Source organism: Etheostoma cragini, chromosome 16 (genome assembly GCF_013103735.1).
Source record: "Etheostoma cragini isolate CJK2018 chromosome 16, CSU_Ecrag_1.0, whole genome shotgun sequence".
In the NCBI taxonomy this organism is placed as follows: domain Eukaryota; kingdom Metazoa; phylum Chordata; class Actinopteri; order Perciformes; family Percidae; genus Etheostoma; species Etheostoma cragini.
The window spans coordinates 18,858,526-18,996,118 of NC_048422.1; the positions used below are offsets into that span (position 1 = coordinate 18,858,526).

At 39.4% G+C, this 137,593-nt stretch overlaps 12 protein-coding genes, 3 long non-coding RNA genes and 6 other non-coding genes across 37 annotated transcripts in view; 7 read left to right on the forward strand and 14 right to left on the reverse strand.

Annotated features, from left to right (window-relative positions):
* Positions 1–2,291: 2,291 nt before the first annotated feature.
* On the reverse strand, positions 2,292–19,337 carry dolpp1 (dolichyldiphosphatase 1). Of its 3 annotated transcripts, none has more exons than XM_034897272.1 (9): positions 19,135–19,337; positions 18,334–18,434; positions 18,125–18,209; positions 17,436–17,535; positions 16,988–17,086; positions 16,504–16,632; positions 16,288–16,377; positions 15,590–15,661; positions 2,292–2,362 (listed from the first exon to the last, which is right to left on the reverse strand). In XM_034897272.1, the coding sequence occupies exons 1-8, from the start codon at positions 19,208–19,210 to the stop codon at positions 15,625–15,627; spliced, it is 717 nt and encodes a 238-aa protein (XP_034753163.1). In that variant the 5' UTR covers positions 19,211–19,337; the 3' UTR covers positions 2,292–2,362; positions 15,590–15,624. The 3 variants fall into 3 exon arrangements, with proteins under 3 accessions (XP_034753163.1, XP_034753164.1, XP_034753161.1); XM_034897273.1 differs by having other exon boundaries at positions 2,339–2,358; XM_034897270.1 differs by lacking the exon at positions 2,292–2,362 and having other exon boundaries at positions 14,543–15,661; positions 19,135–19,329.
* Positions 13,265–37,310, forward strand: LOC117959888. The gene is made up of 3 exons (XR_004660020.1): positions 13,265–13,279; positions 16,269–16,270; positions 36,635–37,310. It is a non-coding gene; the product is annotated as an uncharacterized LOC117959888 (long non-coding RNA).
* Positions 14,336–31,939, reverse strand: miga2 (mitoguardin 2). Of its 3 annotated transcripts, none has more exons than XM_034897241.1 (16): positions 31,704–31,939; positions 30,573–30,850; positions 30,207–30,417; positions 29,963–30,078; positions 29,724–29,844; positions 28,967–29,094; positions 28,266–28,383; positions 27,895–28,001; positions 27,603–27,715; positions 27,134–27,206; positions 26,241–26,327; positions 26,007–26,105; positions 25,547–25,681; positions 25,362–25,415; positions 25,149–25,265; positions 21,431–24,369 (listed from the first exon to the last, which is right to left on the reverse strand). In XM_034897241.1, the coding sequence occupies exons 2-16, from the start codon at positions 30,666–30,668 to the stop codon at positions 24,172–24,174; spliced, it is 1,773 nt and encodes a 590-aa protein (XP_034753132.1). In that variant the 5' UTR covers positions 30,669–30,850; positions 31,704–31,939; the 3' UTR covers positions 21,431–24,171. The 3 variants fall into 3 exon arrangements, with proteins under 3 accessions (XP_034753133.1, XP_034753132.1, XP_034753131.1); XM_034897240.1 differs by having other exon boundaries at positions 27,895–28,028; XM_034897242.1 differs by lacking the exons at positions 21,431–24,369; positions 25,149–25,265; positions 25,362–25,415 and adding an exon at positions 14,336–15,549 and having other exon boundaries at positions 25,483–25,681; positions 27,895–28,028.
* On the forward strand, positions 32,750–36,821 carry st6galnac4 (ST6 (alpha-N-acetyl-neuraminyl-2,3-beta-galactosyl-1,3)-N-acetylgalactosaminide alpha-2,6-sialyltransferase 4). The gene is made up of 5 exons (XM_034897264.1): positions 32,750–33,054; positions 33,209–33,358; positions 34,166–34,575; positions 35,101–35,208; positions 35,299–36,821. The coding sequence occupies exons 1-5, from the start codon at positions 33,043–33,045 to the stop codon at positions 35,483–35,485; spliced, it is 867 nt and encodes a 288-aa protein (XP_034753155.1). The 5' UTR covers positions 32,750–33,042; the 3' UTR covers positions 35,486–36,821.
* Positions 37,311–38,318: 1,008 nt separating the features above from the next.
* st6galnac6 (ST6 (alpha-N-acetyl-neuraminyl-2,3-beta-galactosyl-1,3)-N-acetylgalactosaminide alpha-2,6-sialyltransferase 6) lies at positions 38,319–43,286 on the forward strand. Of its 2 annotated transcripts, none has more exons than XM_034897259.1 (6): positions 38,319–38,419; positions 38,840–38,921; positions 39,736–39,930; positions 41,209–41,621; positions 41,740–41,847; positions 41,964–43,286. In XM_034897259.1, exons 2-6 carry the CDS (start codon positions 38,898–38,900, stop codon positions 42,154–42,156), a joined length of 933 nt encoding a protein of 310 aa, XP_034753150.1. In that variant the 5' UTR covers positions 38,319–38,419; positions 38,840–38,897; the 3' UTR covers positions 42,157–43,286. The 2 variants fall into 2 exon arrangements, with proteins under 2 accessions (XP_034753150.1, XP_034753151.1); XM_034897260.1 differs by having other exon boundaries at positions 38,374–38,523; positions 38,838–38,921.
* Positions 43,287–43,589: 303 nt separating this feature from the next.
* Positions 43,590–48,655, reverse strand: spout1 (SPOUT domain containing methyltransferase 1). The gene is made up of 12 exons (XM_034897254.1): positions 48,541–48,655; positions 48,408–48,447; positions 47,338–47,451; positions 47,091–47,250; positions 46,903–46,992; positions 46,748–46,797; positions 45,985–46,115; positions 45,508–45,580; positions 45,299–45,397; positions 45,013–45,115; positions 44,347–44,494; positions 43,590–44,200 (listed from the first exon to the last, which is right to left on the reverse strand). Exons 1-12 carry the CDS (start codon positions 48,586–48,588, stop codon positions 44,123–44,125), a joined length of 1,134 nt encoding a protein of 377 aa, XP_034753145.1. The 5' UTR covers positions 48,589–48,655; the 3' UTR covers positions 43,590–44,122.
* A 2,589-nt stretch (positions 48,656–51,244) lies between these two features.
* kyat1 (kynurenine aminotransferase 1) lies at positions 51,245–55,972 on the reverse strand. Of its 2 annotated transcripts, none has more exons than XM_034897251.1 (13): positions 55,807–55,972; positions 55,249–55,307; positions 54,614–54,761; positions 54,335–54,484; positions 53,994–54,080; positions 53,727–53,852; positions 53,516–53,636; positions 53,354–53,430; positions 53,170–53,259; positions 52,453–52,639; positions 52,265–52,341; positions 51,924–52,010; positions 51,245–51,382 (listed from the first exon to the last, which is right to left on the reverse strand). In XM_034897251.1, exons 2-13 carry the CDS (start codon positions 55,299–55,301, stop codon positions 51,323–51,325), a joined length of 1,263 nt encoding a protein of 420 aa, XP_034753142.1. In that variant the 5' UTR covers positions 55,302–55,307; positions 55,807–55,972; the 3' UTR covers positions 51,245–51,322. The 2 variants fall into 2 exon arrangements, with proteins under 2 accessions (XP_034753142.1, XP_034753141.1); XM_034897250.1 differs by having other exon boundaries at positions 55,648–55,900.
* Positions 55,973–56,671: 699 nt separating this feature from the next.
* Positions 56,672–60,028, reverse strand: surf6 (surfeit 6). 2 transcript variants are annotated; one of them, XM_034897256.1, is made up of 4 exons: positions 59,753–60,028; positions 58,526–58,736; positions 58,339–58,426; positions 56,672–57,550 (listed from the first exon to the last, which is right to left on the reverse strand). In XM_034897256.1, exons 1-4 carry the CDS (start codon positions 59,841–59,843, stop codon positions 56,861–56,863), a joined length of 1,080 nt encoding a protein of 359 aa, XP_034753147.1. In that variant the 5' UTR covers positions 59,844–60,028; the 3' UTR covers positions 56,672–56,860. The 2 variants fall into 2 exon arrangements, with proteins under 2 accessions (XP_034753147.1, XP_034753146.1); XM_034897255.1 differs by having other exon boundaries at positions 58,339–58,421; positions 58,518–58,736.
* LOC117959871 (surfeit locus protein 1) lies at positions 59,979–63,704 on the forward strand. Its single transcript, XM_034897261.1, has 9 exons — positions 59,979–60,153; positions 60,254–60,320; positions 60,770–60,894; positions 60,989–61,071; positions 61,812–62,003; positions 62,109–62,181; positions 63,030–63,192; positions 63,372–63,453; positions 63,539–63,704. Exons 1-9 carry the CDS (start codon positions 60,091–60,093, stop codon positions 63,603–63,605), a joined length of 915 nt encoding a protein of 304 aa, XP_034753152.1. The 5' UTR covers positions 59,979–60,090; the 3' UTR covers positions 63,606–63,704.
* Positions 63,705–64,480: 776 nt separating this feature from the next.
* On the reverse strand, positions 64,481–70,313 carry rpl7a (ribosomal protein L7a). Its single transcript, XM_034896998.1, has 8 exons — positions 70,102–70,313; positions 66,797–66,921; positions 66,452–66,601; positions 66,071–66,211; positions 65,691–65,770; positions 65,297–65,427; positions 64,721–64,790; positions 64,481–64,612 (listed from the first exon to the last, which is right to left on the reverse strand). The coding sequence occupies exons 1-8, from the start codon at positions 70,311–70,313 to the stop codon at positions 64,508–64,510; spliced, it is 1,014 nt and encodes a 337-aa protein (XP_034752889.1). The 3' UTR covers positions 64,481–64,507.
* LOC117959933 lies at positions 65,147–65,216 on the reverse strand. Its single transcript, XR_004660044.1, has one exon. It is a non-coding gene; the product is annotated as a small nucleolar RNA SNORD36 (small nucleolar RNA).
* LOC117959932 lies at positions 65,559–65,635 on the reverse strand. Its single transcript, XR_004660043.1, has one exon. It is a non-coding gene; the product is annotated as a small nucleolar RNA SNORD36 (small nucleolar RNA).
* LOC117959921 lies at positions 65,851–65,921 on the reverse strand. Its single transcript, XR_004660033.1, has one exon. It is a non-coding gene; the product is annotated as a small nucleolar RNA SNORD36 (small nucleolar RNA).
* LOC117959924 lies at positions 66,316–66,383 on the reverse strand. The gene has a single exon (XR_004660035.1). It is a non-coding gene; the product is annotated as a small nucleolar RNA SNORD24 (small nucleolar RNA).
* Positions 66,675–66,749, reverse strand: LOC117959923. Its single transcript, XR_004660034.1, has one exon. It is a non-coding gene; the product is annotated as a small nucleolar RNA SNORD24 (small nucleolar RNA).
* Positions 67,006–67,078, reverse strand: LOC117959920. Its single transcript, XR_004660032.1, has one exon. It is a non-coding gene; the product is annotated as a small nucleolar RNA SNORD36 (small nucleolar RNA).
* Positions 69,992–87,622, forward strand: usp20 (ubiquitin specific peptidase 20). 4 transcript variants are annotated; one of them, XM_034897234.1, is made up of 25 exons: positions 69,992–70,333; positions 70,631–70,738; positions 71,026–71,079; positions 71,431–71,493; positions 71,602–71,742; positions 71,862–71,964; positions 72,778–72,847; positions 72,978–73,091; positions 73,220–73,319; positions 74,464–74,977; positions 75,088–75,237; positions 75,441–75,553; positions 75,885–76,057; positions 79,412–79,506; positions 79,904–79,937; positions 80,080–80,125; positions 80,206–80,386; positions 80,493–80,619; positions 80,715–80,884; positions 81,579–81,660; positions 82,038–82,146; positions 82,242–82,344; positions 82,435–82,503; positions 82,587–82,753; positions 83,469–87,622. In XM_034897234.1, the coding sequence occupies exons 2-24, from the start codon at positions 70,661–70,663 to the stop codon at positions 82,742–82,744; spliced, it is 2,847 nt and encodes a 948-aa protein (XP_034753125.1). In that variant the 5' UTR covers positions 69,992–70,333; positions 70,631–70,660; the 3' UTR covers positions 82,745–82,753; positions 83,469–87,622. The 4 variants fall into 4 exon arrangements, with proteins under 4 accessions (XP_034753125.1, XP_034753127.1, XP_034753124.1 ...); XM_034897236.1 differs by having other exon boundaries at positions 73,220–73,298; positions 82,587–82,756; positions 83,471–87,622; XM_034897233.1 differs by having other exon boundaries at positions 69,993–70,333; positions 82,587–82,756; positions 83,471–87,622.
* On the reverse strand, positions 73,501–80,718 carry LOC117959887. Of its 2 annotated transcripts, XR_004660019.1 has the most exons (3): positions 80,474–80,718; positions 80,221–80,377; positions 73,501–74,860 (listed from the first exon to the last, which is right to left on the reverse strand). It is a non-coding gene; the product is annotated as an uncharacterized LOC117959887 (long non-coding RNA). The 2 variants fall into 2 exon arrangements; XR_004660018.1 differs by lacking the exons at positions 73,501–74,860; positions 80,474–80,718 and adding an exon at positions 75,584–76,076 and having other exon boundaries at positions 80,221–80,465.
* Positions 87,623–93,467: 5,845 nt separating the features above from the next.
* ptges (prostaglandin E synthase) lies at positions 93,468–95,887 on the forward strand. Its single transcript, XM_034897278.1, has 3 exons — positions 93,468–93,729; positions 93,846–93,928; positions 95,348–95,887. Exons 1-3 carry the CDS (start codon positions 93,613–93,615, stop codon positions 95,595–95,597), a joined length of 450 nt encoding a protein of 149 aa, XP_034753169.1. The 5' UTR covers positions 93,468–93,612; the 3' UTR covers positions 95,598–95,887.
* Positions 95,888–101,692: 5,805 nt separating this feature from the next.
* The window catches only part of garnl3 (GTPase activating Rap/RanGAP domain like 3), a 62,111-nt gene continuing 26,210 nt past the window's right edge, over positions 101,693–137,593 (reverse strand). For 2 of the 6 annotated variants that reach the window (XM_034897227.1, XM_034897230.1), the window contains exons 3-31: positions 131,614–131,688; positions 130,331–130,430; positions 126,498–126,616; positions 124,383–124,447; positions 122,830–122,893; positions 122,666–122,692; positions 122,096–122,171; positions 121,722–121,820; positions 121,509–121,612; positions 120,243–120,351; positions 120,027–120,072; positions 119,705–119,811; positions 119,484–119,599; positions 118,718–118,840; positions 115,763–115,837; positions 115,398–115,512; positions 115,232–115,258; positions 114,988–115,092; positions 113,959–114,075; positions 113,368–113,534; positions 112,599–112,757; positions 112,157–112,223; positions 111,681–111,788; positions 110,536–110,654; positions 109,447–109,582; positions 107,232–107,291; positions 104,468–104,686; positions 103,414–103,534; positions 101,693–103,325 (exon numbers count right to left, since the gene is read on the reverse strand). In XM_034897227.1, the coding sequence (XP_034753118.1) occupies positions 103,160–103,325; positions 103,414–103,534; positions 104,468–104,686; positions 107,232–107,291; positions 109,447–109,582; positions 110,536–110,654; positions 111,681–111,788; positions 112,157–112,223; positions 112,599–112,757; positions 113,368–113,534; positions 113,959–114,075; positions 114,988–115,092; positions 115,232–115,258; positions 115,398–115,512; positions 115,763–115,837; positions 118,718–118,840; positions 119,484–119,599; positions 119,705–119,811; positions 120,027–120,072; positions 120,243–120,351; positions 121,509–121,612; positions 121,722–121,820; positions 122,096–122,171; positions 122,666–122,692; positions 122,830–122,893; positions 124,383–124,447; positions 126,498–126,616; positions 130,331–130,430; positions 131,614–131,688 (2,991 nt within the window). In that variant the 3' untranslated portion in view covers positions 101,693–103,159. The remainder of the gene's footprint in view (positions 103,326–103,413; positions 103,535–104,467; positions 104,687–107,231; positions 107,292–109,446; positions 109,583–110,535; positions 110,655–111,680; positions 111,789–112,156; positions 112,224–112,598; positions 112,758–113,367; positions 113,535–113,958; positions 114,076–114,987; positions 115,093–115,231; positions 115,259–115,397; positions 115,513–115,762; positions 115,838–118,717; positions 118,841–119,483; positions 119,600–119,704; positions 119,812–120,026; positions 120,073–120,242; positions 120,352–121,508; positions 121,613–121,721; positions 121,821–122,095; positions 122,172–122,665; positions 122,693–122,829; positions 122,894–124,382; positions 124,448–126,497; positions 126,617–130,330; positions 130,431–131,613; positions 131,689–137,593) is intronic. The other 4 variants (XM_034897229.1, XM_034897228.1, XM_034897232.1 and 1 more) reach the window with 4 other exon arrangements.
* The window catches only part of LOC117959890, a 17,845-nt gene continuing 5,710 nt past the window's right edge, over positions 125,459–137,593 (forward strand). Inside the window, exons 1-2 of the long non-coding RNA XR_004660021.1 lie at positions 125,459–125,565; positions 134,280–134,281. This is a non-coding gene — a long non-coding RNA (uncharacterized LOC117959890). The remainder of the gene's footprint in view (positions 125,566–134,279; positions 134,282–137,593) is intronic.

Genomic DNA, 137,593 nt, shown 5'->3' on the forward strand with positions numbered 1-137,593 from the left:
TCGTAATGGAAAACCAAAAAAAGCGAGTAGACCCGAGGCGAGTCGAGTAGATACCACGCAGTGGAAAACCGCCAATAGCGTCTCAACCACATTTCTTTGTATTTTAAAGACTACTGTCAACGATGTAGTTTTTATGCCGTGAGAAGGGTGTGTTTTTTTGTTTTGTTTTTTTTGTATATTCTGCTGTGCTTTTAGGAGTAGTCAGAAAGTGGCAAATTAAGTTAGTTTTGGGACTTTTGGCCTACCTCTGCCATCTACTCTGTCTGAAAATTTCAGCAGAGCAAGCTTGTCATGGGAAGTCGACATAAAAACAATATCCCAAACCTGCATCAGCTATTATTGTGTTTTTGCATTTTAATATGACAGCATATGCACCATTAAATGCTTTTGGGGGGCTGTTGAGTAAATTAAAAACAGCACTTTCTTCCAGTCATTTGACAGGACTCAAAAGAAAGTGTGAAACAGCTGGCCTGATCAAACTTTTATCAAATGAGTAATAGACACACATATAGAATAGAATTGTGGACAAGTGTCACACTCTACAGGTATCAGTGTGTTTGTCAAATAGTCTAAAAGTATCTGAAACCCCCCACGCCCCTCTAAAGCCAGCCTGTGTCTAACTATTTTGTAGCTTTCCGAAAACTGGCAACCCAGCATTTATCACGCAGTGATTCGACAGGTGTGAACTTCTCTTTCAAGCTCTCTTTTTTTTCACTCTTTACACAACTTGTGTCAAGTGCAACACCGTGAATGCCTCTGTGCCTCTGTGGAGAGACTTGAATGTGTGCCATTATTCTAATTTGTAGGATTCATCTCATCTCATTCCTCTCTACGATGGCAGCATTTGCCTTTAGACATAGTTGGATCACACTTGTACCAAATGGTTCATTACAACCAGACCCAGATCGAATATATGAAGTGTAATTGCACCACTCTTAAGATGTAAAAAGATGCACGTAAATGCAAAACAGAAATCTTTATTGAGATTTTGAACCTAACTAGATACTGTATTAAAACAATAAGTAAAGTAGCCAGGTTGGAAAATGATTTAGCTCATGCTTCATATGATTCAGACTGAGTGTGAATCATATTTGTAGAGTTCACAAATACCTTCAGTTATTTGTGGACTTCTGTCCAATTTATGGGCTCTCAGATCTGTTTAAGATAAACAAATGTGGTTCCTGCAAAACATCTACTCTGATACATGCACATCTGTATTGAATACACCAAAAGCATGCAGGGATTCAAATGTGTAATGCTCAAAATAAAACGCATTATGTTAATGCATGTAGGCCTATCAAACACTTTATATCTTCTTCAGCATACCGATAACCATTACGCAGCACAGCTTAAAACAAAAACCAGACTTTCTGCACAGGCCACAATCAACAGATGAATAAGCAATACATCCTCTGTCCCTACAGACCATGTGGACAGCAGCAATAACGCAACATCTCCAGTCTCCAAACAAACAAGGCACATTACTTATGTATACACGTGACCTCCATTCCAACCACACAGCAATTAGTCAAATACATACAGCCACGGTGTAGCATTTAACCATTAGACCGATAGAAGGTGTATCTCACTCACCTTATTTGAAGTGAAAGGTCTTTCTTTCATGGAGATGAAGTGGTCCATATCCACACTGTGTGTAAGGTCCCACTGCACGTAGTATTGTGTTAGTGCCTCACCTCGTCCTTCTCTTGCTAGCTAGCTAACTAACGTTAGTCTTACATGACAGTAACACTAGCAAAACAAGCTAACTCGGCTTTCTGTGGTATGTGGTGAGGCTAGAGTAAAATTTGCTTCACAATTCACTTCTGCGTTTCTCCACGGAGGTCAGGTCCTCACCTGCTTGTAAAAGTTTGACAACTGCGAGTGTCTCAACTTTAAAGGTGCATTGCCACTTTTCACCACACAGAGTGGGAGACATTGAATAGCGTTGGAATCCAGGGTGGCGCTGTTTAACTCTTTTGAACTCAATAAATAACATAAAACTCAACAAAGACTTATATAAAACCTAAGGCTGTTAAAAAAATGTAAATAAATAAACAAAAAACTCTCAAATTCATCATAAAATAAATAGCTTGTTTGGATTGAAATCCATTCAGTTTGTGTAGTCCAAATGTTTGAACAGCTTACCAGATGATGAGAAATACTGCCAATCTATTACAGTTTTTCAAACACAAATGAAATGAAAGGAAATGGAAAGAGGAGAAGTGGGTCAATGTAGCAACTTAGTAGTTTAGTGAAATATATTATTGTATTGTGAGTAATAGCTGCGGCAATTGTGTGTGTATATGTGTGTGTGTGTGTGTGTGTGTGTGTGTGTGTGTGTGCCTGCGTGCGTGCGTGCGTGAACAGATCCTTGTTCCGCTATCAATTGCATCATGCCAGAAAGGGCTCCAGTGACTAGAGGTTGGCCTCTAGTCTCCCGCTTCAAACATCAAACAGTTGACCTCTCAGTAACGTGATTGGCAAACTCAGAGACACCAAGCAGGTATATAGTTGATACTCTCAAACAGACTCCATTTACCTTATTATGTTATTTCTACTGAAAAACCTTTAAGTTCAACTTTATTCATAGCATATCTCATACATTATAAAATGCAAAACAATGAGTTCATATAATTCAATGTATATCATTGTAATGTTATTCTTTTGGTCCTGAGCACATACAAATTTACAATGGATGGAAGATTATGTTGTAAAAACAACATAAAATACAAAATAACAAAAACAGGTGTTTCATAATTTAATAATAATGCATTGGCAATGCCAACCATTTGTTTGCACTCAAGCAAACCACTATATGCAAAAATAAAAGAATGTGTAGAAAGTAGGATTTTGTTTGGAACTCAGTGTTATGACAAGATTAATCCTCCAAATTACATGTTGAAATGTCGTTGTCTTTGTGTGGAAAGTTGCATATTTTTGCATGTTTATCATTGATACATCTGGTGTGTTTGTTGACAATGTTATGCCAAAACCACAGGTGACACTGTTGTATTCATCTGCAGGTTGGACACTTTTATTCAAACGAAGAAACTTTGGCCATTAAGGACACCAGGGACCTGACCGTCATCCTTCACAGTCATGGGAAACAGCAGAGTCCACGTACCTCCAGATGGCTTTGTCAAACAACAAATAGTACCTGTCACAAAGACAGACTGAAAGAAAACACTTGAAGAAGAGGAGGGGAAGCAACTGACGTTTTTAAAGAACCACCTCAGCAAGGAATATTCTGTCCTATGAAATCATTCCAAATATGTGACAGGAATTTGGATAAATACAGTGACAGTTATTCAACTCAAGCAGCAGGAGGGAATTCACAAACCCACTTCTTTGATTTCTGCCTGTCCAACTAAGCTGATTAAAAATGAGATCTGAAAGATAAACACCACTTAGCAACATGGAGGTCAAGAGAAATTGGAGCAAGAGAAATTGTGTATTAAATAAATAAATCTGACTCAAAAGAACACTTGGCAACTGAGTGACACAGGGGAAGTAAGCTGGGTTCATCAACAAAGAAGCACTGACATTTAAGAAATGTATGACTGCAGAGTAAACACCATCTCCAGCACTGACTGAACTGTAGTTTAAGTTACCTGAAGATGGAGAGGTTTGCTTGGAAGACGGCACAGCTCCATCTCAACATCTTTAAGAAATAAAAAAACTGACACAAGAAACTGAACAGTTTTATTGTGGGGAGGGGATGCAAAAAGGCAGTAAAAGTCAGTTACATGCTCATTGTATACAAGAATGTACAGTGTACGGCTACAGCACAGGGGGAAATGCATTAGGATCTTAACGGCATCAGCAACCATGTTATAGGTGAGAGGATATCATGATTGATTCCTATGTGTACTCTGGTTTTGTGTTCATCACCATGTTCTTTTCTCTTTGTATAAAGTGTTATATTTAGCAACTCAACAGCCGATTTCTTTAATAATTTGTACAAATATAATGCACACATATTTTTTGAAAAGCCTCAACTTGTTTGCGGCCTCTGTTCTTGTATGTCTTTCTCAAACACTACTCTCACAGCTATCCCATTCCTGCATTTCCTTCATGGATGGCAGAGCACTGTGTCAGCTGCTGTCACACATATGAACATTCAAGTAAAAGCTTCAGTTATGTATTTACTGTATGCTGCTGATGAAAAAAAAAAAACATTTTTAGAAGTAAGGATACAATAGTTAAGTACTTTTACCAAACGTCGTTTTTTTAAAAGCCTTACGACCGTGCAGAGGCGTGCAGCATGCATTTCAAATTAGACTTTAAAGGTCAAGGTACCCTAAAAATGCAGCATTAGAGTCTACAGACACGAGCAGGAAAATGTGATTGATAAGGAAACAAGACTATGAGTCTAGCATAAAAAATAAATTAAAGATTATATCCCTCAGGCACCATGAATGGCATGACAATTTCACGGCAATACATCCAATAGTTGTTGAGATCTTTCAGTCTGGCAGTGGTCCAAACAACACTGCCATCCATATGGTGTAACAAAAATAAATTAAACTAAAGAAACTATGCTTTCTTAATTAGTTCAATATACAAGTGAGTTAACCGAGGTCTCACTTTGATTTACTTTTACCGTTTGATTTACTTTTACCGTTTTTACCGCTTTTAGGAGGTCACTCTCCAATCGACAACAATGAAGATGTCTAAAGGCGAACAGGACAAGGAACAGCAGGGGCTGTTTTTAATTTCTGATTGATTCAAGAACTTTTCAATGTTGTTAAAGAGATGCAAGGCTTTGGGGAGATCCGCTAAACGCCTCTTTTAAATGTAACGTCTAGCTTTAATGAGATCTGCCAAAAGCACTTTACCACAAGAAAGAGACGGAGATGGAGTCAATAAGGTCAATTTAGAAAGAGCAAGAAAGTGAGCCTGTTCAGAATCTCCCTGCAGACACGGGGACAGAAACTCAGAACTAACTCAGCAGATTGCAATTATCTGTTGCACTAAAGGTTGTGGGCATCTTTACATTTAGATGTTCTACAGTATATTTACACCAAATCTCAAAAAATGGGCATACAGTTCAAAAATCTTTTCTATTTTTGATCTTCTGGATATGCAGGAATACAAATACATTCCTGTTTGCTAAACGTGGTTTTCAGTGAAACACTGCTTTGGCATCACAGACTTTGCAGATCTGAAATCAGAACAATGAAATGAGACTGGTTAACTGCAGTCACAATTATTTTATAACTGCTTTAAACGTTCAGCCACAACCAAATAAATAAGATAGACAAGTACGTTCTTGCTTGTTCAATACCAAAAAAAGACTAATCAGGTATAGGGAGAAGTCTGCCAGATACCTAAAGAGTGTATCAGTCATACTTGTACAGAGGAAGACCTGATGGAGGTGTTTGGTCAGAGTGTCCGAAGCGGAAGCAGAGAATAACAGTGTTTCTTGTGTAATGTGTGTGTCCTGTCAGCGGGCAGCCTCTGGGGTGCCTAAGTGTACCATCTGTGACCAGGTCTGCCATGCCATCATACACTGTACCACTGCCACCGATGATGAGGTCACGTTGGAGCACGTGACTTCTGCTTTCACTGCCAGCGAGCAGCAGAGAGGAGCCAACAGGAAGTGGCGTCTTTGTTTGTTTTTCTTGACATAGTTCTGAAATTACTTATAAATTACCACTACTAGGACAGCTTTTGACTGACTAAAGCTATCGTATCCTGCCTGCTAACAGCTTTTGTGCAAAGCACAGCCTGACTAAAAACATCTCTGTACTGAATGTGCGGAAATGAAATTGTTATTGATCTTCTCGTGTAAATCTGTTTTAGACACCGGACAAGTGTAACTCACAAATTGTAAAGGAGTACTTATTTTTTATTGTCAGATGTGATGTATCCTCTAATCTTGTAGTGTGATAATCTGCAGATACCTGGGAAAGGTTCCTCTATGTAATGCAATTTTATGGTAATATGTGTTAGGATTTTACCTAAAGCTTAGGCTATGGTTCTGTTGTAATAAAGCAGTGCAGGGCGCACAGACCGTTTTTTTGCATCTTGTTTTCAATGCCCCGTTCTGATAAAAGTAACATATCGAGTGCTTAAGTCACTGTGGCACTGCAAAGACCAAAGTCTTATTTATTGTATAGATACTGTACATGTATAGCCTATGTGCTTTTTTCTTCCTTCAGTGCTTTTTATTTATTCTACTTTGTTCTATTTCATTGCCTATTATATTGTTTTATTCTATTCAAATTTGAAACGTTTTACCTATTTTATGTATATATATACAGTATATATAGTATGTATGATACATCTGAATGACACACACACACATATATATATATATATATATATATATATATATATATATATATATATATATACACATATATACCATTCATCATTGTTTTTATTCTAGTCTGCCACCGAGCCATGGTATTGACGAGCCAGTGCCAGGAGGTTCCCAAAAGACAGAAGCTCTAAAGCTCAGCCAAATGTTATTAGATCTGCAATGCAGTGTGCAAGACATACAGTATATTTACAGTAAAATGACTGAATATGAGAAGCAATGAGTAGAATTTCCACCAATATTTAATGTTATTGATGAATAGATAAAATACATATTTTTTACAGATTGTTTGTAACAGACATTTCTCACAATGGACACGTTGACGTGTCAAACACAGGTGCAACTAATCGTAATGGCTGCCTTTCATCAAGCTGTGCCAGTTCTTACTGACACACCTCAATGGAACAGAGCCATCCTTAATGTTGTTTGTTACCCTGTGCTTATCCTGCTGCTGTGAGAAAGGTCTGTTGTTAATGCAAATATTTCGCCACAGCTGTTATGTTTTACAAATGAGTTCAACCAATTTGACCACTATATTTATATATTTTTTTCCAGGTGCCTCAAACTGGGGAACAAATTCTGATATAACAGACAGTTAGTTAATTAATTAGACATTTAATTATATGTTTGTATATATGTATACAAATTGCTGGCCTAGTGTTAGTCAAATATCTGGCTTAAAACCTACATACGCAGTGGGTTTTTCAGAATTTAATGAGTCAGGGAACATTCAAAATGAAAGTAAAGCAGGATAAAGGACGTCAGTGTGTACAAATATTCATGATGCTGTCAGAAAGATCAGGAAATCAGAAAAGCATGTGGACTAAGCTTCCTGCAGATCTCGAATGGATTCATGCTTACCATCGCTGCGCACTTGATGACACGTTCCATCAGTTAAACACAATGCATGACAAGGAGCTCCTTATGAATAACTTACTGTTCAACTCAGTGCAGTATTCAGAAGGGTTGCATAAAATAAGACAAAACGGTGTCCCACGCCAGTTACATCACCTCTACTGCTGAAGACATACTGTGTCTGTATCGTGCATTTACTCTATTGTCTTCTTTTTGGTTTGCCAAATTGAAGAGTTTTTACCTGGACATGTGTTGGGGCTTCATGAGAACACACAGAATATGGAAGTAGACAGAATAAAGCTTCTTTCCCAAAGGTGGACATTGACCCCGAATCAAGCGACAGGCGACTATGAACCCGGGTTGCAGAGGTGACTAAGATCCTAGGATCTGTCTAACTGAACTACAGTGTTCCTTGGATGTTACAAGAGAATTTTGTGGAAAGTGCAGCACTTCACAGATCTGGACTGTGTGGGAGAGTGGCCAGATGGCGGAAGACAGCAGCCTGGAGTTTGCAAAAAGACAGTGAAAGATTGACGCAAAAGACTGTGGTCTGATTAAATCTAAAACATTTAAGACTTTTATTATAATGCAAGATGATATTTTTGGTGTATAACAGGCATCATCATCATCATCACCACCGAAGTGAAACGTTATAGTGACAGCATCCGGTTCAGTAATGGGGATAAGTGAACTTGCAGGGAAGTGTTCTGTTCTGACGGTATGCATGTAGACTAATCAATAAAAAAATGTCATTAACAGGGAGATTTTATTAAAAATCCAAAATGTCAATGTCCCGTGGGGTTGGAGGAAGAGTCAAGAGATAATCAAAGTCAGTAGGATTCATCCTGTTGGGACTGTGAAACAACAGACCTTCATGGCAATACAGCCAACAGCTGTTGAGATATTTTAGTCTGGACCAAAGTGGTGGACCACACACTATCCACACACTATCCTGGCTAAAAACATGTGCATGCATGTGGGAGTGTTTAGACAGCTTAAGTTATCAAAAGGATCTTAGAGCTGTATTTATATTTATTGGGGGATTTATATTAATACTATTTCCACAACTGTGATCCTCAACCACATAGAAAATTGATAAAAGATAGCCAGTGCAGGAGATAGGAAGGTGGGTGTTATTATCTTTCACTCATAAAAACGAACGGAGGAAGCAAAAGCACAAGTGAAAACACAAACACAGAAAGACAGTCATTCCTTGCACAGTTTTGTGAACATGTTTTTTTTTTAATAGAAGCTGGTATTTTATTCATTGCACATTTAATATTGTGCTATATCTCACAATCTCAGCTCAGTTCAGTGTCCTTATACCAAGCGTGCATTGAATAATTTATGTTCTATGGTATTTATAAGTTATCCATTCTTTAATGCGCAAACTCTGTCATCCTACTCTACTTTTTAAGAGAGATTATATAACATTTCAGTCAAGACATTTTCGTTGTCTGTCTCGTTTAACACCTTATTTCTGCCCTGTGGCAAAGGTGAGGGTATTTTACAGGAAACTAGTCATCACCTGAAACAGTTACTGGCTGCTGTGGTAACCAGGAGAGAGTGCAGGGCAGCAGAGAGGGCAGAAGACAAAAGGTCTGCTTGTGATATGGAAAGGCATCAATGGAAAGTGAGAGAGAAAGCTGAGAGACAGTGAAGAAATAAAAAGTGAGGTGGTGTGGGAAATTGACAGCCTGGGGCTGCTGGGAGGTAAGTGTGTGGATGGAGAAAACAGCTGAAAAGACTAAGAAGAGGGGGGAGGACACACAGAGGGAACAAGAAGGCAAAAACCTGGAAATTACACACAATGGAGGGAGTATCAGTAAGTTCCACAGCCAGGCTCACATTTCAGAGGAGACTTATCTGCAGATTAAACACAAATCCCTCTTCCCTATAGCAAAGCAACCTTGTTACATTAATGTCATAAGGTTTTCATGAAATTAAAGGTGATCTATTAGATAGCATTTTCACATTCATGCTTATATTTTGTGTTTGCACTAAAACATCTTTACATGCTTTAATGTTCAGAAAACATTTTCTTGTTCTAATACTGACCATAGCTGCTGCACCTGTATTCACCCTCTGTCTGAAACGCTCTGTTGGATCACCTGTCTCATTAAACCCCCTTCCCAAAAATGTCTGCTCTGATTGGTCAACAGTCCGCATCTCGCTCCTGTTGTTGTTGTTGTTTCCGTACAGTTGGTGCCAGGCTTCAACAGGATACACCAATAAAGGCTTATAATCCATATTTGACACGAGTGAACACGTTTCAGCAGCAGTGAAATTAACAACATTATTGGCAGCCAAAGTTTTTTACCTGGCGTTAGCATGTGGCTACTATAGTTAGCAGTGCAAAGCAACAGAATATAGCAGCACTTTAAAATATATAGCAACTAAAAAAAAAAGGCCTGCCTGGCTGGAGCAGATGACCAATCATAGTCATAGCTCGATCAAGCCGAGAGTAGAAAACAACTGTTGAAAACAGAGCGTTGAGAAGAGTGGGAAATCTGAACAATTTAGCTCACAGGGACAAATATGTTTACCTCATTATTTGGAGCGCTGGCCATTTTTTACATGAATATCCAACATAATAACAACACCGATATGACAGAAAATACGGAAACAGATTATTTTTTGTGTTGTAGCCATTGAATGCATTCACATTCTGTAATAACTTTGCTGAGAGTTTTCATTGTTGGTGGTGGGTCAACTATTTTTTACATTTTTACTGTTGTAGATATATTTTATGTGATTACAACTGTTGTACTATATCGTTATTTCTAATCTTTTTATACACCAGTGTCATGGGTGGCCACAGGCGGTTAAAGTTGTTGACATTAACAACCAATTGAAACTACATTCTAGTGTGTTATAAACTATTTATTAAATGTTTATACTATGCCATACACCGAAGTGGTGTCCCCTGTAACTTCATTCACACTGCAGCGCAGCTTTTATCCACATCTACAGCACAAGACTACATCTGGTATTTTTCTAAGAGGACATTTTGGGACGTGAAAGTGATTAATAAATTACAGTACAACTTGTGTCAATTAGATCCTCTCTGAAGCCAAATGAGACAGTGAGGGATTCCACAAAAGCAGGTGAACAGAAGCAGATGTCATGGTTCATGGGTAGAATATCTTATATAAATAGTACCAGGCCACAGCTTGAGAGCTATTTATTTTTTTTGTCCCCTGCAATATTAAAATTAGTGCAACATAAGCTCCGTGTTGTGTAAAAATAGAACCACGTGTTCACCAGCTGGCCTAGGATCAGGACCTAACAGAGACTCTCTCTATTGTTTTCCTCACATAGTGTCTAAATATAGACTAAAACTACGGGAGGTGAGAGGACAGAGGAACTAAAAAAATCCCAGCAATCAAAGCTTTTAAAATATCTTGCAATTTTAGGCCAAGTCTGCAAGCCATTTAGCGAATACAGAGTATAAATATTCTGAGACTGTTAAATGTATAGAGGTACATATGTTTTTACTAACTTAAACCAGGCCTTTAAAATGACAGCTATTGTTTAGACTTGGTTTGAAAGACACACTAAATTGTTGAAAGATTTAAGAAAGATGGCGGCCCATCACTTTTTGTCCTGTGGTCCTGTGATCAGGTCCAGGAATTTAGGACAAGGATACATGACAACCGATGTCAGACTGCGGAGACCCAGGTTCCGTTCAGCCCAAGGTTATTTGTTGTTGGAGATGGGTCAATCCTAAAAGGATTAAATAAGCACATAAGAAGTTGGGTCCTGACTAGTTAAAGGATAGCCAGACGGATTATTTTAGGAGAAAGGCAGAATGAAAGGGTGCTGTCAATTCAAGAGAGGGCTTGTGTGATGCCTTGACTGGCAGCGTTTGTAAAGGTGTCATACAAACAGTTTGCCAAATTGGATGTCTACACTAAATGGGGAAAGTACCTGAGCTTTTTGGAGAGAGACGTGTAGGATGGTGTTATCATTTGTACATATGTGTCTTTGTCTTGTTTGTTTGTTTTTGTTGTTGTAGTATGGTTTTGAATACTGTGGTTACTGTCATTTTTTTTATTTTTTGTTTGGGTGGGTGGTGATGACAAAGGGAGGGGGGTGCAAATTGTGTGTTTTGTCTGGTGTGTTAAAATAGAAATAAAAATTCTCAATCATTAAAAAGACAGCTAGAAGGACAGGTAGAATAGGTACTTTAACAGGCAATAATACACAAAAGATACATAAAAGCGAATCATTGTACAACAATTTGACTCCCAGTAATGTTTGTCCTCTAAATATCTGTTTTGTCCTTGAACCAACCCATGTCACAAGGAAACTTTCACAGTCTATAAAACTGACTTCAGGTCAGTGTGTATTGCCCCCAAGTGGAGAGACTGTGGAAAAACAGAAAGAGAAAACAATGAAGCACAGCCAGTGTAGAAATCAAACCAATTCAGGAGGGAAATAAAGAAAAAGTGACATAGAGGAATGTTTCTTTTTCACATTTGCTCATAAATATATGAAGCAACATGAGTTGACACATCAGTGAGCAGATTTAAGATTTTGGATCAAATTAAGACAATCATTTGGTGCATGAAGAACAATACCCATTTCACTCCCAGAATATTTAAAAATAGGTCCACGAAAGCAATAAAAAAATGAAATAAGAAATCAGCGTGGGGAGGTAGAGGAATGTGCTGCCACTGCTCAAACATTTGTTACAACACTAAATTTCAGATCAAGCAGGTTGTTTGTGGGGTTTAATGTTCTGTCCAAGAGACAAAAAAAGAAATGTGAGGGGGCAGTTTAAACGCGCCTTATGCCACCGCTCATACATTTGTTAGAACGTTGGTGTTATCTGTACAAACACTTTGTTTTCATGTTTCAGCGGTGGAGATACTAATTACCACAGACCCATCAGTGTTTCAAGATATGTTGGCGGAGTTGATATAAAACTGATATTGAAACCATATTTCCATGGTTCTTTTGGCATTTGTTTTTATTCTAACGGGTGGATTTATACAGGCCTATTTTTTGTTAAATTATTTCTAAACTCATATTGTCCGCTGCAGTGGCCATGAGTTCAATCCCAACCCACATCCCTTTGCTGCATGTCATTCCCCCCCCCCCCTTTTCTGTCTTTATCTGTCCTACCTAATAAAGGCCTAAAATGCCCCCCCAAAAATGTGTCTTAAAATTTTAGCAACTTTTACAAACTTTTTTTATCTGACCTAACACTTTTTAAATGCTGATCCTCTGCCGAAAAGTTGCAGTTTCCATTGACAGTAAAAATGCACTTTTAAATATCAGCATTGTATTTCCATTGAAGCGACATAAAAGACACTGTTTTTTATGGGTAAGTGCAACTTTAGTTTTATATTTATAATTAGAAAACGTTGTACACCATGTTAACACATTTTATCTTAAATGGACATATAAAACAATTGATTGAGCATGTTTTTTTCTTTTTTATTGTTAAACTCCACCATAGACCTGCCAGAGACTGCTTGACCATTTTGTTTTCTAAATTGTTGGTTCTAAAATGCTTATGCTGTGTTTTGCGGGATGAGTTACAGTAAGTCTGCACTGTATTAATGACATAAACTAAACCAATCTGTGCTTGTCTCTTTAGAATCCTTAACGTAGATGTACAATGGGTGCCATCTAGTGGTGCTGGCTCAACAGTAGACACTGTTAAACGTACAGTGAAGAACTTGCTCAGTTTAACTTGTTTAGAAATAAGATCTGTGGTGATGTGATTTGATGTCCATTATCCTATAAGGTACTACAGGCTTTATTGATGCAGTTAAAGCGACCACAGGTACAGCTATCTCAGAAGAGAGACAAATAAGTTACTGTAGAAAATGTTCAAATTCTTCTTTCTTAATAAAACCATTTTGAGTCAGTATGCCTCTGTAGATGTAGGCCTACGTACAGTAAAAAGTGATTTTCAAGCCTCACACAATACATTTCCTGAATTTAAATTTGAGCAGAATCCCTGCACCGCTTTCATTTGTAAGCATGAACAATCTCAAAGCCGGCTCGTCTGCTGGTGGTGCTGAACACAAATGAGGTCAACAAGGCGATAATATAAACTATTACAATTCATCTCACAGTATGTGAGTTTCATCAGATCTTTTCTCATGTAAAAGCCATATCTGCAGTCACTTCTAACACACAGTCATCCAACAAACAAAATTTTGTAAAGAATTCTATATATTTCCTTTACAATAGTTGATGTAGCGCAAAATGGAAATGAAATGAAATGCACTTCTCCCGAAGGATTGACGTGTTCCTCTCTACAAATGTGATTGTGACATGTTCTTTAATTTGTTTTTCAGAGATACACATATATTTATATATATCTCACAAAGATATTATCATCTTATTTTATGAGTCCCACTTGCTGCCTTACATTAAGCTTAAGATTGCAATAACAATCTTTTTCCAATGGATGTCAGTCATGTCTTAAATATTAGTGGACTTAGTGTCCCAATATGGGACAGCTTGGCACCTCTGTTTGAACGGAAGTGTGCAATATATACATTATAAGGTCTTAACCTTTTACAGCGCACATAGTCTGAGAAGCCCAAATTAAATACATCTCTTCAGTTATGAGGTATGTGGCGAGAGGTGGCCACCAGCTTTAAACCTTCATCTCCAAAAAAGGTTTCCACAGAAGTGCTTGCTGCTCATCTAAACAGTGCAGGATAGAGAAAAAGCTTTTGAGAAATAGGTTGAGGTCTTCATTTTTTATCTAGGCTATGCCCGTTCCCAACGGGTGTTTGGGGATAGCCTGAGGTTAGACCTGAAAAAGTGAATCAAAAATGGAATGGGTCGTTTAAATAGGGCAGATATTTCTTTAACATAGGCTTGAAGTGTTTTTCTCCGGCAGTGTTCAGCAGGCTCATTGGGGAATAATGTGCAGTGAGAGAAATGCAGGACGCTCACTTTACAAGACGACAAGCTTGTCCATTTCTCACCTAAATTTGACTATCTTAGTCTCCAAAAACATACTCAAATGTTTTGGTCTCTGGAAAATAAGACATTTGTGGAAAATCAATGGAAAATCCAACTAGGTAGTAGATCAGTCTCAAGTGCCACATTTGCTCAACCGGAAACACTCTAGAAAAAACAAAACACACCACTCTATTTCAAAGCATAACACTTAACCATATGTTGTACATAAACACATTTTTATTCAGCCTGATATAGGTTACATGTGGAAAAAATCCTAAGAGAACTACTTCCCTTTGTGGAGCTAATGATATGACAAGTTTTAAATCAGCTTCAGATCCTCACATGACAGCTGCCACCATTAGCTGCCGTGGGCTGTGAGGCATTAAGCATAATCACATGCTACGACTGACCTGAGGCTTATTTTTCTCCTTTCTTAAAAAAAAAAATACAAAAAGAAAACATATCCTCTCAGCAGTTATGTATGTTTTCTCACTAAATGATATGGAATGTTGTCTTGGAAATGCAGGTAAAACAAAAAAAACAGTTCTCTGCAACAGCAGAAAAGAAGAAACTGAATGAATAAAAGAAAAGAGATTCCCAGGATCCTATTCCCAGGCTGCTACTGTGTGTGAAGCATTAAGAAAACACAACCTCGGTCCAAAGTGTGTTCAACAATGAAAATAACTGAAACCTGATGATCCAATACAGTCTCATAATCCTCAAATGTGGATATAAACAAAGCACAACCTTAATGCTCAATAGTACAGATTAAAATTACACCGCTTGCGGATCAGCTTTGGAATCATATATTAGGACTGACAGTCATAGACACAAAGCAAAGACTGATGAGGGGAAAGAGGGGACGGTCTTAACATTTAACTAGTGTTAGTCTTTTTTTTTTTACTTGTAAATTTCACAAAGTGCAAATTTTCGTTTATAATACATCATAACCAATTTTAGAAATCGTTCTTTTTGTATTATATAACAATGAAAAATGGTTAATTCCAAATACCCAAAACATAGCCTTAACCAACCCCCCTCCCCACCAGCTATTCAGCAGAACATAAAAAAAAAGGAATCACTAAATACATGCTGCAATGACGTCAACCAATTTGTTTGAAACTTGACCAAAGCCTCCTTTTTAGGCTCCTTGAATCTCTTACAGTACACTGTTACTGTCAGCGTGCACTTATAGTTAAAATATATATATTAATCTATCATTAAATAGTATGCCTCTTGCACAGTCTTGCATGCATTGGAGAGCATTTTGGGCAAGCTGTACAAGGAGAGGCGTGCGGACGGACTTGCTCAGGCTGTAGGCTCCGGGACAGGTCCAGGCACTCTTTCACCACCTGTAAACGTTGGTTTTTTTGCCCTTTACTCCTAGCAACCACGTCAGTCCAAAATATGGTTCTCCAGTGTGTTTTTGTCAAAATTTGTGTGTGTGTGTATTTCTGTGTGTGCGTGAATGCGTCGTCCTGAACCCAGTTTCACAGAAGAACTGTAAATCACTGAAGTTTTGTTCCAAGTTTTCGTTGTCTGTTCCTAGAAGAAAAAGAAAAAGAAAAGTCAAAAAACACAAAGCAAAAGGTATCAAAGAAAGTAAAAAGCCCAGTCACACCAGCATTTAAAAGACAGAAATACAGTTAAATTCAATGGCATCGCAGTGTACAGTGGATTCGCTAGCAAGTAAATCCACATATATTTGGCGTAAAGTGCAAGGTAATGGAGAAAGCTATTGTGTTGCTCCATGCACTTTTTTTCTTCAAATCCTCTGTTGAAGAACCAAGCAGTTTGTATGTCGAAAGAGGCATGGTTTTCAGACGTGATACGAATCTTTTAATAAACTGTGAGAATCTCGTTAGCAAATGAACTAACAAGCTTGCTAACTGACCATAGTCAGACTAGCTACCTCTAGTCCCCCTCTAAGACTCTCGAGGTGGGAGTAAATGACACAGTACAGAAAAAAACAAAAAGAAGCTTGTGACTGAGTAGTGCTGAATTGTTAGCTTGTAAGCTACATTACTTCACCAACTAGCCCCGCGAGAACTCATTATTTCACCAAGCCAATAGCACCGCCTATGTCTCCGGGACAAGTAGGCAATTCAGTGTGCCACTTTCTGGCGTGACCGGGCCTTAACGGTGACAGAAGTGGTGGGGTGGCAACTTACCTTGCCTCTGATCTGGTTACTGTGTACTCAAACCATAAGATGTTGGGGATCAGGCTTGTGTCTCTCACCAGGAAGTACTCTGATATTGGCCTATGAATTGTGAAAACATTAAAAGAGTAGGCATTAAAGACTAGTTTAATCCAATCATCCAGGCTGAGATGAATCGTCTTCCTCTCAGACACAAGGTGGAGGCAAAGTAATTAGAGCACTACTTACCACGCTGCTATTTTGGGGAATAATGGTGTCAGCACCTCTTGTGTGAAAAAGAACCACATTATGCCAATGGTACTACCAGCCACACCGCCATAGAAAACCTGACTCCAGGTGTGATACAACAGGTAGACCCTGAGAATGAGAGAGAAAAAACAATGTTCAAGATAAGATAAATTGTGCCTGAGTTTGAAACTAAACCAAGTCTAGAAGCATGCACTTCAGATAGTACACAAGAAATGGCTACTTTGGGCTTTTTCTGTAACAGTGAGAACAGACTGGTAGGCCAAAAAATATTCTCCATGTTTTTGTCGCCCTGTCCTAAGCACACAATACTAGACATGGTCAGCAATGCCATGATTTAATGGACTTGACTTTTTTTTTTTTTTTTAACTGAAACGATCAGTCATTTAACAAATTATTAGGTTGGCAGAAGATTTCAAGTAAAATTTTGATAATTCATTAATGAATAAATTAATTGCAGCGTTACCTGCTGTATGAGACCGATAAGGCCATGCCCAACAGGATGATGGACAGTATGTGTCTCCACAGCAGGTCCACACATCGAGCATTGTTCGTTTGATGCATTCTGAAAAGAAAGAGCAGCATGCGTTCACACCATGACATGTACCTCGTGGAAAGGTGGAGTGAAAGCATCTAATAAGTGATAATCAAAAATGTTATAATAAAATAAAAATAAAATTGAAATCAGTGATTCAATGCATGTATGCATGACACAACATTGCAGGAAATATAACAGTTAAACTATTTATTTTACTTTGGCTATTTTAAACATCCAACTTCCATGAAAATGCTTGATTAAAGAACTGTATTTTTTATTAGTTTGTTCACATTCAACTTAGTTAGCTGCTGCATTTTCCCAGTTACACGTTATCCCTCTTAACCCGCTCCAAAACACCAAAAAGAAACAAGCTCACCTTAAATAAAGGAACAGAAAGAAGTAAACAACAAAGAACCACACAAGCTGGGAATGACTGGACGGCATCCCATACTCTGTGTGCAGAGTTGTGTGAGCTCCTGCAGAAAGACAATATAAATATGTACACATTTAAAATATGGAGTACATCTTCATATAAACATAGAATCAATATTCTGTTAATAAAGTGTAAAACTTAAGAGGGCACTGATTACTTAATTATATTTTAATATCTTACCAGGGTTGGGGAATATCACAATCCATAATCAAAATAAGACTTTTTTTTACAGACTCATGGTCCAATAAAGTGACAGCCCAATACACAAAACACTTAACACATAAATAATCCCAGAGGCATGACAAAAATGAATATAAAATATAGAGAATATGTGCATGTTTATTTTTATTTGAATACCACTTCGATTTCTTCTCTCTAACATGGAACTAATGTCTCTATTGTGTCTGTAAGTCGTGTCTGTCTGTCTGTCTGTCTGTCTGTCTGTCTGTCTGTCTCACTCACACACACACACACACACACACACACACACACACACAGTTGAAAAAGAGAACATATCATTGAAACTTTATTAATTAATATCAGAAGCTTTAATGGCTATTGGGACGTTCTTGCAATGTTGCCCAACCCCACCTACTACAGTCTCTGTAAAGTCAACTTATTTCTTAAATCACCTGCACATGGGCGCGGTTCTCTGACAATGTGCTTCAGCACCCAGTTCACCCCTTCATTCAGGATGAGCCCACCAAAGAAGGAAATCTGGGGGGGAAATCCCAGGTAATGTGAGCAAATACAAACATTTAGCTTGCCTGACAACAGCAGCATAACAAATCGAGTTTAAAATAGATGTTCTTTCTGAAACTATTGCATGTGCAGAACTCACCGTGTGCAGCTCTCGTTTAAACACTATGAGAGTAACAAAACCCACGAGGATTGCTATGGGTAGGAGACTGATGTAGGCCAACGCTTGTCCCGTCAGATCACCTAAAAACGTAGAGACACAGCTATGTTAACGTTAAACATAACCCCCAGTAAAGTCAGTCCTGGTGGGATTAACACTTTAAAGTACTCAATGAACCCGGATGGTTGAAATATTTAACTGAGAGTACAAGTAGAAAGCTGCAGTGGCGGAGTAGCCAAGCAATCATCTAACTATTATAACTTTACCCTATTATTTTATTTTGTTAAGTCGGTCAGCTCGGTGCATGTGGTTTATGCTAGCTAAGCTAGTTATACTATTCATAATGAGGCCAAGCGCTAGCTACTAAGTTAGCCGTAGTCGTGGCTACAATGTTATAAGGTGAAATAGCTTGTATTTCAACCACAGTCTTATTAATTTAGCTGTTCAGGTTGCTTACATTTTGTCGAATAATTCCTACAGGACGCGGCATATTCGCGTAATCCTGAGAGAAAATACCAAATCTGATATAAAGACAGCTAACGGGCTAACTAGCCTTCATTGTGGACATTAGTGCCAACTGCGCATGCGGCGCTGTCTCACAATTTTGCAGTCCGGGTTATATTCCCCGCTGTGCACGTAGTTTTACATGGTCTCACTATTTGGCAGTATCACCAACGGCCGCGTCCATTCAGTATCTCGCAAACACACGCAGTCTTCGAAAATAACAAAGCTGCTGATGGTTAACATCTTTAGTAATTAGAGAAAAACGTTGAGTTTACGTACCCTCCGGGAACTCTACGTGTGTCAAAGATATGGACCGCCATTGAGGTGGTGCCGAGCACTGCTCTTCCAACGCCATCTTACCCGGACACAACCGGGCAGTCCCAGTAAAACGCCCCAGACACTTGTCAAACCAATGGTGAACGGAGCTCTGTGTTCAGGCGGGCTCCGGCAGCGGAGGAGCCGTCCAATCCCAGCCGAACACTAAAAATAAGATATTTTGCCCATAGTGAAGAATTATTGAATGAACAAAAACACCGAAGGTCAACACTCCACATTAAAGCTGCGAATTGTACCCATTGAAAAAATAAAATAAATACAAATATGTATATTTACTGATTACTTAATAAATGTACATTATATCAAATATCATACATCTATCTATAATACTCATAATACTTAAAAAAATATATAAATAATTATTAATGCTATAGATCAGCTATGAGCCAACAGTTGGGCACCAACTAACAATTATTTTCATTATTGCTATAAAAAAATCTAGATTAAATTTAAGACTAAACTTAAATTAATTGTTTAGTCTATAAAAAAAAGTGAAAAAAAATAGTGGAACATGTCCTTTTATAAGGTGCAAAGGGAGGTCTTCAAAATGCCTGTTCTGACTAACCAACCAACCAACCAGCTCTCTAAAACACCTTCAACAAAAACTGAACAATATAACCCGTATGAAGGTAGGAACTATTGCAGCCTGGTTGTATTAAACTGCATTAGGTTTACTTTGGTGTACTAAAACTGGCAACTGAGTTAACTTGCAAATCAAATAATACTAATCATACCTTACACTGCCTATGTTTGGTGTCTTTTCATGCAAGTAAAGAAACTCTAAAATAAATATTATGCAACTGTCAATATATCAAAACAAGCAAATAGCCTATAGAAGAAGAGGATTAGATGAGCTTAATGACCTATTTTTGAGTTGGTCTATTATCACTGGATTAAAAAAGAGCTGAAATAAAGAGTATACACTACTCACTCCTAAACACAGCAGACAAACATACAGGCTTTTTCCATCTCACATGTAGTCAGCAACAAATGATAGTGCACACAGACTGGCAAAACAGGACACACAACAAAGATATTGAGCTTTCATGTTTCAATGCCTCCAAACCTAATGACTCTGTTATTATTATAATAATAATGATCATAATTTAATTTGCAATGCACTTTGTATTTACGCATATCCCAAAGTGCTGCATGATAAAACAGGTGAGTGCTAAAAATCAAAACACATGGAGAGCATGAAAAGAAAAAATCTGGTGTATGCATATTTCCCAAAAAATAAGATAAAGATGTATCAATTGTTTAAAGGAGATAAAGGGGATAAAATTCTGAGATATAGAGTACTGCAGCTATGTCTAGGAACAATGAATGTTCAAAAACAATTCCAAAAGTGGCAAAGCAGTGATGTTTAAAATGCTGTGTAGTGACTGGCAACAGAAAACAGAAGTGTCCACATTTCTCCTCTTAGTTTGAAGACAGATTTTACATGACTTTATGATATGTACTTTTACTATTGCTAGACATATTCATGATTTTGGATCTTTACAGTATAGGAAAGTATGATATTTCTATCAGTTAATTCTGTATAATACACTGCAGTGTTTGGCCACCTTGTGGACAATTGCATATTACTGACTTTGAAAATGTATAGCAACAAGTTAGCCATCGACTTTTTTTAAATTATTTATACTTTGCGCTTTAATTTAGCCAGTGCATCTTTGTCATTTTGAAAAGTATACCTTTCTACCACACTAACAATCTTGTGTTTCAGGAAATTTGGATTCTTGTTCATGAAATACAATGAGCCGTCATCAGTTGGGAAAAGGCATAACAAACATATTGTTTAATAAAAAAAAAAAAACATTTAATATGGATAAATTAAAATCAACTTACAGTTTGTGCTGGCATTGTAATTTAACAATATAAAAGACAAAAGGCATGAATAGGACACTTGTAATGTACAGCAGGGACTTTCAAAAGAAAAAAGAAAAACAAATCTTTATACATTTTGGCCATTGGAAAATCCTCATCAAAAAAAATCTATTGCGTATATGCTAAATTGGAGATCACATGCCTGAATTTGATCTTATTTAGCTTGTTTCTAAATTTGATTTTCAAAACTAGCAGCAACTAGGGCTGAGCCTGGATCTAAATGTCGCAGGAATAAACTGAGAATCTAAACTGTTAACACGCAGAGGGATTAATCTCTGATCATCTACTCCCAGGACACAGAACAAGCAGACCATTATGTGAACACAAGAATAAATATTAGCATTTTTTTCATAATTGCATTTACCTGCATAATACATACTGTTGCAAATATACTTGATAGTCTACAATAGCAGGACTCAAACATGGAAGAATATATTGGACCACAAGCAGTCAAAAGTTAAAATTTCTAAGATGGAAACTAAAAAAAACTAAAGCTTTGGAAAGTAACCAGAATAAACAGTTTCCATAAAATAGTTTTCTGGGAAAGATAGTTTCTTTACTATACAGCATTTACGCTACATGTTGTCAATAAAATGTCAGTTCTGATGCAATAAGAAATTCAATATGTTTGTACAGTTAAACTCTAAAACAGATGATTTAAAAGGGGTTGTTGTATCTTTCTGGTTTTCTGATAAAGTGCAAAATGCTTAAAAACACAAAGTGCATGGTTGCAGAACAAAGAACTAAATCTTTTTTCTGTAAAAGCTCCATTTACATTTGGAAGTAAATGGTAGACGGCAACAGAAAACACCCTACAGTGCTGGAGAACACAATGGTATTGTATTGCAACATGTGACTTTTCTGAGCTTTGATTTTCAGTGACGTGTTGCAACAAGAGCAGGATTTGGATAAAGACCACAAAACACTCTTAAACGATTAGGAATCACAAAGAACTGCTAATTTGCATGACAACACTATTGAAAGATATATGAAACCGAAAAATGATTGGACAGAAATGCATTCCTTTTTCTCGTGCAACCAGGCAACCATTAGCATACAAACTGATCTACTGGCACCATTAATAATAAATAATCTTTTAAATCGAATTTCATTAAGATCATTTAGTTGTTGATAGTTTCAAACAGTTAAACTACCGTCTACATAACACATCTGCTTTTAAAATTGTGGAGTTGTTTGGATCAGCAGAAAAAAACTCAATCTAATAATAATAATAATAATAATAATAATAATAATAACTTGGCATCGTAGTGCCCCTTCAGTGTCTCTATGCTCCAACAAATTCACAGTATTGGGAAAACAACGAGAAAATGAGGGGTTATCATCATCAGTGCACTTATGTAAGTTACAGCCTGGCTGTACAATGCGCGGTTTTTCAACACAGGTCTTCATGAAACAAAACAACTATATGTATCCTTACTAAGATTAGTAGATGGCACTGTTTGACTTAGAGGTGATGGAAAATATCCACGTGTGTTTCTACTCCATTAGAACACGGAGAATGTGTTCTCGACAAACTCTCTGAAAGTGTTAGATGACTGTGTGCACTTTGTGAACCCACCGGTCTGTCTTAAGTGACACCTGTGTCACCCATGGTCCCATTGGGTGAAAACAGCAGATTTGTTACTCATTCATTATCCATTTCATACTTATTTTATCCAGTAACCTTTAAGATAAGAAGAACATCCATATCCAAGTAGTACTATTGTTCTAAATTTTACATTGAAAACACTGATTTATATATCTTGTGATTGGGTACTTTTTCCTTAAAAAAACATTCACAATTTTTTATTCGGGAATTAAAGCTTAAGTTGTACAATTTAGGCCCATACATCTGGATGTAATTCATGTTGCTCAACCAATTAACAAACGATAATAAGTATTTGAAGGGAAAAAACATTGAGTTTGTCAGTCACAATGCAACAGATATCTTAAAATTGGGTTACTGTTTACCCCCTGAGAGCACTTATGTGTTAAACTGTTTTAGACTTGCTTTCTGGCTCTACTCGTCTGTGTGATGGTATTCAGATAGATGCTGTCGCACCTGGTATTGTGTTGTCAGTTGGAAGTTTCTTTTAGTGCCTCTATAGCACTTACAACTGGTAATATTCATGTCATCCTTTGTCCGATCAGATCTTAGTGATCACTGTGAATTAGAGAACTATTTGCGTCACAGCTGGATGCCCACTATGTCCACTTTGACTAAGAACACATCTGTGGTCAAGATATAGATTTTGGGATTATTCAACTTCTATTTGAGTAACATGTTAACACCCTTCACTAATTCGACACAAAGTTTTCTTGCATGTCTCTTGGATATGTGACATCTTAGCATGCTTAATTCAAGCAAATGGGAATAAATACTTCTTCAGATTTAAGAGGATACAATAACAATCAATGAGGAGACAAATCCATTACATCCTTTAAGTCTTAGCTTGCCAAGCCAGTCAAAAATGATCACGGATTTAACAAATATCCTTCCCCCTTTAATATAAAAGATACAAACGATTTTGGCGACAGACTCTCGCACCATTTCTTTTCACACAATATTGAAGACTATGATATCCCAGAAGTGAGATGAATGGAAGATCACAATGCAACCACTGGTTCTCTGAAGAGACTCGATCGAATTAATAAAGTAAAAGGCCCAGTCTTCATGTGTTGGGAGCCATTCATTTAGGTGTGTTTTTAGAAAGTATCCATGTCGCCAAACAAGCCAAAGACAAGTCCTCACATGTCTGAGGTTACATGACTACAGTAGGCATTCGTGACACGCAACATAGCAGCTGATAACAAACAAGAGATGGAATCTTGTTATCCAACTGGTCTCCCTCAGTACCATAGATACTGTAAATCTGGTGAAAATGTATCCTCTCACAGTAAGTTGTGTTTGATGGACACAAATCAGTGACGGATGCTGGTTCTCAGTGTGTCGCAGGAGCATGATTCTATCCAGTCTTAATGTAGTTACAGAATGAGTGTAGAGCTGCGAGTGCCTGCCATTTCTTACTGGTCAGCCCAGTGCAATTGGCCTGTACAAGCCCAGTGAAGCCCTTAGTGAGTCTAGTTGTCTTAGACTGGCCCGGAAGAGCCTTCTGTGTTTCTTGGCGGGGCACCATTAAGCTCCAGGTTATTGATTCCCAGATACCCCAATAAAATCTCACTCCGGCGGTGCGAAAGGCTCAGGATGTCCTCAGCCAAGCACTGAGCAGAGGTGAAGCGCACCTTGTCATGATCAAACATATCTTTCAGGTACTGCACGATTTGTTGCTGCAGGAGAAAGGAGAGAAATGAAAGTGTTACATATGTAACAATCTGATTCCAACTTTAAAGAGGCATTCCACCGATTTTACACATCAATGCTAGGTTTACTTGTCATGGCTGATCCTACTGATACTACTTAACAGGAGACATGGAGTCTAATAGTGCTTTCCATTTACCTCGGAACTTAAAAGCTGAAGCTGGAAATGACGTCAAACCCGAGTGGAATGCATTCAAGTCGGATTTTTATTGTTTTCATTAGCTCTAGCCAGGTTAGCCATTGTAAGCAATACCAGTTTATAACAACGCATTACGCGGTCTTTGTACATACAAACAGCGTAACAACATTGTCCACAGACAGAATATGGACAGCGCTTTGTGTATGACACAAATACCACAGTGCTTTTGTTGCTACAGCTTTCACAACTGTTGATGCACAGAGCAGCCATGTTGGATTCTTAGCTCGGGGTACTCGGTTGTTGCCCAAGTTCCGAGCTCGGAAAGCCAAAGGCCAGGGGGCGTTTCCAGCTTTGACCTCGGAAAATCCTAGTTCCGATTACAAATGGAACACACCATAACAAAATATGCTAGTGCAGTATTGCATTATGGGAAATGTAGGAACCAGCATTTTTTCAGTTTGACCCATACAAGTGTGCAGTCCTCCTCGTGACGTGTAAACTAAAACTTAATGTGTAAAGTCGGTGGAGTACCCTTCTTAAATTACACCACATCCCGCAATGTCTAAAATTGTGTTCAAATTACAGCTTCTTAGTCTTGTATGCTCTTACCTTGAAAATAGTGCAAACTTCACTTAGGTGCTGTCTGGGGCCCAAAAACCCAAAAGCTAAAACTGGGCTGACATGTTCGGATATGGCATAGAAGTGGGAGATAAAACCATCAGGAACCTATGGAGAGGATTAAGAGGACCTCAGCTGTCAAAATGTAAAAGAAACAAGGATAAAATAAGAAGAATCTCAAATTATAAATTAACTCAAACTTACCATAAGAAGACGCCTTTTTGCTTTTAGGACAGACCAGCAAGCAGTTGCCAGAGCCTAACAGAAAGACACAACTGTTATTAGAGTCAATTGTAACTAACCTATCGGTGGCATAATAATCAAGGCATTTGTGTGTGTGTGTGTGTGTATGTGTTAGTGTGTGTGTGTGTGTGTGTGTGTGTATTTACCGTCTCTTTAAAGCTGTCAGAGAGCCAACGGTTCCTCAACACAGCTACAACAGAAGAGGGAGGGTTCTCCAGGTCTTCAAATGCATCCATCAGGATGAAGTCCAACACAATGTCAAAAAAGTTCATACACACCACCTGCAGAAATCAGGACATGAGAACCCCACAATGCATTGTGTTAAATACGACAGTGATTGCATTTTCTTTAACTTTTTATATAGTTATTCATCATGTACAATAAATGCACACATGAATATATGCATGTACAGTCTGTTTCATCTATCCTGTTGTTTTTATCCTGACCTGTTTTTATTTGTTTTCTTCCACTGATTTGTTGAGCCGTTTTAACCTGAACTGAACTGTGGCTACGTATCCCTGTTCTCATGATAAACCAACCAATAACTGTATTGTTAGCAAAGAAAAAGTGAAAGTGTGACTTGAGATGAATGGCAGGGTTACTCACCCCTCGGCCCTCCAGTTCCATCTTAGTGACGGGCCACGTTTCTTCTCTCTTAGTGTAAAGCAGCATGTCTTCATAGCTCTCCAGGAAGGCGTTGGGACTCTGCATTAAAGCAACAAATAACACAGGAGCGTATTAGTTACAGCTGTACAAATACGGTATGTCCACAGAAGCTTTTCTTGTTTTGTGAAATAGGACCAGTTAATAAGTGAGGATCCAAATGAGTAGTGTTTTTACCTTGTTTGCCTTCACCATCAACCCTACAATCATTTGCTTCCCGGTCTCCATGAAAAATGTGCGGTGAGTTTCATCAAGCAACAGAAGCTGAAAAAAAAAGAAAAAAGCGTCATCTGCCTATTTTCTGTGGTAATTTCTTTAATTATGTGGTTCTAAAAAACCTTCCTCAGGGGGGGGACTGATAAATGCAAACTACAGTAACTCATGGATCAAAATGAAATATACAATACAAGCAACACATAAACTGAAAAAATACTCCAGCTGTGCAATTATCCATGTATGCCATTCAAACCACTGTATTCAATTGCTATGCAAGAGCAGAGGTTTGTCTGAGACTGAAGAACAAAGGTAAAAATCAAACGTGGTGACAAAAGTATCACTCATTTCTCTAAGCGTATGGAACACTGTAAGCCATCTCTCCTAATTGCAGCTGCTGTCTTTGTATTTTACCTCCTAGCATCTGTCTTGATGTTGCTTAAATAAAGAAACCGGACTCAACCTGCCTGTGGGTGCTAAGACTACACTGGCACACAGGCAGCATATTGGAAACAAAAGGTGTGTTTGAGTGTGCCTCGAGGTTTCTACCAGGGTGATATTACATGCACTGTGAGATCCCAGATGAGGATTCAAAAAAAGAGAAAACTATCTACATTAGGCGAGCAACTACAAAGACAGCTAAGACTAACCTAGTCCATGCTGCTCACTTATAACCAATAAGATTACTTTTACAATCTACCCCAAGCTATTGACCACTAGCAGTTCTACACAGCAGTATTTTGATGAGGTCTGCAGTTTTTAAAACATTAAAAAGGTGTCTATCACAATAATTGCAATTATCAAAACTAAGAGAATAATCTATGTCACATTGGTAAGTCTTAGGAACTGAAACAGACCTGGAATGCTTGTCTCACACATTGAAGTTTGGCAAGGAAGTCCTGGTCACCAAAACATTCAAGTAAGTCAGTTCTGGTAAAAGAAAAAAAAGAGTGAAGTTTATTTATTTATTTTGCAAACGTGTAAGCGAACAAGTATCTATTCACACATCCAGCAGACACGGAGCAACATTAGCATCCATGTGAAGTCTGGCCACTTGATAAACGTAAGTCCAATGTTCACTCTCCTTTTAGCTCCGTTTTGGTTTCTACCTTCCTGAGAGAAACATCTGGCTCTTAAGCTGCTAAATGCTTCACTACTATCACAGATGCCTTCCACGTCTAGAAATGACACTGATGAGAGCAGTGATGGTAACAAAACAGTAGCAAAAACTTTGGGTCATAAAACCAACACAGAACAAAATGCTCCGTAGAGCTGAGAGTAATTGCAGAGTCGGGTGATAATGCAGATGTTACACTTCACAGTTACCTCAGGGACCTATAGGACACTTTGCCCTCCCGGACCAGAGACAAGGCTTCTTCATAGAGAGCTGCTGGCTTAAGTGGCTGGTAGACATCTTCTAAAGACATGGCATCAAACAGCTGCACACACAAAACACACAAACCTAAGTGTACAGTCCACATAGGTTTACATACAAAAGCAGCAGATGTGAAATGTACAAGTATCTGTACTTGATTCAAATACTAAGGGGCCCTGGGAAATCACTGACAGCCATTATATAATCTTGTTTGCTTTCAGTCTTTAGAGGAAAGGAACTAACCTCTGCAGCCGAGAAGAAGGATTGGTCAGAGGTAACAGTAGTCGCATCATCATCTTGCAGTCTATGGAAACTCTCCACATGAGGTAAGATAAGAGTTCCCTCACTCTCTGCCAAAGGAACACCACAAACTCTGACTGACAGGGCAAGAATCAAAACACAGATTTACTTAACAGAAACATTAAAGGTGTGCCCCACTGTGAAACTCTGAAACCGTATTACTACCGATACACACCAGACTGTATGAATAATACCTCAATATTGAACCCCAAGTGCTTCTTTTGGCAGCGCCGCTCTCTTGTTCTTCAAATGTGCGTCTGTTATCCCAATTTGTTCCCCTTGATTTTATGGTGATATATCTACATGTCTCTTACCAAAGTCTGCCAGCACACTGTCTGTTGGGATACTGCTGCCAAAGTCCTCTTGTAGGTGGTATGCCCTGTGCAGTAGTGTCTCCAACTTCTCAGCAAAACCTTTATTACGGGTTTCAACCTATGATGAAGAGGGAAGTAGCATAAAACAGGTCCGAAGTTACTTTTTTGTATGTAATAAACAGCTTTAGTCCATGTTCAATTTAATTTCTTTCAATTGTAGTGCATTTGTGCTGTGTCATCAACATCACAAATACAATAGGTGAAATCCAAACTGCACCATAACACAATACTGTACTCAAACTGTAAATTAAAGGTGCTCTAAGCGATTACTTCTTGTTGACGTTAGAAAGTATTTCCAAACAAAACGAGACTAGCTCGCCCCTCCCTTCTCCTCATACCGTCCCCTCCCTTCTGTGCACTAACCCCCCAACCCCAATTCTTTTTCTTGGTTATTGGCGGGACACTGTGTGTATGCTTTGTGGTGCAGATTGGCGCATTTTGGTTTTGTTGCCGTTTGTAGACCCTGGGCTGTCTACACAGGCCGCGTTTTTTTACAATGTGTTCAGGGGACAGGCAGCTCGCGGATAGTGAGGAAATGTTTGCTGTATGTGACAACAAATGTTCTAGCCTAAAACACGCGTGTTATCGCTTAGAGCACCTTTAACTCAAGTCTGTACTGGTAAATATTGTTTGATGGTTACCATAGAAAAGTCTCCACACGCTGCCCCTTGCAGAGCGAGGCTGTTGTTGCTGGAGGTCGAGTCTGTGTGAGGCCGAATGTTCAGCGCCTGTTCCCACTTTCGTAGAGCTTCCTCAAACAGCTCCATTCCTAGCAGGAAAAGAGCAAAAACACTTAACCTAACTGTTGATTTGTGAGCAAGAAAATCTAAACTTTGAGCTCAAAGTCACAACAAGAAGCATCAAGGTGCAGAGGCCGTTGTTATTTCTCAATGGTTTCAGCTGTGGCGAAATATCCACTTTATCAAAAATAGTCTGGTTCTAAAAGGGGAAAAAAACCTTGATAATTGAAATTTCACTTCAGGCAGGGTAATCCAAATACCAAACAGCAGGACCTCGGGACCAAGGGTTCAAAATGTACCTGATTGTGATCTACATTATCACCACTTGTTTTAAATTACAATACCAACAGCAGGAAATGAATGCTGCCTTCACACAATGTGGGAAATGCAGTTGTTTATTTATGGCTACCGCAACGTGATAAAAAACACAGAAAAATAACTTTTATACAACATTCAAGATGGAAAAATTATAAGGGGCCCTTTGCCGCATGTCATTCTCCCTTTCTCCCCCCTTTTATGTCTTCATCTGTCCCATGGAAATAAAGGCCTAAAATGCCCCCAAAAAATATACAAAATCACAGCAAATAATGTCACTAAATCTGACATAAAGCTTGTGTACTACTTTTTTATAAAACCAGGGGTAACAGTAAATACCTACCCATTATATAGAGATTATCTGCATTAGCATCCTCTATTGCCCCCGACTCTTCTACCACAGGCTCCGCTTCCCAGGGGGTGGATGGATTGGCAGATTGATTTGGAGAGTTGGGGACCCGCGTCTTTGCCAGAAAAACACAACACACAGACAGCAGACAACCCACAACACATTAGGGAATGTAGATTAAAGAAAATTATAGGCAAAATTACATATAATTTGTTGTAAATTGCAAAACTAACAGATGCCAGGCTGTGTGAGGAACTTGAGTGTTTACTGGGGGCCAGGGAAGAAATTCCACTCATGGTGTCATTGCTCCGAGTGCTGGGACTAATCATCTGTCGGCCAGTAAACGGGCCTGTGGAGAGAAAAACACATTCTCTTGTACATATTTCTCAGTTAATGATGATACACCAGTAACCACGAAGAAAAATTATCATTTCATGATTTCCATTGGAACTTTTTCTCAAAGGCATTAAGGCACACCTCTCTTCAATGATGAGGGTCTTCCTGTCCTTATCAGTGCCGCAGGTATTCCCACTGTCTTCTGCCCCTCCTTCCCTTGTGCTACCTGCTTCCTTTTTCTCCCCCGCCTTTTCAGTTGATGAGCGGTGAGAGCCAGAGCCACACTGCCCAGTGCTGTGGCAAACAGCACCTTCTTCAAGTTCGGAGTAAGTTTTAGCTGAGAAAATATGGACTGAAAGGAGGAAAGGCAAATGTAAACTGTCAACACAAAGGGATCTACTAAACATACATTTAGCCATTATTACTTGTTTTTATTGAAGGACTGTAGATAGTGCTTGTGTCTAGAGATAGAAAACTTATCTGTACAGTATAGGCAAAGTAGTTTACCTGCCCAAATGTGGAATAGAGAAACACTGGTATCTCAGCTACAGTCATGGCCAAAGCCTGGGCGATGGACATCCCTTCTGCTCGTTTGACTGACATCTCAGAAATTGAAATGCCTTCAGGCCACAGCTCTCGGAAGCTCCTTCACATTCAGCCTAAACAAGGTCTCGTCTCTGGTCTGAGATCAGCCAGCTCAGGGCATGCTGAGGAGCGATCTGTTGTTATCCACTCTTGAGCTTGTACTGCACACTCGCCCAATGTCTGATTGTGGATGTATTACCCTATAATATAAAAGACATGAGTTTTGCAGTCTCCACCTTTAAAAGAGTACTTTACATTGCACAGGCCTTGTAAAGATAAACACATGGCATCAATAAACACAGTTGCAGCAGTGCTCTTGGCTCCAGGGCAAAACTCTATAAACGGGCACAGAATCAACTTGCAAAGCTCCAGGGTTTATGCAAACTCGCATTTACAGTTAAGCAGCAAAGCAACTTGAGATTCTGCCACCTATTCACCTATCTACAATGTCTGGTATGCGCCCAGTTGACCAGCCCGCCCCACACATGCTGTAACGTTACAAGGCAAACACCACCCAATGCTGCTTCAACAAGATAGACTGGCTGACTTTTTCTTTCTTTAGAGCAAAACTGACAATAAAACAACGAATGACATACAAAATAAACAATTATTTTTCCAGTCAGACAGGACAATTATTGATAATGGATGGGCTGCTAACTGAGAGGCTAGCTAGACTGAACGGTTAGCAAGCTAGGCTGTTAGCCTATGCAGGCACCTGAGACCCTTCCAGGTCTCCTTACATTTTACGTAAAACACACATTAAGTCTGAGCTCAGTCGCTCTTAAAAATTTGGTTATTGACGGACCAGAATTAGCACTAGCAGCCCTCATTGACAGCCCTCAGAGGCGAGCATGCTAATGTTAGCTAGCCTAGCTCGGTCTCATCTGTCACTTCTATAGACAGTTAAAGAAGGTCACTTCAGATCACAGCATCATCCGGTCAATCAGACATTGGCTGTGGGGATTTAAACTAACACCTTAGAGGCTTCAGTGGCTCTGTGTTCAACTTACTAACGGCACAACTAATAACATAATCCCTCACATAGGTACATACCGTAAGCATCTAATGCGCCAGGGAAGGACATTCCCGTCACAGTCAGTGAAGCAGCAGCTTTTTGCTCAGGGGCGATGCATTAGGAACGTAGATATATTGAAGCAACCATCAGCCAATGGATTGAGGAGTGCTTTGATTCTTAACCAATCGGATGGAAGGTGGGAAGGAGCAAGTTCTTTTACAGTCTAATCAGGTTGTAAATCAAAGAGCATAGTTCCCGAAAGGGTAAAAATCAGAAGTAAAAACTGTCAGAAAGTTTCCCGTTGTGCACATATTTGTAAAAGTGTTATTAAAATTTCATGGAAGACATATATTATATTATATAACGACATGCTGAAGAAACTTACAACTAAAGCAGTTTTTTTTCTTAGTGCTTTTTCCTCCTGGGATATCGAATGGCATTTGGGCAGTATTTTGCAAAACCTAATACTGATGCTAATACGAATACGAATTCTAGAATTAATACTCTTTGTCTGGGACAGAGAGTTGCCTTTGTTATAATAATTATAAGTATTATAAGCAAGCAAGCAAATATGCTCAAGCCGGGCCTTAGTAAAGTATCGTAAATAACGGTTTATATATACAGCCTGCTCGCTTTTTTAGTTGTGGAAAAGTAAATTTACGAATGGTACCTGAAGGCGACGTTGCAAAATCGCCACAGGTGTGTTAAACTCACCACAATAATCAAACAACTGTTTCCGGTTTTGGCATCTACTTTTCAAAATAAAAAAACAAACATTAGCCTGCCCTAGCTGTTCTGTAATATAAGTGCGTTGACATATCGTCTGTATTTTCAAATCCTATTGTACGCTATGATTTAAAGCCAGGTTTTTGCATGACTGTGTATAAAAAAATGTATATTTGTTTTTTTCGTGCCTGAGTGTTTCTTTGTTGGGTGGTAGATCAACAAAGAAACTTTTGTCACTTTTGTTATGAAAAGACGGATCGGAAGCCTGGTCCTGGATGGAAGAACGAGTGCGTATTTGGTATTTTTGAGGCAGGGGCTCGAAATCGTTGTCTTTTAACAAAATGGTTGAGATAACCCTATGGAGATAACAGTACAGTAGATGACTCAACACTTTTAACAGTTAATTCATAAGCTATAGATTTGACAAGAATAGTATAGTAGTGGAACTGTTCGCCAGACAATGGAAACTAGACTACACGGGAAAAAAGGACACTGGATTTGAGAATTGACTGAGAGCAGCCATTTAAATCTGTAAATATGAATTTAGTGACTCTTCAGTGGCTGGTCTCTTGCCTTCTGCCTCAAGTTAAACGGCTAGAAATATGAGTGTAGTCGGGCTCCTTGGAGAAGGGCTTTCCCACGAGCCTTGACATGAAATATCAGGTAGGCTACGAACCGGTTATCTTCTTACTGTCTATGGTTATTTCATGTAGTGCGAGTAACGTTATTCATATATTAGATGGACTTCCTGTAAATGTCCAAATGAAGACCCACAAACCCTAAACTGCTCTGTTTTACTCCCCCCCGACCAATACAGGAGAAACACTGCTGGCTCTGCCTGCTCAGCCTGAGCCTTCTTCTGTTGTTTTGCATTGGACATTTGATCATACGGGACCTTCTAACGCCTGTCAGGCAAAGCGACGGGCTCAGAGGCTACATGAGGATCGCCCCCGGCGGGATGGATCAGGTTAGAGGCAGAGCTGAGGTCACACATAATACAGCGTCATGGCGCATTAGTTAATGGTGACCATGAAAATGATTTTAGATCCTTAATAATAAAAGTATGTTTTAGTTCCATATATGATATTAGGAATAGGGCTAAAAATAACGGTTGCTTTAAACATGGATGAATCTTTCAATTGGTTTCTAGATTAATTAATACATTTATAAATGATTTTGAATTCAATTTACGCTTAAGACCAAAAAAAGTAAATGCTCTCAATTGAAAAGCTGGACTTGGGGATTGTTAGATATACTGCAGTTAATGAGTTGTTATTAAAGAAGTAATTATTTCATATAATTTATCATAGTTACAGGCGCCTATTTGCTGTCCTATTCAAATAAAGTCCTAAAAGGCCCAAAAGATAATCTTAATTTAAGAAAAATACGGTAATAATTTATCATAGTTCATTATGATTCATCATTCTTTCTGACTACTTGCTTCATCAGTGCTGCACATACATAGCACACCCCACCTGTGTATAATAGAACTGTTGTGTTGTTGCTAGAACCACTGAGGAAGGCTGTAACATTGATGGTTCTAGTGATTTTCTGCTAAAATAAAAGCAAAGATCTCAGACAAGTGTTGGTTTCAACTTTGTTACGTAAATCAGACTTCAAATACATATTTTGGAGCTTTTGATCAACAGTGAACAAGTAGCAGGCTATGCTAGATATGTAATTGGGGCAGCATAACTTCTGAGCTATAAAACAATAAATTCATTGTATATATGAAACCTACAACAACTCTCTTATACTGTCCTCTTCCTCTCAGTTCCTGCACATGCACTGCAGCCAGTGTGCCTTGGTCTCCAGCTCAGGTCAGATGCTCGGAGCTGGTCTCGGAGAAGAGATAGACAAAGTCGGATGTGTGATCCGGATGAACAATGCCCCCACACAGGGGTTTGAGAAAGACGTAGGAAACCGCACCAGTATTCGGGTTGTGTCTCACACCAGCGTTCCCCTGTTGGTAAAAAATGAGAGCTATTATTTCCAGAAATCAGCCGGAACCATATATGTGTTCTGGGGTCCTGAGAGGAAGATGCGGCAAGACGGGAATGGACAAACCTTCAATACTCTACTGAAAATAGCAAAGAAGTATGCAAACGTCAGAATCTACACTGTGACCAGAGAGAAGATTCAGTACTGTGATGGTGTGTTTCAGAATGAAACTGGAAAAAACAGGTACAGTATAAGTTTAGCATCACCAGTCCAATAAATGAAAGCCTTGGCTGATGCTCTTGTTTGTTTTTCATGCAGGAGAGATGGAGCTTATGTTTACCTATTTGGAACAGGACTCCAACTAATGATCATTTTAAATTAGGATATGGATTAATCTGCGGATTATTTTTGTTAGTTTTGTCAAATCAGAACATGTCCCAGTTAGAGAGTAAATCCCGTAAACATATTCTTTGTAAATCTTTACACTCATTGCCTGAAAGAACCAAGCAGGCCCACCTTGTTGCACGGTCCAAATTTACTTCAAAATAAGGTACTCCCACGTGTACAGGAAATACCTAAACAATATATCAAAATATACGCAAACTTTACACTTTTAAACAATAGGTTGTACCACTATATATTGGGGTCATTTAAAATGAATCTACTGTTTAGTAATATAAACAGTAATGGTGCGTTGTGGAGTTAATAGTCTCGTTTTAAGAGGTTTAAACAAGTCTTTTAAGAACAGATGTTTGGTGTCTTACTCAGAATGAAGACGGGGGCGTTTCTCAGTACTGGATTCTTCACAATGATTCTGGCTATAGATATGTGTGACAGCATCCATGTTTATGGAATGATTGATTATAACTACTGCAGGTGAGACGTTTTACATAATAACCCAATTTTATGATCTATACTGCACCTCCATCTTTAACTTTAACTCTGGTTGTTTATTTCTTCTGACAGTCGAGCCAATCACAGTGTTGTTCCCTACCATTATTACGAGACGAACCGAATCAATGAGTGCAGGATGTACAATGTCCACGAGCACACACGCCGCGGGGGTCATCGTTTCATCACTGAGAAGGCCATCTACGCCAAATGGGCAACACGGCACAAGATGGAGTTTAAACACCCCTCCTGGAGCATCTAAGGAAGAAGACATCATAACCCAGAAGTTCTCGTGATGTTCCTAGACCCTACAGCGGTATTCACTTGTAACGGCTTTTGATCATCTTTGTTGAGGATTTAAGCGATGTCTAATCAGAGACTTTATCAATGACATGGCATTGTTACTCCTGGACCCTAGCTTTCATTTGACTTTTTTTTACCAACTCAACCATTTTTTTTAAGTAGAAAAAAAGTTCCATTTGATACAAGCTCATCGTTGCTAAAATAATCTGCAGCCATAAGTATAAAATACTGTTTTAGATGTACCAGATGTATCAGCCTTCAACTGGTCACAGGTGGTAAACTACCACTTTCAGTATTCCTAAACACTTACCATTACGCATAACCAAATATCAGTACACTGATTCAAAAATATTAAGCAACTACACAAAGCAGTAAAACCAAAGCTTACAATGTTTTATTCTTTATACCTTTATGCCTTGACTTTCTGTTTGGTTCTGCACAATGTTTTATTTTATGCTGCAATCAGGCATGCCGCTACAACATGCACCTTTACTCCCTTAAACAGGAAGTGTGTCGTTTTAGGCTGAAACTAGTGATTCATTTCAATAGCAATTCATTCAGTCAGCAATTTACTCAATTAATTAATTATTAATTTGAATGTTTGTCTCAATCGTCATTGAATTTACCATCATAGTAGACTAAGAAAACAAGCAAATAATCACATTTGAAGGAATGACTCAAACAATTAATCGACAACCAAAACAGTTGCTGATTGACTTTCTGTCGATAGACCTCAATTAATTAACTGACTTATTGTTTCAGCCCAAATATACACCAGACAAACAAACGAACACACCGAGTCATGCTGTTTCAGGCTGCTACTTTCTTCTTCATAAACTGTTTAGTTTCATTTTTGTAAGGTTTGATATTGAAGATTTATGCTAATTTACGTTGGAGTTTGTTTTAAGGCCATACAATACCAGTTAGCACTTTAAACCAATGTTTCTCAAATGGGGGGAAAGTGTACTCCTAGGGGTACTTTGGAATACTGCAGTGGGTACGTGACATTTTTACTAAAATGCTAATTTAAAAATATGTCAGGGAGGGGGGTAAAGGAACCGGATAAAGGATATGGGGGCGCTGGACTGAAAAAGGTTGACAACCACAGATATATACCAACCACAGAGCAGACAGTATTGAAATGTAACTGCAGTGTGGTCTACTGTCCAGTAATCTGTCTTCAGCACCACCGACAGCCACTGATATACAATCAATGGCCAACAAACAGTATTAAATACAATGAGCAAGAATTCAAACAGATCAGTGGTTAGTGTGTATTATCTGTGTTTGAGGGGGCAAACCCTCGGACCAGATTTCTTGGAACGCTGATGGGAAACTGCACAGCTGAATCTGTGGAAGTTCCACCTGAACCTCTGACAGAATAGGAGTCTTTAGTGTTTTATCTGTTAATGTAATTGGTCCATCAACATAAACAAAAAAATGAGTTACTTGTCTTCAGACATCTACTGGTACCCTTTTTATTTTGCTGCTTGTTCACTATGAAAAACATAGCACTGCCTTTTCAGTCGCATAATGCTTATTTTGTGACAAATTCCAAAGACTGGAATAGAATTTGCACTGCTTAACAAACTACTTTGTCAATTTACTGTGATTTACATACTAGGCATTGTTGACAGGAATTGTTTCAATTAAAATGTATTTTTAATTACTTTTTGGTTACTTTGGTATGGACTTATGTTGTGCAAAGTACAAACCTGAATGTAAACTTGACCACTGGTTACAGCAGATAAGTGTCAACATGAATAAATCTGCTGACAGTCTGAGTGTGTGAGTTTGACTTTGTATAAGAATATTAGACAACTGGTCTTTATCTCTGGCCTTTGTAGACCACTTGAATTCAGTAAAAGACTAGACACCCTTGCTCCACCCACACATTGCGTTTTCACTGATAAGACTTCTTTGCAGGACAGTGTGGTAAACTGCATTCCTGACTGAACTCATCTGTACGTTTCTCTGATCTTAACTATTAGTCAAAATAGTAAAAAATAAAGGTTCTGCTTTTTTTAAACTCAAATATTAGGTATAATTCTATATAAACCAGGGTTATTGACTATGAATTCCAAAAAGTACTGTAAAACTAGTGGTAGTAAGGGGGTGTAAGTGAAAACTTTAAGAAAAAGTCTGAAAAAGGGATGAAAATGTCAAATGTTTGTCAGTTTTTTACTCGGGAGGACAACACAGGGGATGATAAAGAAAAAGGAATCCATAAGTTAAATAGATAGATAGATAGATAGATAGATAGAGAGAAACGTTTTTTTCTATTAAGCAGGGTGCATACAAATTTAATAGCAGAACTAAAGTTGATTAAATAGAACAAAGACAAACAGAGCAAGTATAAATAAAATGAAAATGTATGTAAGTTTTATAAATAGATAGAGGGGGTTTAAATGGTCAAAATAAATCATCTTAGATCAAAAACCTTGATGATTTTCTAATTGACGCTCAATACTATGCATCTAATATGCTGTATAACCGATGCTACATATGAACATTTTGACTAGTTTCCACACGGTGGATTTAAAGTTGGTCACTTCCCTCACTCATCACTGTTTTTTTTCATGTTTTGAACAGCAGGGATAAACAGGAAAGTGGGGAGAAAGAGGGAGAAAGGGCGAGGACACCTGGCGCCGCGGGTTGGGTTGGCTCGGATTCGAACCGGGCCGCTGCCGGGGAACATTCTACTAGGTAAGCTAGCGGTCGACCCAAACCATAGACTGTATATTTATTAATGTTAACGGTCTATGACCCAAACGCAACCCACACTGTGCTGCATTGACAGACGTAGTGGTGACGTCAGCGAGTGGTGCAGGAAAATGGGGCACGAGAGGGAGAGCCAGACATCATACACTGAGATGGCAACGACTATGAAACGGTAAACGCTGGATTAACACACTGGTGTCGATTATGATACGGTGATATATCATGTTAGCTAATAACTTGGTCATATCAGCGGGGATGTTGTTCAAAAAAATGTAAGAAAAAGGTACGTCACCAACGAACGCAGACTGGCTGCGTTAAAGATGTAATTTTGTTTGTTAACACAATAACGTTAAATTGCCTTATATTTTCCTAGCGTTAGCTAGGTAAATATGAGCTAAAATATAACTAGCAAGGCTATGACACCGCAATTAATATATATCGTTATATATTAAGCAACTACGTACGTTTTGTTCAACATTGTTGTGATAATGACGTGTAAAATAACCGACGAACATTCAGCTAAATAGTTATTAACGGTTCATAACATTTGCATTCGGATTTCAGTCTCTGTGTTTTTGTCTCTTCCGGTCAGATATGATGACAGACTGGAACAGCCAGTGTGCTGGTACACAGCCTGATCATCAGACAGCATGGGGTTAAAACTCACTGGCAAGGTAAGAAACAGTGTACAGGAGGGTGTGGCACTCAGACCTCTTGCCCCTTCATCAGTATTATCATTATTATCAGCCAGGGCAAAGAGTATTACATCCATGCAAGTGTTGCAGGAAGTATTCAGATCCTTCATTTACGTAAAATTACTAACTCCACACTAAACATACTAGTCATGCAATTAATGTAACTTATGATGACTTATTATACCTTAATGTTTAAGCAGCATATTACTGTTGTGGAGCTTTTAACGTTTTTTGTATATAGCTGCTACCAAGGATTATTTACATTATTATTTACATTATTGATTAATCTACTGGTTATTGTCTCAACTGATGAGTTACCCAGTGCCCAAAGTGACATCTTGTTTCGGCCACCCAACAGTCAAAACCTCAACATTATTGTATTATAATTTAAGGTAAAGGGTGGCCCGGTGGTGCGGAGGTTAGCACTGTTGCATCATAGCAAGAAGGGTCTGGTTATAGCTCATGCAGGTACAGATAATTTATGACAGGAAATGCTGAAAGGAAGAAGCTAAAAACATGAAGGGCTTGACATTGTTGCCTGAAAAGCTCAAATTGTATAGACTGCTGAGTATTTCAGTCTTCAAAAATGCACATTTTATAAGCTCTTCATAGGTTTTGGATGTAAAATCTACATTTGTTAAGTGACTTCAGCTGTTAAGTTGTGAATTGTACAATATTTCCTTCTAAAATGTAGTAAAGCGGAAGTGTTAAGTGGCTCAAAATTGTAATAATTAAGTAAAATACAAGTAATTGAGTAATTGTGCTTAGTTCACCACTGTTGTTTCCACTGCAGGGACAACAGAGCCACAGGCTGGTGATCTTTGCAGCCATCTTCGTCCTGATGACACTCCTCATCCTGTATGGCTCCAACAACGTCAACGATACTATTTATGCTCCCTTTCACGTGGCTACAAATTATGCTGTCAAGGCCACAGATTTGAAGAAGTGGTCCGGGAAAGACGGCTATGTGCCATTACATGGGAACAAGGTACTTTATACCTTGGTAACAAACAGAAATGTGTTTTGATTTGTAAACCCACATACATTTGCAATACAGTATTTCATTGTGTGTGAGACAATGTTTTTGTCACTTAAGGACCGGTTTAGATTCAGGTGTACATGCTGTTTGAGTTGGCACTGGATATCAGTGAAGGATGTTGTGAAGAACACAGCAGAATAAGTGAAATGTTACTGCTGCACTGAGCAAATGTAACTTCAGTACTGTACATGGACCAGGAAGTCAATAATAGGAAGAACCTACAGGAAGTGGGACAGTAGACCATGAGAAACTATTCTTAGGATATTTCTACCAGTGAAAGGCTACAGGCACGGACCTCTATGTCACAACACCAGGCCATTATTTAAAGTGCTCATATTATGCTTTTTCCCTTTCCTTTATTGTTATATATATTTTTGTGTAATAGGTTTACAAGGTGAAAAAGCCCAAAGTGACTTACCCCCCCCCAAAGTGACTTACCATGTCCAACAGAACAACAGCTCGCCTAGCTGCTAGCGTAGCACTGCCTCACACTCTGCTTCTGAATGGCTAGTAGTCCTTACTTAGTTACTGCACATGTGCAACTCCCAACAAAGATTGAACAGAAGTAAGATGCCTCACTCTGTAGCTGAAACAGAGACTTCAACACACAGGGTGAAAAGAGGAGCTTCGGCAATGTGCAGCTCAAGAAAAATATGGTGTTTTTTGAAAATGAAACAATCTAAACCTATTCTGATATAACCTCTAAATTCAATTATTCACCTGAATGAGCATAATATCAGCACTTTAAAATAAAGAATAAACTGTAAGAGATGAGTCACAAATCAAATAGCAGCAATGTAGGTCAACTATTTTATGAGATGTCCCTCCAGATAACACCTTCCTGTTCTGTTTCTCAGCGTTTTTTCTTTCCGCCTGTTTCTGCTTGTCTCTATGATATCCATCATTGCACGTGAGCTTAAACTGAAAAGATAAATTATTGCAACAAATGACTAACCCTAAACTACTAAATGAAAAAATAAGCTAGGAGAGCAGCCATCTCAACTTCCTCAGTATTTCCGGCAGTGTAAACTTGTTGCCTTGAATGTAGTGTTGTTTTCAAGCTCTGTTAACTCCACTACTCGGAGTACACAGCCCCACAATAGTGTTCACTGGTCTTTAGCAAGCACTGTTAACTCAACTTCTTAATTCAGCGATGATAAACATCAAAACATCAAAATTGAGCTTGTCAGAACACACTAAGGGTATTGGTGTTTCTCTTCATTTCAGAGTATGAACCTACGCTGTCGTAACTGTGCGCTGGTGACGAGTTCCAGCCATGTCCTGGGCAGTCGAGCAGGGGAAGAGATCGACCGCACGGAGTGCGTGATACGTATGAACGACGCGCCCACGTTGGGGTACGAGACCGACGTAGGGAACCAGACCTCTCTGAGGGTCGTAGCCCACTCCAGTGTGTTCAGGGTGGTCCGGAGGCCTAACGAGTTGCTACAGAGGCCAGACAGCAGCCCTGTGATCATCTTCTGGGGACCCCCAAGCAAGATTGGGAAGGAGGCCAAAGGAACCTTGTACAGGTTGATCCAAAGAGTCAGCATGACCTACAGCAACTTGTCTTGTTTCAGTATTACAGCCAACAAGATGCGCAGATTTGACAGCCTGTTTCACAGGGAGACGGGCCGAGATAGGTGAGTATTTAGGGAGCTAGTGTAATGTGAATCCTAATTTATTTTGTATCAGCCCCATACTGGATAAATTTCAATTCGCAAACTCTGTTTTCCATTTGTTTTGTTGTTTTCTGCTCAGACAAAAATCTCACTCCTGGTTGAGCACAGGCTGGTTCACCATGGTCATAGCCATTGAGATATGTGATAATATCAAAGTATATGGGATGGTTCCACCCAATCACTGTGGGTGAGTATAATAATGGCACTCATCAACATATGTAGAAACTTCTAATCACCATTAACCCATTATTACTAATCACAAAAAAACGTGTTAAACTAAAAAATAAAACCCTCCTTCTCTAGAAAATCAAAACCCGGATCCAAGAAGATTCCCTACCACTACTACAAGCCCAGGGGGCCTGATGAATGTGTAACATATCTACAGAATGAGGGCAGCAGAAGAGGGAACCACCATCGCTTTATCACAGAGAAACAAGTGTTTGCACGCTGGGCAAAGCAGTACAACATCACTTTCACTCATCCTAAATGGTTTTAGACTTTTGGGAAAACCACTTGGAGATCTATCTGCACTCACAGAAGCTGAAGGGGAATGAGCGCAATGGGCTGACTTCCCCAAATGAGCCTTCAAAAAGTCACACGATGAGTAACCGCTACTTTCAGGAATCTCCGCGAGGAGGAAAAAGTGTTTGGACAAAACTATTATTGGACCAAATGACTGAGGAGAAGAGGAAAAGATCTCAGTTTGGAGGGGAAATACTTTATAGTGTATATTCCACAGCAACATGTGAGGCCATTAAAACAGGTGTTTTTTGTAAATAGAAAAGGAAATGAATTTAAAGATGAATTTTTACATGTTTATATTTTTGTTATTACGTATTGAAAATGCACTTAGTTTCCAATGTTGGGGGGGAGGGGGGGTGATTATATAAGTAACCCAATTACATATACACACAATAACAGTATTATCTCAATTAGCCATCTGTCATACAGAGTTTCTACTCTAGCAGTCAGATTCAGCAGAACATTGGTGCCCTCTGACGCAATATGTGAGCAATGTTGCTGGTAACAAATCCATCATTATCTGAACTAGAATAATATAAACATTTCCACATACCTTTTGATTAAAATGAACAACTAAATAAGTCTTAAATTGGCAAAGATGGGATTTAAATCAGGAAATATCTGAATCATAGATAAAGACAACTGCCGTCTTATTATAAAATATACCTTTATTGATCCCTAGAAGGAAACTTGGTGGTTCTACAGATACCTTTCAGGGATTCAACAGGGACAGACAATTACTCTGTTAATGTAACACACAAGACATTCAGATGGCGGAAATTCTGCGGTAACATATTTATTCTAGATACTAATTGCCACATTATACAGAATACTATTTTAAATCTCAATTTGCTACACCCTCAATTTGAAGGTATTAGTCGTTCATTGTATTATTTTTGATGTACCGTTGTTGATTTGAATGTTTTTTTATGAAAATTAGATTTTAAAACCTAAAAACGTTTTACCTCAGTGGCATTCCAGTGCATGCATCTTGAGTTCAAATAGTCCACAAAATGCATTATGGTCATGTTATGGTCGTGTATCAGTATGTTGCTCTTAGGACCGCACGATTCAAATAAAATTGAAATTGTAACTTTAAAACTATAAGTGAAACAGAGGGTGCAGCTCATAAACAACGTTGCCTTTTGCAAGTAACATCTGTAAACATTTTGTCAAAAAATTCATCTTCAGGAGAGACACTAAATGTGCTTGAATCATTGTGTTCAGAAAAGCCTGTATTGTTTACTTCTTTGAAACCTTCCTATACAATAATAGAAAGAAAATATATGAACCATGACTGTTGTGCTACTTTACCAACAACTTGTCACAGTCCACACACACACACACACACACACACACACACACACACACACACAAAATATATTGCAGGACTGTTATCAGACTTCAGTTTTCACTAGTTCATAATCTGGAAAATAAGTGTATATTAGGTCCATTCACAAAAACAGTGGTCACACAACTAGCCCACAAGAATACTGCAAGCAATCTATGAACCGATCATTAAAATAAAATCTGGCTTTCTTGTCCGGATGATAAAAATGAAATGCTAATATAAAGAGGCAGATACATACATCACTATGAAGTGACTGAATCTGCAACACAATGAGAGCTGCAGAGGCCTGTAGTCTTGTACAAAAGCAGGCATGTGTTTGACCTACAAATTTTAAGCTTCAAAAAATACAGTAAGAGTCAATTTGAGGCTGTGGATAGTTTTTGTATTTGAATATGTACAATTTGCTTAGCCATTTACAAAGACAGACAGCATGATGACCAAATAACGAAAAGAGATATTTAACAGGTATCTAACACACAATGCACAGACGTGATGTTTGAGATAACAGTTTTAACAGTAAGAAATGCAGAGAATACCAGTAAGATGACAGAACGTCTGCCACCATGTCTTTGTTTACTTTCCAACACTTTTATGAATCATTGGAAACAACACTAAAGGCAGCATTGATCTTCTGTCGCAACCCCGCCATGGAAACTAAGATGGCCTCCTGTTGAAAAGAAAACTAAATTAACTCAGTGGTGAACACAAAAGCAAGCAAAAGACTGTAAGGCATTTACTTTTACACAGAGTATACATTGATCTTGCCATACAAAGTTCAGCAATTCAGCAAATATGTCCTATAATAAGCCTCACCTCTGTGCGAATGGTCCTGCTGCCCTGATTGGGGCATGTGTTGAGGTAAAGGTCAAACAAAACACTGGGATCAGTTACTTCCAGGTTTTGGTCAGTATCTACACTGGCCTCCAATCCCTGCAGACCTCCAAAAACTACCAAAAGATGCCTGAAAGAAAAATAAAGTGGAAAATTGTCAAGTTCACATTAAAAAAACATAATGATCAAATACCATGGTACCAATGGTATAGCAAGCAATTGCAGCCGTGCTAGCAGCTCTGTGAGCTTTGAGCTAAACACTAATCTCAGCTTGCCAACATGCTGGCAGTGACATGCTGATGTTTAGCAGGTATGATGTTCAGCATCGTAGTTTAACATGTCGGCATGCTAACATTTGCTAATTAGCACAAAACAAAGTACAGCTGATACTTATAGTGCTTTTGGTTTTGCAGCATTTGGCACATGTTGACCTGATGATGGTGCTAAATTAAAAGGGATTACCCAAGTTATCATCTTGAGGGGGACATGAATGTTTGCACCAACTTTAACGGCATTCCATCCAACAGTTGAGATACTGCAATCTGGACCAACGCGGACAGATCGATAGACCAACATGCCATGTCGTGCTGCTAGCAAGGCTAATTTAAAAAAAAAAGTCTCCTCCCATCTTATCGGCTCTGAACGTACTTGAATGGTGACAGTGTTGTTTGGTCCACGCTGCTGCCTCTCTCTGATGTGCCAATAGTCAGATCATATCCTTCTTCATATGGACTTTCAGTGAAAACTGCGCCTGCATTAACAAAACAACAGCAATAAGGATACAGCATTCACAGCAGGGCCAAGCCTCTCATCAGATTATCAAAACACAAAGAAAACACTGTTTGGCTTTTAACCCTCCAAGATGTTACAAATTAATCTGGAACATATGTTTGAGTGTATCACAGGCATTTAAAAAAAATTAAAATAAACCTACTGAGGCAAGATGCCAGACGGACACTGTAACCCCAGTAGAGACCTGCTTCAGTCCTGGGCAGATGAGGAGCCACCACCGCACCTTTACATATTTTGCTCTCTGAAGACGATGAACAGGACAGATACACTGAAGTGATGTACAGAATCTTGAGAACATGGAGAAATTTTCTCAGGGAAAATAAATATAAAATCAGGTTTCAGTCTGATTACCTGAACTCTGTGTTTTACTGAGCTTTACTGTGACTCGAAGTCCAGACTGCAGCTGTTTATCAATCCGAACATCCTGTGGGAGCAAATGGACACGGTTCAGTCTATGACAAATAAAAGGCAAATATTAGGATTGAAGATTATTGTTTGGGTCAATTTTTAAGCACAAAATGGCAATATTCACTGGTTCCAGCCTCTCAATTGTTAATGTTTACTGGTTTTCTTATTTTCTAGGATAGTAAACTCAATATATTTGGGTTATAGAAGTTTACAAGGACAAATCGCCTTGGGCTTTGAGAAATCCGTTCACATTTTTCACTATTTTCTGACATTTTATAATATAAAATTAATCAAGAAAATACCTGGTATTTTAATCAGAATTAATTTTGTTAATTGCAGCCCTACAGTCTATATTCCATTGTGAATTCCAACGTGAATTCCAACGTCCAATGTCTTTGATCTTACTGTCCACATGCTCACCTTTCTCATTCCACAGTTGACCAATGAGCCTTTTCCTTGTTTGATTGGCCTGTCGAGGACTATTCCTTCCCGGTATTCGGATTCATCATCTATCCTCATGTGGTGAGGACTGTCTAAAGGGTTGAGCAAACCTGGTCGGAAAACATAACTGTAAAGAAAATGTCTAATGTGGCCTTAATTTGAGGGCCTGTTTATAACTGGCAACACAATCTACCTATTAGCTCTCAACCATTACTCTGCCTCAACTACATTTTATTTCAAAGTGAAGTTTCTGTAGTTTGGTACACTTATTAACAGCATCAGCAGATGGAGCTACAGTACTGGCTGTACAAACAGCTCACAGAGCCCACAAACCCTCAGCGTCCAATTGTTGCATTTTGTGTCAAACATTACACTCCTTCTCAGATTCATAATTCAGCTATATCCAAACACACAGACATGATGTACATGTTTAGAGACAGTGCAACTTTTTATCATTTTTTTTTTACATTTTCTAATAAATATCCATAAAACTTCTAACAAATTATAGAAAAAAAGATGCTCCTTATAAGGGCCGAGTTTGCCTGAGAATCATATTTAGTTTTTTTCATTACAGTGATGCTTGCCTGTACATCAATCAGTACATTTTCAAACAGGAACTGCTAATAAGTAATTTGGCACATTTTTAACTTAGGGTACCAATTTTATTTTTTGAGTGGGGGAGCAACAGTGTCAGACCCTGAAAACCCCTGCTGTAAATGAATGTCAGAAAAGGAATTACTACCTGCATACTGTAAATCTTTATGCTTCGGGAAAAACCACTTGCGTAGATACCTGATGGAGAAGAAAAGCTGTAGTCATAATCTGATAAATAGACTGATACAAGTCATCTAATTATATATATATATATATATATATAAAAAACCTGTTCCTACTTACTGTGGACATTCCAGGTACTGAAGTATTCTGGCGAGCTGAATACAAGCATGTCCTTTCTTCCCAACACCTTTAAATTCTCCTTCAACGCTCCTGCGTGGCACAGACAAGAACGACAAAATTGTGTTATTAGCTTTCTGGCGGTTTAGGAAAGATTTACCAATAAATTGCACCTCATAAGCTAAACTTACTTAACATCTTCCCCTTGTTCATCAAACACAACAATCTCATCGACACAGAACACGACACAGGCTCGGGCGATCTGTCCGGCCAGGTACGTACGAAGTTCGGTGGACTGAGCGTTATCCAGGACAGAACCTGGCAGAGCCACACTCACTGTGTAAGCCCGACCTAAGAGATCCATGGACAGATGACACGCTACAGCAATGTATTCACAAGTAGAAGGACTAACAGCAATCTGTGAAAGGATAAGGTTACCTTTTTTGTTGTGGCTTTGTTCAAGGTTCTCTCCATCTGCAGTGTCTTGCTGCTTCTGCTTTTCCAACTGTTTGATCAGCTTGGCTTCTTTTGTTTGCTTCTTAGCCTCCTTTCCTGTTATTGAGGAAGAACAGTGACAATGTTAAGAAAATGACATATGTAGTGGGAGTGGGAAAAAAAAAAAATCTAAAACAATACAGCATAGTACACCATTACTTTAAGTGGCAATACTGTATTGATACACAAGCGCCAAGTAGTGATCTTTTATTATAAGTTGGTCAGTTTGTCTGCTTGACAATGCCATTTGGCAGCAAGAAAATGGAAGTGATATAAACAAACAGAACTGTATCTTTTTAGATAAAACAGATGTTGACAAAGTTTCCTTTTGGGGACATCATTTGAAATTGGGGAAAAATTTGAAGTTGGAAAAATGTTTATAAATTGCAATATATCGCAATAATATTGTATCAGGGCATAAGTATCTTGATGATATTGTGTCGGGAACGTCTGGTGATTCCAACCCTTAATATGTGGACAGACTGGAGATGAAATCTAAATTGATGGTCTAAGTCAGTGGATCTGAAGCTTTTTGGAGTAAGACCCTTTAAAATGAGGCAAGATACTTGTAACATCTGAGTTCTTAAAGCAGGATTTTTGCTACTCAGATCTGATTTTATCTGAAGGATTTAGAGAGGAAACATTTAGTCGATTAGTTAGTCAATTTATCTGCAACTATTATTCACAAGCGAAGATCCACAGTAATTTTTCGAGTAGAAATTAACTCACATTAACGAGTTCCAGGCAGCTTCTCAGTTTTATAGATGGGTTGCTTTAAATTATCTCATGTGATGGGAAACTGAATATCTTTGGGTTTTAAACTGTGTTGGCCAAATAAAACCTTTTTTCGATACAACCTGAGTGAAAGCTGGACCTTGATTCTGTAAAATAAAGTTCTGTATATATAACACTTTAACTGAGAGTTATAACGTTAGCAACTAACGTGTGTGTTAAACCAAACGTATTAACGTTGACGTTAGCTGTTAGCTAAATGTAAGTAGCTCTTTACTCACTTTCTGCTTTCCTTTTCTTCCAGTCCAGCCTCTCCTCAGCCTGTAACAATGAACAAACAGCTACATTATAGGTAATGTAAAGAAAAGCACAAGGTCATTTTTATGTAAAACATTAGCGTTACAATAACGTTACCCGAGAGGCTACAACTTTAGGTCTTTTCGTTGCAACGCCGGTAGACATTTTAACATGCACTCACATGTGAAGTTTATTTACTTCCGGGTTGAGTCTTCTTTTTCTTCTTCTTCTTAGAGTTTTACGGCAGTTGGCATCCCATGTGTTGCATTACTGCCTCCCTACTAGGAGCATGCCCGTTGTTTTATCCATTGACTGTAAAATGAACAGTCTATGACTTAATCACATAACAACTTCTAATTCATGAACAATTTAAATTTGTTTTTGTTACTTTTTTCAGTTCTCTCTTTTTTATATCCAAGCGGTGCAAAAAAGCAGCGATGAGATCCCCAGCCCACCGAACTACAACCCCTTCCCACCCAAACTACGCCTCGATATATTGTCCATAAATATTACAAACAGGATTGGTGACAAAGGGCAGCCCTGGTGGAGGCCAACCGTCACCTGAACAAGTCCGACTTACTGCCGAGAACCCGGACACAGCTCTCGCTTTGGTCATGCAGAGATTGGATGGCCCTGAGAAAGGACCCCCTCATCCCGGACTCCTGCAGCTCCACCCACAATATTTCCCGGGGGACCCGGTCATAGCCTTCTCCAGATCCCCAAAACACATGTAGACCGGTTCAGCATACTCCCAGGCTCCTCCAGGATCCTTGCGAGAGTGTAGATCTGATCCATTGTTCCACGATCAGGACGGAATCCGCATTGTTCCTCTTCAACCCGAGGTTCGTCTATCAGCCGAACCATCCTTTTCAGCCCCTTGGAGTAGACTTTACCAGGGAGGCTGAGAAGTGAGATACCCCTGAAATAGGCACCCACCCTCTGGTACCCCTTTTTGAAGATGGGAACCACCACCCCGGTCTGCCACTCCCCAGGTACCGTCCCAGACCTCCATGCAAAGTTAAAGAGACGGGTCAACCAAGACAGACCCTCCACACCCAGAGCTTTCAGCATTTCTGCACGGATCCCATCAATCCCTGGGGCTTTGCCGCTGTGGAGTTGCTTAACTACCTCAATGACTTCCACCAGGGATATTGACGACAATCCCCCATCATCCTCCAGCTCTACCTTTACCTTGGAAGGCATATTAGCTGGATTCAGGAGTTCTTCAAAATGCTCCTACCCCCGCTTGGATGGTTCCCCGCTTCCCCCTCCTGAGGTGGCGAACGGTTTTCCAGAAGCACCCTGTTGCAGACCGAAAGTCCTTCTCCATGTCTTCTCCAAACTTCTCCAGAGGCTGCAGCCCTTTGGGCCCTTTAGTACCTTGCAACTGCTCATGGATCCCTCCAGGATAGCATGTCCCGGAAAGATTCAAGCACAATTTGAATTAGCTCAGCAAGTTAATCTTTCGGATTTGGGTCTGGATTTCCATCCTTGGGTTGTGCGGCAGCAGTTAAAATGTCACAAACCGGCTCAACACGTGACAAAGAGGGGAGACCAGACAGGTAAAGTGCCAATTGATTGTTTGTTAAATAAGCAAGATAACTATTTACAAAAAAAAAAAAAAATCAAAATGTGGACTCAATGGTATTGGTAGTGTGTTTGTGAAAGATGTGTGGATAAATGACAACTGCAACAGAAGAGGTGAAACAAACCCACACCGGGAGAAGGGGAGTCTAGGAGAAGGAGAAGGCGGAGAGAGAGCACAACAATAAGACCAGCCTGGGACAACCCTGACCAACTTCCAGCAAATTTGAAAAGGGTCTGCTGTCAACCGGGCTACATTGAGACATAACTTGCATAATCTTTGTTAAGGCCTACCCAGGTGTCAACCAATTAGCTAACGAACCCTCCCAAACTGCCAGCTCAGTCAGGAAAGCCAGAGAAGCCAACAGCAGGCAGAAAAGGCAAGGGTTCATAACACCCCCCTCCATTCAAGAAAGAAATCAAAGCCCCTTGAATGAGAGGAAAATCATGCAGACCAAGTCCAGTGGCCCTTGATTTAACCCTTTCTTGGATAACACACAGTTAAGGTTACTGCAACCTTAAATTGACCTTAAATCAAGACACTTCTTGACTGTGTATCTAAATTGCCGTTAAGCTGATGTTCCTTCGGTCTCTTTGTGGACACCCACAAACTGTTGTATACACTTTCCTTTACAAGGCATGAGCCAATGAAGCTACACAACAGAGAAGAGAACCACTTAAACAAAGAACGTAGATGTATTAAAAGCTTTATTAAAAACTTTGATTTAGGACAAATATCTCTGCCGATACAATGTGACATACAGTAAGAGGACATCATTTAAGATAAAAGATATATCCTTTAGAATTAGTGAGAAATAATTATAATATACAGTATATTTAAAAATCTGAGTTTTCTGCCTAAATAAATTTGCACAGATATTTTCAGTGTTTTCACAGTTGCAGCATATGGACAAAATTAAAATGGACGTTGTGTTTAAGTACCCAACTGTGACATAAACACACACAAACACTCAATATGGCTCACTTTAACCCAAGCCAGGTTAAGCCGCCTGATGAAATGTGAATGGACGGGCAAGGTCTAGCTGGGATTAGTGCAGGGTTGTGCGGCGGCATTTGTGTCACCATTGTGTCTCACACAGTGCTCGCCTTTTACGGCGTTTAATACTCCATGGCGTTTTTGTCTGATCGCTTCTTCAGCGGTTATGTGATTGACCACCTCAGGATGTCGTTGAATTGTGTTTCTCCAAATGTTTATTCCGTTTCTACTTTTGGACACTTTTTTGTGTGCATCCCCTGCAGTCTGAACGTCTGATTTAGTATTAACGCAGACTAATGCTTCTCATCGTGGCTGATCTTACTGTCCCCGACTCCACTTAATCAAGATTTCCTCTGCTGCATCCAGGGTAGAGTCCTCCTGTTGGACCAAGATAGAAAGGGTGCAAGTCAAAAAGCGACATTACAGGGTTTTTCCTGCAAATAGGAATCACTGACCCTCCCCCCATCCAAGAGAGGTTTTAGCCATCCTCAAAGGACCACCAGTGCTAAAATGAGAAGAATTGAGAAAAAAATAGCAATCCAACTCTTCTCTAAGTGTGTTTATCAGCAATTTACCGAACAACTGTTATACAAGCACAACACAAACTTGAATATGAGCGCATCTCAGTTTCACCATCCAGAGTCGGGCTATCTCAATGATTTATTTTTTTATAAATAATTTGTTTTTCCTCCACCTTTAATGGACAGGACAGCTAGGTGAGAAAGGGGGGGAAGACATGCAGGAAATTGTCACAGGTCAGACTTGAACCCTGAACCTCTGCGTCATGGCGTAAACCTCTAAGTAGATGTGTGTCTGCCCGACTCAGCCAACCCGGCCACGACTCTCGATGACTTTAACTGTAGCATTTAAACATTAAGCCCTGCATTCCCTTTATTTCAATTACTCATGTTGAATTTACCTTGACGAAACAGAATCTGATGTATTTGTCAAACTCCTTGGTGTGCTCTGGACTGTAGAATGCAGAGACAGGGATGGTTGCTAAACCCTGCAAAAAAAACCCAAATATTATATAGTAGAAGAATTCAGATAAAACAGAAGCACAAAACATGTCTACATACGTCTAAATACATCCCCATACACAAAAAAATATAAATGTTGAACAAAAACACCAATCCAGTCACCTTTTTTTCCTTGAAAACAAACTACATCTTTTCTATTATTGCTTTAAAAGGGAATCCATTTATCCGTCTTAAATCCAATCCGATAACATTTTAATGGAATGCTGTATATTTATTGTACCTTCTCTTTAGTTAGCCACTTAACAAATCTGAAGTCATTGGGTTCATCCTGGGTGCTCTGGTCGTTTAAGGCCACCTCTGTCAAAAAACAAAGTGGTAACATACAGTAAGTTAGACGGCAGTAATCAAAAAATAAACTGGAAAAAATGAAGGTTTTTATTTTGAGCAATGTGTTTGTTCTTCACTCACTAACAGAAGAGATGTCCGCGATCATAAAATATCCTCCTTCTGGCATGATGGGCTGCAAACCCACACGCTCCAGACACAAGGCCAGCTTCTTCCTCTTCTGCTGAAACATTGCAGGCAGCTGCTGGAAGTAGCTCTCTGGAGTCCCAAACAGCTGGTATTCTCGCTCAAATCCGCAAGCTATTGCCTCCTGGTAAAGCAAGAGTGGATGACAAGCTTGAAATAGGATATAAGATAAGTTGTGAAAACTGTGATTTTGATATTCTCAACATTTTCTGGTCGGTGGGTCAAGTTGCTCCAAAATCACAAATTAAAACCATAGAAAACATATTTATGTCTCAGATTCATCTTTAAACCTTGCTTTTCCCCCCTGTCTTACTTTTTAACAATTTAATTTACAATGCTTGGACCATCACATACAATCGAAATGTTCTAGACATTTGGTATTTTGTAAGGACTGGTAATGGAAATAAAACGTTGGTACAGATCATCGCTAGAAATCACACGATAATAATTAGAATTTCTTTTCATTTTCAATTAAAATGAGAATGTTTCAAAATGATCATTCCCTCCAATAGCACAAATCCTATTGCAATTGCAATATCAGTCATAAATAGACATAACTAGATATTGTGCAGCCCTAGTTTGTGAGACCTCTTCTGAGAGATGGTTTATTTCTATCTATCTATTTCTAAAATGCTCAACTTATTATGCGCTTACCTGAGCAGCTGTAGGACAGTGGTAAACACAGTTCTGATGGATGGTTTTCATGTGTTTGATGAGATGCCCAGAGCTGATGACCCAGCCAACCTGAAAAGAAAAAAACAAATAGAGGTCATTATAACGATGTGTAGTAAAGAAGAATATATTTCTGAAAAACTCATATCTCAAATCTGAGCATTACCTTCCAGCCAGTAGCACTGAAGGTCTTTCCACCACTGCCAATGGTGATGGTTCGTTCCCACATGCCAGGGAGGCTGGCTGTCAATACATTACTATAATTAATGAATTAATAATGCAAATTTATATTTTTTGTGCATTCTGTTGAACTCTGGCTCTATCTCACCTATCTTTACATGCTTGTTTCCATCATAAGTCAGCCACTCGTACACCTCATCACTGATGCACAGCACGTCATGTTTGATACACAGATCCGCTATCATCTGGAGCTCTTCAGTCTTGTAAACCTGTTATGGACAATAACGCATGACAGGTGTTTATGTGCAGGAACACATTTTATTCAGCTGCCTTTAAAAAGGAACACCACATGATCTTACCTTGCCCAGTGGGTTGTTTGGAGTGTTGATAACAATGGCTTTTGTGCGTGGAGTAAATTTACTGGCCAGCTCCTCAGCAGAAAGAACCCAATCTCCACTTGACAGGACAGCCCTTCCCTCAACCTTCTTGAATTTATCAAAAGAAAACAAAAATAGGTCCTTCTTTTAAAGTACACATACACAAAGACAAAGGTAACATTGTTTTAAAAATATGTTTCATTATTGAATGTTATATGTAACCAAAAAACAAACAAGTTACACACTCACTGGCCTCAGAGGTACATAAACTGCTTTTCCTCCAACCATCTTCACCATTGGCTGGTAGCAGTCAAAGAACGGTTCAACAATTATGACCTGAAAACACACACACACACACACACACACACACACACACACACACACACACACACACACACACACACACACACACACACACACACACACACACACACACACACACACACACACACACACACACACACACACACACACACACACACACACACACACACACACACACACACACACACAGTCTGTACATTACTTTGCTATTTTCTGCTTGGATTATTAATGCTGCACTGTACGGCATTTGGACTTGATTTTGATACCTCATCCTCTTCATCAATCAGAGCTTGAAATGCACAGAAGAGAGCTTGATAAGCTCCAACTGTAACCAGGATGTCTTCAAGAGGATCAATCTGATGTCCCACAATCCTACTGAAGAATTTAGCCAGACTTTTTACAAGAGGAGGATGGCCCTGCGGAAAGACAAGACATGTAAACATAAGGGGGCTCTCACCATTTGTTCGGCAACCTGTTCGGAGTAAACAAAATACTTTTTTGACTGACAGAAACAGAAGTGTTCCCAAATGTGCATTTCCACTTACAAAAGCTCGGGTATACTGGTGCATTTGTGGTCCTCCACTCACAGCTTTACAAAAAGCCTCTTGGACAAACTGGGGAGGGGAAAAGTCAGGAAATCCTTGTCCAAGGTTCACTGCCTTGTAGTCTGCTGCCATTTGGGTGAATTCCACCCTGTTGGTGCAAAACAGATCAGACACATGCAGTGCATGTACAGTACCTAAATTACCAGTTAGAATTAAAAAACCACAAATCATGGCCTGTAACAGTCATATTATCTTCCCTGTCTTCCTCTTTCATCAAATCTAAATGTTGAACAATTACATGTGCAAACAATAAGAACATGACCATATTACAATTATAAGTGATTTATTTTTTGGAAGATCTGTTTAGATCTGAATCTTTAGTGCAAACTGTTCAGACCTGTCAGTGAGTGAGTTAAAATCATGGGCCATTTCAAATCACAAGTCATGCAGATTTTTCCAGACTCTCCTATCTAGCAGATGTGTTAACTGCACCACCCCCGTGCTCCACCAATCATTAATAAAACGGCAATAAAACGGGAATACTGTTGAGTTTAGACTCTGTCAGCAGAAATTGGTAGACAACGTTAAAAGAAAAGTAAAACCTACAGTACTGTCTGGTTTCAAATATCACTTACCAAACGTTTTTATCGACACCTTCAGTTCTGCGTGCATTAAGTCGTCGTGACATTATTGTCTGAAATAAATAGACACATTTGTAAGTATGCCAGAGCAGGTCCCGTTAACGTAGCTAGTGCAGCTTCAGGGCTGCCAACTCTCACGCATTGGCCGTGAGACACACGCCTTTGACTTTCAAATTTTTTTCCTGGGGGGCATACCCCCAGACCCCCCTAGGGAGAGCCCCATCCCCCGCAAATATAACAAATCCGAAGTTAAACCCTGAAGGATAAAGACCCAAAGAAATTGGTTTGTACGCGGAAAAATATGGGTCAGCCCCCCAAAATCTCACTCCAAGGTTTTGGGAAAAGTTGGCAGCTCTGCAGCTTTAACTTAACTAAAGAGTTAACGTTACCCACCTTATGATGGTTTCTAATTGAACTCTGAGGAATTAACGTTATATTAGCGGCAAGCTTCCTGATTATTTCCATCATATATTATCTGATGCACAGACATGTTTTTTAAATGTTTCGTTTCTATGTGCTGCAATTTATTTTTAAGTAAAGTAAACTCACTACTAGTAGCTATGCCAGATCTGTCTTCCAGTCATGGACGTATAAATCCCCCCCTTTCCTCCAACTTCCTTATGTTGTCTTTTCTACTTCCTGCATGGGCGGAGCGAGACGTAAGCTAGTTACCAGCAACGTAACTCCAGTTCTATGAGTACATGCATATGCTGTAGAGGTCGAAGCTACCAGACACCCATCGCTCAGTAGCACACTACACAATATAAGTGTGCAATTAATATTACATAAAGACGCTGGTTGCCTAGCAACCTTAAAATAGCTGAAACTGCGGCTGGGATAAAAAGTGTGACACATAATCGTCACCTAAAAAGACAATCACTGCTGCTACTAATATATGTTAAATAGTGAGCTTTAAGTGTGCTGGTAGGCAGATTTTGTAAGCTTTGGACATAGTCCAGGATAGCTTGTACCCATAGAAATAGAATAAGAGTAGAACAGACACTGTACAAATGAAATATACAAGAGTCTGGTAGGACCAGGCTGTGGGGGGGGGGGGGGCAACATAGGGGAGCTAGTAGTTATTGGTCTTGCTTCGTCTCTACTCCATTAATTTGTCGCAAAACCTCACCTAAGCGAGTCCGCAACTCGATGCAAGCCATTGCAATTCATGCGGAAGGTAGCCGCTTCAACAGCACACGTTAAAATGGCTGACACTTTAACTATCCTGCTATGTTGATTTGAACAACAATATCCGTTCTACCTTTAGGTCTTTAGTCTAAGGCTAAGCTAACTGGCTAAGTTAGCTTCATATTTAGAGTGAGAACATGACAGTAGTATCAATCTTCTCATCTAACCAAAGCGATTGAGTGTATATCAGGTTTGATATTTGGTAAAATAAACAAGTTCTACAATAGAGTCATCATTAATGTCCACCAGAATGAAGGATCAAATTTTATTGACAACACATTATATTGATCCTTAACAGGAAGGAAGGTACAGTACTGCAGTTGCACTTGTAAATTAATCATAGTTCCATAAAAGAGACTGATTTACTTTTTTAAGCATTGCCTCGTCTTGCCATAAAACATCACATAACACACTCCCTCTAAACTGATGCTTTTTTCAAGTCCTCAGGCAACACTCTGCCTCTCTTCCTCGCCTTGTTCTTCTTGTTTTCCATTTTGACGTTCTTGTGTTTCTGGATATTCTTCTTTCTCTTGTCCTGACGATGCTGCATCTTCTCTATGATGGTCTCACTCCGCGTGTTCCACTGCTTCTTTCGCTGAGTACGCCTCTTCTCCTTCTTTTTCAAGGAGGAGCGCAGCATCTCCTCGTCGTCTTTGATTTTGATGCCCTCTGCCTTATAAAGCAAGTTGGTCCACTTCATCTTCTCCTCCATCTCGCGTGCCTTCCCCTCATCTTTCTCCCTCAGCTGTTCCAGCTTTGCTTTGCGAGCCTCTACGCGACTGAGCAGCTGCTTGTAGTTCTTCCCCGTCAGTGGTGTTATCTGGCCCTTCATGCTCTGTTTCTTGTTCTTCTTTTTCTGCACCTTGTCTATGTACACCTCTTCCACTGTCTCCACCTTGTTGAAGACAATGGCGGTTTCATTTCTTTTGCCTGCAGCAGGGGCACACTCCGCTTCCTGTTTTACCTCTGGCTGCTGTTCTTGACCACTTTCTTCAGCTAGTTTCTTCATCCGAAACTCTTTTCTCTTCCTCTTTTTGCGCTCCCGTTCCAGCTTTCGTTTTGCTCGCTTTGCCTGGACTGCTTCTGATGCTGCATTCTTAGGTGCTCCCTGACAAAAGATTAGTGGAAAATATTAGTCAAATATTAACATTGTAAGACATAAGTTTAAGTATGAACACTGACGACGTGCAGTAGTCTGGACGGGCAGAAACGGAGACGTTTAGTGTTCAACTATGCACGTTAGTCTTATTGTTTAGGTATGCTTACGTACCTTTCAATCCAAGAAAAATAAATCCCTGGGTCTTACCGTCTGCCACTTTGAACTTAATTCATGACTTTCAAACGTAGAATAACTTTAGACAATTTGCGTCCTGTTAACACCAGCACACACATGCCCAGTGTATCAAATGGTCATGTGATGTGTGTTGTCGTGCGTGTTAATATACAGGGATCATTCCTGATACAGTGCAATACAGTACACAATGCCATTTTAAACCTAAAATGAAAACAGAGTAGTGTTGATGCACCCTAACCGGAGGGGAAGGACCAAGCCAAGATGTAAAAAGAGCAGCTCCCCATCGATGTGACCATTACAGACTAGCATTTGTCCTGTGTACAATCTTGTAAGCCAGTATTGCCACGACATATACCAGAAAAGGATTAGCATCTGTTTCCTCTTAATCAATGAGTTGTAGAAATAAATATACAATATTCAAATGTAACATTTTAAGTAAACATCGACTTGCTTTGCTTTTTTGGCTGGTTCCTGTTGAGGAGTCAGTGGTTGGAGTATACTGACTTAGCACAGTTTAGATAATGTGGGATACAATGTCACTGATAAGAGTATAAATAAACCTCCATGTTTCATTGTCTGCACCATCTTAAAAGACTGCATACCTGCCCTCTGGACTCTTCGATCTTTTCATGAAGTCTCTTGCGTAGTACATCTACCGTGGAGAAGTTGGACTCTGCTTTACCTCCTTTAAGGAAGATTAAAAAAAAAAAAAAACTTGAAGGCAGGAAACACTAAAACATTTTTAATAACAGGGGCAGAACAAGTAATACACTTCCTGTACCTTTAGGGGCCTGTGTTGTAGATCCGTTTACGCTCTGAGTTTTGACACCATTCGTTTTCGCTGTGGCCGCTCCTTTCTGTGCTGCAGCCGGCGGCGAAGGCTTCTGCTGGGATTTAGGAGTCGGTGGTTTCTTTTCGATGCCTTTTTCTTTAAAATGCTTCTTTTTACACTTTTTCTTCTTCTTTGGAGGACCTGTGTCATTTTTACCCTTGAAATAAGCTGCACACAGACAAACACATCTATTAACAATCACATGCATGGCAATTGGATTGCAATTGGTTCTGTTCTGTTCTTAGAGGTTAAGATTAGGAATGTAAATGTGCGTAGGCAACAACATGAAATGGAAAGGTGAAAAAAGTCAGTAGAGATCTGATGAATTTCTGTGACGAAAGGGGAAACGCTCAAAGTTAATTTGTTAGAGACGTAAGCCAAAGTCTGCTGATTTTGTGGCTGACCCTTCATATCCAAAAGTGATGAAGTTTGCTGTACGCTTTTGGCTTTCTGATGTACAAAACATCACACACAAATCAATTTCAAGCAAAAAATATGATTAAAAACATAGAGGCCTCAATGAAGAGAAGGTAGAGTATTGCAGCCCTTGGAGAGCTTTAAAACAGTCTATGTTTAAAACTCAGAAGAAAGTAGTTGCGTTTGTGATATGTTCAGCTCAAAATATTAAATGAAAATCAAAGTATATATATATATATATATATATATATATATATATATATATATATATATATATATATATATATATATATATATATATATATATATATAATATTAAATCAATGTTATTTAAAAATAAAATCTTGAATAGGGTGAATCAAGATCGCGTTTGGTTAATGATTAATTGTGCAGGCCTAATTGGAATAATGTTTTTTTCTTTTTAGAGCAAGGCAGATAATCTTAATCTCCACTAATGTGCATTAAATTTGTTTAACACAGGAATAATTTATTAACTGTTTTGTCTGTAAAATGTCAGAAAATGGTTTACCATGTCACAATTTCCAGTTGTGCTTGCCAAATATTAAAAAAAAAAAACAGTTTTTTGTAGATTGTCTATTTCTGATCCCTTTAGTACTAGTCCCTTTCTACTACATCGTGTTGATGACATGTTGAGTTCAACAACCATTAACACATAAACTACAAATGAACATATCATTTTTACAGTTGAAGCACAGAAAATGTATCAAGGATATGTTGGTGGTGCTAAAGCAGTTAGCTAACCTTACCAAACGGTCTCTTCTGAGGCTCCTGGTCTCGTTGGGAGAACACTGTACTAGCCAGCTTCTGAATATACGAGTCCCTGGAGGCGAGATCCATGTGACCAAATAAACCTTTTAACGCAGCAAAAACAAACACACCAAAGACACGAGTCTACTGAATATCAACACATTTCTCATCCGTACACACACGTGGGTATCATGCCGGGGCGGGGCGTCACCCGGAAGTAGTAACACCAAAATGAGTCCCCCTTCTGATCAGTTATGTATGTAGCTGTTATGTAGTCGGTCGCAACCAGTTCTTATCCAGTTCTTATCCCATTTTTCCTTGGATGTTTTGACCGAGCATGGCTTCCTTTAAATCCGCGCTGGCTTATTCCACCAGAGCGATAACGACACTAAGCAAACAGGTAAGTTACTTGTTTCATAACGCGTTTTAACATCACTTAGTCTAGTGAATGTCACTTTTCAGTAGTTGATTTCTGAGCTGTCTGTTGGTTGTGATTGCAGACGCATTTCATTTACATCAAGAGGACTCTCCTCCTGCCCAGACTGCCACTCTTCAAACTTGCAGAAGGTGATCAACATAAAAGCAAAAAGTTCAGAGCCATTATCTATACCTATGGATACTAAACGCACCATGTGGATTTCTGTTTAGACAAATACATGAAAATGATTAGTGAAAGGCTCTTATTTGTAACATAAGATTCAGTAGTTATAATGTAAACTTGGAATTAAGGTTTGTAATCAGGAAACGTACAGTATGGTATTTGACTAACATTATAATCAGATTTTTAAGGTAAAATTTGTGAAGATGATGGGGAAAAGACCACATATTACATGTTTTATTATGTAACTGTTTCAGACGGAGACTGAAATGAAACATGTACAGCAATATTAGGTTTAAACTGTGCATGCCACTATGTAGGCTAAGGCTTAACTAAATGGCTTTTGTGCATAATGCTCTCTTCTCGCATTCTTCCAGTGGAAATGTAAAATGCTGTCTTGTGTACTGTGAATCTCCAGGAAAGTTTACCTTTGGGCGACTGTCGAGCTCCACAGCAGCCGAAGCAGAGAAAGGAGAAGACTCTTTCCTCAAATGGTTCCTTCTGCTCATCCCGGCCACCACCTTCGGCCTTGGTACATGGCAGGTACGGCTTATTCACTTTGGGTTGTCACATTTAAAAAACCAAAACACATATATGTTGTTGTTGGGTGTACAAAGTTACTTTTGTTTCTGTTAAGGTGAAACGACGTCAGCGGAAACTGCAGCTGATTAGTGAGCTGAAAAGACTCACTACTGAGGAACCCATTCCTCTTCCTACTGAGTAAGTACATGTTGGCTACATTTACTATTAATCACAGACACACACTGTATCCCCTCCTACTTTGTGAGGCAGATTTTAGAACTATGCACATATATTCTAAATGAATGTATGCATTTATTTATATATGTGGAAATATGAAACAACATACACTGGAGCAGTACATAAAACGTTAAAGATAACATTTAAAGCTATAGTGCCTAGATGCCCCCATGAGGAATTATAAGTAATGACAACAAAACTGTAGGTGCTTCCACATGATTCAAGCCTTCCGTGATTGAGCTTCAACCCCCCCACCCCTCCGCCACACAGAAGAAAAGCAGAAGCAAAGCAAAGAGACAGGGGTGGTAACCTTGCCCCTTATGAGGTCATAAGAGGCTAGATTCCGGCTCGGCCCATCTGAGCTTTCATCTTCTCAAAGGCAGAGCAGGATACCGAGGGCTCGGTTTACACCTGTCGCCATTTCTAGCCACTGGGTTACCATGGGCAGGCTGGGGGAACTCTTGGCTTGAATGTAATGGACATTCATTAATAATAAAAGTTATGCACTAAAGCTTTAAAATTCAATTCTTAGCGTATTGATAAAAAAAACATGCAATCTTCTCCAGATGTGAAGCTGTAAACACTGTTTTTTGTTCTTCTTGATAACATTAGAAGTTAACAATAAACCCTTCTCTTACGTCTGTTTCTATTTGACCTATTAATGTGCAGATTCTCTTGTCATTGTTCTCTCTGGATCTTAGTCCTCATGAGCTGAACAGCCTTGAGTACAGAAGGGTCAAAGTGCGTGGACAGTACGACCACTCCAAGGAGCTGTACATTCTGCCCCGCTCACCAGTCGACCCAGAGAAAGAGGCCAGAGAGGCGGGCACGCTGTCTTCAAGTGGAGAGACCGGCGCAAATGTTATCACTCCGTTCCACTGTACCGACCTCGGGTAAGACGACAGATAAAACCCGGTTGCTCTGGGTTAACCCTGTGGTTAGTTAGTGAAGTCACCTTACACCCAACACTCAGTGATGTTTGCTATGTTCTCATGCAGCATCACCATCCTGGTGAACAGAGGATACGTCCCAAGGAAGAAGATAAGACCAGACACCAGGTTGAAGGGACAGGTTAGTAGTTCAGATTTTGAAGCAGATGAGGACTTTTGTTGTTTTCAAAAGAGTATTCCACTGTTTTAACATTGTCAGACTCAAGATGGAGTTAACAAAAAACTAAAAAGAACCCAAATTGATACAGCAAAAGAGGACCAGAGTGCTTTTTTTTTTTTTTAGTTTTTTTTTTTTTTTTTAAACCCTTGTGTTGTCTTCCTGTCAACCATGAAACACCATTGTCACTTTTTCAATGTTGTGGGTGCTTTTTTTGATATTTCTAATGTTGACATTTTCAGCGCTTATTTCAAAGGCCCATTTTTTGTGAAAAAAAAAAAAACTGAAAACGGGTCAAATTTGACCGGAAGACAACGTGAGGGTTAAATCATATTCAGATTGGTAATGCTAGCAGTGGCTAATGTAGTCTCAAGCAGAGATGAGGAGCGGACTAGAGGGGTCTGGTAAACTCACTTTTTTCCCTGACCCCAGATTTTTTTTTTCCCATGTTCAAACATTTAGTCTGCAGACCCAACTGATGCTGACTCAAGTGTCACCACTTGAGGCAGTTTGTCAGATTTCATTAAGTTCTCCATGGAGCAACATAAGTACCCCCTAAAACCTGTAATCAGAATTTTACTTTAGTTTTCCCTTAAACCCCTTTCTGTGAACAAGCTTTTTGTAGACACAACTACAAACATGTTTAAATAACTTTTGTCACTAATTTGTTGGACTCATTGTTTTCATGGTCCTGGGATTTCTATGTAACATCCCAGCTTTAACCAACCTCACAAAATCATTATCACAATTTCTATTAAAGGAATGGTGTTCCTTTGTGGTCTTATGTAACTAACTGTAATGCTCCTGTGCAGGTGGAGGGTGATGTGGAGGTGGTTGGGGTAGTTAGGCTGACAGAGACCCGCAAACCCTTTGTACCTAACAACGATGTGGAGAGAAACAGCTGGCATTACCGTGACCTGGAGGCCATGGGCAGCGTCACTGGAGCTGAGCCCATCTTCATAGACGCAGACTTTGGTAAGATTCAAAACAATTAAGTCCATTATGCTCTATCATAGAGAATATCAGATTATATAACATCATACACTTGGTAAAGATTCTACAGGGGTGCAGATGGCAGAAAATGGTAAATGCTTGCATAAATAAAAGGTGTTAATTGTCTAGCACAGGTAATGAAATTTTTTTGTATCACGCAGAGAGCACAATTCCTGGTGGACCAATCGGGGGACAGACCCGAGTCACACTAAGGAACGAACACATGCAGTACATGATCACATGGTTGGTGGAGTAAAGAAAATTGTCTCTAAAAAAATATAACTCACTTCTAAGTTCCTGATTTTTTTTCACACATCGTTTCTTTCAGGTATGGCTTGTGTGCAGCAACCTCCTACATGTGGTATGCAAAGTTCATCAAGAAGATTAAATTATGAAAGGATTACGCAGTGGACATTGCAAAGCACACTGCTGCAGTATTTCATTTGTGCTTCATCAGTTCCTGCCTGCTGCAAACTGACAAGTGTATAGTTGTGGTTTATTGTAACATAATAAATATAACTGAAGTTAACTCTTGAGTTCTTACATGTTGCCAACTAGTTTTCCTTAAATTGATGACACTAAAAGAGAATAAATGCCCCAGATTTGTGTATTTTAACAAACCAATAGATTTGAGCAAGTTAGTGTGACCAGAGATGAGCTGCATTGACATCTTGCAGTGCACCATAGTAAATGCCTCTCCTTTAAATGTTCAAAACTCAGTCAACTGACTTTGGTCCTATCAACTGCATCACCTACTGCCAAGAACCCCCCCCCCCCCCCCCCCCCCCCCCCCCCCCCCCCCCCCCCCCCCCCCCCTTTGGATCACACATCTGCAATAAGGGCTGGGTATATACTTTGACACCAATCTTAAATTACATTACGGCATAAATCATTCATATACAGTACAGGTCGTACTACCCAAGCCCGGTCTGTTTAACCATTTCTCCTCCCTGCTTCTACGACATACCGTTAGACAGCCAATCAGCATGCTTAGCTATAGGTAAAAGTATGCTGCATGCTCATTGACTCACTGCCACTGAGATATACTCCACTATTGGTCCTTGCCAGAAAGTATTTAATTCAGTACCCAGCCTTATCTGCAGATATTTACTTTTCATCCTGAACTGCAGGAAGAAAAAAATAATCCTGTATTCATTTAATTTGACAACATACATTTCACAGACATTACTGAGCTTTAAATTAATCTACATTTTCGTGCTTTCCATTATACTATATTTAGCTGTACAAACAACAAAAATCCTTGTTTTGAGACATACATTTTTTTATTCCAAACAATTTAACCAAGCTTGGTTGCCAGTTCCTTGGCCTTTGCCTTCTCCAGCTTTGTGATGCGGGCTGTTGATTTGGGGCCCATGATACCACCTCCCCAGTGACGACGGATCTAATTATACAAAAAAAAAAAAGGGTTTTTAAAGAGTGCAATTGGGTCTCTGATAATATGCAATTTTGGACTTGGTACTTTATTTAGTAAAGTCAAATGAATTCTCACCTCCTCATATCTATCGTTGTAGTTGGTCTTGATGGCTTCCACAAGCTTGGCAAGTGCACCTTTATCCTCACTAGGAAAAAAAAAAAAATCTAGTTAATACAGTGTTGACACTATTTTGAGCTACTGATTCAATAACCATGTTGAGGGGGAAAAAATAGATAAATGTTGTTATATATTCTTTGGTTAAAAACAATTATAGCTTTGCGCTTGTCCTAAAATGTGGTGTTCTGGCAGAAAATGTAAACATCTGATTAGAGCATCCGACTAACGTAGCAGCACACACTCCCAACAGTACACTGTCCTTGAGAAATTTAATGAAACTTTTGTCAAATATAAAACAAGTTAACACCATGACAGTAAATAAATTATGAACCACTGCTGCAGAAAATTCTCAAAAGATGTTAAAAAAATATTTATATTTTGGCCAATGCTCAGGGTTAAAAAGCTCAAAGCATCAAGGTAAGTTTCAGGTGAAGAAATTCAAACATCACTGCATTAAGGCCAAGTTAAAGATCTCAAGACAGGTCATACTGTGATAAAAACAACTGCCAAAAGCTCAGTTGATGTCATACTTACGGGTTAGTCTGTGTGAAGGCAACTGAAGTGCATGTCTTTCTATGCACCAGTCTGCCCAGTCTAGCCTTGCCCTTGACAATGCAGTACGGGACGCCCATCTTGCGGCACAAGGCCGGCAGGAAGACGACGAGCTACAAGAGAAAGGGAGACAAGAGAAAGATTTAGGTAATCGTAGTGCGAAAAATTGTTGTATCTGACCAAGAATTGACATGTCTACAATAAAATGTTTTAATCTATAAACATGTACTCTTAGTTTGTGGTCTTTGCTCAGAATTAAAAAGCTCGTAAGTTTTGATCCACATAGAGGATTCAGGTGAAGAAATTCATACATCATTGCCAATGACCACTAGTCTAGTACCCAATTTTGAAAGTCCCACTGCTGCAACAAGCTTACCTCAATTGGATCCACATCATGGGCAATGATAACGAGCTGGGCCTTCTTGCTTTCCACCAGAGAGGTGACAGTGTTCACACCTGTAGAAAATGGTATAAGGAAAGGAAATTATCTTCTGACAAGATGACCCCTGAAGATATTTCATTTATTATTTTTGGCCAATGCTCAGGGTTAAAAAGCTCAAAAGCATCAAAGTAAGTTTCAGGTGAAGAAATTCAAACATCACCGCATTAAGGCCAAGTTCGATATGACTTCACAAGACTGGTCACAATTTAGTATTGACTTAAACCAACGTTGGATGTTTAACACAGTCTGACTAACATGTTACCCATCAATGACACCTTCTACAGCACTATTTACATTTAGTTCTTCTATCTCACCTGCACGGAGGACAGGAGGCCTCTTGGTAGGGGTATCTCCCTTTCCAGCTGCCTTCTGCTCAGCGCGTGCCAGCAGCCTCTGCTTCTTCTCCTGCTTGGTCTCTGGCCTGTACTTGTGGGCAAGCTTGAACAGCTGTGTGGCTGAGGAGAAAGGAGAAATTACAAATTTGAATTCATCCAAGCAAACAGTTGCTCCAAGTATGGTTTGTTCTACAGCATAACGAGTGGACAATTTTTCAAGTAATTGCATCAGTGATCTTGGTGGAATGTCAGCAGTTATTCAGATAGCAAATATTATTTCACATCATTTGCAAAGCCACAGCTATCAAGGACCCAAAAGCCTTAAATTACTACAGTTTTCTTCACATAAGTTAAACTTACCGGTCTGGCGGTCCAGAGCCTGGGTGAACTGGTTGATTGCAGGAGGAACCTTCAGACGCTTGTAGAGGATGGAGCGCTGCCTCTGCAGGCGGACATAACGAGGCCATTTCACAAAGCGCGTCAAATCACGCTTGGGCTGAATATCCTGGCCTGTGTGAAAAGACGATACATGTTTAGTATCTGAAAACCAAACTATGGCAAATCTTAAGGTTTAAATGTTACGTGCATCAGCGATCTTGGTGATAAAAGTTGTCTTCAGTGTGGATAAGATAGCAAATATTCGTTTACATCATCTGCACCGTTACAGTCCATTGTCCTCTCAAAATGCAACCTAAGGCTACTTACCGATGCCAAAGTTCTTTGGCCTCTTTTCGAACAGGGGGTTGACTACTTTTTTGGCCTCATGTTTCTTGGCCACAGAAGGGGCAGGTGCCACCTTCTTCCCCTTAGCCTTCTTTCCCTTAGGCTGTCAGAAAAAGAAAAAGAACACAGGATGCGTTAAAACATTTGAATGTAAAAAAATAAAAATAAACAATTCATTGTGCATTTTGGCCAATGCTCAGGGTTAAAAAGCTCAAAAAGCATCATGGCTTGTTTCAGTTCAAGAAATTTAAGTCATCATTGCATCAAGGCCAATGGTTGTATAAACAATGTAAACTAAAAATGTTACAATTCATTTGCATGAAACCCAAATTGGACATTAATGAGCTTCTGACCAAGGTACAGAAAATAGAGCTACTTTGACCCATAGTATTTTAGTCCCACAGCATAATTGTAAAGGTTATTAAACGTATAATGTTTCGTCCAAATAAGGTGGATTTCGGCTCTTGGTTGACGATTGGGATTACCAGCATGCATGGGCTTTGGCATCTATTGCTTAGCATCCAACCTCGTCCAACGAACGAACAGCTCCCAAATTACACAATGCATAGGCTAGTCTTAGATCAGTTAGTCAATGAAGTAAAAACAAGCACTAGAAGTAAAGCATCCAAGCAGTGCAGGGAATAAAACTAGCCAAATCCGCATGTTGATCACTTTAACCTTACACCGTTAGCATGCCATACAACCAGAGCTAACGCTATATGCTAACGTCAAGCTGCTAACGTTACCACTGCTCAAGCTTTTCTAATTCACAAACCAGGACATTCATACATTAACGTCAAGCTAACAAAGTCACTAAACATGTAGACTGGATCTAAGCTATGGCTGCCAACAGTAACGTTCCCACCAATACAACTGAATTGAATTTAAGGTTAAGTCAACATTAGCTATAATGCTTGGGCCCATTTACTCAATACAACCGGGAGCACAATCCGGAAACTTGTATCCCACTAAACCACGTTACCGTTCAGTTGAACTTCCATTTGTTGCAATTTTGAATTGGTTCCATTTTAGACACTGGTAGTCCACATTCATGCGGAAAACCCCCCAAAAAATCAGGGCAAACGAGCTTCTGATACCAAGCGTGTTCCCCATCGTTAGCTTTAGCTTCTGACATGGATTCACGGTGCGTCTCGTACCGGCTACACAAGGCTCAACTTAAACATGTTTTATACAAGTATAGAAAAATATCGACGCTCAATAACGACATTATATAAACACACAGGCTTCACATAATGCATACGTACGTCCTATGGTTATAAAATAAGCACACATTTAAGGATGAAGACAGATACAACAACTACAGTAATTCTCCAGAAGAAACGACTATGCACCCACCATGTCGGTTCAGGCAGAAAGGAAGACCGAGGGATTCTGGGTAGCCTAAATACCGCGAGGCTTGCACCGTGGTTACGTGGCCACTTATGCACCGATCTAGAGTCAGATATCACAGCTCGCTTGCTCCAGCTTTGTAGTTTTAAAGATTACGATTCGGACCCAGGATCAGCGTTGCAACATACAGTCTTAACATGCCAGGCACGTCATAACTATAACTTTCAAAATAAATAACATTATACCAAAACTTAGATTATTTTGTTGACCTTTTTTTTTTTACATTTCTTATTTTGTATTATTTTTACAAACATTTCAATTACATATTATCTAGTTCATTTCTTTTTAACAACAAAGACAAACACAGCCTGACAGACAGTAAGTTACTCAGCTTGGCCTGCTTCAGAAGAGTTGGTAGGAATTTAGTGTTGATGTTTCCTACTTCAGTCGTCGAGTGAAAAGGCACAGGTGTAAATAATACAATTCATTAATGATGCCTGAATTCCATATGGCGGCTTCTGTTTCAGGATCCAGTGCATATAGTGGCTGACTGTCACACTTTCGTGGCCTACCGGGGCACTTGAATACAACATTAGTAACACTCTTACATGTCCTGAAGGCCTTTTATAACATATCTGCTGTGATAGGTATTCTAATTCAAGCACATTTATCGAGTTTATATTTACATTGCTTCTTTTGACAATTTGTCTGCTTTCTGGTTTCCTATGATACCTGATTGTGCTGGGACCCACCCTAATTGGATATTTTTTACATTTTACAAACTATTCTTTAATTAGCCGACAAAGGTTCCTACAGTGGATCATCATTGTGGCTAACTGTACGTTTTAATGCGTGTGCGTGCCTATACAGAGTCACTACATGAGTATTTAGGTTGATCTCACCTGTTCAGCCCGTTTTAACTCCATCAGCATTTAAATAATCTACTTTTTTGGTGTGCTAATTACCATCTTGTAACTGGGAATCACCACTGCCGACCTTGTTACATCTGTGGACCCTTTCCCTCTGATACATCATTACAAATCCGTAAAAAGTCAATATACTTAAAATCATAAAATTACAGGAAACAGAGCAAGTAGAATTTGGAGACAATATGCGGGCAGGAACTGCTATTGCAGTTTACAGTATTAATAATTGTGTCTAATAGAAGACTTAAAGATGATTCATTAGCACAGTAATTTATAGTTACAATAAAATGGTGACACCTGCTGGCCAAATCTTTGGCTTTGCATTTGTATGGATGGATGGATTGAATTTGAGACGAAGTTATTTATTCTTTTAGGGCCAATGACCAGTCTGCCCCAGAATTAGCTCAAATGTAGCCCAGAATAGCTACATTTTATCAGCAGTCCCTGGGCAGGTAAATCCACATTAGTTCCTCTAGAACTCGCAAAATTAATCCCAGAATGGCAAACCATTCCTTGACGTAGCCTACTGCTGCTCTATCTGAATTTCCTCCATGATGCAAAACAGAAAAGCGAGATACGGTCTGTAAATCCACTCTTCTTTCTTGCGTTTTATGCATTATGTGCTCAACCGTTCATCCAACAGCGGACGAAGTTGACTGAAAAAAATACTAAAAGCATGGATGTATCATAGACTTTATTTTATTATTTGATATTTAATAATAATAATAGTTAAAAAAAGTTATTAATATTGACAGTCTATGGAATGTATTGAGAGAACTTGGTGACTCATTTCAACGACGTACGCTTTTACGTCACTTCCGTATACAGAGGGGCTTTACGGTTAATAAATAAAATTGCCCAAATGTATATCTATTTGAATAACGGTTTTGGCTAAATTAAACGTATCAAAGACATTACAAAGAAACCCAAATAGCAAGACAAACTGAATGAAAAGGGGGGGGGTATTTTTCAGCCCATCGCAGCGGGCTGGATTTGTCAGGCCGACGTCACCGTGTTTCCTCCTCTAGCCCTGCGTCTTGCCGCGCCGTGCCGTGCCGTGCCGTGCCGTGCTGGGGATGGGAGGGGGAGTGAGTTGTTTGGGGCTGGTGGGCCGGGGTGTTGCGGCTCTCAGCTCGGCTACTCGATATCTTGCTAGCATACTGTCGCCTGGCTGCATCCAGTATGGTTTGTTTACCAGAAGAATGAAATATAGCGATTATCATCGTGGCAGCTGCTACTCTTGGTAAATATGAGTCATTCGTAACTGCTGTTGTCATCGCTGCAGTAATGAGATGTTTTTGAGCTTTCGTTGGCAAACATAAGGCCTTTAAGTTGTGTAATTATGTGGCATAGTATGGGGATTGAAAGAATGGTCTCAACAACATCGGTATCTTACCTGTATTTCCGTTGTCAGTCAGGTGCGTCTGATTTATATAGGTGAATATCGTGTTTTTGTGTTGAGAGGAGGAAGCTAGCTTTAGCTACAACACATTGTCACCTGAATGACTACAGTTTTGTTATTACCGCACTGCCAAATCAGCAGACGTCCCCCCGAAGAGAGTGAGTAGCTATGGCTGAACAAGAGCTTTGTCCTCACCTGGACTCCATAGGAGAGGTAACCAAGGAGGATCTGCTCCAGAAGTCCAAGGTGGGTTTCCATTCATTTACTTGGAATGTCAAAGAAGCCCAGTTCAGGTCATTGGATGTGTGTGCCATGGCCTACACACCCCTTAAGGTTGTTGTAGCAGCCTTGTACCACTTTAGTAATAACCACGAGTTGGAATAATTGCTCTGCTATGTTGTCTCCATTGGGCATCGACAGTGAAAAGCATCCTTGCTTGCGTCAGCTCTCACTCTTCCTGATTGAACCAACATGTTTGTGCATTTCTAATATTTTATTGCAATCCTTTTGATTCTATTCTATCCATGCTGCAGGGAACTTGCCAGTCTTGTGGTGCAGGGGGTCCAAACCTGTGGGCATGTCTGCAGGTAAGGTCCTTTTAAAAGGTTTTAAATCTTTCTTTTCAAGGGTTAATTTGCTGGTTTGTCCACCTTGTCACATAAATGACTACTGCAAGCGCTACTAATGCTGCATTTTAGATAAGGCCAGATGAATGCTTAATAATTAATCAGTAGTAGATGGAAAAAACTTAGGCAGGCGAGGAAATGCACAATAATATGTGCAGTTACAGCAGTTAATTTAGATTCTGACATTTGACATTCTAGTACGGGATTAACTTTAAGATTAAGTCAAGACAGGAAGATGTTGTGACGTAATGTCTTTGAAAAATAGAAGAGAGGATTCAGAAGCCCATCTAATACAGTGTCTCTGCTCTGTAGAGTGACTGCCCATATGTCGGTTGTGGAGAGTCCTTTTCGGATCACAGCACCCTGCATGCACAGGTAAAACCTTCTCATCAAAACATTATTGGACGTGTATCTCCTTGCTGGATGCTGGGGGAAACATGTCAAACAGAGTCCGTTGAATGATTGCAAATGTGTTTCCTTTAGACTAAGAAGCACAACCTGACTGTGAACCTGACAACGTTCAGGGTCTGGTGTTATGTGTGCGAGCGGGAGGTATTTTTGGAGCACAGGCCTCCGCAGGTGCTTGTACCTGCTGCTCCCCACCACTGTAAAGCCACAGAGCAGGTAGGACTTCGCCTCCTCACCTTTCTCCCATTTAAAGTTTTATATATGCCATTTCAAATTCACACAATCTATTCGTTACTCCCCTTCATATTTATAGAATATATTAATCTATTTCATAGGAAGCAGCTCCTCAGACAGTAGGTCACCCACTAAAAGCAGTACCAATTGCTGTCGCAGAAGAAGAAGGTTCAGATTCAGAGGACGATGAGCTTAAACCCAGAGGTACTGTCAACCTTTCTTTTTCTTCTAAACAACAGTGCACTTGAATTTCCCAAATCTGTAAGTGCTCATGCTATTAAGACACAGCTGCCTTATGTATGAATTAGATATAATTGATTTTACAAATCAAATTACGAGTCTCACAAATAGTTACTAGGCATGTTTTCTCTGATCTAGAATACCATTGATAATTATCCCTTGATAAGAAAAACTGTGTGGCCAGGTTGGCTCAGTTGGTAGACACATTTACATAGAAGTTTATGCCTGGACGCAGAGGTCCAGGGTTCGAGTTCAACCTGGGTTGATATCCTGCATGCCTTCCCTCTCCCCCTACCTCACCTCGCTGCCATTAAAGGCAGAAAACCCCAGAAAAAGAAAATCTTTAAAAAAAAAGATAAAAACTTTGTTTGTCACAAGTACCAGGAAATCATCTTTGACAAGGCAGCTCAAGTGACATAAAATACTTATAAGAAATAAGACACATGTAGAGACAGTGTAAACACAATGACAGTAAAACAGAGCAAAAAGAAAACTAAATGGAGTGGGAAATGTTTCCTAAGTTTGAATATTCAGTATGGTGATGGCAGAGGCGATGAAAGATTTTTTTGCATGTTTCATGTGCTAGCAGGACTTTGTTACATGGACCTGATGTCAGTAACTGAAAGGGTTGATGGAGGGGGTGGGTGGGATCCTGTGTGATTGTAGGGGTGTCCTTCATTCTAAAAAATGTGTTCATATCTAAATGACTTAGTTTGTACACTTTTGCATTCTCTGGGATTTAAAAAAACCCTGTACGGCTGTTTCTCCTGTTTGTAGGGTTGACAGGAATGAAAAATATTGGCAACTCCTGCTACATGAATGCTGCTCTTCAAGCCCTGTCCAACTGGTGAGGTCACCTCCTGTTATTACATTTGGTCAATTACCAGGGGTGTGGCTTTTTTTTCTCTGTTTGTTATTTCATTTTTATTTTAGTTAGGCAGTTGTGTTGACAATTGTTACCTCTCTTTCCTCAATAGTCCTCCTCTCACTCAGTTCTTCCTGGACTGCAGTGGATTGGTCCGGACCGATAAGAAGCCTGCCCTCTGTAAGAGCTACCAGAAACTGATCTCAGAACTCTGGCATAAAAAACGGTAATGAACACATACAAGTGACATAAAATTACTTGATACAAATAACAGAATGTAGCTATACAAGACTTAAGTACTAGTGAATCATATAAAGTATATCAGACTAACTCTCATGGCGCCTACCCTCCCAGGCCCAGCTATGTCGTGCCTACCAGTCTGTCTCATGGCATCAAACTAGTAAACCCCATGTTTCGTGGTTACGCTCAGCAGGTAGGGGCAAGCAGCCAGCAGGTAACTACACCTGGCATCACTCAACAGCTTGATACGGTCTTGTTCTTTTTATTTCTAAACTGTGAACCCCTGTGCATCTCCCTCACACATTCCCAAAAGACTACTGTTATTTTTGTTGTTACTACATTTGTTATTAATAACCAAAGCTTTGACTTGTGTTGTTCACTTAGTATCAGTTTTCGGAGAATTTTAGTATTTTGCTTACATCCCCAGAACCAGACAAATTGTTCTGTAAAACAGAACGATAAATATGACCTAATTTCTTTAGTATTCATGACGTTAGCAACTTATAATTAGATAAACTACAATATGTACTTGTGTTTTTTTCCATTCTTAGAGAGGTTTATTGGTTTGTTTCTTAAAACAGTAGTTCAACAGTGCTTTTTGCTTTCTTGCAGAGAGTAGTTAGCCCAATTTAGCGCAGTAGAAGGAAACATCTAAGCTAAGCTAACCGTCTACTGCCTGTAGCTCTACTTTTTGCGCACAAAAATGTGAGTGGTATTGACCTTCTCATCTTACTCTCAGGCAAGAAAGCAAATTAGTGACTTTCCCAAAATGTCAAACTATTCTTTTAACTTTAGCGAGGCTTCTTGATCCAATAGATGTCTAGAATTCGAGCCAAGTTAAGCTAAACTTATGTCTCGACATACCTTTAATTTGCATGCAGAATAGTTACAAATGCATCTGCAACTTGGTCGGACTCTGTGGAAGGAAGAAAAACTGAATTATTTCTTGAAATACACAAACGACTCAAATGAAACCTTGGAGTTTGTCTGATTCTTTGTACAACAAATATATGTTTAAAAATAATGATGTTTAAAAATGGTTTCATGTTTTACTCAGGCCTATTACATGTTTGATTTGAAGTGTCTGGTTTTGTTTGACTGATAAGTCAAAAAGTGTTTTTAAATAATGAGTTTTACCTGTCTTCAGTAGGTGTGATTAGGTCCTCCTTGTACCACTTCTTACCAATGTAGAACATGTTTTTGTTGTTGAACAAGACATACTTTACTCACACATTACTCTGTCTATCTTCTTGTTTTAAAATAGCCATCTTGCAAAACTCCTGTGTGTGTTTATGTACATGTAGACACACTCATGCACATTCGTTTTGGGTGAATGCTATGTGCTTTTCTTGCTACAGGACACTCAAGAGTTCCTGCGCTGTCTGATGGACCAATTACACGAAGAGCTGAAGGAGCCTCTGACAGAGTGTAGCATGAGTGGGGAGGGAAGTGATGGGGAGGAGATAAGAGATGGAGATCGTTCCCCATCTGAGGATGAATTCTTATCCTGCGACTCTGGCTCCAGCAGTGACCGTGGGGAGGGGGGAGGAGTGGGTGATGGCGAGCTCCTACTGCAGGATGAGTGTGACGGGGTCAGGTCTGCGGCAGGGGGGATAGTGGGCGTCAGTACCGGGGGGGTGATCTCAGAAAAGGAGAGGCTGAAGGAAAGGAGAGTGTCTGGCTCTCCCCTCCGAGGAGGCTCGCAAGAGATGGATGAAGACGCTGATGTGGATACAGCAGCCGATGAGGGGGTTCCTGAGACGGGAGAGGAAGACGAGTTAACGCCAACCCCAAACACTGAGGTCCAAAGCCAAGAAAACAACCAGTTATCTGATACTGGCCAAGAGCAAAGCCCGAGCAACAACACCTCCGGTATAAGCCCAGCAGGATTATGAAAGTGGATTTTTCTACTTTATATCCCTATCATGTGAATTATGTTATTAAAACTGTCAATTCTCTGCATCCAACATGCTGTTTTCTAGAGCCAGACAATGAAGCGTCAATGACCCTTACCCAGTCCACTCCCTGCAGTCCTGTGCGAACCCTGCAGGAGCTGCATCCCAAAGTATCCTCTAGTCCACCTCGCTCCAGCCCCCTCCGCTCTGCAGGACCCGCATACTCCTTTAAAAAAGGTAAGGGCATTTTCAGAATGTGCAACAACATTTTATTCTCTTTTTGGTGTCAATGCAGCCAACAGTGGTGGTCTTCTGTCTGCCACATTATACACAGACATTCTTTTGCCTGCTTTTCCCTCATCCAACGACATCAACAATATTAAGTACATAATTAATTCATTAATTAATTAATATCCTCCTCCGCGTCATGAATTTTCCAGCTCAGCTGCTGCTCAGTGCCAGGAAAAAGAAACAGTCTCACTATCGCAGTGTGATCTCTGACATCTTCGACGGCTCCATCCTCAGTCTGGTCCAGTGTTTAACCTGTGACAGGGTGAGCTTCAACACCAGAGGGAGCCAAACATTAAGTGAAATTTAGATGAAAGTATGTCTGGTGTAATTGTGTCATTTCCGTATTTTTCATGATTATAATTAACAAAATGCATGAAAATCTTAATTGAACAATTAACATTTTACCCATTTGCTGAGATTAGTTGCAATTGCTTTGAAAAACAGAACAAAAAAACGTGAAATGATTTCTCATTGACCACACACTGATATGTGTAAACACACATTTAGTTAAATTTGATAAACATGTTTCTTTTTAAAGCTGTACTCTTATTGCTGAAATGCTGCGTTTAACCAATTCTATAAATGTTTGACAGGTTTCTTCTACAGTGGAAACCTTCCAAGACTTGTCCCTCCCTATTCCTGGTAAAGAGGACTTGGCCAAGCTCCACTCTTCTATACATCAAAACCTTCCAGTCAAAACAGGCGTGTGTCCTGAAACTTACGACTCACAGGGCTGGATCACCTACATCATGGACTCCATACGCCGGTCAGTGGGCCATGTTAAACTGTCAGAGGAGAGGAAGAAGTCAGCGTGTTTGAGCACATTAATTCAGCAGATTCTAATCAATGCGATTGCACACAATAATATGATGAGGTCATTGAAATGATTTAGTGAGGCATGTTTCTGGCAAGAGGTTTCATTTGACTTTGTGTTTACGTAAATCTAAAATTTGCTAAACACGGTATGACTTTGACAGTATGACTTATGTTTTTTAACATAAAAACATACACTTCTCAACATGAAGACAACACCCCCCCGTTCGTCATCACCACACACCCAGACAAAAATCTAGAAAAGATCACACAGTAACTACAATATTCAAGACCAGACAGAGACCAGACTACATAATAATACATACTAAACAAATGTACTGTATAAATGACAACACCATAAGCCCATCATACACGCCAATGCTTCTTCTGCGTCCTCCAGAAAGTTCAAGTACATTACCCTTATGTGCTTATCCATACCGCTTAGGATTGACCCATCTCCCCAAACAAATAATCTTGGGTTCCTGCAATCCAACTTGTAGGTTCCACCAATTTGGTGTGTCTTTCAGGCCAATTTTAAACAATGTGGAGTCCAATAGAAGCAATGCATAATCTTGAACTGACTGAGGCGCACCCTCACATTGCGTGACATAGTTTTAATATTCCTACAGATTCTGTCCCACTCCTCATCATCCAGTGTAATACTCAGATCCCTTTCCCATGTCTTTTTGAGGGCTGTCCAGGCTCCATCCCCCAGGTTCTGTATGAGCATAGAATAATACCCGGAAGCCTAATGACCTATTCCATATTTCAACAACATCTTATCTAAACATTCTGGTGCCTTCCGGGCTGATGAACTGGATCCAAAAATGTCCACTAACCAAGGGCAAAGTTGCAAATACTTAAAAAATCCAAAATTGCTGTACCACATCCTCAAAGGATTTCAACACTTGAAGTATTTAGATATGGATCCAGTTCAAACAGCCAGGCCGCTTTGGTCCAAACGACATTTAAGCGAAAGATTCTCAGATGTGGTTTTCTCCCACCATACAGTTTAACCGACAGGCTTTGTAAGGTCGATAATGGGGCAAGAAGAGATTGCTCAATACAGTACCCGGCTGGGGCTCTCTCGGGAGGAAGTGACCAGTGGGCCAGAAGCCCAAAGTTAAAAGCATAAAAATAAAATAATACCACATCTTTGGTAGACCAAACTTTCCTCTATCAATCTGTCTTTGTAATTGATTCAAATGTAGCCAGTTTTTGTTTTTTTTTACCATTCCATATACATGTCTCTGTTATCTTGTCAAACCATTTAAAATGTGACTGGGGAACCTCCAGAGGAAGAGATTGGTGAAGGTAATTCAGCTTGGGAACACAAACCATTTTCATAACGGGAGATTTAGAGTCGTCCTTCTATTAACATCACAAGATTTTATTAAATAATGGATCCAAATTAACCTTATCTAGGTCTTTAACTGGGGATAAGATACCCAGATATACACTACCTTGTTTTGGCCCACAGTATGACTTATTGAGGGAAGTTCCTTACAGAGAAAGATTGTAAGTGGAGGCAAGAGTGTTTTCCTTATCGCTTAGGATTGAAATAACCGAAATGAGGGTTCCACAAAAAATGTTAGGTGGGAATGTGGCTCCTGTCATGTCTCTTTCGGAAGATTCCACTTTATGTTGTCGTGGAGGGCACAGACGTACAGTTGAGGGTGTGTAGGTATCAAGAGGGCTTTGCTCGATATGTCAAGGCAATGCCTGTGTCCTTGTTCTGTTTGCACTTTAACCTGATCCGGAAGGTAGTTATTCTCAACTGAGGTAGATCAGCACGTTGAATGCTAGCATGTTGCTAGTCACAGGAGGTAAAGAGATAAGACAGCTTATTCCCTTCAATGATAAACTACCTTCTTTGAAATATATAGTGACAATCAGCCCCTCCTCTGTTGGATAGGTGTTTCCAGTTACTAGAGCTGCGCCATGAAATGATGAAGGATATTGGTTAGACCTTTGTCCTGACAGAATTCAGGAATTCCATCAGGGCGAATGTTTGTAATTTTTTACAAATCAATGCTCATAAAAACTGTGTGTGTGGTTCATGCAGTGATAGGGCTTTAAGAGCGTCCTGGAGTCAGTCCAGGACTGATGGGTTGGTGGAGATTATGTAGACTAAGGAGGGCTCTGAAGAGCTTGACCCACTGCTCCAGGATAATATTGGAGTGCTGAGCCTCCAGATGACAAGAAGAATTATGTTGCATTTTTAATGACTGTAGAAGGTTTTCAACTCTGTGTTAGAAAGTGTAGTTATTGTCTTTGTCAGCAAATCAGTGGGTTTCCTTATATCCCTCTCAGTATATGAGTTAATAAGAGGGTTGTATGCTGCTCGTTCAATAGAAAACTAGCATCACTTCCTGTGCATTTGCACATACCTGCACTACGTGACCTGAATTTATCATTGGAGATATTGGGACAGAGATGCAGAGACAGGCCTTGGCATGATATTTGCTCATCTTCCGCCAGTTTCCAGATTTCAAAAGCACCGTCATCACAGTGCTGGTGACGTTGTTTGGTGAATCTAGTGGTTTCTGAAGAAGTATAGATGAAGTATGGTGGAGGTGAGCTGGGTTGGGCCTCATTTTGATTTGATCTATTCTGATTCTTCCTTTTGATTCTTGTTTTTATTGATTCCGATTCTTTAAGGGGTGGAGTTGAAGCAGTTCACATGCCTATTTCACAAATAAGAGGAAAGTTTTATTTTGATTTGGTGGTGATTTACAGTTTTACCGTTTTTTGAAATGTAAAATAAAGCCACACTAGAGGGCCACTTACTGTGCTGCAACATAAAAAGCCCCTTTCCGCTACAAAAAAACCCAAACTAGCGCATGTTAAATTTGGAACAGATAATCGGATTTGAAACCAAATCATCCACAGATTCCAATAAAGAAACAATTCAGCTGGAACCGTAAATTTAAAAACAATTCCAAGTTGGGACAGGTTCTCAAAGCGTAATCCAAGTTAACAGACAACACATATCTTCTCAACACAACCCTGTTCTGCCATAGAGCCTTGGTGCTGAGCTTATTTATTTAAATGAGGGGGTAAACAGTTCCTGCTTCAACAGCCATCTGAGGAGCAAGCCTTCAGGAGAGATCTGGTGTATTTGGGCCCTTCAAACTTGCAATCTACGATCCTTTCTAGAGCTAATATTGCTCCAGGCAGCCTTTCATTTGGGTTCATTTAATCATTACAAGTTCCCAACCCACATGAAGGTAATTTTTGCCAGATCACGGTGAAGAGACTCTGTGGCTGCAATGGTTACATCTCTTTGTATGATTCCTCTGAACAGGTTTGTAGTTTCATGTATCCCCAGTTGGTTTTGGGGGCCCATGGTGACCCTAGAGGACTGCCTCGCTGCCTTCTTTGCTGCAGATGAACTCAAAGGTAAACAATACTACACTGTGCTATTTAGCTATAATACTCTAGTTTTCAATTGGTCTGTACTCAGGATTTCGTACACATGGCTCTCACTAACCATTACCAAATTTATGAAATACCTACAGTGCGTTTTTTCAAACCACATGCACTAACATGCACGTGAAGCCAGACCGGCCATCAAAAAAAAGAACCGAGAAGCTCAGGCTACAACACACACAGAGTGTTTGACTTCATCTCTGCTCAGAACGCCATTACTCCACTATATCGTTACATAGTAAAAAAGTGTTTGCTGCTATATTAATGATCTGAATATTAAGAACAGTACTTTTAAGTGATCAGGTGTAGGTGAGAAAAAATGTATGTCAGAAGTAACATTTACCATAACCATTCTTTTTTTCTACAGGGGACAACATGTACAGCTGTGAGAGATGTAAAAAGTGAGTATGTATTGTAAATCCAGGTGGAAACATGAATTAGAACCAGAGAATTTCTCACCTTAATTGCTAAAAAAACCTTCATACAACAGTATTTTTCATTTAGATTTAGATTTATTTTGACACCGTATTTTTTCCCCCACAGGCTAAGAAATGGTGTCAAATATTGCAAAGTACTTAGGCTTCCTGAGGTATGATCTCCTTCTTGCTGCAGATAACAAGATTAGTTCTGCTTGTGGCTGGCTTCATGAAGTGTTATTTGCTTGTGTAGATTCTGTGCATTCACCTGAAACGCTTCCGGCACGAGGTCATGTATTCGTTCAAGATTAGCAGCCACGTATCCTTCCCGTTGGAAGGCCTCGACATGCGACCTTTCCTGGCTAAAGAGAGTCCATCCCAAGTCACCACTTACGATCTGCTGTCAGTGATTTGTCACCACGGCACTGCAGGAAGTATGAGGAAGTTATTTCAACATGGTTAACATATTTTAAAGAATTAGCAAATGTGGTGTACACTTTCATGTACGTTCTTTTTCTTACCCTTTTTGTGGTGCTGCAGGTGGACACTATATAGCTTACTGTCAGAATGTGATCAATGGCCAGTGGTATGAGTTTGATGACCAGTATGTCACAGAGGTCCATGAGACAGTGGTGCAGAATGCAGAGGCCTATGTGTTGTTCTACAGGTAAGCATTTAAAAATCCATCATGGCAAATATTTATACAGAATATAGTTATTCAAAATGTTGTTACCGACTGTGCTTCTTCCTGGACTCGTGCAGGAAAAGTAGCGAGGAGTCGCTGCGAGAGAGGCAGAAGGTGGTGGCTCTGGCCAATATGAAGGAGCCCAGCCTGCTGCAGTTTTACATCTCCAGAGAATGGCTGAACAAGTTCAACACTTTCGCCGAACCGGGCCCCATTAGCAACCACACATTTCTTTGTCAGCACGGAGGTTTGTGATACAATCATGATCCGAAAAAATTAATGATGTCAAAACCTCACCTTATCACACTGACATAACATGCACATGCTTCCTCAAAGGGGACATAAAACCAGCCTACAATTTTGGGGTTTTAAGGAAGAAATGCTTTTAAGTTGCATTATGCACTATGCATGAAGTATGTTTTTGTAGTAACCAGAGCTTGATAAAAAATTAGGAACTTGAGTCAGACGGTTTCAGTTTCTCCAGGTTACACTTTGACCATTCTATAATCAGTGTTTCTTGTGGGTTCTCTAATTATAGCGAATAAATTAATCACTTGAGTACCCATTTAAAAACAAATAGACAATACCAAATAACCCCACAGCAAAATAAATGTCTAATATTTGTTGGAATTTGTTGTCGATCAGTAGCAATTTTTCATTGCAGTAGCAATGATTTATTTTTTTATGATTTATTATTTTAAATTGATGGTGGTTGGCTAGTTTACATGTCAAATTAATTGGAAAACCATGGCTTTATTGCTTTTGTGTTTTTTTGAGATAAAGGCTATCATTGTCTAAGAAGACAGCAAGGATGAGGGAGGGGATTTTGTGTAGGAGGAGAATACATTTACCATAGTTGTTGGAATTTTTACTGGTCTCCAATTCGGGCCGGAAAAGGTCATATATTTCTCCTTTAATTTAAACATTTTATTTCCGTACAGGGATTCCGCCGAATAAATACCAATACATAGATGACCTGGTTGTGATTGTTCCTCAGAATGTGTGGGAGTACCTTTTCAACAGGTAAATATGCAACCATTTTACATTACCATTTCAATTTTGAAGTTGTGTCTAATCAATATTTCTTTATTATATTGCTCAAAGTAATAAAGAATATGGATCGGAAAGTAAAACAAATAAGAGTGTAGAGATGTGAAAAGACATGGTCTATTTTAATTAAATGAATCTGATAATTGTTTAGTCACAGCTTAAGACATATGTAAGAAAGGTCCCTGCAAACTAAACACAGTGTTACCATAATGTAATGGAAAAATGTATCTGATTTGATCAATGCAATGGCAAAACGTAAACAAAGGCCTTATCTGAACACAGATTGGATACATTTGAATGCATATTTTCAGACCTCATTTGTTTCCATCATTTGGTGTTTCTGTCCTTAGTTTTGGAGGTGGCCCAGCCGTGAACCACCTGTATATGTGTGCCATCTGCCAGGTGGAGATTGAAGCTCTGGCTAAACGCAGAAAACTGGAAATAGACACCTTCATCAAGGTAAAAGCCTATATTCTGCAAGGGCTTACCTGTACTTAAATGTGTCTTCATGCTTTGTGTTGGATGTTGACTGGGTAGTTTTCTCTTGTCTGTAGCTGAACAAAGAGTTTCAGGCTGAAGAGGCTCCAACGGTGATCCTGTGTATCAGCATGCAGTGGTTCAGAGAGTGGGAGAGTTTTGTGAAGGGCAAAGACAATGGTATGGCCCTGCAGGAAGACAAACCATAATGCATTAAAGTTCTTCATCTTTATTCCTTTACAAAATATCTTTTATGATTTGTTTTGTCAGAGCCACCTGGTCCCATTGACAACAGTAAAATTGGTGTTATGAAAGGAGGGCACATACAACTGAAGCAAGGTAAACTGCAGCACTGGTCGTAAAGCCGGAAATGAGAAAAACAGACAATAAATCATGTATTTTATGTGAATCTCTCCCTTCAGGTGCAGACTATGGTCAGATCTCAGAGGAGACATGGCAGTACTTGTTGGGTATTTATGGCGGAGGCCCTGAGATTGCAGTGAGACAAACCGTGGCCCCGGCTGACCCTGACAGCCTTCATGGAGAGAGGAAGATCGAGGCAGAAACCAGAGCACTTTGAGATAAAAAGGAGGTTGGGATGTTTACTCATTGGGAAACACTGTAAATCACCATAATCCAGACCTCACATTCCTCTTTCTTCATATACACAGACTTGCATTCAATCACGTGTTTAAATATACTTTTGGGTGCTGTGAAACATTTTACTGGAAGCCGTGGAGCTGGCACTAGCACCTTTTCCACCCACTTCGCTTATGTCAACCACATGAGCTCATAAATTCCTTCTGACCAGCAGAGATTAAGATGGCCGCACATATGGCCAAGAATAATTGAGGCAGCACATCAAGCTCATAAACAGCTGTAAATCCAGTCTAGTGCGTAACTTTTTATATTAATGAACCTCTACTGTTTATAAGCCATTGCCAAATGAGTTGTTACAAAGCTAATTAAGACTATCAGCTCCACAAAACTCTCTTTGTATTTTCAGTATGGCTGTGTTCAGAAACTCGTGTTGTCTGGCGAATTTTCACACGCAATTGAGTGAAGATAAATACCTCTTCTGAAGAGTCCATCATGTTTTTTTAAATCCTCTGTGTCCTCCTTGGCTACTAGCAACTGTGTGGAGGAGGGGTTGTGGGGGTGCGCAATCACAGAAGGCTTGTGTCATGTGGACGTGCACAGTTTTGTCGTCATTACTTAGAATTCCCCATGCGGGAAACAGAAACTACTCACTAAAGTTTAAGGGTGCATTTGTTCTCAACTTTGTTTTTTACTTTATTTTCCCCAGGTCTTCTGATTCCCTTTTCTACTTCTGCCCTCGCAGGAAGCTGAGGAATTTACACCTTGGTGATGAATCCTTGTTGTGAGCACTTTGTAAATGTAGCAACGCATCATTTTGAAGCTGTGTCGCAAGAGGGTGAAATGATACTTAAATATCACATAGGTTATTTATTGGATAACTCTGACCCTCAATGTTAAGGTGGTAAAAAAAAAAAAAAAGACGTGTCACATCTCTGGAGCTGTTTTTGGTAGCTATGGTGTTTCAGTGGCCGCTGTAGTGACTAGGTGTCAGATACTTTGAAACTGGCAGCGAGCTGCTGGTGTCGTGAACCAGTTACTCAGGAGGAGAACAGAACTACAGGCTGATGTTTGGTTTAAGGACTGAACTGTTCTTCATTGGAAGCAACAACCAAGAGACGTTAACATGCTTTCTGTTGTTTGCCTGTTTACTACTCTCATAGCAACAAGTTCAGAAAACAAGTGAGATATATTACATAAACCATACCCTTGCACCTACAACCTTAAATACAGTTAACTGAGCCCTCAGGAATGGAAGCCTTTTTTTGTTTAAACCAGCAAAATGATCAGATTAACAAACTTTAAGAAAATACCACAGCAGGTTTGTGTCCAACCACAAAACATGCATGTGTTCCAAATACTATTTTCAGTGTGTATTTGAAAAGCTCCAAAACTGCTGCTCCTTAATTTGGACCTGTAAGGACATTTCACTGTCAAGTTTGGTTTGCTCAAACGCACAATAACATCTTTTCTGTGCTCAAAATGATGGAAATATTCAGTCGCTCCTCTACAGCACTTTCATGAATGGGCATATATACAGAGATGTATGGCTATAGTTTGAAAAAGAAAAATAATTGAAGTCATGTGCAATAGTGGAAAATTTGCCAAAGGGATAAAACAAATCCTGTGCAACAAATATTTTATGTGGCTTATTGAATAAAAACGTACATGATTAGTTTGTATTTATTTTGAAACATAAAAGTGAGAATGACCTCATTTTAGTTCATTAGAAGAGTTAACTAAAAATTACTAGTTTTTGAAAGTAAGAAATAATCACATAATCACAGATATTTAGCACAACATGCACAAATCCAAAAATCAGCTAAGGTAAACAACTCCCAGTATTTCCGTTTGAAGCAGCCAAGAAGCTAAGTTGCTCAAAGTAAAAAAAATTGGAATATCAATAGTAACATCACATATTGTTGTGTAGAGGTTTCCTTTACAACATAACAAAATCAAGAGTTAAAGGTTAAAATGTCTGAGGAATTAGTCAGTTCAAGCTTAGCTAAATCAACCACATCCACCTCTTATCTCAATGTAGATAAATCACATGCTTGCCTTTTTCTCAATGTACAGATCTGCTTTTGCAAAATCTGCCACCACATTTTAAGCAGTTCAGGCCGAGCATCGTGGTAGAGTGAGCAAAACATGGGAAACAACATGACATGTGTAGTGTAACTGTGCTTTTCTGTTATATTAATAATAAATACAAACTTTAAAAGACCAAACTTTTTTTCTGTTAAATTGAATTATTAGTTGTGTTTATATAGCACAATTTATTTAGACCGTTTATAAAATTAAAAGGTAATATAAAAAAATAAAAGATTCCTTTTTTTTAGTTGATTAGAATTCACTATTTGATGGTAACATCCCCTGGCGTGTTACATTAAGCACCAATAATAAATAGTTTTAGTTTATAAATAAATAATTAATTATACTTACTAAACATGTACAGAAATGCCTCCTGAAATCAGATTGGATAAACACTCCTACTTACCAGTGTAAACGGCCACAAAACGTGTCAGCAAAGACAAATGAGTGACAGCATCTCAAAGCCTATTTATGAATGAAAAAGAAGCGGGAAAAAAAATGTTTTTCAATACCAAGTGACTAAGAATGAACACTGATTTTAATCTTTAGCTGTCATGCAGTATTCACACAGAGATACAGTAGTTCTTACCTTCTGCTGCTTGCTAGCTATAGATGTATGTTAAACATACAAGACATCAGTGGTATCGATTTTCTCAAATAAGTGGCAAAATGTCAAACTTTTCCTTAATGAGCATAAACAAGTTCAGCCTCAAAATGAAAAATCATAGTTTGTTGCTTTTCTACTTGGTTTTCTCCGCTAAAACTTTCAGATTCCAGGACAAGCAAGACAGACAGTAAAACATACGTAATCTGATCAGATCCAACACTTTTAACAAGCTCGGCAGATATTCAGAAGTGTAATTATCAGAAGAGCAGCTTTACCATTCCCCAGGCAATATATTCAACAACGCATGCAAACCATAAACCAAAATACCTTTACTAAACCTTTTCCAACCACAGATATTTTGACTTGTCATAGCATAGAAAAACTAATACTAATATCATCAACAATCTCTATATACTGTATTTCATTTAAGTTTGACAGTAAGCCATGCCAGAGAGGAAGCATGCATATTGCCAAGGCCCTGAACCTGGAGCACCTAAATGGAAGGCAGCCAGGGAGTTTCTAGGGTGGCAGAGTGTACGATTGATTGCAGGTGGCAGGGTTTTTAACAACACTGCAGATGTTTTTTTGTCAGTTTTTTTTATTTTGCCAGTGTCCTTTTTCACCTGTTTTGTTTAGGCAACTTAGGGGCATCAAACACAAGTTGGACCACAACACTTATCCACTTTCAAGTTGATATGACAAACATGTTAGCAAGCCGTTGCTTATTTATACATCCAGCAGTAACGGAGCAACATTCATGTTTGTGGCCACCTGATGAAGACAAGTCCAATATTCACTTGCTTTTAGCTTTGTTTTTGGTCTCTACCATCTCCTGACGGAAATATCAGTCTCTTTTTCTGCTAAATCCTCCACTACGTTCACCTGCTAGTTGCTAACTGTCTATCTGCTGCTTGGTGTTGACCAGGTAGTGTACAATAAGGCTTTAGAGATTTATCAAAGTAAACAGTTGCTTGCTGCAGCTAAAATCAACCTAAAACAACAGCAACAGTGACCCAAAACATAAAAGTTGTGGAGCTAAACAATGAGCTGAAACTCGCCATGAAACTCCTAAAGCTGATGGCAAGCTGCAGATTCAGGTATAATTCGCGGTAGGGTCACCACAACCCCTTTCACATCAATGTGATGCATTGTTATAAAAAACATCAATCATAGCAGCTTTGAGTTGGAAGCTTGCAGTTTGAGTGGTTGTGTTACAGCCTGGCTAACGTCACTGTAATGGCTAACAACATCAACTGAGCAAGCAGTTAACCTTGAACTTACCTGGCCCTCTCAGACGAGGACTTTAATATATGGAGGTTGCCATAACCCTCCTGAATCGTCTGTGACCAGAAGCATTAAATACTAACAGAAGGCAGACATCATTAATGTTATTAATTTCCCTTGAAATGTTACCACTATGACACGTCAAAGGTCAGCTCTTTCTATTAACTTTATTCCACAACATGGCCTAAATTCTTCCATGTCTCCCTGTTTTCTTTGTTGATGTGTCCAAAGAGCAATTCACCAGTTTTAATAAAAGAGGACACTAATTTGTTAATTTGTCTTAAGAAAACTGTTCTGTAGTATTTTTATTGTTACACATGTCCCATCTGTATCTACCAGAAAGGATTTAATACTACAGGGGTTTGTGTGTGTGCTATCTTTAGATTGTTTTTTGGGAGTAAGTGCAATAAAACAAAAGACAAATCTTTGTGCAATCTTATCATCAAAGAGACACTGGACAAACACAGAGAGGTTTGAACAGCTGACAGTAAAGACTGAGGCAGTGCAGCTTTTATTTTTCAGTATTAAGAAACGTGGAGTGGTAATTACTTAATTATCCCCAGTTGTGAGTTTGTTTGCTTGTGTTACAGCACGTAGCTATTTGTGTGAGAATTCCATTTCACTGAAAAAATATTAGCATCGCTGTGGTTAGAAAGAGTTTATCAGTGATATCATGACACCCTGGGGACAGCACAACAGGATTTCACTGACTCGTGTTTTGCCTACATTGTACAGCGTGTGGCTGTTGTGGTCATGATAATGGCGATGCTTTGATAACATGGGACTTCAGTGATTGACCTTAATTTAATGGGATGTCTTATTGTCTGTAAAACTGATGTAATTATTCTGGTTAAATTATTAAAAATGCCTGGTCTTTGATTTGTGTTTTTTTTTGCTGTGATATGGAGAGAGATATATAAACACAGAACTGAAAATGGAAGAAACCTAAAACCATTATTTGATATTTTATCTGATGGAACACAAATGGTCATTTTGTCGTTTTGCATCCCTGCATATTCCAGGAAGGGGGAAAAAACTGGATTGTTTGCATTTCTTGAAACCAATCACAATCGTCTTAGGTGGCGCCCAGTTCTGAACGCAGCGTCGTTGGCTCTGCAAAATAGTCTCAGGTAGGAACTTGATTTTGCAGCCCGCAAGATAAAATGCCAGAAACCATATTAACGGGTCAAGCAATACAGCTATACATATTAGCTGGATACATGGGTTATTCGTAATTTGTTCGTTCTTCGCCGTGTGTTTTACATTAATTGGCGATCCCCAAAACGTACCAGTGAGATATTTAACTTCTTTGTAAATATTTACAATCATTGCATAATCCAAATTTTCTTCACAGCCATTTTCACCGTGTAGTAACTGCACATTTAAAACAGAAAGCATGCATTGCAATCCAGGGGTTTGGAGTTTAGTTGGAGGAATAGTTTGACATGTTGGGAAATATGCTTATTCGATTTCTTGCCGATTGTCAGTCATATTTGTGTGTTAAATACGAAGCTACAGCCAGGAGACATTTAGCTTAGCTAAGCATAAAGACTAGCCTGTCTCTGTCCAAAATGGTAAGAAAATGCCTACTAGCACTTCTAAAGATAAACACATTATACCTTCTTTTTTTTATCCATACAAAAACTGAAGACCAGAAACGTATACATATACAACCAGGCTAACTGTTACCCCCGTATCCTGTCTTCATTCTAAGCCAAGCAAACATGATGCTGATTTAAGCTCCATACTTAATGACATGATCTTCTCATCTAATTCTGGACAAGAAAGTGAATAAACAAACTACTATTGATTGCATTATAGAAAATGGCAGGACATTTTATCCTCTGCTGCAAAGATTTCAACCAATCGTTTGAAAATGTGTCTTCTGAATCCTCCATGGGCCTATCGACGGGTGCAACAGAGACGTATAATAAATATGTCAAGAGGAATCAGCGTATGCATATCTAAATGTGTTACTACTTCTCTTGACACACCAACTTAGATTATATCCATTTGGGTTTTGTTCACTACTCATATAGAGTAAATGATAACGTAAATGCACTTTTTGTTTCGTAACTTGTGTTATGTACTGAGAAAATATACTAAAGTGTAAGAGACAGAGTGAAAGGGTTTACCTGTATAGATTTGAGAACGAGTGGGACAGCTCAAGTGAGTAGCTGTGATGTCATCTTAAGTCCCATACGCATGCTGAGCTGTATCCAGCCCAGACAGACGCAGACTGAGAGGAAAACACACCAGGCTGATGAAAGGATATGATGCACATAGAGAGCATTCTTGAAGACAGGAGAGCCGACACATTGTTCAGGTAAGACACAAAGGCAAAACAAAAACTGGCTTGGGGACACAAATGTAGCTGCAGCATTCGTCCATATCGCATTACCTAAAACATTGGCATGTTTCCTGCACAGGGTGTGTGTGTGTGTGTGTGTCATCAAAGCTGGGATACTTACTTGTACGCTGTAAGGTATGCACTTGGTGACACAACAGATATACTGATGAATAATGATACATCCCATAGCAGTAGTTGTATAGGCAATTGAATATTAAATCAGCAGATCACAATACAGTGAGAATCCAGAACAGCGGGGGAGGCTGGCTTTAAAAGGGTTACCCCTGCTGTGTATATTCACCGGGCTGGGATGGGTGTGGCGAGGAGCAGCAGACCACTTGTCCTATCCATCCTCATCTTTAATGTCATTTACACTCTTGTTGATGGCTCTCTGTGCACCAGCCAGCTTTGCATGAAGGTCAGATCATAGATTTAGGAGGGCAGGTTAAGATCTGCATTAATGAAGTAGAATAATTACCAATTAGAAATTAGCTACTTGGATTCCCTTGTATTCTCTCTGTAACGGTTACAGATATGTTGACCAATTGTACACAGCAGACACAGTTGTTCATCACCTTATCAGTGTAGTAGTGTAAGTATCAGCGTAACGTCCTCCTCTGTTTGTTGCTACAGCTGTCAGAACATTCTGCCAGGGTAATACATACATTTATAACATTCATGATTATGAACACTTGAGTTGTTCCCCCACTTTACCTCAGAGTATGCAGCGGTTACCCCTTTCTTACCGCGCTCGCAGCCAGTATGCAGTTTGGTAAGATAAAGTCGCAATTACAAAAATATGTCTGCTACTTCAGCACCATGGACAGCGCCTTGGATTTCCACAGCACAACACAAAAACAACTGATATTTCCGAGTCATGGTCGGGGCCATAGATTCTAACTTGTAAAAACCTAAGCCTGATAAAGGATAAACGAGTAAGGTCGACAAGGCCAACATATTAAATTAAACAATCTTTTTGGCCCAGCACCTTCTCTGCTACTAAGGAATTTGGGGTGGGGGGTAGCCGTTTGTAAGGTTGTAAGGTTACCAAAGGGCATACATTTTGGTCATTTTAACAGTGGAATGTCTGTATTAATCGGTCCCCAACTTACCTACATTTGTTTCTTTCCCCAAGCACAGCCATGCTTCATCAAGCTGAAGAGAGGATAACTAATAGGACACAAGGAGGAACTCGTTAATCAAAGCTTCAGTATGAGCAGGCCCTAAGGTGATCCTGCACCCAGCTAAAGCAAAAATCAAAGTGTTGCAGTATCGTCAGAGGAGAAGGAGAAAAGGAAATCCTGCATAAGCCTCGTTGGACAGACTGTAGCACACCGATTCAGCTCCTCTCTCTAAGAAGCCTTGCTCTGAGTTTTCTTGCAAATGCAACCGCTGTAAATATTTACATGCCGTGTCTGGCAGCTCTTGGAGACAGAGAACACCCTGAGAATATAAGACTGTGACCTTTTAACTCACGGTAACCCTCTTCTGGCCCTGCAGGCAGGGCTGGATGTGAGACTTGTGGGTTTCTGTTATTGCAGAAAACAGGAGGGAACTCGATCAGTAGCTGTTCTCCCTTTTTTCATAGGAGAAAACACGGATTCAAACATTCCAGGGAAACTCCCCACTTTACATGCCAATATTTTGCCATTTAACTGAATGTTTACAAATATATTTATCATTACCTCGTTTTTTTTTTTATTTAACTGGAAACTATATGGAAAATATGATTCCATATATTCTTCTAAATTGAGTGTTAAAGGGTTAAATGTAAAAAGTAAGTTAAATGTAGGTATAATATTAGATCCAAGTGTATGTTCATAATGTATTAATACATCATAAGTATTGTATTTCTCACCTGTAAAATATATTGGTGAAGCTGATAAACTAGTGAGGAGGAGTATGCATACTGAGGCCTGTGTGTAGACACACACACACACACACACACACACACACACACACACACACACACACGAACAATGGGCTGTGCCATGTGTTCCCAGCTGGTTGACAAGTGGACTGTGAGGGTGAGCAGGACCGGCCGCCGGGCCATGGAGCTCACCACCTACCCACAGATGCTCCAGGGAGACTACCACAGAGTGACCGGCCTCCACTACATGTCCTCTTTCTCGGATGCTGAGGACTGCTGTGATGACAGCAGCTCAGGCAGCTCTCTCACCTTGGACTGGCAGTCACAGGGCACTGATGGCTGACACTCGACCTAGAGGTGTTACACTACCAGGACGTAAATAAACATGATAGCATACACCGGACGTGTGGTCTATTTACAATAAACAAGATGAGTTGAGGAGAAACAGGAAATGAGAGATTCTTTTTTCTCTCTCTTTATTTTTTGCAATATTTTCTTTATTAGGAATATTTTTAACTTTTCTATGAATATATATATATATATATATATATATATATATATATATATAGAGTATGTAAAATCCATCTTAAATCTTAATTTGCATAGTAATCAGTAACTATTGTTGTAAATGTGAAGTAGAAAGTATTTTTCACTCTGCAGTGTAATAGAGTAGAAGTATAAAGTAGCATAACATGAAAATACTTAGTAAAGTTGAAAATACCTAGTAAAGTTAACATACATACACATATCTAGATACATTCCACAACTGCTTTCATGAATACAATGTTTTCATCATGTTGTACTAAAATGATGACATATTATGAGGTTGAGTAACCAAAGTTGTAAATTTTCTTGTTTTGCAACCTGCCGCTGCCTGCTGCCATATTTTGCTAGCAGTCTTACATGAAATCATTTTCTCAGAATGGCCACCACAATACGCAAAAGAAAAGACATGTTGGATCACAAAGTCAAATAGTTGAGTCATCTGTCATCTGAGTCGGATCAGAGTTCAAAATGAATCCAAATGACCTTCAATTGTGCCGTAACTCCATTCAACATGACACCCATGTGCAGTGGTGCCATGTATACACAAGTGCTGTACATTTTGATGGTAGGCCCACACTTGTGTATTTTAATGTTATGCTACTTTATATATATCAACTTTACTACATTTCAGCGGGAAATAGTTATTTTTTAATACACTTCATTTATTTGACAGCTAATTACTTTTCAGATTTTAAACAGAAAACCTATGGTTAAAAAAAACTGATATAATAAATACTCTACAGAATAGTATTAAACAATTTTTCAAGACACAATTTTGAATGCACTTTACTTTAGTATTTCAATCTTTGGCTACTTACGTTCACTTCACTATCGTCATCATTCAGTGGCCAATATTGTACTTTTTACTTCACTATATTTATCTAACAGCTAGAGTTAGTTACTTTCCAGATCATAAAACACATACGCACGCACGCGCGCACACACACACAAACACACGACTGAGTTAGTTGTTGTTGGCCTACTTACCTGTCGAACTGCATTTCTTGAGTTTGTGTCCAGCCACGTCCTCGTCCACGTTCAGTCTTCTCCAGGTTCAAGTCTTTGCTCGTACATTCTCAGACCCTGATATAACCAGTCCGCTCAGCCTATCTACTCCCAGTAAAACCAGTCCACTCTGTGTGCCAGAGAACATGCTACCATGAGCATGTTAGCGTTTAGCATGTTAGCTACACAGCTACAGCATGCACACTGACGCAAAAACGTGGGTGTGTTTGATTTGTTTAACTTCGCGTGCTCACCTTTACAACACCTTAAAGTGGTTGTATTATTTGTATTATTATAATTTATTTAATTTACCAATAACTTCAAAACATAAAAAGTTGCCTACATTTAGCCTACAAAAATTCTTTATTACAACAGGCTTAATGATAATATAATGACGGCTGTTCGTTACTTTCACCCCTGCATTAGCCAACCCTACTTTTCTTGAGTAGCTTATTTTTTGCTACTTTGTAGGCAACTTCACTACATTTCAGGTGGCAAATATCCTACTTTTTACTCCAATTCGATTACTGTATTTGACTGCCCCGCCCACAGAATTTGAGTTTTTACACTATTGTCAGGGAAAAGTTTCCCTACAATAAATGATTTAAAAGTGCCTCACATCTACCTCCACCAGTGAAAAGCTGTTTATGCTACACATGCTACATCAGGAGTAATTTGAAAATACAAAATAAGATGACAGACTGACACTTTCTATTTGATACTTGGTAGGCCTACATTTTGTTTCTAAAACTTCAGTCGGAATACCGCCTAAGGCTAAATATCTGAAGAATTGCATCACTGCCTATGTGTGACTTCTTAGCCTCGGGGAACCAATTTTCGCGTGACAAGGTATTCCAGTGATCAGTCTCGAATTCACAGAATTATGAATGAAACATTCCGTCTCTCTGTTTAACTCGTCGCCGTCAGTTTGTGTGAGTGGGAGTGGGAGGCAATACACAGGCATCGCCAAATGTACATAAAGCCTCCACGCTCGGGCTCACTCTCACTTTACTGCAGCTTTACGCACACACGCACCATCTCAGAGATCGTCTTCCATTTCAACACAGCTCAGTTTGGATTTAACTAAAACGAAAAACCATGGCAGTCCTTATAAGAAATGAAGTTTTCTCCTGTTTTGTTTTCTACGGCGTGCTACTGGTGATCAAAATGTACATTATTGCAATAATAACGGGACAAATGAGGCTGCGAAAAAAGGTGAGTGAATATGAATTAGAAACTAAGCATCAAAGCGGAGAAAGCACCATCAGTTCAGCAATGGGAAACTCTCGGTGATGAAAACTCTTCTTCTCCTTCTTCTTCTTTCCTGTAAGGCTTTTGCCAACCCCGAGGACGCGCTGAGACACGGAGGTTTACAGTATCACAGAGAGGATCCATATGTGGAAAGATGCCGGAGGTAAGAGAAAACAGAAAGTTCGACACTGTCACGACATGCTTTTAAAAAAGCTTTGTAAAAAGACTCATTTACTTTCAAAGTTACCAATCAGTTAATTATATTAGCCACTAGCTGTTCTTGTATTAACCACTGGTGTAATGTAAAAGTAAAAAGTAGGATATAAGTAAAAGCAGTGAGAGCACAATGTAAAAAATAGGTTACTAAAAGTATAAAGTATAGTAGCCCTAAGCTACTTAACACAGGGAAATAGCCTGCAAGTGTATATATATGGATTTTTTAACAGCTACTGATGCATTTAAGTAGCATTTTAGTAGGCCTGTGTATTGGTTACTAATCTTAAGTATTGTATGTGCTGCAGGTTATGTTAATCTATTACTATGAATGTATTTGATAAACTCATCAAACCTAAAATCTGAATTTGCATAGTAGCCTGACTATTGTTATTTTTGCACTAATATTATCAATCAGAACATGATCATTATTATCATAATGTGTACAGCTTATCCTTGCATTTTGTATGTGTTTTTATTTTTTACATTTTTCCTAAGTTGTGTTACTGTACCTACTATATGTGCCTCTGAAAAATCTTCCGTGTGATTTAAATGTGAGAATCTGCCATTGGCTTTCCATAAGAGCTGGCAGCCTGTAGGAAATGTGCTTCACCGTTTTGTTTTTACTTGTCAAAAAATGATCCGTAATAGCAGTGAGGACAACACATGCTTTTCTACTTGGGTAAACGCTCCCATTTCTTTCTCTGTCTGCATGTCCTGGGAAATCTGTGCACTTGTGGTAAAACAACTGTGCGTTGGCAGTTCCAGACAAATCTTGATATATTTAAAAAAGATCCGGCTTGGTTATTAACACGTTTGTAAGTTGCAACAAAATGGTGTGTAGTCTGCAGTCTGCAAGCATTGTCGTCTCCGTTTAGTGCTGAAAAAACTGAACAGGGCAGGTTTCCAAAAATAATATGATTAAAAAGTTGATCCCGGTGGGTGGAGGGGAAGCATGAAAAAAGTGAGTAGTCTGAGTGGGCTGCCAAAAGGAGAAAGTCACAGAGGCCTGCTGCTGTGTGATACAGTGGATAAACAGGCATTGTCCGGACCAAATTAAAGTGATAAGACACTTTAGTGAATTACAGAATCCCCAGTGTTAGAGTAATGATTTTTTACCCTCCAGATTAACAATTCTCCAGGTAAATTGCAGAACAAACAACATCAGAGTCACTTAGTCAGTTAATGATGAAATACAGTACCAGTCAAAAGTTTGGACACACTTTCCCATTCAAGTGAATAAAAAACGTGTCCAAACTTTTGACTGATACTGCATCAATTCAATGCGTCATAAGTAGCTGAATCACAGCATTACATGATATTGAAAACAGATGTGTGTGTGACTAAATTGCATTTTCCCCCTCTATAGAGCTCATGTTAACGACATGGAGAACATCCTCCCCTTCCTCTTCCTGGGTGCTATCTACTCCATGACAGAACCCTCGCTGGCTGTGGCTCGCATTCACTTTCTGGTCTTCTTCATGGCCCGTATTCTGCACACCTTTGCCTACCTGTTTGCCCTGCGTGCACCGACACGCTCTCTGGCTTACACCGTGGCCCAGATACCTTGTATCTCGATGGCTGTGCAGATCCTAATAGCAGTCGCAGCGTATGCCTGAACATCCAGAAATGAGACTGATCTAGCTGTTCTGGCTGTAAAGAGGGCAAATACAAAATGTACCTTTGTCAGAAAAACGCAGGAGGAGGATACCATAGAGGCCTCCTGATAGGGAGAACATTAAAGACAAAAATGTCAGTGAGAGTGCAATATAAGGTGTGTGTGATTACACCACAGCCAGGTTTCATGAGACTTTGTAAGTATTTTTTATTGTTCTATTTAATCTTGAAATGTGAGAGTGCCCTTAAAGTTATTTGAAGTTGACATCCTGTACTGTACTATTTAAAAATGCAAATGAAAGTTGTAGCTTGTATATGTCTTTTTAACCAGTTTTTTTTTTTTTAAATGACCTGATGGAATTTAAAACTCTCTGACGTACAGTTGTAGGTATTTAGTTTAGGCCACTTTGGAATATTTTCCAGCACTGCACTGTTCGTTCATCTCTGCACTGCTTTTGTGTTTACACACAACACAGTCCACCATTACTGTGGTGTTGTATCCTCTGTGGCTTCATCTGTTTCCTGTGTGGTTATTCCTTCTGTTGTGTTAACACGTGTTTGCTTACTATGTTCAGCAAAAGCATAGTGGATGTGGACATGATGATGTGTTGAAAGACCACTCAGGGAAATACAGTTTAATGCTAGTATTGTGTGAGTGAAACTGTCTCTCAAGTTAAGTCAAGTGTAAGGAAAAAGAAAGGAATCCTAACACAGATTTTGGACTGAGAATAAATCTGGCAACAGCCCACAGAGAAACAAAATGGTGAAAGAATGTTATTTGTGAAAATGTATTTGGAGGCTATAGATATTGTAATAATTTATTATTCAATTTAATGTATACAGTGATGCATTTGTAGACAATAAAACAAAAAAAACACAAACCCAAGTTCACTTGTGTAGTAATTCAGTAATGTAATTGTCTTTTAGTAGAGAGTATTCATTGTGTTGACTTTGCCTAGGCGTGCAGAGACAGCAGTGTGTTCTGGTGTTAAGGGGACAGGGCCCCACTTTGTGTGTACGTTTGTGTGTGAGAGTGAGATGATCCAAATGTCTGTGGCAAAGGTCCAGCATTCCTCCACCTATTATGTAAGACATTTGGCTGTGCTGTGTTTACTCTTGTATTCTGAGGGGTATGGAGGGTGCTGGGAAGCCATTAAGACTTACTGTAGAGTGCTCACCCATGCATATATACTGAATATGATTATAGCATGTGTGGTCTGCATGTCAACCCCATCACCTGTTGCTTCATAAGTGAAATGTTGTTTTTTTTAAATCCCCTTGTTGGCTCCAAACTATATTTTCCTAGCCCTACAATGATTTCCAGTATTTCCAGTAATCCCTTTCCAGTGGTGACTAAACTTGAAATTACAGAGCTGTTTTTTTGGTGATTATGGCGGTTTTTCCCCCAAACAAAAGAAAAATAACAAATGGTGAGAACATGGAAGAACTGGAAAACCGTAATCCTTTACTTTGAGTGAATGAGCATAATACATATGATCTGGGTGAAACATAAAGCTAATAACATGGCAGGGACACAGGGGTGTAACTACAATCTGTATGAGTCAGCTCAGCGGTGGGTTCGTCTCAACCTGTCTATACCTTCAGGGTAAAAGGAAACAAGGACACTTTCCTCTCTTTCGCCTGCTCTCTTTTTCAGCCGATGAGTTTACCGGGTGAATGAGCAGCGAGGCCTGACTCACAGACAAAAATCACAGACTATAACGTGAGTAACGTGTTGAGTCACTGGAAATCTATTACTACATTAAAAGGTTGCTTTTGTATTTTTCTTTTCTTTCACATAAGATCCGGTTGATGATTCGTACAAAAGCTTTGTTTTCGCTGCTTCCCATCTATAGAGATCGGTTTGTGTTGGATGGTCTGGTCTTATGTTAACTGGGTGTAGGCTTGCCTCTTTCAATAAAGTGACAGCACTTACTTCAACAAGTAAAACTATTGGTTGTGATTTTATCCAAATGCAGTCGCATTACTATTTAATATCCCCACTGTGTGTCCACAATCAGCACTAATCAGAATCAGTTTTAAAGGTGCAGTGCAATGGGATGTAGTGCCATCTAGCGGCGAGGTTGCAGGTTGCAACTAACTGACTATCTCTGCGTAGTCTGTATACTTGTTCCGCTTCCGGGATTGCTCTGGTGCTGCAGGAAATTCCGCCGGATGCATGTCTTTTCCGTTTCCTTCCACTTTCTTTGTGTTGGAATTTTAAAATCCGGTGGATTCATTATATTTGTATGCTCCTCAGATCTTTGCGGGGTAAATTGAGACATGTAGCTAGACTATCTGTTAAATCAGAGTTTTATCTTGCACGACTATTTTGGTTAGCGCTGCCCATGACGAGTGGGATCGACCCTCCTCTGCTACGCAGCGCGTGGATGGTCTGGCAAAGTTTGCAATGGGAGACTTGCCTTACACAAATTTGCATTGTTCAACTAGTAAGATAAAATATTCAACGAGTACAAACACGTGTACATCTATTACTGACCAAAAGCCAACAAGTGCAAGAACCTGACATTTGATATCAAAGATATGGAATAAATGCTCAAAAGGCTTGCCATAGCCCATTTTGAGCATTAATTCCATTATTATGCCCTACTCTACCTCTGATTGGCTTATTCTGGTATTCTTACTCTAACCAATCTCACTCTTCATGCCTAAACTTTAACCAACCCTACTCGTATAGTGTTCAATATTTCCTGTGTAAGCTATAAGATCAAGGGGGTAAGCCTCGGCTCTCTAAGCGAAGCTCCCTATGGAGCCATTTTAATGCTACGAAGCCATCACCTGCGGTTAACATCCCATTCACTGCCATTCATTTTGGCGCCACTTTAACAGTGAATAACTTTACATCTGTAGCGTTTCAAGACTTTATTTGTGCATTGATTGTTTCTAAAGAAACGCGACAATGTATTAAAGGCTCCATTACCTTGTAGCTCATGCTATGGCTCCGTAGCAGACGTCTTTGTAAAAAGAGGCTAACGATGGGGTCATAACCACGCGACTTGCTGCTGCACAGTCAACAATTCCCTGTATTGCCAGGAGAAGCTTGCAGACAGTTTCGACTTACATCAGCTGTTATTAACTAACGATAACTAGCATGTTAGTTAGCAGTAATTAGCCTGTGTCTATGTTATCATAGAGTATACCTACGCTCTCCGTCTCTGGTGATTGGGAATGATTTGAGATTTCTCTGGAGACAGCTCCAAGAAGACTTTCAACTTTCAGACGCGTTGCCCACGTCACAACTACGTCGTCAAGCCCAATTGGAGGCTGCGCAGTAACGCCTAGCCATCACCGGAAAAGTGCTTACATTTTCCTTCACTGGTCTCCGTCCAGAACAATGGGATCTGTTGGTCTTAAACTGTCTATGTATATAATTAGTAAAAATATAAAAAATAATTAAAACATAAACATAGACAAACAAGTCAAATTTCATAAATATTTATTACATATCAATGAACAGAATCGACTACTTTCACAGCAGTGGTCTACAGCACTTGTTTAAAATAATTGCTCAAATTAAAAATCATAATATTAATAATATTAATAATAATATAGTTCAGTTTTATTTGAGGCCACATTTGATACACAAACATTTACAAGTAGTACTTGGCATTAAAAACGATGGCGATACAATATTTTAAGACACTTGGTGTTTTTTTTGTAAATTTTCTTTCATTTTGATATCACAGAGAGGTTTAGCAACAGTCTAAACAGTAAATATAGATTCAAATACAAAACAACAACACCAACAACAAAAACAGTAAAAATGCCAAGGGGAGGTAGGAACGAAGAGTACGTGACAGAAATACAGGAGAAATAGGAACATCATCAGTGGGAGAAGCAGTGTCACAAACTGTAACTGCCAGGCATCCCCCTGTCACCTCATTCAGAGTAATAAACATGAAGGTAGAGTACCTTTGTAAAAATCCCCCCCATCCCATTCTTCTTCTTCCCTTTTTAGATTTTCTGAGTTGTGTTATAGTGCTGGAGGGGTTTACACTGAGAGAGGCAGGAGAAGAGGCTTTTAAGGGAAAAGAGGAGGAGGCTCATGCAAGATCTGCAGGCTGCTGTGTTGTCAAACCAGCACATAGAGGCGCTCTCATACCTTCCCTTATCAGCAGTCAGAACCACCGCCCCCAGTCTGTTGCCCTAACTAACATTGGATCCTCAAAGCTTTCTCTTTAGTTTTCTACTGACTGCCTTGTATTAATTTCCCTGTTTCATGTTAGATTCACCGTGATGTAACTTCCTTAGTGCTCAGTACAACGAAAAAAAAGTGTATTTATACAAGACAATGCAATTTCTCAAGAAATTGCAGTGGGACTGCTGGCTGCTGAAAAGCTGACTAGGTGCCTCAAAGCCTAATGTGAGAGTATGTGGCAGCAGTTACAGAAATATCAGCAAATTGTTTTTTTTAATACATTTAAACATGTATGCATGCATGCATGCATGTGTTTCTCCTATAGTGTGTGGACATGTGCGTGTCCATTTGTAAAATTAGTTCCTTCTTTGAAGGGCCATGACTTTCTTTCTGCGTGTAAGAATCCACAAACTCCACTTAACTGCAGAGTGACTCTTGGGTGAGACTGGTCACCTTTTAGATTCACATGAGACGCAGGAAGCAATGAAACAATCAGCAGATAAAAGTGTTACCGGTGTTACCAGTGTTAATAAGTAATAAAGCTACTGTTACACCACATAGATCAGAAAGTCCAATTATCTAATCTCAATCAGCTGTGTCCCCACCGGCCATTATGGCATATGCCGAGAGACTCCTTGGGCATTTTTTTTTTTTAAAGAGAATATGCTGAGAGGAGAGACTGAAACTCTAGTTTATTACTCCAAGAGTCCAATTCCTATCACCTAGATTTTTACATGATGAGAGATACTTAACTTTTCTGAATGTGGCACTGTAAAATTTGTGTTTGTGGAGTCCAAAATATGGGAAATAGAGTGAGCTCAAAAAGTCCCTTTTTTGTTTATGTTCCTGACATTTCTGGTCTCATCTCACATTGGAGTCAATTGGATTAGCTTGGTCCTACCAGACTCTCATACAAATGAAAATTGAGCGGAAGTGCGTCGGAGGGCGGAGACAGGCTACAATTGGATGTCACGAATGTCACTTTGAGGCTCATAACGTAAAATGTGTCAGTCAGTTTTCTTAGAGAGTTACATTGTGTTTGGGGAGGATGAATTTATCTATTTTGCTGAAAAATACTGTATAAAGAGTGAAAAGCAAGAAAAACGTTAAGAATGATTTTTAAGAAGAGTTTAACAGTTCAACCCAACTCTGCTTGTGCTGTCACCCACTTTAAGTTTGCAGTTTGAGCATGTAAGAAACATAATATAGTAAATGTATTCCGATAACGCCCTTAATAAGCTAAACATTTTGAAGTATGAAGCAAGTTACTGCGTTAAACGTGTCAGAAAAACTGCACAATGTTTTCTGCGGTTCTACAGGAAACCTGCTTGGGCTTCAGATATATATTTTCTGAATCCTCCTATTTTAATACTTATTATTATTTTATATACTAAATTGCTCCGGCAATTTAGTATTGCAGTTCCTTAAAATTGTTTCAAACCACGAGTTTTGATACACGATTGGTTTCAAATTTACAGGACTCGGGATGTCAGGGACAAGTGAGAATAAAATGTTTCTTGTCCAGACTTAAAGTTGTCCTTCCAAGAGTTTTTGAATGAAGACAGTTAACGTTTGGTTATGACTACCAATAACTGCTATCACGGTCTGACCAAAAAAAAAAGGTAAATTAATCAGTAAATAAAACTATGTGCAGGTGAGTTGGGTTTCAAGACATGTATAGCTGTTGTTCAATGAACACAAGAGACGGGATGGGAATAAAAGAAATTTGGAGTGCCACTGATGTCCCATGAATTGGCCCATAATTCATAGCTGCACCTTTGCACCTGGTGACTTGGCTGCAAATCAGAGTTTTACTGGACATGTGAAATAAAAACCAGCAGAGCTTGTGCGCTCAGTGCTAAATCCCTAATAGGGTTATTTATTTTATATTGTTTCCCATTTTTTTTGCTTTCAGTTTTAGTTGGTTGGTTTTCATGGACAGTTATTTTGCAAAGCTAAATTTTTTGTTTACTATCTGTGTTAATTTTAGTTGGGTAAAGACAGTAATTTCCTAAAGGTACGACTATCTAAATTCAGAGTATGTTTTCTGTGTGTATTTGAAATGGGTAGCTGTGTAATATAAGCAATATTGTTTTTTATTTCTAGTTTATTGTTTCAATAATTGGGACCACTTCAAAATTCATTACCTTTTTCCTCACTCCACATACAGAAAAAGACACATTTTAAATAGTTCACACTTCATTTTATTTTAGTGTAATTAGTAGTTAAAAATTAAAAAAATTCTGCTTTTATCATTTCAGTTTACGATAATATACTGTATTGTAACTTTAGTTTTTGTCTAAATTTTGGAGTTTTTTCTATAATTCCTTTGCTGTTCTATCCTACCTCAGGCGATCACACGCAACAGTCTAGTAAAACATCCACATGTCTTCTGTCGTCTCAGGTTTGGATTTGCTTTATGCTGCTATGTTCGGTGCGATATCGCAGACCTCATTGTTTCTGATGCAAAAAAGGCTGGTCATGCAGATTTTAGGACACCTCATTACTATGTGGTAAAATAAGTGCATGTGGCTTTAAGAGAGTGCCTCAATCATGTGAATTTATCCAAACTGAATGGAGTTGTGGGGTCACCATAGTAATCTAAAGTGGACTACAATCATGACTGCTACTTTCAGACACCAGAATACGGTGGCTGTTAATCGTTTAGTTTAATGGAGGATGCTGGAAAATGGCACTTGTGTGAGACTTATGCCTCCAGCCCTGTCTACCTGTATAGTGTGAATAAGGAGAGGAATAAGGACTATTATGTGCAGAGTGCATAAAACTTCATACTTTTACTAAATATGGGAATAAAATGAGCTTTTATAATATATCTATAAGTATGCATCACAGGCATGACAGGCATGCACGCCTGTCACTGTGATTGCATTTTCATGTATAAACAGATGTACACATACATATCATACAACAAAGTGGATTGGAAATAATCACATACTACAACAAATATTAAGCTCTAGCAACTTCAGAGGACTTTGTTAACATGGAGATATTTGTCGTGCCTAGGTGCGCAGATTTACATTCAGTTTGTGGTTTGGGATCAAACCGTTAACATTATCTCACGGCTGTTGCCGAACTTTGAATAAACCACAGCATTTTACAAGGCTTCACTGCCTCTTTGGGTTATTGGCTGTGGGGCAACACAAACAGCCAACACGCAGTGGCTGAGGGACTGCTCACAAAAACAAACGCACACAGACACATTTTTTAACTCCCACTGCACCCATCTTGTCCTATGAATGGGGAAACCCAAGATATCGGAATTCAAAGAACCTAAAGAAAAATGAATTGGACAAACAACAAATTAAAAGCAAACCAACCGAAACCATAAAATAATGGTGACAGTAAGGGAGCGGGTGGGCAGAGAAGTGCACGGTGGGATTGTCTTCACTTTAGGTCCAGGACATCTTCTTCGAAGGATGTGGAGAGGGCGAAGGCGCTGGCGAGCGGCGGGCTTTCCGCTCGCAGCACAACTTTCTCTGGCTCGGCCTCCGAACTGGACGAACAATGCAGCTGGACGTCCAGGTCTGTTTCAACACACTCTGAGGCTAACCTGTTGTGTACAGAAATATATGACTCCCGCTCATTTCACATCATGCAACTATTAAAATATACAATGTTGCTGCTGTTGAATCCGTCACCTGTCACTGTTTGTTGACGTCAGTGCTCGTGCTTTGGGGTCCTCCTCTGTGTTCTTCTTGCTCATCTTCCTCTGTTTGAGTGTTCCACTGTCTGACTTTCCACTTGGTTCCTCTGTCAAGCCTTTTTTAGTATGAAGTAACAGAAATGTACGGGAGTTAAAGGAATAGTTTGACATTTCGCAAAATGATTATTCAATTTTTTGCTGACAGTTAAATGAAAAGATCCACACCACTCTAACATATTTTGAATAAAAGGCTACAACTAGCAGAAAGTTAGCTTAACTTAGCATAAAAGATTGGAAGCAGATTGAAAACTAGCTAGCCTGGCTACTTTTGAAAGTAACAAAAAACCCTAACTAGCATCTCTTAAACAAAATAATTATAGCTATAGTGACAATTTTATTTTTATTGAACGTCCGTTACATTCAAGCCTATGCCAAATGAGTTGATACAAGCTAATTAAGCCCATCAGCTCCACAAAACTCTTAGTATGGTTATGTTAACAAAATGGTGTTATCCAGCGACTATCGCGTGCAGAAGCTCAAGTGATACGTTTCCGCTGAGAAAGGACAACAGCAGTGTTCAGCTTTGGAGACGAGGTGGACAAATTAAAAGATAATTACCTCTTCTGAAGAGTCTGTCCTGGTGTTTTATCCTTTGTTTCCTCCTTGATTTGACGGATTAAACGCTACTAGCAACTGCATGAAGGAGGGGTGGGGGTGCGCCATCACTAAAGGCTTGTGTCATGTGGATGCGCTGACAGTGTTGTTGTCATTACTTAGAATTCCTTGTAGAGGAGCGGGCGACATCTCTTGACAGAGCTAGGCTCCCCTGCTTACCTTCTTTATGCTAAGCTAAGGTAAATGGCTGCTAGCTGCAGCTTCATATTCAGCCTACAGAAATAATAAGGAATTGATCTTCTTAGTCAGCTCCCGGAAAAAAACCTACTAAGCCTATTTTCTCAATTGTCTAACTATTGATTTGACATGTTGTGTTAAATATATTCACATAAAGTACATTTTTTTTATACTGTTTATCTTATTTTCCACTTTACCGAGCAGCTCCTTCCGTGTGCGGCTGGCTATCTCTTTGATCTCCATGCGGGACAGGGAAAGCGAGTGTGTGGCAGAGATGAGGGGAGTCGGGGATACCGTGGCGGGGGCTGGCGTCGTTAGCACCTTGTTGACCAGAGGGGACTTGAGGGGTCTTTCAATGCTGCGACCCACCAAGTTACACAGAGGGATCTTGAACATGTGCTTACATGCTGGTTCACCTGGGAAGAAGAAAGATGAGTAGGTAAAGTCAAAGAGGGAAAGTGGCAGGTAACAAGAGAAGCCATGAAACAAGAGTTAAAAAGAGCAAAAAAAAGGTGGAAATAGTGTCAGAAAATGTATATATTCAATACTCCTGGCTGAAGCACATAAGTGTTTTTGCATGTTTTAGCTTATAAGGTCCAGAAATACATTCATATTCAAGGCATCCCAGTGACCATTTACTTAAGTCATTTGAAATGTATGATGTTTTGGGAAGTATTTATTTGATTTCATCCCAAGAATTAGATGATGTTTCTAAATCTAGATGTCTGTCCGGTAAAGAGGAGCATTCTGACTTCTGTCCATAAACTGGGTGTTTCTCTTTCCGAGAAACAGTTGTTTACCTCTGTGACCTTAGCTAATGCTAATACATGAGAGGCACAAACTGGCGCTTTCTGTTTCCCCCTGCTTCTTTATGCTGAACAAAACAAAACAAAATGTATTGATCATATTTCTAATGTTACAAAACAAATGTGCATAATGGTAGAAATATTAAGGATCACATTGAAAAAAATTTCATTATACCATCTGACTAAACTTAATTGACTGCCTAAATATCTTCACATTTACCGGACAGACATGACAGTTAATAACATACTCATGTAATCCTTGCAAGGACGAGAATGAGCATATTTCCCAAAATATCAAACTATTCCTTTAAAATCCTCTTAGTGGTGCATTCAGAGACCCTCTACGATTGGCTGACTAAAGCATTGCTCTCATGTGTATTGGTGAAAAATTCAACTCACAACACAAACTGCAAGCAAACACACTGTATATGTTGTTGAAAACATGACATGAACTGACCATTTCATGTTTTTAAAAAGAGTACTTGAACGCACCATTACAGAAGGCTTTTAAAACAAACACTGATTGCAACGGCACAAAACAAAAATGAAATTGTTTCTTTTAATGGAAGACTAACCTCAGCAAGTTTCAATAGCTGCAAGTTAATTTTTATAGCACAATAGTAAACAGCAACTGGCTAGAATAAAATCAGTTTTAAAAACTAAAATATGCTTAATTGACCTTTTTTTGTTAATTTGATTCTTTAAGTTGACGGGCTGATGCAATAGAACCAAACCTCCATATTAAAATGAAGATTCTCTACAGTGATTAATAGTCCTATTTACTGAAACAGCATGTGCTCTTAAAATTAATCATCCTTACTACAGAAAGATAATGTGATATAAATGTTCAGTTGTAGCCATTTATAGCAGACCATCTATTATTCAGCAGAGAGTATGAACGCTTTAAGTCTGTTTGGGACACATTAAATGGATGTTTGGATTTTTTCAAATGGCATCGTCAGCAGTGTGCCAACCTGCAGTGCTCAATTGTGCCATTGGGTTGCAGTATTGCAGTTCAGCAGCCACACTGCTCCATTGAGGCAGGCTAATAGTAAAGTGGATGAGACTAAATCAATGTGCTGCACAAAGAGGACTGTCTCATCTGAAATGTCAGGGGGTGAGAGGTGAGTAAAGAGCAACGGAGAAAAATAGAGGGTCCCTGCTGATGTCTGACAGGTACACTGCGTTAGTGTTGTTACAGATCCTCTCTCCTGTACCTGCGCTGTCGTACAGCGAAAATAGCAATAAACCAAGATGCGGGTAAAGCATGCAGTTATTTGAATATATAAATCGCACAGATCGATATATTCCACATGCGTTTCTGGACCAGGGGAAGTGTCACACTGCACTACACCGGCAAATGAATTGAAGTCAAATTCTCCACATCGGAGAAATATTTTGCTGCGGGTCTTTGGTGTGTGTTTAAGCCAGTGGAGGGAGGTGGCAGCTAGCAGCCACATCAGTAACATCTTGTTCACATTATTGATGCGATTGCTTCACATGAAAACCTCCCCAAGGAGCAGATACGGCAGGCGCACAGGCAGTTTGAGGATGGGATTTTTGTCAGCACCCCTTCCACTTTTCTACCCCATCTTCCGCGACCCCCCCCCCCCTTCCTCACTCACACCCAGATTGTGGCACAGCTGTTTGGACTACCACTTTGGATCGAAGAGAGGGCTGACAAAAGTCTCCATGGCGACAGTGCAATCTGTAAATCATGCTGCGGCAAATGTGTCTTCTCCTTCCCTCTTTCCCTTTTCTCCCTCCTTGTCTCCAGCTTGTACTCAACCCCCCCCCTTTGCTCTCGTAGTCATGCATACCTTTTCTGCACCCCCCCCCCCCCCCCCCACTTCCCCATTATTTAAAAACCCTCCACCCTGATCAACATCACTTTTTTATTTTGCACTCTATCACCTTCCATACCTCCCCATACCCCCCACACTCTCCTTTCACACTAATGCTTTAATTTTTTAAGAAAGAAGGGGGGATGGGGAAGACATAATGTTCACTTAACATTCAACCAACGTTCAAGTCAACATGCCGCCTTGGAGCAGACAGTGGGGTACACTCTGGGAGTATGTGCATGTTAGTGGGGCAGCATTATGAGCATTATATTCATGAACTGAGGATGAGTTATGGGAGAATCCTGAAGTACCTTCGGCATCCTTAGACATGTACAGGGAAAGCTTGGTACCATAGGGGATCCGTATAGAATCTGAACCAGGGATGAAGAAAAGGGTTACACAAACTGAACACACACACACACACACACACACACACACACAGTCACACAGACACACACACACACACACACACACACACACACACATCACATGTCATTTAGATGACGCTTTTATCCAAAGTGACTTACATTTATATCCTATATGTATATACTGTATGACTTATATATATTAGAGGCTGCACACCTCTGGAGCAACTATGGGTTAAGTGTCTTGCTGAGGGACCCAATGGTTGATGTATCGCAGAGGGAATCAAACCCAGATCTCCCACACCAGAGGCATGTCACACACACAAACAAAATAACATACATTTAGGCACACACACAAACACACACAGTAGGTTCTCTGTTAGCTATATGAGTCCCAGTTATGCAGAATCATATGCATAATGAGCTCAAACAGAAAAGAAAACATGAATCCCTTCGAGAGAAAGGATTAACCGAACCAGCCTAAAAGCATAAAGCTCATCCTTTGCTAATTGCAGCAGCGACAGTCAAACCTTTCTCCCTGTTAGCCTTAATGGAACCTGTAAATACCTGCTCTCATCAGGAAACCAGAGGACTGGCTTGACGGTGCACACAACAAGGACATTTCATTAGTTTTTCCTTTCTCTTTAGCCGTCTGAATTACATATGTTGTTCATACATCTGAGGATGACTTTGAGTCTCTTTTAACAAATAGAAAGTCTAATAAACCATGAGAAGTTGACATTGACGTGATCCATCAGTCTGTGGTGCTCATGCTCAATGACAAACCTCCTGTTTGTCATTCACGACAGCTGTGCATCACCAATAGTCCCCATTTTAAAACAGTTGTATCAATTCTGAAGAGGTCAGCCGTGGGGGGGAAGGGAGACTCTGAATGGTCAAATACACAATAAAAGATTTGCAAGGGAGTGAAATTGGACTGCAGGGTGGGAAGGAGGGTCTCTTCTTGATCCTTAATCATCGCTGAAAGCATGGCCTGCCTCTGAGGACTCTTATTGTGAGCCTTTAATGGTAGTGATGGTAGAAGGTATCTGCCAAAGACCTCCATTATTATCATGAACATGGCTACTGTTAATTTTGAGTCAATCCCACATACACAGTTCTGTTACTGTAAATGCTAACTGAAGCACAACACATATTACACTGCAGCTGAAAAGAGTCCCCAACAAATGCACTACTGCTGTTTGAGAAATATGTGCTAAAAACGACAGTGCCCAGCTGTTTTATTAAAATACTTAACATTTAAACAAAAAAAACTATTTACATTATGTGCATCTCATTCTTAAAGCTTTACATCATCAGTAGGAACCAATGAGGTTGGGCCTTAGTGCCACAGACAGAATAGAGAAGATGGAAAGTATCGAGAGACCGACAATTCTTCACTTCAGTCTTTTAATGGAATTTGTGATGTTAAGAAAAATACACGTTTCTCCATCTCTGTTGTTTTTTCCGGTTATTTTCCCTGCATGCTTTCTATTTAGTTTTAAGAGATAATTTTATGTTATAGAAAAATAGCTACAAAAAACAATTATAAATCAAGTTTTTGAGGGCTTTAAAGTAACTGCAAGTTGATTTTCATATTACTGAAATAAATTGAAGCAGATAGCTGCACGCTGGGAAATTTATCGGAAATCTGGTAACAAGGATCAACTATAATGTGAAGGTGATGGGCTAAAATATTTACTTATGTATGTTTTTAAAACAGTAGGGTAATTTGAGTTATAGTAAAAAAAAAAAAAAACTATGGAAAGGATACTTTGTAAAGATCTGGATCTTTCCAAGTGTCACTCTGATTAACGCCAGCAATGAGGACATTTTGACATAAGACTTAATTATGTTGGTATTGTACAGTGAGAAAAGATGAGGTTACGATGATGGGGGAGATGAGTGCAATTAACTATCTTGCCCTAGAAAACGACATACAATTCAACTGTGAGAAAGTAAAAACTCTGGAGGAGAAAGGCTGCAAATTCAATTAACTGTTTGGCTGAGATACATTTATGTAAATTGTTCTCAAGCTCTAGGCCAACACAGTAGCATCCAAAGTCACACCGGTCTGCAGGCAACGTTGACATTTGAAAACCTTTAAAATTGAAGCTACTACTGTCAACATCTTCTGGTGCTTTCGCTGCACAGGGCTTACCATCACCGAGTGGGGAGGGGAACACGGGCATCTCGTAACCAGTGGGTGTCTGTGGGGAACTCTGGGAACTGGTGTCTCTCGAACTGCAGTTGGAGGCTGAGCTCACCGGAGCAGACGAAACAAAATAGATGTCCGACTATGGGTGGAAAATCAGAAGGACACATAGAGGAAATGAGGTCAATAAAGAGACACGGCATACATGTAAAGATGCCAGGAAATAAAAAGAAGAAAAAAGGATAGAAATGATAGACTTAGAAGGTGAAACATGGGAAAAACAAAAATTGAATGAGGAAAGAGGAAGACACAGTACTGTTTTATGCCCCAAGCTCTGTGGTCTTTTTGAAATTATCTCTGTGTATGAATTATGAGTGTATTATTGATTTGTAACCATAAAGACTGCCAGCAATATTTCCCACCAGGGTAATAAAGATTGATTGAAATGAGAGCTGAGACAGCTACTTCTCTAACACACAGTGAAGCCTTCAAACACTAAAAAAACACTCACAAGTTAAAAGGGCTCTTGCTATAGTTTAAGGGTCTTCAACGTTTTTTGGGTCATTGACCCATAACCTGAAACAGAGACGAGCAGGGACCCCCTACTATATAAATGGTATCAAATTAAATAGCATATTAAACTGGGGCTACAATACGCCTGTACGCATACCTTTTTATGGTGCCCTACACCACTGAGCAAACATTTACGTATTCATGTACCATGTTTTAATGTCAAACATACATATGGCAGGCCCGTGTATGTTGAGGTTATTGTTAATGTATATTTTCAAACTATTATTTTTTCTTTATTTAAAAAAAGTATTCAACAGTTATTTGCCAGCCCCCTGCAGTGACTCTGAGGACCCCCTAGGGGGTCGCGGACCCTCTGTTGACGATCTCTGCAATAGGGAAACCAAGTGTCTTGTACTGTAGGTACACCCATAATGCATTTCTATAACCTAAACCAGTGGACCAGTTTTGGACATAGAACAATAAAATATAAATTACATAAATTATTTACAAAGTTGCAGTGTACACTGTTGACAAAAAGCAGGGCATGGACATGAAATTGTGTTAGCTGTTAATCATACTGACCCGTGAAGCAGCTAGCTGTAGCTCGGGAACCACTGCCGTGTACACAAGGTTGCCATTGACCACTAGTCGGATCTCAATGGAGTCCGTTGTGAAGGCCAGGATGTAAGGAAATGCACACACTGCAAGGCAACATAAGTATGTGATAAATCCAGTGGCACGTGATACACATAGGCCATCAGGGAGAGAACTTTGGTCAACTGCTCAACTCCCACAATAAAATACATTTAATTTTCAAATGCAATCATTAGCTGATGATGTCTGCAGAACAATCAAGGTTGAGCATCTCTTTTAGGGGCTCTGGATAATTTCCTTGTCCTTTGTTTGATGTAAAATGTACAACAAGGTGAGAGCAATATAGCATGAACGACAGTGTCGACAAGTAAAAGATGATTCTGTAAAACCCTCAAAAAAACTGACAGGTGCAACTTGACAGGAAGAGTTAAAGAGCTTGGACATGATCAATAATAATAGGCCTTGGTTGACTGGACTGAGAGAAAGAACCAAGACTTAATATGGAAGTGATGTTCAGCGTTTCTATGTTACAGAAAACAGAGCCGACGTTTAATTAAAGCAGTGAGAGTGACCCAAATAGGGGCAGTAAAAACTAAAACCAGATCAGCTAAAAGGGTCTAACAAAAAAAAAGGAACTGCAGAGTCAGGTGACTTTTGAATTCAATTATACTTTATTGACTTTTTGTTGATTTGGGATTTTTTTGTAGGTTTGTAACTAGGAGTGACAACTTTCAAATCACACATATTAATATAAAAATACTGATTAGAGAAGCTTTACTGTTGCATTCAAACAGTGGCTGTCCAAAATGTTTTGAAAATGTCATCTGTTTTATTCCGCAGCACACTTGGTTATTGCTTGTTTTCAGTGTGTGTGTGTGTGTGTGTGTGTGTGTGTGTGTGAGTGAGAGAAAGGAGGGAAGCAGCATATTGTTAAGTACTGAGTCAAGGTTCCAGTACCAATTATATTTGCTTTTCCTCACCAGACACATATACATGTGTGCACAAAAAAATAATCACATTGGCCTATTGGATGCTTGTGACTACACATGGTGTTTCCATAGCAACATCAAGTCCTGGCCAGGCAAGCGGCATGTGCTGGGTGGGGCCCAAACATTGTTGAGATGGTAACCTACCAATAGCATTGGGCATCTGGTTCCAGCTGAAGTGGAAATCCGAGGCGTTGGACTGGATCATTGGTGTGGAGCCGTTAAACGGACAAACTTTCTTATAGGAGCAAATATCTGTAAGACACAGACAGGAAGCAGGTTCAACTTCCAAATTAAATTTGATTTAGTTTTGTCTGTTGACTGTTGTTTTTTTGTGTGTTTTATTGCTATTCAGAGAAATTTGGGAGCTATTTGCCAGCTATTTATCCAGACGTAATAAAGAAAACAATATGTAAAGAAGGTGCATGGCTGCATTTTAAAAATCCATCTCTGAATAAACTCTAAAACTAAATATTCTGAAGCATTCTGTGCTAGGACTTTAATTCCAAGAAGGTGCAGTAGCAGAGGAAAACCGTTAAGGCTCAGCTTTGACAAAAGAGGCCGAGACCTGAATCACTGAATCAAATAACAGCTCACATATTGAGAGTTAAACGAAGACTCACAGTTGTAACACAGCAGCAGACCCGCCTCCCCATCTTCATAAACATCAATAGCTGCTACAAAATTTACCTGCAGGCAGAGACAATTCAGTTTGAGGGAATCATTTCAACAGGATGAAAAAGGTCAGGTATGAGAGATATACAAATAATGCCAGGTCACATAGCCTCAAGGTACTGTGTAACCATCCAATATAAAAGACACTACAGTTTGGTATTTGTTTTGTTTACTTGTTCAAAGGAGAAAATGCTTAAAGCAGAATAAGATGGTATATTAGAACAGCTGTTCATCCTCCAGCCTACTCCTTATTGCTGGTGGCTGTGAATGACAACGTGTTGATTTATCCAAGCAGCCTGGAAATTATCAGGCAAACAAAGCTACTAACAGGAGATCTGAGTTCGGAACAGAATCTGGGTTTGCATGTGTGTTTATGCACGTGCGCTTCACCCTGTTGGCATCGACATGATGTAGCCGGTAGGCATCTCCAGTGCTCTCATTGATCAGGTCAAACTGATGTTTATAGGCCACACAGATCATGTTGTCATTTTCCCCCGTCGGTCCGTCCACCAGCGCCATCACCACCGGCGGGTCACACAGACAGATCTCCTAATGGATGGATGGTACAAGAGAACTTCAGTACACACACAGACACGCACGTGCACGTGCACACAAACAAACACACACACACACACACACACACACACACACACTCACACTCACACAGACACACACACACACACACATACCCACACAAACACACACACACACACACACACACACACACACACACACACTCTGTGTGCCATGATAGCTGTTAGTAATTCCTTTTTGCAGTTTACCTATGGATGTACAGACACCTATAACTGGATTCATTTGAAAAACTTGAAAATGCCATGTTATAAGGTTATAAGGAACATCTTTTTCTGATTTCTAAGCGTTTATTTGCTATGGACATTGCAACCTCAAAAAGTGTAAGTCACAACGAATAGAAAAAAATATTGGTTTCACATCTGTGTGCTCAGAATTGAAATAAAATTATCTTGACTCTGAGAAGTACATATATAGTCATTTTGTGATGCAAATTGGGGCAATTAAGACACTTTAATATACCCCTTATTGCTTTAAAGGGGAATTGACGATATATTATCCTATTCATTCATTCATTTTTCTATCCATTTATCCATTATTTTATTCACTCATTTAGAATTTATCGTACCCGTATGTACTGAAACTCCTCCACCGGTGAGTCTGCGCTTGGGGCGACGGCGCTGAAACCTTCAAAACGTGGATGTTTCCTGGTGATGAGGAGGAGTTTGTTCCTTATGGCTGCTACTATCCTCAGCTCTGAGCCGTGGTGGGTGTTAATGGAGTATAAATGACAGCCTGGGACAAAGAGGAAGAGGGAGGGGAACGTTAGAGATGGAGAAACCGACAGTACATTGGAAATGTGCTGTGCTGTAGGTGTTGTTCCCTGGCATCATCCCACAAATCAATGCATCCACCACAGAGAACTGGCATGGCACCAGCAGCAGTTCAGAGGTTGAGTGTTTGCACTGCCAAAAGGACATTCATAAAGGTCACAATATCCTGCTTTAGGCTTACATGTCTATGTGTATTAGGAGGGGATCTCTAAAAGGCCAATATAAACAGTAGAAATAGTTGCAGAAAGCAAAACAAACGTATTGAATGTACTATAGTTTTAAGAAAACTGAATCAAAGTACATTTCTTCAAATTACAGTTTATTATAGTTTTTCTTTGTTGTTGTCGGGATTCATATGCATGCTTTGTATTGTCGGAAAGTCGTACCTTTAGTTTTCTCCAGTTTATTTTCCCGGCTGTCACACTTGCTTCTGACCAGCTGCTTCTCCTCCAAGCCTCTCTTCAATGTGCTGAGTCTGTACACATAGAGGCGAGAGTCCTTCCCTGGAAACAAAACAAAAGCCCTTCTGTTTTAGATGAAGTTTAATTTGCCATCTCTCATTTTTAGCATCCTTCCCACGGCCAGACAATGATGCTGTACTGCAGGATTACTAGAAGGCTTCTTAAGGCTAATGTGCTTTCAGAAGCTTAATTAAAGCCCACACACAGTCATGACAAATGTTTGTGCTGCCATCACATAATCACTATCAAAACCAAGTCAACCCTTTTTATCAATATTAGGGTTAGCTAATCATCTGCAGAGTAATTAATTACATGTTCTTCCGGTTGAGGCAAACATGAGAGGAAACAAAAAACAGCTGGTTGTTAGTGCACAGTGACTTCTTGTATATATTCTTTGTGGGTTTTTTATGCATGTGAGTCTGCATGTGTTTTATCATTTCATCATTTAATCTGTGTGTGTTTGCATATCTGTTTTTAGCCCACTCCTCTCTCACAGTCAATCTAGTCCTGCAGTATAAACAGACACCCACTCTCATATGTATACAGTACACACACGCACGCGCACGCACACACACACTCGCGCGCGCGCACACACACACACACACACACACACACACACACACACACACACACACACACACACACACACACACACACACACACACACACACACACACACACACACACACACACACCCTAAATAGGGATTGGTTCCCTATAGGTCAGCTTCCTTTGGTAACAGCCAGAGATCAATGTGTTCACTGGGCAAACGGAGGTAGAAAAGGGTAAGTATGTACTGAGCAAAACAGTGTGAGATGACAGAGATGAAATAAAAAAGAGGAATGGGAATAATGAGAAAAGAACAATGAGGTTAACACAGTTAAAATGAATGAGGGCATGAAAAAGGATGGTTCCTGGGGGAGGTATTATAGGGAGGTGGTGGTCCAAGCCTACCTTTGTCAGCTCTGGTGATAAGCAGGTCCTGAGGCTCGAGAACGTGCACCTGCTTCACCACCATGGTTTTGTCAAACACCTGCACTGGGGGCAGAGCCTGAGTCTCTGAAACAAGATGCATACATCATAATAAACAGATGGGTAAAGTTTGACAAATTTGTCATAACTGAGGTTGAAATATGTGTAAAAAAGACAAAAAAATCCTCTGAGCAAGAAACCGGAGGATCGGTTGCGTGGCACTCACCAGCATTGGGCAGAGCTGGATCGGGGCCTGAAACATGGAAAACATCATTACCATCATCGTGTCAGCTGTTGGCCTTGGCATTCTGCTGAGCGCAGAATTTAATTCATATTGATTGGTGGCTTTATTTTAGAGGACATGGGGACATATCAATCAGGGATGACCTCACCATCCAGCAGCATGACCCCCGCTGTGTCGGTGGCAGCCAGCAGAGACTGACCCCACGAGTCGGCACACACGATCTCGTAGGGGAATGTGCTGCAGAACGACTGGGACTCCCATGGCTGCAGCATACATGCACAGACAAACATATAGACACATGTAGATATAGACAGAGGCAAGCATATTGAAATTAATATCCACTTGCATTGCAGAACATTGTTTTGGACATTTTTAAAATAAGGAATAAGATTTCTTTACTTTCTTTCTTTCAATTTCTTCAAGAAAATAACATTTTTGGATTCAGTGGCAGATTAAATGACTTGTTAAGATAAAGACTTTGTGCTGTAAAATGTCTCAAACACATGCTCTCACTTCCTTCCTGCACAGGCCGGTGGTAACAAGGCTAGTTGGGGCATCTCCTCTCACAATGGTCTTCAGCTTCAGAGCCTAAAAACAAAATGACAACAACAACAACAACAACAACAATGTAAACGTAAAAGTCCTGCATTCGAAAGCCAACTTAAGTAAAAGTTGAGCAAAATGTGCTTCAAGTTTCAGTCAGTATTTAGTTATACATTGTTAGTGTGTTAACACTGATGCAACAACGAGTAGGAAGCATTTTACTGTTGTGGCTCATGGAGGTAGTTACTAACATAGTACTTATGAATAGTTACAGTTTTTTTTTTAAAGATTATTTTAGGACAGCTGAAAACATGAAAGGGGAGGGAGAATGACATGCAGCAAAGGACCACAGGTGGGAGTTGAACCCACAGCAACTGGATCGAGGAGTGAACCTCTATATATGGACGAGCACTCTACCAGGAGAGCTAACCAGGCACCCACCTGCTTTTATTTGAATCCAGTGGTTCCCAACCTACGTTTTTTTGTCTCCCTCCAAAAGGGTAAAAAAAAAAATGTGATGGATTATAAAGTAAATAATAATGTAGGTGAAAAATGAAATTCTGAGACATACATTTTTATAATTGTTTTCGGATTTTTGTCTAATCTTTCTTTTTTTTTCTGATGAAATATTGGTTAAGTTTACCACTTTGGGCCTTGAACTGATTAAACTGATTTAAATGTAACAATCTGACGAGTTTAGAGGAGAAAACGGTTACCAACTCTTGGACATCTAAAATGTAAACAACTCCCAACTAGATTCAAGTTTTCTCTAACTGTGTCCCATACTCTGTAAAAGGTAAAATGTTTCCCTCTGAAATGTAGGGGATTAGAAGCATAAAGTGGCATTAAATGGAAATACTCAATTAATGTACAAGTACCTTATAGTTGTACTTTAGTGTGCCATGTATCACTTTAGGTTGCACACATTTTAAACCTACACTAGAAATAACTAATCACTTCTTAAAATAAATAATGTGCTAATTATTTAAACAATGGGCAATGTCGGGAGAAGACTTTCAAATAATGGACCCTTCGTGTACTGCATGTGAAACATGCATTTAAATGCATATCATGAACTTCATCACTGCCATCACTAATATTTAACAAGCAAGCCATTGCTTCCATGCCTATTATTGCACTGAAAACTGCGACGACAGCTCAAAGAGGTGGAAAGGATCTGGACAAGCAGACTGGCAGTGGCAAAACATGTCATAATACATTCAATAAAAAGTGTAATTGCTCTAAATCTCAAATAGAATACAGTTTGCACAAATGATCAAGCAGAAGCCATCTGATTGAACTGACAATTTCCAATCCAAGCTGCACAGTCAAGCATTTCTATTTAAATATCTGCATAAACAAGCAATCTGGAGATAATGAAATCCATATCAACCAACAGAACAAGGACTTGGAAGTGCAGTGTACTTTGCTATCCGTGAGAAAATATCCATAAAAAAAGCCATATTTTGACCTATCAGGAATCCATGACAAGAGGAAATCATTGTGTACAATGTGTATTACACACTGAGAGTCAGTTTAGTTGAGGACACCTTGTCTCTTCAAAAATTGTATAATCAATGACTTAACACGTCTACCTTCCTTTGTTTTCACGCTTTACAGCACAATGTGCCGAGGCCTCGTCTTTGTGTTTATGAGCAGAGAGCAACATGAGCAAGCAACCAGGTAGAAAACCCAATCAGTAACACCAAAAAGAACAAGAGTTAACAACTCAAGATAAACAAAAGAAACAACAGAGACAGAATTACTTAAGAAGCATAAACATATATCTCAGTGAACTAATTCAAAAAAGGTACAGACTTCGCTAACCTAATTTCTTTGAGCAGTCTGTTTAACAGTGTGCAGCTGCAATGGAAAATACCCACTAAGTGTTTATTTTCAATGTAGACTTATACCTGTGAACCATACCAGGTCACAACAGGCCACATATTTGTCCAAAGAATATCTAATATCCCCCAAACAACCTGAAAGTAATTTTTTCCATAAAGCCAGAGATCATCTAGGTTTAGCACCGTGTACAGTTCTCTACACACTTCTCCTTTTTTGTTTTCAGACTTTGTTCTTGTATAACGATAGTTATGTCAGCACCCAGAACAGAGGTGTAATGGTGATGACATCAGCCCAGTGTTCCTACAGTGTATTATTTAATCTTGATCCGCCTGAAAGGAGGTGTCCAGTTCACTTAGCTGTTTGTTTGGAATTACAGCTCTTGAATTACTGTATCCTAGTATAAAGAGTCACAGATGTTCCTCACATATAAGAGAGATGTCCGCAGCACTGCAGCAACTGCAGTTTCTCGATTTGGCTCATCATTGTGTGAAAATTGAAAAATACACTGGCGCTGGGAAATAAGTGTCAATAAGGGTCACTAAAAAGACTACATTTGGAAAATACCCACTTGGTTTGATTATAGACTGATGAAGCCGTGTAGCCTACTGTAAAAACCTTACAAAGCATTTCTGCACTAAACACGGTCTGATGATTTTGTCCCCCAACACCGAACCCATCCTGAATTTAATGTAAAATGTTAGAATAATTAGGTATATAGTTTATAAACGTGACATGATTTCTTCTGTTAAAACATTACAAAATTGAAGCATCTACGAAAGGTGAATATCATTTTCATAAATGTATGTAAAATAAATAATTTTGACCAACTAGTTGAATAAGTGGTGATATTACTTTTTAGTGTAATGACAACAAAGTTCATCGTTTTTTTGTGCTAACATGTGTTTTTATGTTTAGGTTTCTTAGTTGTCTTTGTGTATCTTGGTTTCCATGTGGTTCTGCCTTCTTACTGCAGAGCTCTGGTTGGTTGGTAATAGCCTAATGTTGGTTTGTGTGTGTGTGTGTGTGTGTGTGTGTGTGTGTGTGTGTGCGCTTGTGTTTTTTTTTCTTCTTCCTTACCTGCCCTATTCTGACAAATTCAGCCTGCCGTGCCTCCTCCTTCTTGCGTGCCGACTTTGGAGACTCAGGCAGCACGTCGCTGAACGACCGCCGATTCAACATGTTCTGAGGAGAAAAAGGAACCTAAACGTGGAACACCAACGTGAGAAAACAGAAACACAGAGAGGAAAAAAGAAAGCAGAAAGGGGTCTTAGAGACTGACCCTGGCAGGGTGTGAGAACAGCAGCAGTATTAACACAGTGAGAACTAAGTAGTGTTAGGAGCAGCAGTGAAACGAGGGGAAAAAGAAAACAAGAGAAATAAGAACAAAAGTGATGTGAGGAGAGCGAGAGAGAGCCCTGCTGAGAAAGTCAGCATTGCAGTAATATCCAGTTGGTGTGGTGCAGTATGCGGAGGCAGACTAAGGGCTGCAGTGGCAAACAGAAGACCACAACTCAGGAGTGGCTACAGTCACTGCCAGTGACTGAAGTGACAAGAAGGAAACTTGGATGGACAAACAAGTAGATGGATGGATAGATAGATGTTTATTGATCCCAAGAAAAATGGGAAATTCCAGTGTTACAGCAGCAAAATCAGTCACAAAGCACAGAATATAAATATAAATGAAATACTAGGAAAAATATACCTACAAGCTATATACATGAAATAATAATATGAATAAAATAAAAGGACAAATATTTGAATATGTACAGGATGGGAAAATAAATGTCTATCTAAGAATGAACAAGACACCAGACTGGTAATCAGCAGTGCAGCTGTACAGTACCTTGTGCAGGTCAGGCATGAGGTCCTGGTACAGCGAGCGGATCAACATGTCGAGGGTCCGCTGACGCTTTTGGGCAAACGTTGGCGTCTCCAGTGTGGCTTTCTCTCCATTGATTACTAAAGAAGATGAAGCAAGATCACATTAGGAAAAAAGGAAACAGGGATAGGGATAGGATGTATTGGCCATGTTCAAATAGATTTTCCTTTGTTTCATTTACTTACATTTGACTAATAAAAAGTCCCTGAATTCGTGGTGATCAGTAAAAACAGGCGGAGATGGGAGAGGGGGTCCAAACAGTGGAACACTCTCCTCTGAGAATATCTTCAACCTGTGACAAAGAGAAGATATATAACATCTTTCTTACACTTACAGTAAGAGGAATGGGAGAGCATGTCACACAATATGCCAACTAAAGTCAACTACTTTTTTAAATCACAGAAACCATCAAGAGGACATTGTAGCCAGAATTTTTCAGTAGAGAAAATGCAAAAACAGCGTCTGGATTGGAACACCGTACACAACAGCATTAATCTAAGGACTCACCTGTAACTGTCATTCTGGCTATTATACCTAACTAATGCAAAAATATCTGGAGGTGAAGTGAAGGAAATACTGATTTTATATGAGACACAATAGCAATCCATGTATCTTCAGTATTACAGCGCTGATGTGATATCTGTTCAATAGCAGAAGCTTTGCAAAACAAGTCGCTGAGTATCACTTTATTTCTTTGACAATCATAATCCGTGTGAAGGATACGGGTGAAGTGCGATCGGATCATAGATGGTTTGAAGGACGACGATGCGTCATCCCCTTCCTGGAATACTATGGTAACAATGTCATTTCCAATGTGTCTCTTTCTCTCCACCTGCCAGAGAGGACATAACACAGGGACACAAGATGAGGAAAAAACGTCAACTTAACCTCAGTACTCTCTGATTAATGTGTGCAAGACAGGAACTGTCTTTAAACCGGGATTAATTGATTTTTTTGTCACTTAGGGACAGAGCAGCAAGCTGTAGCTTAGCAAACAATTGCCTTTTACACATCCAGCTGACACACAATTAGCAATAATTTGGAGTCGTGTTTCTGTACACCTGAAAAATGTAAGCACAATACCCCCAACCCCTCCCAAGATAAAATCCAGACAACTGCATACACACATACATTGATATTTGCTCACATAAAACATCAAAAGAAACTTGAAGAAAATGCAATACAGTACTGCAACAACAACATTTGACTGTTAAAATATTGCAATCCACAATCTAAGTGCGGTAATATTCTTGAGTGAGTTGTTGTAATACGTTACAGACACCTCTTAGACACAAGCACAGACTGTTCCTTATTTATTTTTTATACATTTAGAAGAAATCCAATTACATGTCAGATCTTCCAAGCAGCAGCCCTTTTAAATCATACTCACTAATATTGGTATTACTGAATGGAGCTCTACAGTAAAGTAATAATGTCTTTTTTTCTCCTTTTCTTCCTACAGTGAGAACATTTAGCCAAGTTGGCTGCGATTGTACTGGCTTCATATCAGAGTGCTGTTAAAGTAGGGGCTTTTCTCTGCTAACTGACAGAGAGATGACGACCTGTGACTGCCGTGCAATAAAGGTTTCTGCCATTTCTTTAGCACAACCAAAGGGGTCGGATCTTTGGGCAGAGTTGGTGGTGAAAGAGAAGTGAAATTAAGAGTTTAAGTTATAAAAAGTCAACCTCAGAGGAACATGAATGTCTGAACCAAACAAAATGGCAATCCATCTGATAGATGTCGAGCCATTTACCCAAAACCACAATTGTTAACCTCATGGTGGAGCTAGAGGACAAGTCAAGGGATCAACAAGGTCTATAGGATTCATCCTTTGGGGATCCTGAACGGTTGAGCCAACTTTCATGTCAATCCGTCCAGTAGTTGAGATATTCCATTCTGGGCCATAGTGGTGGGACGACATTGCCACTTCCCTAGGGTGGCTAAAATGAAAGCTATATAACAGGACAATAACACATGCTGACACTCACCTGCTGCTTATTCTCTTTAGAGTAGGGTAACATGGTGGAGACATGGAACATGAGCTCATGGCCCTGATACACTGTGTAGATGGACTTAATCCCTGTAGTGTCATCTGCAGGTAAAGAGAAAGAAAAAAGGTGGTTGGCATATTCAAAGGCCCGCAACTTTAAAATGATACAGTACGTAATTCAATACAGTACGTCATTCAGCAGATCTCTTACTCTTGGTGTCTAGCCCTCCACGGTAACCTGCCCATCCCTGCAGTGTAATGGAATCACCCAGAAGATTGAGAAACTTATCGAAGCTCTCACTTCCCGTCTCTGAAACGAGCAAACACAGGACTTTTGACTTAACAGAAATCTTTTATTGCAGTACATTTTGTTTTGATACAGGGATAGCTTGACATATTGCGAAATACCGTGATACGCTCTCCATTCATGACTTAGATGAGACGATGGATGCCACTCTCATACAGTAAGAGTCTAAAACGGGATTGATCTTCTCATCTAACTCTAGGCAACACAGCACTTTTCCCAAAATGCCTAACCATCCCTTTAAAAGTTTTGGACATTGAAAAAAAGTTATAGAGATTCACCATTGCTAAACATCTCGTCATCTGTGAGCTGTCCGTCTTTGGCAAACAGGACACCAAATTTAAAGTTGACAGAACCCTACAAAATTATAGCTGGGTTACAATTATGAAATAATGTACATTCCATGCATTTTATATTATTGTTTATTGACATGCATATATGCATAATTATCAGTCTTTACAGAAAAATAAGAACAACAATATAGAGAGGGAGTATTTATCCAACACGAAGACAGTATTAATAGCATGCTTTTACAGTACAATAAAATGAGACAAATACAAAAATGAATAACGTACAACTGTAGTTAGAGATATATTTAATATTTTTTACCTGCAAGCTTCCAGGCAATAATAAAGATTTTTTTTTCAACATAATGTCATAGATTTTTTAACAGATAAAGAGTCACTAAATAATCAAACATTTGGATATCTGTTACATATGGGTACAGTGTGTGAAGGTTACTGGAAAGGACATAAAAGAAGTACTGTAGTCTCTATCCTTGAAAACAAATGATTTCTACCATAACTAATTAATGAATCAAATTGTACAGTGAGAGCAGTATCATCCCATACCTCCTGTTCCTCCAACACCAGCAGATCCTGAGGAAAGAGGACAATTATTATTCACAGTGACCAGCCTGAGGACATCATACAGTTTAGATGCTGCTGATCATGCCAGGCATGAAATGGGCGGGTGCTATGTTTCATTAAGAGCTGGCCAATGCTCTAAATCTGACCTTCTGAATCTCTGGGTTGAGGATCTCCCTGGGGCCTCTCTCAAACCTATCCATGTTCATTGCACTGGGAGTAAGAGAAATAAGAGAAAAATTAGGAGTTAATGTAAATGTAAGTGGACTGTATTTATATAGCGCTTTGCTAGTCTTAACGACTACTCACAGTACTTTTGCAGAGTACAGGAACCATTCACCATTCACACACATTCATACACTGTGGCCAAGGCGGCCGTACAAGGTGCCACCTGCTCATCAGATAAACATTTACACACTCTCACGCAAACTGATGGCACAGCATTGGGTGGCAATTCGGGATACAGTATCTTGCCCAAGGACACTTTGACATGGGACTGCAGGGCCAGGAATCAAACCACCAAATTCTGATTGGTAGGTGACCACTCTACCTCAGCCACAGCCTCCCGCTAGTGAAGGAAGTAGTAATAAAAAAAGAAAAAGGGGTACTATAGGATTGATGAAAGACAAATGGCCCAAAGGGATTACACAGAAAAATGAGCGAGACTTGATATAGGGGATTTCTCCTCCTGCTTGTACCATTTGTCCTCATTCAGAGTTTGAGTGGTGATACCGCTCAGCCTGAGGAATTTATAACCTCCAATCTCCTGTTTCATGCTTGTTATATCCTGTTACCCGTCAGTCACGAAATCTGCTACTGGAAACATGATGTTAAAGATATTTGTTGTCAGATTGTGTAGTTTTCCGAATTATTGGGCATTTTTTATATGATTGAACTGGTAAAACAGTCAAATTAGAAACATTCTCTGCTTTCAGCTTCGTGAATGTGAGGATGTGCTGCTTTTTTTTGTCATATATTACATTTGTATGAATATCGTTTTGATCTACTGACCAGACAAAACAAGCAACATAAATATGTCCATAATATTTGCTATGGAAAATTATAATGCCAATTGTTTTTAATAAATGTTCTCACAGTTTATAAACAAAATGATAATGAAAATAAACGCTAATTGGAGCCCTTAACTGATGGCCGACAAAACAATATGACATTTCAGTTCTTTATAACTACACTGAAAATATCTGTCTGATTAAAATGATAAATTCATCATACCTACACTGTTTGATAAAGGCCTGTGAAAGCTGTTCACTTAAGTCAGGAAGATTTGGATTTTATTGTATGTTTCATAGTTGTGTGTTTACTGATGTGTAATTTCAAGCATATAGAGACCAATCTGCATGTCTGTATCATATTCAAACAGAATATTATCACACCCCACTAGAGACTTAAATTACTTTAATATCTCCATGTAGGTACGATCATATGCTGTTAAAATAGCATACACAAAAGCAGCTTGGTGACAAATATGCTTGCACCTACACCAACAATAAACACTGTCGAACACAGTATCAGTTTACTTGTCTACAGTATACATAATAAATACCACTTTTATGCTAATTGGGCAAATTTGAGGCTTTGATTTTTTTGAGTCATGTGAAGACCAAAAATATCATTTTCAAACAAGTATTGTAAAGAGTGAATGAACTGTGCCGTCTGTAGAGCCTCGGGCTGCACTTCTCACCTTAGGATGGACTTGACTGATAGTGTTTTAGTCGGGCTGTAGGGGAGGCTGATCTTCAGAGTGCCCTGAGCGAACAAGAATGACACAGATCAGGGATTACAAACTCTTTTCTCTGAGGAGTCACTTGCTCTAACCTGTTGCATTGTTGCTCATTTATGAAAGAATATCCAGCAAACTCAGTATTAGCCAAAAGCATTTCACAACCCACATGTTTTTCAATCAGTCATAGAATAAATACAAAGAACCAAATTAAACCAGAGCAGTTCAAGCCAAACAGTTGATCCATTCAACAACAACAACAACAACATCCTGTACCAGATAGAGTCTGACAGAAGACAAATCAATGTGATCAGGCAGCGGAGGTGCACCTAATCAGGTTCCAGATGAGGCTGGACGCCAAAATTAAATCCAAGCTATCTTGGTCATGAAGCTGAGTCACCACACCTCAAACACACAATAATGAACAAGAATCTCACATACATACACACAAAACTGGAGTAAGATAGTCCCCCAACATGCCATTTTGTGCTGTCTTATATTTAGATCCACCTAAACTGACTGCATTTTGACAGTTTACTACAGCTCAGCATTTCTATATTATGTTTATTCATGTACAGTATGTTGTGGTATTATTGATATGACACACATAATCATCCAGACCACACTTTGCACCAACTGCATATTGACTCTTTACTACATCTCAGCATTTTATAGACTATCTTTTCATGCATATTGTGTTATTTCTGACCTATATCACTAACCAGACCACAATTTGCACTAACTGTATAGAAACTCTTCACTACATTTCAGCATTTATGTGGACTGCCTATTCATATATATTGAGTTGTAACTGACTCAACACCTCTAACTAGATCATAATCCGCACTAACTGTTCATGTGATGTTTTGTTTTGCTCTACATTACATCTCAGCAATGTTATAGACTGTCTTCTTATGTACATTGTGTTATTACCACATCACTTTCGCATACCCTTCGTCTTACTTACACCTCACGTTGCACCGGTTTTGTAATGCCTAAATAATCGTTACTTCATGTAGGCTATAGTATTCAGTATTCCACTGACTGTAAAACTGTACGTTGTACTGCACGCTTATACTTTTCTTGGCCAGGTTGCTGTTGCAAATGAGAACCTGTTATCAACGGCCTACCTGGTTAAATAAAGGTTAATTAAAAAATAAAAATAAAGTACCACCTACAACCGTGTACTCAGAAGAACATGAAGATCCTATGATGCAATAGTAGAAAGTAACTAAGTACGTTAAGTGCAGTAATGAGGTGCTTATACTTTACTTGAGTATTTCCATTTTATACAAATTTATACCTCAACTCCAACTACATTTCAGAGGGAAATATTGGACATTTTACTCCAACAAGATTTCCCCCATTAGCTTCTCAGATGGTTGCGTTTAGATGACTTTTCAAGGCCCAAACAGGTAAAACTATCCATTAATTCCTTAAAAAAAAGATTTGAGAAAAGTGCAAAAATGTGAACTTGTTTTTTACTTTTTTTAATACCTTAATAATAATCTCAAGACCCCCCCTCACATGAAAGTTTATTAACTTAGTCTATTCTGCTTTTTACCATTTACTCTTATCTTGTGTTCTTTTGGAGGGGCCTGGCCCCATTAGTAAAACACGAATGCATCCGAATTAACAGTATACATTGGTTTAAAACACATTTTGCTGATAATACTTCTATGCTTGTATTTAAAGGTGCCCTGTGGAGTTTTCTTGTGATCAAACAACAGATATGTTTACACTATTAAAATGCATTTTGTGTATTCTTTAGGTTTGACAAATGTTTGGAATGCATTTCCTTCCTCGTAAAACAGCTGCAAAGGCGGTTCTAAATCCTGCATTGTTTACATCCATGTTTACTAGCTAGCATACTTCTCTTTCTCTGCCTTTTCGCATGTGTCCTTGTGTGTGTGCACAAGATAAACAAAAACCAGGACCCACAAATTAAAAAACGCCATCATAGTGTTACTAGATGTCAAAAACCTATTTTACTTGTTTATTATTATTTTTATACTGTGGTATAGCAACTTTTAATTGCATGACTTGTTCTATCCGGAGTGCAAAGGGTGAACTCACGGTCTTTCTCCAGAGGATGGCTCTGTACTGAGGAACCCGCTGGTTGTTCTGGTCTGAGAGGACGACTGACAAGTAGAATGGGTTCTTCTCTGCATCTGTACCCACGTAGTTCTGGTGGACTGAGGGAGAAAAAGATAATAAAGATACCAGCCACCAAAAGGTATTCATCGCCCCCTTTTATCCCCTTGGAGTCTTGGCCTGTGATTTTCTGCCTTTTTGTTTTCCTTCCTACCTATTCTTTTTTTTTTTTTTTTTTCATTCTCCCATTCATTACCGCCTCCCCCATTCCCAGTTCTTTCTGTGTGACATGGACACAGACAAAGACCTCAAAAGCAGAGTCACACATTCATGCCTCTGCTTCTTCGGTTGACAGGGTAACATCTTCAGAAACAATGCTCAACAGACCTCCAAACCCAGTTAGACGCAGGATCTCTGCCTGCATTGCTGTCCCTGTCTTTGTCCTCTGATGCTTTCTTTTTCGCAATTTCACTTTCTTCCTTTATTTGGTTTTTATCGCTCTTTAATTTCCATTAACCATATTTTTATGCTTCCAGCGAGCAATGACATTGCAAGGTTAGAATGCAATTATATACTTATTAGTTTAGACAGTGTGAGCTCTCTCCTTGTGAGAAGAAAGAACATTGTAATCCATCAGGAGTTGTCGTCATGCCTGATGCAGGACAACGGGGAAACAAACAGGGTCAAACTGATTTGCTTTTCTTCACCTAATTATCATGAAATTAAGAATGCAAGTTTTTGTATTGGATGCTTCATTAGACAGGAAGTGGATGTGTTCATATAATTGGCCTAGAGTTCATAATGCGTTGTGTTGTATGATGTAGTCAGCTCTGCTCAGGCTGTGAGAAACAGATGGCTCAGCTGCAGTCCAAACAGGTTGAGCCAACTTTCTGGAGACATGGCTCATTTTCAACTACCCATACCGTACCATGATAAGACCCTGGCTAGAGAAGAAAAGGCATTGGTCTTGCTGTCTAACGTTCCTTCACAATTATCTCCATACTTCTCGGGCTCTTTCCTTTTAAGCTGAAAGCATTCCTCCTAATTTGAGTCACGGTAAAGAAACCCAGACAATGATCTTTTGTGTTGCTTTCTGTGTCGCCTCCACTGCAACCCCGAGAAAAGGTGGTGTATTAATGAGGATGGCGAGATGATGAGGGCCAGAAAGTTGGAGGAGCAGGTGACCGCTTCTAATGGTTTTTTCAACAATAGCAGAGGCTGCTCTTGTGAATGGCTCCTGCTAGCCTGGGCTCATTTCAGAAGCTGGCAGTCCAATCTTAATTGCATTATCTGTTGGAGGTAAGTTCTGTCTAGTGGTGGTGAGGCTGTGTGTCCTCAATGGGCTTCCTCCCTGGCCGGTGTATGGGATTAGACTCGCAGTGGGGATATGGCTGGATGCTAACAAGTTTTGGCCTTGAATGAAGACCGGTGCAGCGTGAGGACAAGGCTGACTTCATGAGATAAGACGCGTCCTGTGGACCAGGGAAGAGGCGGAGGATGTTTTATTTCTGCAGCTCAAAGGCTAGGGAATGCCGTCTTATTCAATATTAAATAAATTAAGAAATACATAAATAAATGCATGGATAGAGAATAAATATGCCTTTGCAGTAAATACATAAATAATTAAATATATGTGAATATGCATATATAAATGAATCAATTGGTTGCAAGGCTTGCAAAGTGAGAGTGCGGACATGATGGGAGACATCGGTGGGCTCTTAAACAGCATGCTATCATAAGCAGATCAAATTGATCAACATGGTTTATCAGCAGATAATAGTTAGGCACATATTGAAGACTTTTTGGAAATATTAGGGTGGAAGTGCTCTTCAAGAAATATACAGCAACAACAAAGTTTTAAATTGTTTAAGACTGATTGAACACTGCGTTTGTGTGGAAGATGTCAACGTTACCGCTGGTACTACAAGCACAGGTGCTGGACGCCTGCCTCTGGATAGTCCAGGCGACATGCTGGCTAACTTTGTGTTGTCCGGTCTATAAACCTGAGAAATCACGGATCTGTGTGGTGTGTCATCCAGCATGATTCAGAGGAGATTGGCCGAAAAAGTCTTAGGTGAGCTAACTTACTTATTGGGCAAATGAGCAGGCTATGGTGGGCAAAAACATTTATAATACAGGCCGCATTTACCCCCCCTTACGGGCTGCTGTAGTGGCTGTTTATTTTATGAGTCGGGCTGTTATGGGGTGCTGCGGTGCTATCGCTGGTGGTATAGGTGGACAAATTCATTAACCAAGCTTAATCACTGCGGGTTGACACAACATTAGCTGCTGAGGCGTTATTAAGTGAGCTAGCGGGCAATTGACTGCTCTAATTCCCATTAACCAGCTGGAAGGGTCAACTTCTTGGACAGCTTCCAAGCAAACACAGTGCACAATCACTCTGTAACAATTTAAAACTTTGTTGTCTATTAATAATTCTTGAGGAGCCCTGGTATTTCCAAAATTCTTACATTTGTGAACGATTTTGGAAAATAATCTATATATCTATATATTATTTATTTCTAAACTACTTTACTCACAGAGACTGATTTGTTGAACGTCCAGCCTTGTAATATAATGACATAAGTAACATGACAATATAAAGCACTAACAAATAACGCCTGGCAAGTGTGAACATTAATATTTAGGTCAGTAGGAAATCACACTTGATTGAAGAAAAGCCCTTTTTAAACACTGTCTGTGAACTTTCCTGGAAAGGGATCCTACGGCTTGACCACGTCAGTTGTACCAGCGGAAAGAAACTCTTTTTGCAGCTCCGCCGTGACTCTCTCTTTACATTTTGTGCAATGTTAGCTTCGGTGTGGCGACCTGGAGGCCATGTTGTACTGCTTATCCATTGAATTTATCAGCCCAGGGTTGGTCACAGTACTGAAGTGCATCCTTTCTTTTGCGATTAAAGTTTAGTGCTTGACTAATTTCCACGTTCTGTTACTGAAGTATGTTCATATGGAGCTACACGGTCAGTGATCCCTGTCGGATGGCATTTTGCTTACTTGACAGTTGACACCCTGGTGTTTGGCTCTTTAGCCATGCAACTAATGTACATGGCTTTGTGGTGTTTTTAAAGTGGTGATACCGGTTAGTGGTGTTGCCCTGTGAGGTAGCAACATCAGCAAAGCATGTTTTGAACAATACGTGGCAGTTTGCAGCAACTTCCTCAGCAGACTGTTTTATTATCACGTGTCACGTGACCAGGGTGTAATTGCGGCCTCTGAGATTAGAAAATCTAATTTTAACATGTTGTAAATTTAACTGCAAATGCAATTAATAGTTCAGCTCTATCTCGGAGCCCACCAATGTCTTCCACTCTCACTTTGCCAGCCTTTTTTTGCCCACAACTCTGTTCTGAATGTGAAAGATTCACACCCTGATTTGCTTTTATAAACTTGAAAAAAATAGAGAGGGAAATCAAAACATTTTGCAGAAGGAAAAAAAAGTGGATTTATGAAATAAAAGTACCATGTAACAAGTAAAAGTAAAACCTTTTAAAATATGTATTTAACCAATTGCTTCATTTATATATTAATATTTACATTAATTTAACTATGTATGTATTTATTGCAGCATTTATTTATTTCATGATGTATTTGACATGCATATTAATGTATTTGTGTATTTATTCATTTATTTATGTATTTATTAATTTATTTAATACTGAATGAAGCGGCATTCCATACTCCCTCACACTGTGTATTTCTCTCATTAGCTCACACTTAACACTGTGTGTGTGTGTGTGTGTTTGAGTGTTATTATTATTTATTTTTTTAAACATAGCACAACAGAGCAACACTGACCTTTTCCCAGGAAGTATTTAAAGAACCATCTGGTGTGGTACTCTGGATTCTCCAGATGGACATCAGTTCTCCTCCAGGTTCCTGGTGTGTAGTCAAAAGCCTGTTTGTAACACACACACACACACACACACACACACACACACACACACACACACACACACACACACACACACACACACACACACACACACGCACACACACACACACACACACACACCTTGAGTCACAGCAGTCTTCCCTTTGGAAAAAAAACAGTTGCACAATGCAGCAGTACTGAAATTACTCTGGTCAGGAAATCACACACACAGTGAGCTACTGTTGTTTCACTGTTATTGTTTTTGTCATGATGGAAATAAACCCTACCAAGATGTGAGACAAAAGCTAGGGTGTGAATCACATCAGGCCAGGGGACCACACTAGTATATTATACTGAGGTTGTTAAGCGTGATTTTAGTTAACTAACGACCTCTGAAAAGAAAGTTGTCATGTTCATCTTGTCATATGACTTTAAAAAATTACAACAGGATGTGAAATGTTGTCAGACTATAGTAAATTATCACAATGATGTTAGAAGATCTGGTGAAAGAGATTCATATACACTATCAAAAACACTGATTCTTCTCCTTGCTTGTGTATAAATGTTTTGCAACTAATACAACTAAGTTAACAAGCCAGTACGTGCCCCCAGGCAGGGGCAGACTGGGGTATAAAGTTGATTTTCCCCCTCCAAAATGTCTCAGATTGCTTGATTTGATAAATAATTTTTACCAACAGAAAAAGTAAAACCATCCTGCATTTAACTACTAAAAAGCAACAATGGGAGAATTGTCAGAAAACAAAACAAAAGCAAATGTATATAGCAGATCAATGAGAGTAATAGTTCCAGCACGTAACTCCCCACTAAACAATAAAGTTCATTTTATTTATTTATTTGTACAGAATAAACAAACGAGATAAGGTGGTAATAAATGAGCTTAAGAGGGGCTGGCAGGAAGACTTTTGGACAGAGCCAGGCTAGCTATGCTAATTAAGCTAATCATCTCCTGGCATTAGGTACAGACAAGAGACTAATATGGATCTTCTATCCAACTCTCAGCAACAAAGAAAATGAATCCAAAATGTCAAACTGTTCCTTTTAGGTACTGTAAATTAGATGACGGACAATCATCATTTTATAGGATTAAGGACAAGAAGTCTACGGCCTCAAAAATGACCATCATTTCATTATTTGCTGAGGTTAGTGAGAGCAAGATACATGTAGGGCTGATGTATGTTGTATGGACCTCATCTGAAGAGCCATTCTCCACCCTGAAGCGTCCTGCCCTCTGAATGGCCCCATCTGCGTCACTGGAAATTAGCTGAGAGGGAGACAGAGAGACAGGAAGAGAGGGAGACATGCTTAAAATTAGACATATGACAAACCATGACTTGTGGCAAACAGTAATAAGCAGGTCATAAATACATTAGAGCTGGCTATCATCACGGACGAAAAAGAGGAACTAAAGGCAGACACATGTGGCTCCATGTGGCAACAGCAGCATGAGTCCTACAAACATATCCGTCCTCAGCAGTCTTCCCCTTGAATTCTGCCTAAAAGTTTACAGTAGTCTGCCTTCACCCTGTAGATTATCAACGTCGCCACACTTCTTTAATTATCAATGACTACTCAAGCCATTGCAATGATTCCTCAGACTCCCTTCACTGTAAAAAAAATAGTTTTAATTCTGCATTTCTTTTCTTCTTTTTTCTCACATCTGCCACTCTCTACTTATCTCCCCAATTAACTGTCTCTTGCTGACTCCCATCTCTCGACAACAGCATTGGAGAGCAGACATTATGTGAGTGATATGGGACAGGTAATGATAGTGGAAGAGTGAGAACAGAATGTATCCTCTGTATGTTCATGCAACTTAAAGAAATGGTTCCACATTTTAGGAAATACTGTACACTTGCTGGCTTTCTTGCAAAATGGTAAGCCACATTTCTAACCCCAGCAATCTGCATGTTACTCTGTGATCCATCAATCAGATTGCGTTCCCTACACTAACATTAGTAGCAGAGTCAAACAGCGCCAAATTAGTTTGTTATATAGAAATGTGTTTTAATATTGACTTTGTGTTTGCAAATCCTTGTGTGTGTGTGCATGTGTGTATAGGCTGCAGTCCTTTCCCAGTGTCAGATCAAGGTTGACATGTCCTTAGACCTGTAACAGGGGAGTCAATGCTGACATGTTTCATCAAAATTTGGTGTGACTGATGTTTGACTGCTTTGTTTTAGTAATGTAAATGTGTCTGTTTACAGTTAATTACATTTGATATCTCAACACACAGTAATGGTAATTCACCACACTGTTCTACTCTTCAATCTTTTGCTCTTCACATCCCCTTTTCTCTTTTATCCCCCCCCAACACCATCACACTGAATGATGTTTTGTTGCCAGGCAACAGACCGCCGAGTCTCCTCCCTTGTCTCTCCCTGCCTCTCTTCTCTGCGTCTTTGCCCTCTGCTCTTTGACCGCCTTGACTGTCGTGCTCTACTTTTGCTCCCCTGGCCGATAGAGGTCTCTGCTCTGCCGACATATACTGCATGTTTTAAAAAGAGTTGGCTGTGAATCCCTGCACACTGTGGTCCAGATGGCCTAAAATGGTCTGGAGGAGCCAAGCAAAAAGAGGGGGAAATAGAAGTTCCTCGGAGAGAAAGACTGAACATGGAAAGCTGCTAATTGTCCTCTTAGTGTAACTGACCTCTAAGAGGAACACACATGAACCAGGAAACTACTGTAACTAAGGAATACTTTCATTATCGACAAATCTGCTGTTTGAAATCTGTTGTTTCAATTAATAGTTTAGTCCAAAAAATAGAAAATGTAAGTAAAATGTGCCAGTTTCCTAGGTGACGTCGTCAAATGTCTCTTTTGTCCAACCAGCTCTTCAAAAACAGGAAATCTTTATATTTTAAAGTCTGGAAAAAGCAATTTGCCGACATTTTTGTTAAATAAAACTACATAAATTGTTAGTTGCTTATCAAAATAGTAGTAGACTATTTTTCTGTTGAATGATGCGGCTCTAAATGAAACGGTGGACAAAACAAACCACTTCTGTTTTTTTATGTATTTCTGTCACATAATAAATATTTAAGCCATGAACAATACTCTGATAGAAAAGGAGATACTGTGGCATGTAAGCATCTCATTCAGGATTCTGCCCATTGTTTACCATGCTCGCAGGTTTATCATAGAATAAAGTTACCTACAATGTCAGTAAAACTGAAAATATGATGAGAAATTATGATCCTTATTATTATATTAAATTATAATCTAAATATTGATAAACGTGCTGAAATAAAGGGAAAGTCTCACTTCAGAAATGCTTCATGACCAGTAAATTGTTTTGCGGCTGAGTTTCTATTTCCACTGATGAGATGGAGAAGCTACATCCAGCACAAACTGTGTTCACTATCAACTGTTGATGTAGCTATGTCAACACAGAAATAAGATGCGGAGATGTTTAGGAATCAAAGACATGATTCTGATTTCAGACGATCAGAAAACTGGACAATCTAATGGCCATGCATACTGGGATATGAAGCACCAGCTTTCCCATTTTCCATGTATACGCTATATCCTGAATATGATCAAAACCACGAATGGCCGACACAACATGTCCAAAAACCAAGCAGTGTTATCCGTTTGGAGAGTGGGTGGTGTGCCCTACTTCAGCGGCTCATTACATCATGTCAGACAGAACAATAACGAGGGAAAGTGATGAGAGAGCACTTATGGTGGAAGGGGAGAGAGTCAAAGTCCATTCAAAACATTCTTGTGAGCAAGTGAGGATGAAATGCGAGAGCTTTACATTCTGAATAAAATCATTAGTAACTGTCGCGCTGACTTTATTGTTCATATTAAATTGAATCCGATATTCAGAACTGTAGCTGGGGAATTAGAAAGCTGTGACATGAGATTCTACAACTTGAGCTTCCCCGCAGTTGGGTCTGACAGTATTCATATTGTGGCACATAAATAGTTTTTTTATCTGTATGTCACGCAAACATTTGGCCCACATGGTATTATAAGACACTCTAATCTATCTGTACCAGTAGTTCTATACACTTTCAAATGTTTCTGTTTATCTTACTCAAAAAAGTAACACTGCAAATAACAATTATTTCCATCCTCAATTAATCTGCCAATTATTAACAAGACTAATTTGAAGAAAGTACTGATTAATGGCAACCACAACTTGCTAAAGTTCAAGGTGATGTTTTTCTTCAATTCAATTGCTTGTTTTATATGACCAACAGTTCAAACTGTTTTCATTTCTCAGCAAATGATATACAAATATTAATTTAATAAAATAAAAAAAGGGAATTAAAGGGGAATAAATATCCCCTTGGCTCTTGACTTGACTCTTAGCTATGATATAACTATCTGTGGTGGGATGTCAATAAGTATGTGGAGCAGCTTTGTACATTGATTGTTATTAATCTGATTATCTATTGTATAGGACCTATTGTGTTTGTGTCTAAATGTTTTTGCAAAACTATTTCTGTAATATTTTATCAAATTTGTAGGCAACATTTTTGTTCTCTATAATAATCTCTATAACAGACGTTTAAAAAAATTTAAAAATGTTTGTGTGTGTGTGAGTGTAAAAAAAACATTAATATTGTAAAAAAATTATTATTAATATGACAGTTATTTCACCCATGCACACAAGTAAAGCACTGGCTGTATTTCCTTCCCATGGTATGCTACAAGATAATACAATCCAGCCAAGCATGATTACTGCAGGTGTGAAGCTCTGATTAACGACAGAGAGGTTTCTGTGCAATAATTGGCTGTGTCTGAGGAGAGGCTGCAGAAAATACTGCCTTCTCTCCTTTCATACGCATTAATAGGAGTGAAAACAGATATATTTTCTGCTTACTTCCTGGTGAGGTGGATTGTGCGCCAGTGTTTACGTGTGAGGAAAACAGCTTCCCATCAAGATCTGTGCGCGTGAGCGAAAAATGGAAAGTAAATGTCGAAACCATAGGCCTCTATCTCACTGCATTTTTCACGTCTCCTGCAACATTAACTGTCCAATCGCAGGATAATGGAGGGGAAACCAATGCAGCGTTCATACAGAGCAATGCGCCGCCTCCATAGTTTATGTGTGTGACAAATAGAGTAAAAATGTGTGACATTCTGTATTAAATGTGCATTTAGGTAAGTGTTTGTGCTGCTCTGTGTAAAAAGGCTTTCTTGCTGTTATTTGGTGAAATAATGAAAATAGCTGGAGAAGGGAGCCATTAAGCGCTCTGGGGAGTCTGTGTGTGTCTATGCGCACAATCATGCATGCATCACGCAGCCACTGCTTTTAAATCATGCAACAGAAGAATTGCAAAGGAGGAAAAGCTGCACTCCAACGGTTCCCCAGTGAGCCGGGGAAGGCGAGGAAGAGGAAACAGAGGAGAAGGGGCAGCCTGTTACGCTTTAACAAACAACCTATAAAACACCTCACCTCTGCTAGGGAGCAAAAGTAGAGTGATATGGCAGAAAAAAAGAGAATTGGCATCAAACATATAGAGAAAGGGTGACAGAATGAAGGATGAGGTTGCTGGGGTAGAGAGGGAAAGAGCTATATGTAATGACAACAAAAAGCCACATGATAAAAGAATAATAGCCATCTCCAAGATGCACAACCCCATGGGAAAGGGACAGGGCTTTCAAGCTTTATAGATGGAGAGAGAACACACACACACACACACTCACTTGAACATTTCACAAACACAATCGAGCTCACGGTGTTCTCAGAGAACCTCTGATTTCCCTAAGGCCTGTGACAAAGGAGCGCTGCAGTGCAGAGAGAGACACGTGTGTGTGTGTGTGTTTGTATTGGGGGTATTAAATCAATACTTTTGTGACTGCTGATAGATAATTGATCTCATCAGTGGGCCTGTTCATGCACACTCACACAATCCTTCAGGAAGGCAGAGAACACGGAGGCGTAGGCGATAGAGCGGGAGAGGAATTGAGTAGAGGTTGAGGAGGGAAGTAGTAAGTAGTGGGAGTGGGGGGGCTGGGGGGTTGGGGGGGGGGGGGGGGGGGGGGGGGGGGGGGGGGGGGGGGGGGGGGGGTTAAAGAGAGGCAGGTGCACAGCCAGAGAGACGATATGAAAATTAGGGAGGAGATGAATGGAGGCAGAAAAGAAGAAGAGAAGAGGCAGAGATAGTTAATTAAAGAAAGTATCAAGAGGAATCTAGAAACTGTTATCGGGTCTTTTTTCCTCTTCTACTTCCTCTTAAAGCAACGGTAACTATGACATGGCAGCCTTGTCAAGTTTAGGATTTTTTTTTTTTTTAATCCAAAACCAAAAACCCAAGAACAACGTGTAAGGTATGAATTAAACTGTGTGTTTGAATGCGCTAAGATGCAAATGATGCCTGGCTAACTAGCTTACTTACATTTTGTGGGGTTACTGTATAGGAAACGTAAAAAAGGTACTTGTTCAGCACTGGAGTGTCCACTGTGTGGGAGCTAACTTGTTACTATATCAGGGTTAGGGTAAAAATGTACACTCCAGCAACCCCAGCCAAACTTGCAATATCTCTACGTTTGCTAAAGTCATCATGCAATCCTTTCCCCTCATTAAAGTGAAGCAAACTGTTTAAAAATACAAACATTAAAGTATAAATCTAACCACTAGGTATGTTTTTCTATAGTTGTTAATGTGAGAACAAATAAAATATTAATTAAATTTAAAGTATAGTGCGGCATTGTATTGTGCAAATATTAACTGAGTAGTGAAAGCGTGATTAATGTTTTCTATTGAATATAACCAGACTTTTCCTACTTGAGAATAAGTTCAGTCTACTAAGCATTTGGATAACTTTATTCATTTTATTCGTTTTATAGGTGCTACTTCCACCAAGGTGCAATCAGACAAACTGATCTGCATAACATGCATGCAAAAAGCCCTCTTATGTAGTGGAAGACTCCTGCAATGCTAATAATAATAATGTATAATGCTGTAGACATGAAAATTTCAACCGACTCCCTGTGAAGGAGAAAATTAGAGGTGAAAATTGTAAATCAAAGACGAGCGTGTGTAATGTGGCTGTTTGCCATTTAGCTATTGACTGCGCCTGATTAGCATTAATGCTGCCTTCGGCTAGGACAAATCCAGCCATGCACCACATCAAATGGTTACAACTGGATGATTTAGACTTCGCGGACGACTTGGCCCTACTCTCACATACTCAACAGCAGATGCAGGAAAA

Coding starts and splice junctions, on each gene's coding strand:
- surf6 (XM_034897255.1), bottom strand. CDS start 59,843: ATGGATCTCGCCTCCAGGGACTCGTATATTCAGAAGCTGGCTAGTACA. Junction 58,422..58,517: donor TACAACACAGGCCCCTAAAG/GTACAGGAAGTG, acceptor TCTTCCTTAAAG/GAGGTAAAGCAGAGTCCAAC. Junction 57,551..58,338: donor TCGAAGAGTCCAGAGGGCAG/GTATGCAGTCTT, acceptor ATCTTTTGTCAG/GGAGCACCTAAGAATGCAGC.
- ptges (XM_034897278.1), top strand. CDS start 93,613: ATGGCAGTCCTTATAAGAAATGAAGTTTTCTCCTGTTTTGTTTTCTAC. Junction 93,730..93,845: donor AAATGAGGCTGCGAAAAAAG/GTGAGTGAATAT, acceptor CTTTCCTGTAAG/GCTTTTGCCAACCCCGAGGA. Junction 93,929..95,347: donor TATGTGGAAAGATGCCGGAG/GTAAGAGAAAAC, acceptor CCCCCTCTATAG/AGCTCATGTTAACGACATGG.
- spout1 (XM_034897254.1), bottom strand. CDS start 48,588: ATGTCTACCGGCGTTGCAACGAAAAGACCTAAAGTTGTAGCCTCTCGG. Junction 48,448..48,540: donor CTAAAGTTGTAGCCTCTCGG/GTAACGTTATTG, acceptor TCATTGTTACAG/GCTGAGGAGAGGCTGGACTG. Junction 46,116..46,747: donor TAAAGATTTACAGTATGCAG/GTAGTAATTCCT, acceptor TTTTCCGACCAG/GTTTGCTCAACCCTTTAGAC.
- LOC117959871 (XM_034897261.1), top strand. CDS start 60,091: ATGGCTTCCTTTAAATCCGCGCTGGCTTATTCCACCAGAGCGATAACG. Junction 61,072..61,811: donor CCCATTCCTCTTCCTACTGA/GTAAGTACATGT, acceptor TCTGGATCTTAG/TCCTCATGAGCTGAACAGCC. Junction 63,454..63,538: donor ATGCAGTACATGATCACATG/GTTGGTGGAGTA, acceptor CGTTTCTTTCAG/GTATGGCTTGTGTGCAGCAA.
- st6galnac6 (XM_034897259.1), top strand. CDS start 38,898: ATGGGGTTAAAACTCACTGGCAAG. Junction 39,931..41,208: donor TGCCATTACATGGGAACAAG/GTACTTTATACC, acceptor TCTTCATTTCAG/AGTATGAACCTACGCTGTCG. Junction 41,622..41,739: donor AGGGAGACGGGCCGAGATAG/GTGAGTATTTAG, acceptor TTTTCTGCTCAG/ACAAAAATCTCACTCCTGGT.
- rpl7a (XM_034896998.1), bottom strand. CDS start 70,313: ATGATAATCGCTATATTTCATTCTTCTGGTAAACAAACCATACTGGAT. Junction 66,602..66,796: donor GCCAAAGAACTTTGGCATCG/GTAAGTAGCCTT, acceptor CTTTTCACACAG/GCCAGGATATTCAGCCCAAG. Junction 65,771..66,070: donor GCCTCCTGTCCTCCGTGCAG/GTGAGATAGAAG, acceptor CATTTTCTACAG/GTGTGAACACTGTCACCTCT.
- dolpp1 (XM_034897272.1), bottom strand. CDS start 19,210: ATGGCGTTGGAAGAGCAGTGCTCGGCACCACCTCAATGGCGGTCCATA. Junction 18,210..18,333: donor TTAAACGAGAGCTGCACACG/GTGAGTTCTGCA, acceptor TTTCCCCCCCAG/ATTTCCTTCTTTGGTGGGCT. Junction 16,378..16,503: donor TTCCCCAAAATAGCAGCGTG/GTAAGTAGTGCT, acceptor CACAATTCATAG/GCCAATATCAGAGTACTTCC.
- st6galnac4 (XM_034897264.1), top strand. Junction 34,576..35,100: donor AATGAAACTGGAAAAAACAG/GTACAGTATAAG, acceptor TGTCTTACTCAG/AATGAAGACGGGGGCGTTTC. Junction 35,209..35,298: donor ATTGATTATAACTACTGCAG/GTGAGACGTTTT, acceptor TTCTTCTGACAG/TCGAGCCAATCACAGTGTTG.
- miga2 (XM_034897240.1), bottom strand. CDS start 30,668: ATGTCAGTCAAACGAGCAGAAGGGATGTCCATCGCCCAGGCTTTGGCC. Junction 25,416..25,546: donor CTGACAGCTTTAAAGAGACG/GTAAATACACAC, acceptor TCTTTCTGTTAG/GCTCTGGCAACTGCTTGCTG. Junction 24,370..25,148: donor AAGTTTGCACTATTTTCAAG/GTAAGAGCATAC, acceptor TTTCTCCTGCAG/CAACAAATCGTGCAGTACCT.
- usp20 (XM_034897234.1), top strand. CDS start 70,661: ATGGCTGAACAAGAGCTTTGTCCTCACCTGGACTCCATAGGAGAGGTA. Junction 73,320..74,463: donor TAGGGGCAAGCAGCCAGCAG/GTAACTACACCT, acceptor TTCTTGCTACAG/GACACTCAAGAGTTCCTGCG. Junction 82,345..82,434: donor TGTGAAGGGCAAAGACAATG/GTATGGCCCTGC, acceptor TTGTTTTGTCAG/AGCCACCTGGTCCCATTGAC.
- kyat1 (XM_034897250.1), bottom strand. CDS start 55,722: ATGATGGAAATAATCAGGAAGCTTGCCGCTAATATAACGTTAATTCCT. Junction 53,853..53,993: donor TTTATGTACCTCTGAGGCCA/GTGAGTGTGTAA, acceptor GATAAATTCAAG/AAGGTTGAGGGAAGGGCTGT. Junction 53,637..53,726: donor CAAACAACCCACTGGGCAAG/GTAAGATCATGT, acceptor TGTCCATAACAG/GTTTACAAGACTGAAGAGCT.